Source organism: Symphalangus syndactylus, chromosome 5 (assembly GCF_028878055.3).
Source record: "Symphalangus syndactylus isolate Jambi chromosome 5, NHGRI_mSymSyn1-v2.1_pri, whole genome shotgun sequence".
Taxonomy (NCBI): domain Eukaryota; kingdom Metazoa; phylum Chordata; class Mammalia; order Primates; family Hylobatidae; genus Symphalangus; species Symphalangus syndactylus.
The window spans coordinates 103,620,454-103,764,632 of NC_072427.2; the positions used below are offsets into that span (position 1 = coordinate 103,620,454).

Consider the following 144,179-nt stretch of genomic DNA (forward strand, 5'->3'; position numbering starts at 1 on the left):
AAACATGCATATATTTCCTAGCTCTTATACTGAAAGAGACAAGATACAAAGGCACTCCAGCAGTAATACGCACTTTGATTTCTTTCTTTTCCCCATTTTTTTATTATTATTATACTTTAAGTTCTAGGGTACTTTGATTTCTAAGACCATTATCCACTAAAAGGAGCCAGAACTCCTCAGAGAAATGACTGATTTCAGGGCTGGAGCAGAGAAGATTCAAAATGAACCTGGGATATCTTTTATGTCAAAAAGTTAAGAAATTACCAAAACACTTGTGGGGTTGTGTCACAAGGACACAATAGCTAGCTTGAAGATGCTCCACTGGCCCAAAATGGGACATTTTAAGATTAATGAATTATAAACTCTTGAAAAAGTAGGAATTCTTAAGTCCATACTCATAATCAATTAATCAGTGAGGGAGAGGCATTCTTATTTTGAATGACGAGCAACAATTGGTGAATACAGAGAGGGAAAGCTGGAGTTCAAAACATGATAATTTGCATCCATAACAGTAAAGACGGCTTCAAGCAAAAATTACTAATGTGTGTTAAACCTAAAGGAGGAAAATTTGCTGAAGAGCAGGATATTTGCATGGCTTAATGTCTCCCTGTAGATTGCATATTGGTAGGAAAGGAAAAATTAGCAAATATAAGTTGGAAGTTTCCAACAGATTAACACACACACTGAAATATTTAGGGGGAAAGAGCTACAATGTGTGCAACTTACTCCTGAATGATTCAGAAAAGCAGTAATATGTGCACAGATAGAGAAAAAGAACAAATGGCAAAAGAGACAAAACGCTAATAGGTGAAACGGAGTAAAAAATATGTGAGTGCTTTATACCGCTCTTTCAAATTTTGTATTTGAGATTTCCAAACAAAAAGTAATAAACAAAATAAAAAAACAGGCTTATACAAATGCCATTGTTTCATTGCCCTCGGAATGAATGCAAATGTCACAACTAATAGGATACATAGAAAAACATTCTAACAGTGAAGCTTCCATCTTGTCCTTTTTCTTTGAATTAGGGACAGATTTTGGAGTGTTTTCCCAGAAGCAAACAAACAAAAAATGATGAAGCAGCTGATTAAAATAATTAAATAAAATAGGACACATCACATACTTAGTAGTAATTGTAGTATATTTCCTGAAAAAATATGAAGTTCTTAAGCTAAAATCTTTAAGAGCATTTATCCCACCAAGATTGATAATGAAAACAAAATTATTTCCCTATAGATAGACTTTTTCAACAAAATTAATATATCAAAGCACATGGTTTGAATATGAACTGTCTCCCAAATTTCCTTTGAAAAGCTAATACGGCCATATTTAAAAGAAAAAATAGCCATAAACTCAAAGCCAACTTTTATTTTAAGATCATCATCATAAATCCTTGTTAGGCTGAGGACACTGAGAGGATAATTTTAAGAACAATTTTGAGGCCTTAAGAGCAAAACCTTGGTGAAAAGGCAAAGGTGAGAAACAGGGGTATACTAAAGTGGACATGAGATCTAAATAAATAAATAAGTAAAACCTGGATTGAAAAGTTGCTTTTTCCTCTTAGCAGTAGCTAGAGACAAGGGATAATATTCCAAAAGCCAGAATTTTCTAAATCAGTGGTTCTCATTATAGTACTTGGCCAGCAGCATCTGCATCAACTGATAACTTATTAGAAATGCAAATATTTGGTGCCAGCTGAATCAGGGACAGGGTCTGGTCATCTCTATTTTAACACACCCTGCAGGTGATTCTGATGCACACTAAACTTTCAGAATGATACTTCTGACCATAGTGTAACAACAATGGTAATATAGCACATTTAAGGATTGTTAGAATGATTAAGTATATTAACATGTGAAGATGATTTTTCTAAACTGTATTTAAAAAATCATTGTTAATGGTAGATGATTGTTGTGTGACATAGAGTTGTGGGAGAACAAATGCTAAATCAATAGTTACTTTGTGATTTTATCAAAACCATCTTCAAAGAAACTTTAAAGAAGGTTATTTCAAACGAAAAAAGAGACACTACATACCAAAATCTCCTGGAAGTAGCAAAAGCAGCGTTGAGGAACATTTATAGCACTAAATACCTACCTCAAAAAGTTAGAGCGATCTCAAATTAACAATCTAACATCACACCTAGAGGAACTAGAAAAGCAAGAACGAACCAACCCAAAGCTAGCAGAAGAAAAAGAAATAACTAAAATCAGATCAGGACTAAATGAAATTGAGACCCAAAAATCCATACAAAGAATCAATGAAACCAAAAGTTGATTTTTTGAAAGGATAAATAAGATCGATAGACCACTAGCTAAGTTAAAGAAAAGGAGAAGATCCAAATAAGCACAATCAGAAATGACAAAGGTAACATTCCAACTGATCTCACAGAAATACAAAAGATTCTCGGAGACTATTATGAACAAAAATGGATAAACTTCTGGAAACACACAACCACCCAAGATTGAATTAGGAAGAAATCGAAACCCTGAACAGATCTATATCAAGTTCTGAAATTGAATCAGTAATAAAAAATTTGCCAAACAAACAAACAAAAACCCCTGGTGTATTAGTCTGTTCTCACACTGCTAATAAAGACATACCCAAGACTGGGTAACTTATAAAAGAAAGAGGTTTAATGGACTCACCCTTCCACCTGGCTGGTGGGGGCGGGAGGGGGGGTGGTCTCACAATCATGGTGGAAGGCAAAGGAGAAGCGAAAGCATGTCTTATGTGGTGGCTGGCAAGAGAGCTTGTGCAGGGGAATCTCCCATTTCTAAAACCATCAGATCTCATGAGACTTACTCACTACCACGAGAATGGTATGAAGAAAACTGCCCCCATGATTCAATTATCTCCACTAGGCCCCACCCACCCTTGACACGTGGGGATTATTACAATTCAAAGTGAGATTTGAGTGGGGAAACAGCCAAACCATATCACCTGGACCAGACGAATTCACAGCCAAATTCTACCAGATGTGCGAAGAAGAGCTGGTACCAACTGTACTGAAACAATTCCAAAAAATCCAGGAGGAGGGACTGCTCCCTAATACATTCTATGAAGCCAACATCACCCTGATACTAAAACCAGGCAAAGACACAATGAAAAAAGAAAACTATAGATCACACTATCTCTGATGAACATAGACACAAGAATCCACAACAAAATTCTAGCAAACCACATGGAGCAGCATATCAAAAAGTTAATTCACCACAATCAAGTAGGCTTCATTCCTGGGAAGCAAGGATGGGTCTATGTATGCAAATCAATAAATATGATTCACTGCATAAACAAAATTAAAAACAAAAACCATATGATCAGCTCAACAGGGGTGAAAAAAGCCTTCAATGAAATCCAACATCCCTTTGTGATAAAAACCCTCAACAAACTAGGGATCAAGGGAATATATCTCAAAATAAGAGCCATCTATAACAAACCCATGGCCAATATCACTGAATTGGCAAAAGTTGGAAGCATACCCCTTGAGAACTGGAACAAGGCAAGGATGCCCATTCTCACCATTCTTATCCAACACAGTACTGGAAGTCCTTGCCAGAGCGATCAAGCAAGAGAAAGAAATAAAAGGCATCCAAAGAGAAAAAGAAGTCAAATTATCTCTCTTCACTGATGATATGATTCTATACTTTAAAAAGCCTAAAGACTCCACCAAAATGTTCCTAGAACTAACTGATAAATGACTTCAATAAAGTTTCAAGATACAAAATCAATGTACAAAAATCAGTAGCATTTCTGTACACCAATTAAGTTCAAACTGAGAGCCAAATCAAGAACATAATCCAAATTACCACAGTGACAAAAGGAATAAAATGCCTAGGAATACATCTAACCAAGAAGGTGAAGAATCTCTACAAGGAGAACTGCAAAACATTGCTGAAAGAAATCATAGATGACACGAGCAAATGGGAACACATTCTCTGTTCATGGATTGGAAGACTCAATACCGTTAAAATGACCATTCTGCCCAAAACGGTCTGCAGATTCAATCCTATTTCTATCAAACTACCAATGTCATTTTTCACAGAATTAGAAAGAAACTATTGTCAAATTCATATGGAACCAAAAAAGAACCCAAACAGCCAAAATAATTCTAAGCAAAAAGAACAAAGCCAGAGGCCTCACATTACCAAACTTCAAACTATACTATAAGGCTACCAGTAGCCAAAACAGCATGGTACTGGTACAAAGACAGACACATAGACCAATGAAACAGAATACAGAACTCAGAAATAAAGCCGGATAGCTACAACCATCTGATCATTGACAAAGTCAACACAAATAGGCAACGGGGAAATGACTCCCTATTCAATACATAGGGCTGGGATAACTGGCTAGCCATATGCAGAAGACATGAACAGACACTTCTCAAAAGATGACATACAAGCAGCAAACAAGCATATAAAAAATGCTCAACGTCACTAACCATCACAGGAACGCAAGTCAACACCATAATGAGATATCATCTTACACGAGTCAGAAGGGCTATTACTGAAAAATCGAAAAACGACAGATGCTGATGAGACTGCAGAGAAAAAGGAACACTTATACACTGTCGATGGGAATGAAATTAGTTCAGTCCCTGTGGAAAGCAATTTAGAGATTTCTCAAAGGACTTAAAAAATAAGCCAGGTGCGGTGGCTTACGCCTGTAATCCCAGCACTTTGGGAGGCCGAGGTGGGCAGGTCAACTGAGGTCGGCCTGGCCAAAATGGTGAAACCTCATCTCTACTAAAAATACAAAAATTAGCCAGGTGTGGTGATGGGCATCTGTAGTTCCAGCTACTCTGGAGGCTGAGGCAGGAGAATCGCATGAACCTGGGAGGCAGCGGTTGCAGTGAGCCGAGATTGTGCCACCGCACTCCAGCCTGGGCGACAAGAGCAAGACTCCATCTCAAAAGAAAAAAAAAAAAAAGACTTAAAACATAACTACCATTGACCCAGCAGTCCCATTACTGGGAATATATCCAAGCCAAAAGAAAATAAATCATTTTACCAAAAGACATATGCATTCATATGTTCATTGCAGCATTATTCACCATAGCAAAGACATGAAACAAACGTAGGATGTAGGTGCCCTTCGGTGGAGGAGTGGGAAAAGAAAATGTGGAACTTATACACCACGGAATACTACACAGCCATAAAAAATTAAAAAACCACAAAATCACGTCCTTTGCAGCAACATGGATGTCTCTGGAGGCCACAACTAAAAGTGAATTAATGCAGGAATAGAAAACCAAACAGCACAGTCTCACTTATAAGTGGAAGCTAAATACTGGGTACTCATGAACATAACGATGGCAACAATGGACTCTGGGGACTTCTAGAAGTGGAGGCAAGGGATGAAAAATATGGGTACTATGTTCACTACTACCTGGGTGATGGGATCACTCATATCCCAAACCTCAGCACCATACAATATACCCATTTAACAAACCTGCAGATGTACCCACTGAATCTAAAATAAAAGTTGAGATCATTTTTTAAAAAGAAAGTTATTTCCTCAAACCATCCCACACTTGATGCTAGGTCTTGCACAGAGGAGGTGCCTCCGTAAAGCATTATTGATGCTAATAAAAACATTGCTGGTGAGAAAGGTCATAGGGACGTATTATCTTCTGTTTTTTACATAGTCAAAACCAAGCAAAGCTATTTTGAAAGACAGTTTACATTTGATGGGTACGGGTAGAAGCTCTGCTCTGGAAACACATTCTCGTGGCACTTAGATGTGTGACCTTGGGCAGAGTTACTTAATCACTCTCAGTCTCAATACCTTTATTCATTCAGATAGAGGTGATAATAATAGTATATACCTCACTGAGATTTTGAGAGTGTTCATGAATACACTTAAAGAACTTAGAAACGGACTTGGTACATAATAAGCAGTTGATATTCCTTCCACACCTTAAATGCGACACTTAAATCATTTCCCCTTTTCTTCATGGTTTTTCTTCTTGTTTTCTTCTGGGGTTTTTGCATGTTTCTGTATAAGTACTTTTTTTCCTTGGAATTCACACGTCATCAAATGAAGATGAAGAACAGACACAAGTAGAGCCCTTGCGTGTACATAAAATGTTTTTGTTGTATTTATTAAAAGGTAATTAATTGTAAGACATTATACTAATCTGTTTGATTCTACGGTGAAATATATTATTGGAAGAGAGAAATGTGGGTCAGGGAACTCAAAAGGGGATTATCATCAAACTTGAACACACTCTGTCACATCATGGCGAAATCTGATATGTGGCCTCTTGCCATGGGATCTAGCCTGCCTCTAACTGACTTGGTAATTTGGCCTTAGTCTTCTTATGTAAGAAATTGGGAAACTGACCTAGACAATCTGTGCAGTCCTGTCCTATTCTAACTTTTTGGTCCTAAATAAAACTATAAGTTAAAACTACTTACTTGTCGTATTTCACCTATAGCTTTTTAATCATCTTCAAGCATTTAAAATTTCAGCATATACATCATTCAGAGGTACTTTTTTTTTTAAAAAGAGATACCCAGAAAGAAAGTAGGGAAAAAGAAAGTTCAATAGAAGATGGAAACATTATCTGCATTTTTCCGCTGTTGAGATCATTTTGTATTCCATTTCTTATTTAACTATACATCTTAAAGATCTTTTCAATAATTTTAAACATTAGATATGAGTTCATAATGTGCATACACCCTAATTTACTTAACTGTTTTACCTCTGTAGTACATGTAAACTATTTTTTAAAATTGTAATAAACATTGTTCTAGATGTCATAGTGGACAGAAATATTAATAAAATCTGATTTAGAAGAGGAACCTTGGATTGCATTCTTTATCTTTCAGTGGGTTAAAAATAGTTTCACTCTCTTCAATTCCAGGGTTGCAAATGAGAAGTCTGATGCCTGTCAGATTCTCTTTTTCAAGCAAACATAAAAATTATATATGAAAATGTATATGATTTTAAATTTATACTTGTTGAAATTGGTCTCTAAAATATGTACATATTTGTGCTTCTTTTCAAAAAAAATTTCTTGGAAGTAACTCACCATTTTAAATCTGAAAATTCAAATTTTATTACAGCTCAGAATTTTAAAACATTATTTCTTTGATGTTTGCTTTTTCACTTTTTGTTTCTCTGGAAAATATTAGCCTGCACATTATTCCCATTCTTTAGGTTTTTATATTTTTATTCATGGTTTCTATTTCTTTGTGTTTTTTTTTCTCTGTTATATGAAAAATACTCCTTATTTGATCCAGCAATTTTTTTTTCTTTTTTTGAGACAGAGTCTCACTCTGGAGTGCAGTGGCGTGATCTCAGCTCACTGTAACCTCTGCCTCCTGATTCTCCTGCCTCAGCTTCCCGAATAGCTGAGAGGTGAGATTACTGGTGCACACCACCACGCCCAGTTAATTTTTTGTATTTTTAGTACAGACGAAGTTTCACCATGTTGGCTAGGCTGCTCTTGAACTCTTAGCCTCAAGTGATACCCACCTCGGCCTCCCAAAGTGCTGGGATTACAGGTGTAATCCACCGCTCCTGGCGTGATCTAACAATCTAAGTTGATTTTTTTTTATGTGACTATTTTATAATTTTTTTCTGTAAATTTTAAAACCTCAAATCACATTTATTTTAATTTCCAGAAACTCTTTTAATTCCTCTGATGTTGTATTCTTAAGGTTTCACATTCCATACGTATTTGTATATACATCTTTTTTTCCTTCAAATCCTTTCTTTTAACTACCACAATTTCTTAAATGGCTTGCCATCTTTCTTTGCCTTTCCATGTCAATTGAGTTTGGTTTCCTGAGCATCAGCATACTTCAAGGTAGCAGCTCTGGAAGGTACACTTGCAGGCAAGCTTGCTCGACCAATCTGTTGAACTGTATGAGAAGTCTTTCTGTTCTCAAAAGTAAGCTGAAAGAGACTACTCTGACCAACACTGCAACTTCCTATGGGCCTCAATGGCAACAGCCAGCCTCTTCCGGATCTGTGTCAACAAGTGGGCGGGAGAAGCCCCTTCTTCTATCACAGCTACCAGCCTCCCATCAAGGATCTGTATTCAGTCTCATCTGCAAAGACAATCATTTTTCTATTCCAAGCAGGCTGGATACCATTCTTCAGCTCTGCAAACACTGACTTCCATCTGTATCTTCTTCCTTCAAGACTCAAAGGGCTTGTATGCCTGGGATTTTCTCTAGGTTCCGACCATTGTCCCAGTTATTTAGAAATTGTGCTTCCCAGTGGAATGTTTTGATCAGGCTACAAGAATGACAAGACCTAGTGAACAAGTTCTTGAACACCCTGGGTTAAATGTTTGAATTTTAACCTAAGGGCAACAGCATGCTACTGAGTGAGTGAACATGATTAAATCTGTAGTTTAAGAAGAAATATTCCAGCTTCAGTCTGGCAAACATCTCTGAAGGCAGGGAGGCTGAATATAATCAAGACTATAAAAGTCTAGATTAGGACAGAAATAGAGGATAATTTAAAATGCATTTGAGTGGTGTTTAGGTGGACAGATTAGGTGAACTTGGTGATAGATTGGCCAGCGAGGATGAGAAAAAAGGCGGAACTGATCAGGATTCTTTAGAACGTGGTGGACGGTTGGGCCTTCACCAACGTGTAAAACACAGTAAAGAGCTTAGCTTATGTTTATTTTGGGGGTGATGTTTCCTCCCACTCTCTTATGCCCTTGCAGCACTGCATTTATAGGAAAAATTCCTGGAAGATAACTGACTAAATTAAGTACATGTGTATTTGAATTTTCGTACATATAACCACATTGTTTCCCTTAAGAGTTCATTTGGTTTTGTGTTTGGTTAGTTTGATACATGAAAAGTGATGTCTCACTGTCAATTTGATTTCTATATTTATATTTATATTTATTTGTTTTGTATGAAGTGTCTATTAATATTCTTAGTTATCTCTTGGTTGTTTTTCCTATTGATTTTTTTAAGCTCAGTATAATAATGAGATTAGGACTTTGCATTGCAAATATTTTTGCCAGTTAAATGTTTGCCAACTGGAAGTATTAATTCTTATTTAGTCAAGTTGGTCCATATTTTCTTTTACGGTTTCTGAGTTTTTTATAATGCTTAGAAAAGGCTTCCCTATTCCACAATTATTTGAATGTTATCCTCTTATTCTTTAATCTAATATTTTCATAGTTGTATCTTAAATATGTAATTCATATAGGACTGATTTTGATGTAAAAAGATAAGGCTCCACAGATGTCTATTCATGGCCTCAACACTTCACTGAGTAACTCATCATTTTCCTCTACTACTTTACATTGATACTTTTTTAAACCATAAATTAAACTGCTGTACATACTCATGTCTACTTTTGGGTTACCTTTTCTCTTTCATTGAGCCTATCTATTCCAATGTTAATCTAAACTGTTTTAATTATTGTGATATTATATGTAATATCCCATTCATTATTCCCATTCATTACTCTTGTTTTAAATAGATATTCTTACATATTTATTTTCCACATAAACTTTAGAATCAGATTGGTTTGAAAAAAATCATGTTATTTTTAAAATTGAGATCAATTTTATTTCCAAATGCATATAATAATTTGGGGAATCTTGTTGTCTTTATCCTACTAAATTTTCTTAGTGAAAAAAGGTATCTCTTTACTTATTCGCATCTTTTTTTTTCCTTCATGCATAACATTGAGAACTTTCTGATTTTTGTTTGCAGGAAAGAAAACTATTGGTTTTCTAAACAAGAGCTTTATAGTTGATTAACTTTGATTTTCCACGTATACATGTATTTCATTTGCTAATGACAATTTAGTTTTCATTTTTTATAAATCTTTTTCTTTCTCTTGTTTAATTACATAGGCCAGTAACTCCAAAACATTGTCAAAATCATAACGACAGTGTGCACTGTTGTGTGTTTTTTTTTTCTGAATTTACAGGAAAAAATAATAAACATTTTATCAGCTTTCAGCAGAGATGCCATATACTTTCTGTACTTCCCAATCCTGAGTTTTCTTCACTGTCACTCTTTGTCCAATACCTTCAACCCTGAACATTCCTTCCCTTTGTTTAAAGATAAAAAGCAAAGTTGTTCATCCATTGCTTAGAAAGGAAAAATTGTAGTGGAGGGCAAGGCTATAAAGGAGCAGGCTGAACTCCATAGCAATCGCCAAAGCAAGGGGTTAGGAAAAGTTTCTTGGTCCCCTAGTCACTCTTTAGAAGGAAGAACCCGGGCTTGGGGAGGAGTCGGGGCCACCCCCCGCCCCCTGCCCGCAGTCGTTGCCACCCGCGGAGATGAAATGTGAGCCTGGGTGGCCAAGGACGCCGGAGTGGCCACCTTCCCCGCGCCTGAGCGCAGTGGGGCGAGACAAAGAGACGTGGGCCCCCAGCGCAGCCCGTCTCGGGCCACGGGCGCCCCAGCTCCGCTGAGTCCCGCACTCGCTGGCCAGGGACGCGCCCGGCCCGGGCTCCCTTGGAAGGCTCCCTAGGCAATGGCCGGGTCTCTGCTCCACTCCGCTCTCAGGAGCGCTGCTCTGTCCATCTGACCGCCCTCCATCCTCCCCATTCCCTCCGGTTCCGGGCTCTCCCTTCGCTCCAAGCCTCTCCCTGGCGCGCAACCTCAGGCCACCGGCTTGGATGGACGCTCCGAGGCTGCCCGTGCGTCCAGGGGTCTTGCTTCCGAAGTTGGTCCTGCTCTTTGTCTACGCAGGTCAGTGACAGAGGGCGGCGGAGAGGGTCAGAGGCTCGGGGCTGCTCTTGGGTCACGGTCCGGGCTAACGTGGGTTGAGCTGGACGGACCGGGACCTTTGCAGACGCTTCTGCCTTTTCCGCGAGGCGACGGCAGAAACCCGCGCGCACTTCCACCCGCACGCGGTTTTGTTTTGTTCCTTTTCCTTTAACTTTTACTTTTTGCATTTCTTTTCTTTCCCTTTCCACCTTGGAAATAGCAGTCTCGTGTTTAGGGGATTTGACTCTCTGGATACAGTAAACTATATCCAAATAAACTTATCTGGATAGGCTAGGCAGTGGCCTCTCCATCTTCTGCTTTCTAAATAGTCCTGGTTTTCCCTCTTACGAATAAAAAAACTTAGAGCTTTGTTTTTGTTCTTCGGGAGATTCACAAGTGTGGTAGACTGAGCTATTGGACTGAAGTCAAACACAAGGTTTTTGAGAAGCATGAATTCACCCAGGGTCTAATCTGTGTTCGTTGATTTAGAGAGACACTTGTTTATAAGAGAAGGGCATCTCACTTCCCTTCTAATTATTCGTAGTAAGAACTGCTAATAATTAATGAAGCAAAGTGGGTTTTCTTGTTCTGTGATTAACATGGAGCCCCAAATGGCCTTTCATTGGTTATTCAGGTATAAAGTGTCTTACACATGTGGTCTTTGCATCAGTTCATATTCATAAAACAATGCAAGCTAAAAGCAAAGTTCTTTGTAAAATGTTTTTGTGTCTCTAACGTCCTCTGACAAAAATCGCAGGCTCACCCACGAGCCTCCAATACTAAATGTATATATAGCACTGAAATTTACCTTTGATTCTCAAAAAGGTGTTGCAACTGAAATGCTGTTCTTCAGTGTTGCACCTGAGTATTAAAAGAATTGATTTTCTCATTCAACCTTGCTAGAAAAGAGTCACCATAACTTCTGTAGACATTTTTAGTCTGCTTATTGAAATGCAAATTAGTGGCTGTCTAGGAGTTACCATTTTAAAAATGTTTTATGGCAGGAAAAATGCTGACTTTCTAATATGAAAATTCATAAAAGTAGGATAAGTTCTTCCTATTTAATGAAGAGCATTTTCATTTAATCTGTTTACATTTATTTCTTTTATTAAATTTATGTAAGGTTTTCAGAATTTGAGGGATTAACAGAGTCAATTGCATTAATATTCGTTTTCTGTTGAAAAAATCTCTTTATTAGTTCTTTCAAAGTAATTATGCTTTTCACTTCCTCTGCTCGACAATGTTTAATACTTTCACTCACACTCAACCACTCCATTGAACCACAATTTTGTTTGTTTGTTTGTTTATTATATTCCCTGTGGTAAACTGAAAGCTTCTGCTTTACACATCTGCCCCCTCCTCCTGCTTCCCCAGTGCTAGGTGCCCAGCTCCTCAGGGCTCAGGAAATCAGCGAAGCTGGCCAGCAGCAAGGGTAGTTAGTTTAGAAAGTTTTCAGTCCATTCATTTCTCTTCTTTGGAATCCCTCTCTCATAAGCTACAAAGTAGTTGTAAGCCAGTGCTAAGTTGACTTATTATCTTTGCTAAGAAGTGTTTAGCTAATAAGCTCTTTGGTGTCAATTCCTGGACTTCTTATTCAGAGGCCTTTTTATGCTTTTCATATTCATTCAACTATTACTTACTGAGTGAGATATGTTGAACCATAAGAGGTCCATGTTCTTATCAGTCTTCTCTGGGATCTACGGTATGATCATAAATTACTTTAAGGTATAAAAGGTTGTGTCATAGGAGAGGTAAAATCATGTGCTATAGATGTTCAAAGAAGAAAATCTTATTGCTGGCTTAAAAGAGTAAGCTTCATGAGGACAATGTCTATTTTGTTCAGCAAAAAGATCAATCAATATTTGCTCAGGAAAACTGAATTAAAGAAGACCTGAAGGAACTAGACCTTTGAAAAATAGAGACGCCCTGAACCCAATGAGACGGAGTGGGATATAGTAGGATATCGTGTGATCAAAGACAAAAATCAAGATCTGTACATGCAACAAAGGATATTTCAGTTTGGTTGGAACTAAGAGGTATGGCTGGAAGTAAGGGTTGAGGTTAGATGCTGGAACACCACAGAAGTCAAAATAGTTCACACTATTAAATGAGTTGCCAGCTTTATGGGACAAAAATCTAAGTAGATGCACTGCTCATAATCTAAATTATTTTCCCCAAAGCAAATGCATTAGATTCACATTTCATTTGGCTAAACAAATAAGAACAAGGTTTCTATACCTGAAGCATCATGTTGTACTATAGAGTTACTTTTGGGAGGAGACCCAGTGAAGTGTTGATGTTATTGTCTGACTCCCACTGCAGGCTACAAAGACAGGATTCGGTCAAGGTTTTACCTTCCGGGCCTCAGCCAGTAACTTCTGTCCCCTCCCTTTCCTTCCTCTCTTATCTTAGCTATAGCTTGCAAGGGCCATTTCTAAGCAAGTGCTTCAAGCCAGATACTGCTTTTCCTGTTCTGCACATTCCTTAAGGTGGGAGGCAGGGTGAGTTGGGAGGCAGGAGTGAATTGGGGAACCTTCTTCCAGACTACACCTTTCAGCAAAAAGTCATTGAAGAAAGTTTAAGTTGGCTGATTTTCAGGGATACTAACTTGGACATTAGAAGTAATATTATTTATCTTCTGAAGACAAATTGGAATGATCTGTTCTTTCTCCAGTGAGAAAAATCTCCTGTATGGCACAAACACTGATCTTTGTCAAATTATTCTCAAATATCCCAGAGAAAGCAACCAACATAAAAAGGGCTTTGAAGTGTGGTTGAAATTTCATTTTGGAGAGGCTGTGATTGTAAATGTATTTGCCATTCTGTTAAATCTCCCCTTTTGGGTAGTTTAATTCTGGGAAATAGACAAGAGCACTGGAAAATGCCATAAAAACAATGACCAATGTGTAACATGATCCAGATGTTTGCTGCAGGTATAAACCAGCTTCTTGGCTACAAGATTTTGGGCTTGGATTCCTGTAATGTTGGCTCAAAATATTTTGATAACACCATGTCTTTATAAGAGTAGTCACCGGAATGCAATGGTAGCAATTGAGTCTTTGATATTGATGGAGAGTTTCATAAGATGTCACTGTCCTGGACATGGTTCAAAAGGCACCCATGAAGTTATTTACACATTGGTTGTCCTACTCTGGCAGAATACTGGGGACATTAGCTCTCTCACAATCAGAATGGTTTTTATTTATTTTTTAAATAATTTCAACTTCTTTAATTTTAGACTCAGGGAGTACATGTGCAGATTTGTTTGTGTTTTTGTTTTTTTTTTTTTTTGAGATGGAGTCTCGCTGTGTCGCCCAGGCTGGAGTGCAGTGGCGCGATCTCGGCTCACTGCAAGCTCTGCCTCCCAGGTTCACGCCATTCTCCTGCCTCAGCCTCTCCAAGTAGCTGGGACTACAGGCGCCCGCCACCACGCCCGGCTAATTTTTTTTTGTATTTTTAGTAGAGGCGGGGTTTCACCGTGGTCTCGAACTCCTGACCTCGTGATCCGCCCACCTCGGCCTCCCAAAGTGCTGGGATTACAAGCGTGAGCCATCGCACCCGGCCTACATGTGCAGATTTGTTACCTGGGTATATTTTGTGATGCTGAGGTTTGAGGTACAATTGATCCTGTCACCCAGGTATTGAATATAGTACCCAATAGTTGCTTTTTCAACCCCTCCCCACTCCCTTTCCTCCCTGCTCTGGAAGTCCCCAGTGTCTATTGTCGCCATCTTTATGTCTGTGAGTATCCAGTGTTTAGCTCCCACTTGTAAGTGAGAATATGCAGTATTTGGTTTTCTGTTCCTGAATTAATTTGCATAGGACGATGGCCTCCAGCTTCATCCATGTTGCTGCAAAAGGCATGATTTTATTCTTTTTTTTCTGGCTGCATAGTATTCCATGGTGTATATGTACCACATTTTCTTTACTGAGTCCACTATTAATGAACACTTAGGATGAATCAGTGTCTTTACTATTTTGAATAGTGCTGTGATGAATGTACAAATGCATCTGTCTTTTTGATAGAATGATTTATTTCCCTTTGGATATATACCCCAGCAATGGGATCACTGAGTCAAATGGTAGTTTTGATTTAAGTTCTTTGAGAAATCTCCAAACTGCTTTCTCCAGTGGTTGAACTAATTTACATTTACATTTCTGATAATAGTGTATAAGTATTCCCTTTTCTCCACAGGCTCACCAGCATCTGTTGTTTTTTTGGCTTTTCAATAATAGCCCTCTATTTTGATTTGCGTTTCTCTGATGATTGGTGACTTGTTGAACATTTTTTTGTTGTGTTTGTTGGCTGCTTGTATGTCTTCTTTTGAGAAGTGTCTGGTTCATGTCCTTTGCCCATTTTTTAATGAGATTATTTGGTTTTTGCTTGTTCAATTATTTAAGTTCCTTATAGATTCTGGATATTAGTCTTTTGTCAGATGCATAGCTTACACATATTTTCTCCCATTCTGTAGATTGTTTACTCTGTTGATAGTTTATTTTGCTGTGCAGAAGCTCTTTAGTTTAATTAAATCCCGCTTGTCAATTGCTTTTGTTGCAATTGCTATTCAGGACTTAGTTATAAATTCCTTCCCAAGGCTAATGTCAGGAATGGTGTTTCCTAGCTTTTCTTCTAGGAGTCTTATAGTTTGAGGTCTTTCATTTAAATCTTTAATCCATTTTCAGTTAATTTTTGTATGTGGTAAAAGATAGGAGTCCAGTTTCATTCTTCTGTGTATGGCTAACTGGTTATCCAGCACCATTTATTGAATAGGGAGTCCTTTCCCCATTGCTTATTTTTGCTGACTTTGTCAAAGATCAGATGGCTGTAGGTGTACATTGAATGGCTTTTAAGAACATGAAGCAAAACATCCACTAAGCCATTCGGATAACTGACCAGTCTAAATATTTGAATAAATTAAACAGCACTAAAAATTAGAGCTATGGAAATTCACCAAGAAAACTGTAAAATAAATAGCCTTTAAAAGTCTGCTATACTCTGCACAAAGCATTTATTGTCAATATATTAGCTTCTCCCACGTATCTAAATCATTAGATTTTGTTTCTGTTTTCAAATTTTAAAAGTGGACTTAAGTACTTACTGAATCTCACAAAGGTAATTATTTTTCGCTTTCATTCCTTCATACCACCATCCAGAGGTAAGCCTCAAGGGTCATGTTTGACAATCTATAATGTAAAAATAAAATTGAGGAGAAGAAAATATGAACTTTTCCATTTGTTCCACAAAAGCCATGCATAATTGTTAATGTTGACTGAACTTTGCTACCTTTTAATCACATCTCTTTGTAAAGTATCATCTTAGCAGGGAAGTGATTTAAAAGCAATGTAAAATTTCCTTTCTGGATAAATCAATTACATGGACATGCAGACATAAATATAATATTTTGTAGTTTTAATGTTACAGCTTTGGTAGGGAAATAAAAGTTTTATATAATTTATATAATAATTAATATTACCTTCAGGAATTGAGCTGGATATGGATTATTTTGTGACTCTTAAATGTACAACCTAAATTATCAGACTGTACTTAATGTTTTCCTAATCATGTATCTGAAACTTATATATCCATCATAACTTATACGACTAACTCAGTGACAACCTTTGCTTGTTAAACATAAATCATTTAGGTGGAATAAAGAATACTTAAAAGCTAGAGTAATTTTTATCCAACATTTTTAGTATAATTTTTCTTGCTGCAAAATACATGGAAAAAATAGTAATTTCTGATCCTTTATTCAGAAAATAACTCTTCCCCCTTCACATAGTACTGTTTTATATCTTACCGATTCTCAATCTGACATTAACTAAACTCTTTAATTATTTACAAAATAATTGCCTATGGAGATTTCTTCCTATAACCAATAATCCTTTAATCCAGATGAATTTACAGGATGCAGACTCATTGTGTTACCACATGTATGCAAACAGGTAAAAAAAGTCACAAAAGGAAAAGCATACAATGCACTATCATGGAAAATATACATCATTTTGGAATTATTCCTTTTTGGTATTATCCATGCCACTAAACCTTCTATTGATTGAGCTCAGTTGAGAATACAAGACTGTAAAGTAAGAAGACTCTTTTTTTTTTTTTTTTTTTGAGACAGAGCCTCACTGTGTCGCCCAGGCTGGAGTGCAGTGGCATGATCTCGGCTCATTGCAGCCTCTATCTCCTGGGTTCAAGCAATTCTCCTGCCTCAGCCTCCTGAGTAGCTGAGATTACAGGTGTGCACCACCACATCCAGCTACTTTTTGTATTTTTAGTAGACACGGGATTTTATCATGTTGGCCAGGCTGGTCTCGGACTCCTGACCTCAAGTGATCCACCCGCCTCAGCCTCCCAAAGTGCTGGGATTACATGCATGAGCCATTTTGCCTGGCCAAGAAGACTTTATCATTTAAAAATTATTATAAAAACTCTATGGACAAATCCAATGACTGAGTAGTTTAATTGCTCTTTCATTCCTTCCTTCATTATCTCATTCAACTAACCCTGACTAGCAATTACGGTGCTTGGTGTAGAAGATTCAAGAATTGTCTTTGTCTTTACAGCTTAGAATCTAATGGGGAAGAGAAGCTAATTTAGATCCTTACAAATGTTTTTGAATTCTGAGGGTGAAAATAAAGATTTAAAACCACTAAAGTGTGGTCATTGGCTGATTAAGATGTGAAATAGAATAATTTTTCCTGAAACTTTGATTCTGCAACTATAACTGCTCACAAGTGGTTTTTGTTTTGTAGATGATTGCCTTGCTCAGTGTGGCAAAGATTGCAAATCTTACTGCTGTGATGGAACCACGCCCTACTGTTGCTCCTACTACGCTTATATTGGGAATATTCTCTCGTGAGTATTAGTCAAATTTTGCAATATTGACACTCTTCCTCTTGTCCAGTTGTCCAGTTATGTCTTTTAAAAGTACTAAGTGATAGTTGTGGGCAAGAGATTTCAAGATTGGTTATTGACATGAAATCTTTACTGGAGATATTAACACATCACTATCTAATGGACTATGTTGTTTGACAAAATATGCAAAATAATATACAAAATAAATTGCCTTCATTATAAAGGAACTAAAAAGAGTTATTCTTTTATTGTTTTACTTTGTGTACTATAATAATGTTTTAAGTAGACATTTTATTGATAATTTTATAACATCATCAGTGATACGGTTTCATCTGTTTTGTGCAAGTTAAGATTTGTTATTTAATTATAGCCAGTTTATTTTGTCACCATGTATTAATTTAATACATCCAGTAGATGTCAGGAAAAAGAGAGGTTATGAATAAAAAACAGTTGAGACATGAAATGTCAGTTCTCACATAATACACATACAGCAACTTCAGGAAACAAGTTTAGAGCCTAAGACAAGCTAGGTATGAGTAATGCAAAGTGATAAACAACAAGGCACAAAAACACAAATGAAATATATAGATGTAGACTCTGTGAAGCATTTCCTTGTAACAAATTAGAAATTTATTTTAGAGCCGATTCTGGACAAAGGGAAATATAGAAGCTGGACCTGCCTCCAGGGCTGTATGGCTGGAAAAGTGTGCCCTTGTCAGTTCCTCAAGAGAGGAACCCACAACTGAGAAATAAGGGTTGAGAATTGGGAACACAAGAATTTCTTGAGTCAAAATCCCCATGGCTTTCAGAGAGCAGCAACGGTTGTGCCTCTGTCTTCTGTTCTTGTTTTTCAAGTCGGTATCATGATGATTTGGGAAATGTTCTGTTTAACTCATGCCCTACAAAGGCTCAAGTGGAAACGGGAAACGTTAGGTGCTAGGTCATACGTGCCCGGCTGTTTTAGGGACGTGTCCATTGAGACGGCTTGTTACACATCCTCCATTTCCTGAGAATAGAAAACCTGGCACCACATAAACATTCTAGAATCAGTATTGAGGCTATTAGAGATCATGACTCTGAGAATACAAAATAAAAAATCATACTTTGGGATACTCTTGAACACTATAATAGCTGTGAAAGAAATGTCAAGCTATAATAAAAAGCCATGTATGGAATTTAAGCCTTCTTTAAAATGCAAATAAGCTCCAGTAAAATGTTTGAATTTTTCTTCATGGATGGTTTGGTTGAAAAGAGATTAAGCCCACTTTTTACGTTAGAAAACTGTCAGGATGATTTTTTACAGTAACTTATCAGCTCAAATATAAATATATAATGATGTTTACAGTGGCATATTACTTCGCAGTATTTAAAGTAACAAACTATATTATTAATAAATTTAAATTTTTTTTTTCTCAAACGGTCTCCACATGCAAGATGCTGCTGTCCCAGGTAGAGGTGTGAGTGTAGATTTGGAGAATGTGAAGTCAAACTGATTCTGTGATCCTTTGGTCATGTGTCTCCTAGCTTATTTCTTGATTCACTAACTGTATCATGGAGTGTGCTGTGCCCTCTTTCTCACTCCATAGCTACCTCCACCCTGGTAAATACGTATAACTCATAACTACTTATTAATCAGAATATTTTTAAATATTTGAATTTATAGATGTACTTGGTATGATTTACATTTGCAATGAAGTTCACATTTTTATGGTACATGTTCTATATCTTTAATTTCACCGCTGGTTAAGTGAAGAATTGGTTGAGTTGATACATGTATCTAGGTTATTAGGACCAGGTACTTGTTATGTTTGGGGGAAAAAATCGTGTTTCAGAAGGGAAAATAAACACAGATGGCATTATATTTCAGGCAGTTATAACTGAACTTTCTGTTCAAAATAGAAACCACTGAGTAAATATCATGCTAAACAATTCTTAGCAAAAGAAAGGTGGCAGTGGTGGGGGGAGACTTTAAAGCGTTTTCCCACTTGATAAAAGAGAATACATTTTCAGGATTTCCAGTTATTGTTTAACATTTGAAAAGAGTTCTTAACTCCACCCAAAGTGGTTTTTTTTTTTTTTTTTTTTTTTTTAATTGGTGGTCGGGGATGCAGGAGGTAGGAAAAAAATTAATTCCAGAATGCTTACAAGGGTTCCTTCATATACAGGTTGTCACATAATTTCTGTTTTGAAATTCATAAATGATGTTTCCTCTTTTTCAAGCATCCAGGCACATTCTTAGTGAAATCATTTTAATTGTTGTAACAGAAAGTTAAACCCTTGTAGTTATTAGAAAAGTAATAAGGAACAAAGCAGTAACACAATGAAATATTAGGTAACTTAAATGAACTTTTTATAATTTGGTTTCTATTTTTGTTTTTAAAATAAAAATGTTTGCTCAATTTAAAATGAGCTAAAAAGAGAGCAAAATATAATTTGGGCATTTTAGAGTGTTTGTAAATTGGTTGGGTTAGGGCCACTTGACTGTCCTTGCTGGGGTCTTCCCCTAGTAACCCACAGAAATAATCAGTTGCTGTTTAGCCCTTAATTATGCTAACTTCAATTGCCCTTGCTGTTTTGCAAACTAACCATTAAGATTTGTTTATAAAGCAGTCACAGGAGCTAATTTAGTTGAAAAGTCTTATTTTATTCGGTTTGCGCTCCTTTTTTATTTATTTTATTTATTTATTTATTTATTTTTGAGACAGAGTCTCATTCTGTCACCCAGGCTGGAGTGCTGTGGCACAATCTCAGCTCACTGCAGCCTCCGCCTCCTGAGTTTAAGCGATTCTCATGCCTCAACCTCCCAAGTAGCTGAGATTACAGGCAGGCACCACCATGCTTGGCTAATTTTTGTATTTTTAGTAGAGAGTGGTTTTCACCATGTTGTCCAGGCTGGGTTGGACTCCTGGCCTCAAGTGATCTGCCCACCTTGGCTTCCCAAAGTGCTGACAGGCAAGAGCCACTGTGCCCTGCCCTCTCATTTTCTTTTTTTTAGATTCTTTCTATTCTAAATATGAGTGAATTTTGGCAAATAAATTCAGGTGCCCTGTTTCTTTCTTGCTTCTGTTAGGAATTTTAAGATTTACTTCTGTCTTATGAAAAACTTTAAAATTGAACTTAAAAGATAGCCTGTCTACTTCTGGTCATTATAGTCACAGATACTGGCTTCAGTATAGGAGAATCAGTATTATCCAGAATTTAATAATAATTTTTACAGTATTCAGCAAGTTTAACTCAATCGATTATTTATAAATGCACATTGAGTGCCTGCTACCATGGCAGTGGTGGCCTAGGTCCTAGGATCCAAAGATGAAAAAATGATGCACTCTGACTTCCAAGACCTCAAAATCTGATAAGAAAAGAGAGCATAGACAAATAATTCTAATTCAAAGAGCTAATCTATGAAGTATTATTGGAGGACTGGAAAGCTAAGTCTGTCCGTGTGTGTGTGTGTGTGTGTGTGTGTCTGTGTGTGTGTGTCTGTGTGTGTGTCTGTGTGTGTCTGTGTGTGTCTGTGTGTCTGTGTGTCTGTGTGTGTCTGTGTGTCTGTGTGTGTGTCTGTGTGTGTCTGTGTGTGTGTCTGTGTGTGTGTGTGTGTGTCTGTGTGTCCGTGTGTGTGTGTGTGTGTGTGTGTCTAGGAGGAGATGTTTAGGGAACACATCATCAACATGGAATCTGATCAGAGTTTTGAAGGAAAAGTAGATATTTACATAAATAGTGAAGAAAGGGACATGCTTTTTAGACAGACTCTTGCATACAAAGTCAAAGATAGAAGAAAGGAAATGATCCAGTTGAGAAAGTCCTTACTGTTCAGTGTGGCTAGGGGGAGACGGGTAACCTTTGAATATAATGTAGGAATAAGTAGGTCAGACAAAAGATAGATGCTTTAATGATGTGCTTGTGTTGGTCATGCCTAGCAAAACTGAAACAAAATAATTCAGTACTTTTCTGGAAATCAGATATCTGATTTTATATAGAACAGACACATTCTTAAGCATCATTGAGACAATAGACAAAGATAAGAAGCCTCCAAATGAAGTTTCTTTTTATTTCTTCCATAAATGAAATATTTGGAATGCAAACTTTGAGATGTTACACTGTTTGAAACCATTTATGACAAACTATGTGACCTTATAATTATTTCTCCATTTAAGAGATTTTTGACCATGAGGGTGACTACCCGAAGACAGAAGCCTCAGAATATTTAAAAATGAGAATTGGGCCAATTCGAGAAATAAACAATTTCCCACCAGATTGATTCTCAAACATTTGATTCAGCAACTCTGCTTCATGGAAGATAGATCTGTGATGAATATGGAAAGGGATGTTTAACTTTTTGCTGCTAATGAAATTTAATTGGCATTCCCCAGAAAGTAGATCCAGTGTAAAAATGTGGTTTATAGAGTCCTCTTTGGAGTTGGTAGAATTTAAGGGAATAGAGGGTGCAATTGAGTGGCTAATTACTGTTATCCAGCAGAACAAGCTAAACACAGAACTGAAGTAAAGTTGAGGAAAATGAAGGTATTCTCTTCTGTAAGAGAATAATTGTACAATACTGAATATGAACAAAATATTGACTAGTTTGGACACAGTGAGCTAGATGACAATATATCGCATTTAATTTCCTAACTCAAAACTAGATTTTGCTTTTCCACTTTGCCATTGTAAAGCACTCATCGGTCTGTGGATTCTTCAGAGCCCCATCTGGCCAACATAAAATCCCCACAGGAAAAAAAACCAAGAGGGGGAACTGATAATGGAGATCCTGGTGAGATTAAATTTCTTTTCTTCTCAATGAAATGTGAAAGATGTATTAACCGCAGTTTGGCAAAGACAGCTAATAAATATCACAACTGTGATTTGAGAGCCATGCTATGCATGAAAGCAAAACTGAGTTAAAAGATAAAGGTTTCATATTTTCAAATGGCATTTGAGGTCCTATGATCATTAAGTATCTTAGTGTTCTGGATTAATCAAGTAAGGCTATTCAAACACTGACAAAGGTAATGTATTTAAAAAGGCCTTTGGCATTAGTAAAAAAAGCCATTTAAATTAATTAAGTTAAAATAATCTTAGTAATTAGATATGAAAAGACCTCTAGACAGTACAAACTGAACAAATCAAAGTTTGTGGGAGTCTTGTTTTTGTTTTAATAATGACACAGATAAGTAACTAATATGATGTTAAAATAAATATGAACTTGATTTAGAATGTAGCGACAACTTATGTTTGTTACAAGAAGGAAGTCAGTGATTTTCAAATGTATATTTGCATTCTATGAGTTATTGTATTAAAAGAAAATATAAATGTGTGGATAACTAAAACTTTTCTCAGTCCAATTTCTATGCTGTTATAATTGTCTTTGTAAATTAAGCCTAATTGTCAGAAACAGAATTAGTTTTGAGGAAGGAAAAATAAAGTTTCTAGAACATGTTTTCCACAATTTATCTTACAGCTATGTACAGTTTTTAGTGATCTACATCAGGTGCCGGAGGATATAGCCATGAATCAAACATCAGGTTCCTGCCCTTGAGTTGCCTAGAAGCTACTGAGGAGCATAGACACATCAGCAGATGAACTTGCCACTGGAAGCACAAAATGCAGTGGGATCAGAGACGAGGAGCTTTTATTCCAACTTTAGATTGCTGGAAAGGCCTCTTAAAGCAGGGTAATTCTAAGATCAGTTTTAAAAGGAAAAGCAGTTAAAGTCATCACTCAGAGTTAAAACGCTTAGCAAACTAGGGATATAGAAGAAAAATGTTTAACCTAATAAATATGTATTTTAAAAACCACCACCCTATCTCAGGCACCATAATCAATGGTACGTTGTTTTAACCCTTGCCTTTAAAGGCAAAAATATGACAAACTAGTGCCTTCTACCACTTCTAGTCAGCATTGTACTGGAAGTCCTGGCCAGTGCAATCAGCAAGACATGTTTTTAGAAAGGTAATAAAAATTGGAAAGGAAGAAAGTAAATTGCTCTCATTTACAAATGAGATGATTGTCAGTATTTCTCAGACTATAAAAAATAATGAAATTGACCAAAATTGCAGGATATAAGATCAGTGTCCAAAGTGGTTTATTCCTACATACCATCAACAATCAATAAGAAAATGTAATAGATATGTGCATAAATAAATCTAAAATACAATATTTAAAACTATAATGTATCCAGTAAGAAATCCAGTAATAATATATGCATTTAGTGAGTATTATAACCATGTAAAAATTACAAGGGATAAAGAGAGACCTAATGAAATTAAGAGACATATCAAATTGTGGATGCAAGTATTGTAAAGATGTCAATATTTGAATATGGCAGTTCTTCCTGAACTATCTGTAAATTCAGTGCAATTCCAATCAAAATCCACAAGAACATTTTATGTTGAATTTGAAAGAATGGGCCTAAAATTTATGTGGGACAGTAAAGATCGTGGGAAGAGAGCTATGAAAAAGAATAAGGTCAGAAGATATGCGTTACAGACGTCAAGATTTATTATAAAGTTATAAAAAAATAAATTGTGTGATATTGGTTCATGGATAAACCAAAAGAATACGGAGCTTAGAAACTGACTGATGTATATATGGAAACTTGATGGATAACAGAAATGGCATTACAAACTAGTGGAGGTGGATAGATTATGTAACAAATGTTGCTAAAATAACTAGCTATCCACATGCATCAACATTAAATGAGATCAATTCATCACTCCACAATAAAAAATCCACTCTTATCAGACTAAATACATAAAAAACAAAAATCGAACAATTACATTTTTTTAATGGGAGGAGAATAGCATTTATGGTATCAGGATAGAAAAAAATGTCTAAAATAAAAGATTAAAAAACACAAAAGAAAAGATTACTAAAAAACACTGAACTGTACACTTTAAAATGGTGTTTTATGGGATGTGAACTATATCTTGATTTTTAAAATTTTTAATATAGAGAGCAACAGAATTCCTAGATAAAAATGTAAGGCAAACCCTCACTTGGAGAAGATATTTGCAATTCATATGATTCACAGAAGATTAGTATCCACAATGCCTGAATAGGATAATGGGCAATGTGTGTGCACAAAAAAAGGCATAGAGCAGAAAACTGGATGGTCCATAAACAAGTGAAAGATGATCCACCTGGCTAACTAAAGCAGGACAAACCAACTTAAAACATTGAAATACCGTCTCATACCCATTGGGCTCGAATACTCCGTAAGTCTGATAGTGCCAAGCAATGTGGGCAAACATAAAAGGGCTCTCACATTGTTGATGGGAGAACAAGAACTGTTCACATAGAGAGCAATCAGACCCCATGTAGTAAAGCTGAAGATAGACATACTTTAGGATTTAGCAGTAACACCTCTTCAAGATACATTCCCTAGGAAATTTCCAAATGTGCCCAAGGAGACATTTATACTGTTGGTTGACGTATCATTTAAAAAATGACAAATCATTGGAAGCAACCCACACCTCCATCAGAAGACCAAGTGGATAGAGTATATTCGTGCAAAGGATACAGCAATTAAAATAACTCAATTCATGTTAACATAACATTAGAGTAAATCTCAAAACGAATAATGCTGTGTGAAGAGCTAACTGAAGAGCAATGTGTGCTACATGATGCTATTTGCATAAACACATAAAATAATTCTGTGTATTATTTATGAAAACAAACACATGTCGTGAATGTGTAAATATCTGAGGGAGAGAAGAGTACCAGTGAATTTCAGGATTGCCCGGGACTGAGAAGTTTCCAGGGATTCAAGACTTTCAGTGCAGCAATCTGGATGGTCCCTGGCAAACTGAGACACATTGGTCACCCTAGGGAGGAGTGTTGGGAAGTGGCCTTCAGCTCTGACATTTCATTGCTTAATCATGGTGGAGTGCATCTGCAATCGCAGCTACACGGGAGGCTGAGGTGGGAGGATTGCCTGAGCCAAGGAATTTGAGACCAGCCTGGACAACATAGCAAGACCCTGTCTCAAAAAATTGTTTTAAATTAAATATCTCAAGAAAGTATAATTATTAACATGTAATAAATCCAGGTAGTGGCATATGGGTATTTTATATTATCTATGATTCTTATGTGTTTGAAAATTCTTGTAATTAAAAAAAGGCAATGGAAAAGTTTGATCATAGTTGTAATGGAGTCACTCAGACACCTTTTTAACATGCCGATTTGGATTCAGTAGGTCTGGATGGGGCCTGAAATTCTGCACTTGTAACCAACTCCCAGGCATTACTGCCACTATCTATCTTCCCAGTACACCTGGAAAGTGAAGATTGGTGCTATTTGACAGTGTCTTGTGCTACAGGATGAGGACTGATGGGATATGGATCTAAGGATTGGGGTTAAATGAGAGGAACATGTCTGAATTCATTCTGAAGTTTCTGCTTTGGATAAGAGGCTGGATGGTGTGCTGGGAACTAATGGGGAATATTCAGGAAGGTTCAGAAACGGGAATGAATTCTACTTTTAGTACATTAAACAAGGAAAAGCCTATAGGGTATGAACCAAACTCAGTGAGCTTCAGATGGTGGAATGTTCCATTCTGAAGCCCAGTGGAGAGCATGAAGCATCACATATAGGTCTGGGAGTAAAAAGCCTGGAGATGCTGGAGTTGAAAGGTGTGTGGGAATGAATGAGCTATCGTGAAGAGAGGTATAAGAAATAGAACAGCAAGCCAACAACGGAGCCTTAGGGAAATTCAGGAATACACTGAGATTTCTCTCCTCTTTACATTCGGATGCTATTTTGGCCCTCGACCTCTATCAAAACTGATCTGTCCTTCACTAATCAACCTGAATACACTCCTTGTGGTGGTGGGGACAATGAATGCCTTTATTTTCTTCTATTTGCTTGTTGCATTTTATGTTATATAAAATGTAGGATTTGTGATTTTTCAGTTCATTCTGAATTGAATATGTTACCATAACAAAACACTCTATGTGAGTGTCCATTTTTATTGACTTGGATTGTGCCCAAATCAGATTACCTCATATCTGTTCATATAATCTAGGTTTAGGAGCTGCCTTAATTAGACAGACATCACAGTTGGATATTATAAAAGAAAGCGTGTTTGGTGGCAGCAGGAATTGTTGGAAGAAAGAGAACTACCATTTATTTAATGCGTTCTCTGTCACCAATGTTTAAAACATATAAGTTAATTAACCTTCAGAATAGTCCTTGTGACCTATGTATTATTCCTGTCTGTTCAGATGAGGAGGATGAGGCTCAGAATAAGTCATTTTATATAGCTGCTATATAAAGGGCTGGCATTTAAAATGAGACATACTTGGCCTGTTTCTGATACTCCTCACTGGCTCTTGAAGATCTGAAGAAGGTTTCAAGATGCCATGAGTGAAAATGATTCATTACTATCCTTATGAAGACCTAAACGCTATATTTTGGAGGGAACCTCTTCTTACCCACTATACCTGGATTTGATTCCCCCCTGTATGCTGCTGTAGCATTATCCCTTCTCTATTTGATAGGTTTGGATTTGTGTCTCTACCCAAATTTCATGTCGAATTATAATCCTCAGTGTTGTAGGAGGGGTCTGGTGGAAGGTGAATGGATCATGGGCGTGGATTTCTCCCTTGCTGTTCTTGTGATAGTGAGTGAGCCCTCACGAGATCTGGTTGTTTAAAAGTGTGTAGCCCTTCCCCCTTCACTCTCTTTCCTGCTCCGGCCATGTGAGGATGTGCCTAATTCCCCTTCACCATCTGCTATGATTGAAAGTTTTCTGAGGTCTCCCCAGTCATGCTACCTGTACAGCCTATGGAACCACGAGTCAATTAAGCCTCTTTTCTTTAGAAATTACCCAGTCTCAGGTATTTCCTCCTAGCAGTGTGAAGACAGACTAATACACTATCCAGTTACTATTTATCAGTTTATTTATGTTCCTTGATTATCCGTCTGCCCTTCCACATTCCAGATCTAAGAGGACGAGAAGCGAGTCTGCCAACTCACTATCAAAGCCACAGGGCCTAATAGATTGAAGGATCCAGAATAGATTATTTAAACACAGATCAATTCTTCATTTAAACATGAAAAATCTGACATTTTGTGGGTTCTAAACTAATATGCATCATCTGGAAAAATATTTGCTTAGCAAAATCAAACCATCATTTGAATGTGTTATTGGTTTCAAATAATATCTTTTCATGGAATACAGATTAGGTGTCGTTACAGAGTAAAAGGAATGATAGAATCAATTGTCACTTTCTAATCACACTGTTTATGATAAATTATAATCAGATGATAGAGACTAGAATTGAAAAGCCGATTTGATTATAATAATTTAACCTCCTGTCATGTTTCTGGGTTGAATGTGCTCTGTCAATGAGGCAATATGATCTGCCAGCCCATGACTGTTAAGACAACAGGCTCCTGTGCAACTCACCTTCATAATTTTTGGAGATAAAATGTTTTGTTGATAAAATTGAGGAGGGAAGAATTACACACACCCAGTGATTTTTATTCCATTATATTGGAAGAATTCTGATGGGCAGCTGCAACCCAGAACACAGTGTCTCCCAGCTGTCTGCCAACTGCAAAATGTTAGGATGTACACACCCATAACTAATGAAAATTCAGAGGGTGATGATAACCTTATAAGGTGTAATAGGATTCCATCTGAAAGTGTCATGGGTGAAAGCCTCAGCTATTTAGCCGATAGTAACTCTGTGACTCAGAAACAAAGAGAATTTTTCATTTCAATATTCATGGTTACAGAAAGAAGAGGAAGAAAAAGACCCTATAGTAATAAAAAAAATTTATGCCTTTGCACAAATCTGGCAAAAATAGAGAAAAACATGACAAATTACTTTAAACATATTTCCGTATAAATTCACACTGTCAAAAACATAAACAAAACTATATCTATGCTGCATTTTGCAAAAAATAAGAGTTACCTGTGTGGATACATTTTTTTTTAAACAAACATCAGGCATAATGTAGGATCAGCCTCTGAAGTATTACACATAGAAATATATTAGAATTTAAGTTTATCAAATAAATGCTGAAAACTCTACTTTGAGGTTGCAGTCTCAAGTAATATTCATCCTTATATTAAGTAAATAAACCCTCTTGGCCTTTGCCAAGTAGAATTAAACAGGAAACAATGCTTTGTAATTCTATTCTTGATTAACAGTAGTTTTCGTGATAGGAAGTTGTAGGAGAAAGACCACAAATGTTTGGATTCAGAAAAATCAGGCTTGGGTTCCTGATGCTGTGTGAACTTAGATCTCCTAATATCACCGAGCCTCAGTTTGTTCATGTGTAAACAGGGAATAGTAACTCGCCCCCCTGACATATATATTTATACAAAGAAGCACTTAGAAGGGCTTTACAAATTTTTCCTGTCATTAATGAAAACATTGGGCTTTGAAAAGATCTAGGTTTTAAGCTGGGCACGGAAATGCATGCCTGTCATCTCAGCTACTTGGAAGGTTGAGGTGGGAAGATTGCTTGAGTCCAGAAGTTCGAGTCCAGCCTGAGCAACAGAGTGATCAAAAAGAATCATAATAATAGTTTTAAAAATAAAATAAATAAAACATGATGGGGAGAAAAATGACTTCTGCAAGGTCATTTGGAAAGTCTGTGACTGAGCTGCAGAGTGTCACTTCTGGTGACAGGCTCTCTCTCTGGCTCTCTGGACTTCATCAACAGGAGAATACCACCTGCCTCTCCCCAGGAGAGCACTCTCGGCCTTGATTGAAATAAATGGTGCCCTTAATCAAATGTGATTGCAGTCTGATAACTGCAAAAGCAGCTAATTAAGTATGGTGTCCTGCTGCCCAGTGGTTGCTGAAGGCATAATACTGCCTGAAAAGTCATGTACATTAGGTACACAAGTCTGCCATGTTACCCTAGGCTGGCTTGTGAATTAGAGGGAGAAACCCACTCAGAAACTAGGAAATCAAATCTCAATAAAAATATATAAACCTGATTTATAGAAAAAAATTACATATATAATATGAAAAATCAGTGGGTAATGATTTGCTTTAAAAATGATTCATTAAAGAATTCCAATGGCTCATCTCCACTGATAATATGCCAATAATTAGTGCACACAATGGTGTTCTAACTGCCGGCTCTTTTGGCAGAGTGATCCCAGTGCTGTATAGATTGAGTGTTCCTTTGTATGTAACAGTTGAGAATTTTCCTGATTAAGCTCTTTAAAAAATTGTGTTAATCAGCAGTTCTCTCCATTTAAGTCAAGACTTGTAAGACTTCAAAGAACAAAAAGCGCAACAACTTGCCTCTGATGATATTGTGCATAACCTACATTTGGAACAATCTCCAGATAGAATGTATTTTCAGTGGAAGCAAATAAATGCCAGATGGCATGCCAAATAAAAAGTCATTGGTCATAGTGAGGATCAGCTGAGGTCTATCAATTCTAAAATGAGTTTCTTTGTATTCAGCCTGTTGGCTTTACACCACCAGCTTAATATACATGTTATATATTTTGTTTAGTGTTTGTGGTAAAATAGCTTTTGTCTCATTATATTTAGTTGAGAGGATTGGTTCCAGTTCTGAGTAAGATGAAGAAAACAAGCTCCACGCTCTGCCTCCCACTGAGCATAACTATGGAGTGTGGACAGAATGCATGAAGCAGCTACTTCAGGACTGTGGAAAGTAAATACTAGCAGGTGGATTGGGGAACCAGACAAAATTTGAAATACTGCCCAACTAGCCATAAATTTACCAGTTGTTGCCCTCTGTTACTCGACTCTGGACTAAACACGGCCCAAAACATAGAAATAGGCTTCAGGACATGGACAGAGAGCTGCAGGAGAAGCCCTCTTGTTCTGTCTAAGTAAGCAAGCATAATGTGGACAGGGTTTAGCATCTGTGCCATCAGAATCCCAGAAGAAAGGAGAAAGAGTATGGGGCTAAAAAATCCCAAGTTTGGTGAAATAAATAAATTACAGATCTAAGAAGCTGAGGAAATTCCAAACTGGATAAACCCAATTAAATTCACACCCAGATACATCATAATCAAATTGGTTAAAAGCTAAAGAAAAAAAATTTGGAAGCAGCCAGAGAAAAATAAAACATTACCTATAGGGGAGCTATGATTTGAATGACTTCATTTTCTCATCAGAAACCTTAGAGGCCAGGGAAGTGGCATATTTTTTAAGTGCCAAAAGAATAGAATTGTCAACCTCTATATCAAGTAAAAAATATTCTCCAAGAATAGAGATAAAATGAAGACATTCTTTTTTTTTTTTTTTTTTTTTTTTTTTTGAGACGGAGTCTCGCTCTGTCGCCCAGGCTGGAGTGCAGTGGCGCAATCTCGGCTCACTGCAAGCTCCACCTCCCGGGTTCACGCCATTCTCCTGCCTCAGCCTCTCCGAGTAGCTGGGACTACAGGCGCCCGCCACCACGCCCGGCTAATTTTTTGTATTTTTAGTAGAGACGGGGTTTAACCGTGGTCTCGATCTCCTGACCTCGTGATCCACCCGCCTCGGCCTCCCAGAGTGCTGGGATTACAAGCGTGAGCCACCGCGCCCGGCCGACATTCTTAAATTAAGAAAAATTGAGAAAATATTAATCCAGCAGACCTGATGTAAAAGTTCTTCAGAAAGAAGAAAGCAAATGATACCAGAGAAAACTTGGAATATCATAAAGGAAAAAGAAGAGTAAAAAATCAAAGTCCTGCCCAACTAGCAGTACTAGTTGGTAAATATGGTAGGCTGTTTTTCTCCTCTTGAGTTTGTTAAAATGCAATCGACTATTTAATGCGAAAACATATGATATGTATGATAGCACATTCAATGGTTTAAATGTAATATTTAACATGACTAGCATAGGAGGGGAAATGTTAATGGATCAATAAGATGATAAGGTTTCTATATTCCAACTAAAATGATACAAAATTGATTCTAGGTGATGATGAAGAGTTAAGTATATATCCTGTAATCTCTAGAGCACCCACTAAAAAGAACAATAAAAAACTACAGAGTAATATAGTCAAAATCATAGTAGATAAATTAAAATGGATACTAATAAATGTTCTTATAACTGAAAAGAAGGCAGAAAAGGGGAGTCAAAGGAATGAAAAACAGGGAACACACAGAAAGCAAATCATAAAATGATATACCTAAATTCAAACATATCAATAATTACATTAATGATCTAAACATACCAGTGAAAACAGCAAATGGATTTTGTTTTGAACTTACTCAAATATATATTATTCATTTCAACTCTACTGAAATAGGTAACTTAAGTAAAAGGATGGAAAAAGATATGCCATGCAAATATTAACCAAAAGAAAGGTGGAGTGGCTGACAAAGTACAGTTATACCTTGCAGACATTGTAGGTCCCATTCTGGACTACCAAAATAAGGCACATATGGCAACAAAGTGAGTTACATGAATTATTTGGTTTCTTGGTACATATACAAGTTGTTTATACTGTAGTCTATTAAGGGTGCGGTAGTGTTACACCCCAAAAACAATGTACATACCTTAATTTTAAAATAGCTTGTTGCTAAAAATCATCCGAGCCTTCAGCAAGTTGTTGTAATTTTTTGCTGGAAGAGGGTCTTGCTTTGATGCTAATGGCTGCTGACTGATCAAGGTGGTGGTTGCTGAAAATTGGGGTGGCTGTGGAAATTTTTAAAAATAAGACAACAGTGAAGTCTGCTACATCAGTTGACTCCTCCTTTCATGAAAGATTTCTCTATAGCATGCAATGCTCTTTGGTAGCATTTGACCCACTGTAGAACTTCTTTCAAAATTGGAGTCAATCCTTCTAAACCCAACTGCTGCTTTATCAACTAAGTTTATGTAATATTCTAAATCCTTCCTTTGTTGTCATTTCCACGGTGTTCACAGCATTTTCACCAGGAATAGATTCCATCTCACAAAACCACTTTTTTGCAAATCCATAAGAATTAACTCCTGATCTGTTCAAGTTTTATCATGAGACTGAAGCAATTCTGTCACATCTTCAGGCTCCACTTTTAGTTCTAGTTCCCTTGATATTATCACTATACCTGCAGTTACTTCCACTACCAAAGTCTTGAACCCATCGAAGTCATCCATGAGGGCTGGAATAAATTTCTTTCAAACTTCTATTAATGTTGATAGTTTAACCTCCTCCCATGATTCACAAATGTTCTTAGTGACATCTAGAATGGTGAATCTTTTCTAGGTTTTCAATTTACTTTGCCCGGCTCCATCACAGGAATAACTATGTGTGGCAGCTATAGCTTTACAAAATTTATTTCTCAAATAATAAGACTTGAAAGTCAAAATTATTCTGTGATCCATGGAGTACAGAACGGATGTTGTGTTAGCAGACATGAACACAGCATTAATCTCCTTGCACACCTCCATCAGAGCTCTTGGGTGACCAGGTCCATTGTCAAAGAGCAGTAATATTTTGAAAAGTATCTTTTTTCCTGAGCAGTAGTTCTCAATAGTAGGCTTCAAATATTCAGTAAATAATATTGTAAACAGACATGCTGCCATAAGGGCTTTGTTGCACATAGGCAGAGTAGATTTAGCACAGTTCTTAAGGATCCTTAAGTTTTCAGAATGTGCAGTGAGCACTGGCTTCAAGTCAGCAGCTGTATTAGTGTCTGACAAGAGAGTCACCCTGTTCTTTGAAGCTTTGAAGCCAGACATTGACTTTTCCCTGTAGCTTTGAAAGTCCTAGATGGTGTCTTCTTCCAATAGAACTCTGTTTCATCCACACTGAAAATATGTTGTTTAATGTAGCCACGTTTATCAATGATCTGAGCTAGCTCTTCTGGAAAACTTGCCACAGCTTCTACATCAGCATTTGCTGCTTCGCGTTGTATGTTTATTTGTGGAGATGGCTTTTTCCTTAAACCTCATGAACCGACTCTTCTGGCATTTAACTTTCCTTCTGCACTTTCCTTACCTCTCTCAGCCTTCACAAACTTGAAGAGAGTTGAAGCCTTGCTCTGGGTTAAGCTTTGGCTTAAGGGCATGTTGTGGCTGGTTTGATCTGCTATCCAGATCACTTTTGCTTTCTTATCATTCGTGTGTTCACTGGAGCAGCACTTTCAATTTCCTTCAACAACTTTTCCTTTGCTTGCACAACTTGGCTCCCTGGTGCAGGAGTCGGCTTTTGGCTGTCTCAGCTTTCAACTTGCCATCCTCATGAAGCTTAATCATTTCTAGCTTTCGATTTCAAGTGAGAAACATTTTACACTTCCTTTCATTTTAACTCTTAGAGGCCATTGTAGAGTTATTAATTGGCCTAATTTCAATATTTTTGTGTTTCAGGGAAGAGGGAGGCCTGAGGGGGAGAGAGAAGGATTGGGAACAGCTGGTCAGTGGAGCAGTGAGAACACACACAACATTTATCAATTAAGTTCACCATCTTATACAGGTGCAGTTTGTGGTGGCCGAAAATAGTTAAAATAGTAACATCATCAAAGATCACTGATCACAATTCCCATAACAGATATAATGAAAAAGATATAGTGAAAAACAGATATAATGAAAAAGTTTGAAATATTGTGAAAATTACCAAAATGTGACACAGAAACACAAAGTGAGCATATGCTGTTGGAAAAATTATGCCAATAGACTTGCTTAATGAAGGGTTGCCACAGATCTTCAATTTATAAATAACATAATATCTGTGAGACTCAAGAAAGAAAATACAATAAAATGAGGTACGCCTGTAGTTTCTTGAAACTCACCTGACAAGGGAAAATGAACAATCTGTTTATATACTTACATAGAGGGTAAAATGAAGTTATTTGCATTTTTTCTTATTCTTTTTAAATTTTATTTATGAGGCGTGTCAGTGGATTACAGATAATACCGTGGAAGCTTAGATTTACTTTACTATAATTCTAAATCATTTAAAAGCTTGACAATCCCTGGCATTTCGTACATGTATAAACACCTCAATTCGGATTTGGGATCTTTGAGGATCTGGCCCACACTCTACACTTTTCTGTAGCACATCAAATACCCATTGCAGCCTTGGTAGAAATATTAATTTAACATACAGCATACAGAATGTGCCCTGTAGGTGACATGACATGAAAGCAAAGACACAGAAATAGAAAATTAAGAAGGTTGATCATTAAATTTTGTGGTGAAAATGACTAAAATAATTCATTTTAAATTAGGTTTATTAAGAGAAATGTACAGTCCGATGAGGTGTGGGAAAGAATCTGGGAAGGAAAAAGAGTGTAATATTAAAATGAACACTCTTTAATCACTGGCAGGCTTCCCAACCATGTTCATACATTTTTAAAAATTCATCAAACTTTTTAAAAGAATGACCCTGTCTCTTTTCTTCTAGTCTAAATATTTATGAGACGGGAGTGCTCACATAGAACTGCAGAACCCCAAAACTTATTGTATTCTGGGTACACGAAAAAAGTAGCACATAAGAGAAAAGAGCTTATCCTGGAACGATTTATCCTAAGCCAGTAAAACCTGCTCTATTTTTCAGATTATCCCTCTAGGAAGACTAACCCCTATGTGTTTCAATTAGTCAACGGTCTCATTTAAAGATCTGTAAAACTTGTAGTTTTTTTTTTCTTTTACTGCATCATTTGTTTCAAACAACACTTTTAAGCCTATATTTGCACACAAAGAACAAAAACATATTTATCATGTATTCCTGTCTTAAATCACATTCAAGCTTTTAAATGTCTTGCAGTTGTAAACACTAGACCTTAATTATGTCTATTCAGTGAAAAGTAGAGATTTCACAGAATTTAAATTTGTTTAAATTAGAGATTCTCAAACTTTATTATGCACTAAAATCACCTAGGGGTATTTTCTAAAAATAACACTTTCCCAGAATCTAATCTAGGAATTCAGATACAGTGGGTAGAAAATTAGGGTAGAAAATCTATATTATTATTAATTATCCCTCACTAGGAGATTCTGTAACAAATGGCCCTTAGACCGCACTGGTCTAAATAACCCATACTGGCTGGGCTCGGTGGCTTATGCCTGTAATCCCAGCACTTTGGGATGCTGAGGTGGGAGGATAGTTTGAGGCTAGAAGTTTTTAAGACCAACCTGGACAACATAGCAAGACTTCATCTCTATTAAAAATGAGAAAATTAGCCAGATGTGATGACATACGCCTGTAATCTCAACTACTCAGGAGGCTGAGACAGAATTGCTTGAGCCCAGGAGTTCGAGGCTGTAATGAGCCATGCTCATGCCACTGCACTGCATCCTGGGCACAGAGCAAAACCCTGTCTCTTAAAAATAATAATCATTAGACAAATAAATAAACCTTACCAAAAACCATTTCATTGTCTACTCCTATTATCCTATGTAATTATCAATTAAGGGATATAATCAAACCATCATTTCATAAACTGTAACTTCTTCACACTTATATAGACCTACATAAAGGGTTACTTTAAATTACCATGGTAAATATATTCAGAAGTATTGAAAATAAAATGTTATAAAATTCATTTTTGTTTGATCAAAGTGATTGAATAGCTAACAGAGACCCATGGGTTTTCAGTAAGACCCCAAACAAATTTACAAAGCTTTGCCTCTGCCAAAAATAAGTGATAAAATAGTGTAATGTAATAGATGTAAAATAGTGATAACAGTAGAATCTGCCCCATAGGTTGCTACAAGGTTTAAATGAATTAATATTTACGAACCACTTAGAACATCAGCTGGTACTCAGTAATGCTTAGCTATCTTCTATTCTCTAATGTAAGCTTCCATTATTCATACATGATAGGTAAACCAGGGAATGGTATTAGTATAACAGGGAAGTTGTATCGGTTGAAATCGAGTTTTCCTTGGCAATGGGAGCCAAAAAAAGAAAAAAAAAAAAGTAGAAATAGAATTACAACTTTCAGCAGGAAGGAACAAAACCCATAACCTGAATGCTGCTCTAGGTGCCAAGGAAAAGCTTTTCCTTTGCCCTCTGAAGGTTCGTTGAAAATCATCCGACAAAAGTCACATTAATAGGTGGCATATAAAATTATTAATGCGAATGGAAGAGAATCATAGGGTGGTTGCCCCACCACACGTTGGGGTACAGATGGTTATATACCCTTATTTTCAGGGGAAAGGGAGATGGGGAAGTGTGGATGATCTTAGGGGGATAGCAAATTGTTTTTAGGCAAATTAAATGGGCTTGAAGAACAACAATGGCCTGGGACAAAGTCTCTTGGGCCCACAGAACAGACAATGGTTTGTGACAAGTCTGTCCAGGTGTGTTGACAGACTTCAGTCTTTGTTCCTCCCATATGACTTCAGTTAGTGAAAAATCAGGGAGGGGATCATAGGTAATTGTTTTTTTCTTTGGCGAGTCTGGACTTCAGCCAGATGAGGGAACTTCAGGGAACAACTTCATCCTGTGCTTAAAGAGAGACAGGGAATTGAGAGACAGGAGTGGGGAGGTCAGAGTGACCTTGAAGATCCTTCAGTTGAGTATGTCAAAACACCATATTTCAGGCGATCAGTTTCTGAGCCTGAACATTGCACAACCTGGACCCCTCTGTGCTTGATTTTAAGAAAAATAAAAATGAGTCCTTGCACCCTGGCTCCCTAACCAGAAAAATGCACCTTCAACCTTGCTCAGCTCTTGACTCCTGGCAAGTTGCACTTCCTCCTGTGCTCAGGGGCCACTTCTGCCTTCATTGTCTAGATGCTGGGAAGCTGGCATTTCCACTGGGTTGTTTTTGTGCCTTTTAAATGTCCTCTGAAGCAGCGTTGAGCCACAATGAACTTCCTCCCTGAGCTGGGCAAGTTATTTCCTGACGTATCCACTATTGTTGCTGTAGGGCTGTGAGCAGAGTGGAATCTATCCCGACATTAATAAAGCCTTCTCTCTCGGGTTGCTGTATTGCATGGGCTTGTTCCTTACACCTAAGACGGTGCATTCCCATGGTCGTGCATTTTGCAGCAGTTGCAAAAATAAGATATTTAAATTATCTCTTTCAAGACTATGATCTCTTTCTACTTCAATTTCCTCTCCCTAGAGGCTTTAAAATGACTTCACCATTTGGGGGTTCCAGTTGGGGGAAGTGGAATTGTGAGTAAATTTAGTCTGCATTTAGTGCATAGGTCATAATCACTTCCATGTATACTGAAATTATTGCTAGCCATTCCAATATACGAATAGCTCCCAAGCATGATCCACAGCCCACCACACCAACTCATTCAGTATTCTGATGCCTAGGGGCAAAGCAAGGTCAGATGCCAACATGAATGTGTGATCAAAGTGACTCCTACAACTAAGCAAAATGGAAGTGATTAGGTGGTGATGAAGAAACAAAGTTTCAAAATAGGAGTCAGAAGAGAATCTGTGGCACAACTCTTCCAAATACAATATTACAACTCGTATTTGAAAGAAATCTAACAGAAGTTTTCTCAAATTTGCTCACAATTCTAAATATTTACACATTACCACTAACATGCTGTGAGACTAAAATAATTTTTTAAACCAAGAATAGCCAAAAGCCAATTACACTACATCATGTTAGAGGAAATACTATGTTATCTTTCTCTTCTCTCTTTGGAAAAAGATACCACAAAGTTGTAGTCACATGAAAAGGAGCTCAAAAAATAAAGTTATTTTATTCTTCATTTATTTTGCTTCAGAAATCTCTGATATTCAACCTGGACAGCCAGGTCCATGTCTCACCTAAAAAAACACCATATTTACGTGCTTAATTATCTGTTTAATCTCTCAATTATTGACAAGTGGGTAATGTAAACTATCTTATTTAATTAAGAATAAGCTGTATTCTCAGCACTTTGGGAGGCCGAGGCAGGCAGATCACGAGGTCAGGAGATTGAGACCATCCTGGCTAACACGGTGAAACCCCGTCTCTACTAAAAAAATTAGCCAGGTGTAGTGGCGGACGCCTGTAGTCCCAGCTACTGGGGTGGCTGAGGTGGGCCTTCTTACAGGAGAATGGCGTGAATCCGGGAGGCAGAGCTTGCAGTGAGCCGAGATCGCGCAACTGCACTCCAGCCTGGGTGACAGAGCGAGACTCTGTCTCAAAAAAAAAAAAAAAAGAATAAGCATCTTATTAACCGGAAGGTAGAAACCATTACACAGTGCAACTGTAAGCCTGTACTATCACTCATTAACCTTGCCACCTTGGAATTAAACTTTCAGGTTGCTTATTATTATCTTTCTATGAGAAAAGAAGACGAAGAAGCCTGAAGGATAGGGTGATGTGGATGCTGCTTCCCACTGGATGGTAAGGGATGAACACAGAAGAGGCCCTGAGGAGGTGACATCTGAGTAGAGAACAGAACAAAATGACTAAGTCAGCCACGTGAATATTTAGAACAATTCCATTCTACCAAGTGGGAGGCAAACCCAGAGACTCTAAACAGGCCATGATACGTGAGAAAATTGAACCTTAAAAATAAAATAGTTCAAATTAACACAAATATTTTGCATTTGTAATAAAATACATTATATAATTTTAATAAAAAGTTAGTATGTTTGTCAAATTAGGAATTAAAAAGGGACTGGTATATCTAGTAGAGAAATTTTGTCATTTAATGTGTTCTGAAACATTTAACCTACTCTGAAATGATTTGGGTGTTTAGGTAAATTATCCTTCACATGTCATTTTATACTCAAATAATAATTTATCTTTTTCTTTTTTGTTTTTGTTTTTGTTGAGATAGGGTCTCACTCTGTTGCCCAGGCTGGAGGGCAGTGGGGTAATCACGGTTTCTTTGCCCAGGCTGGTCTGGAACTCCTAGGATCCACCTCAACCTCCCCAAGTGCTGGGATTACAGGCATGAGCCACCGCTCTCGGCCTTTCTCATTATTTAAATATTTAAACCCATATATTCACAATTCACAATTCAAAAATATAGAGATAGATGTTGTTTTTACTTACAAGATCATCCTTTAGAATTTATTTAAATAATGTTTAATAATTTTAATACAATTATCTCTCCCCTGACATTATCATTGATCCATGTCTCTTCAGGGTCACCAGGATGCATCAGTGTATACCCTTCAAAAGTATCATTAGAGATGGGCCCTGACTGTAGAGTTTATGAAATTTAGTTCTGTAAGTCAAAAGAGATTTATAAACATGGCATTCTTATGGTAGACATTTAGCTAATAAATCCTAAATAAGTTTTGATTTATAAATCCTTTTATTGCCCTTGGGATTCAGGTGACTGATTTATGAGTCAGTATGCTAAAATCTATAATTTGACCAGGCATAAATCTTATTCCACAATTTCTGTTTTAACATATGATTCATAAATCCTGGTCAGGTTCTGTTTGGTTTTCTAAGTGCTCTGCATTTAACGGGAAGTCTCGTAAGTTCATATTTTAGGATTTTGACGACTAAAAGTGATTATTCGTACAGAATTCAGGTAAATAAAAACAGCAGCTGAACAGTTTTCCTGTATTCTGGTGGGTGGATTAGTAGAAGTGACCTTTAAGTTCATTAATGATCTCAAAATGTTTTAGCCTTAAGAACGGTGAAATATCGCAATTAAAATTCTTCTTCACTGTATCTGTCAGACAGTTAGAAATGGTATGTTAGTGACAACAAGTTGTCTTCTAATGTCCAATCTCCCTTACCTAATATTGATATAAATTTAATAAAGCACAATAGCTTTCCAGGGTAAGCACTACAATCCCAGCCCTCCTTGCAGCTATGTGTGACCATTTATTTTATTTTATTTATTTATTATTATTATTATTATTTTTTGAGATGGAGTCTCACTCTGTAGCCCAGGCTGGAGTGCAGTGCCATGATTTCGGTTCACTGCAAACTCCGCCTCCCGGGTTCAAGCGGTTCTCCTGCCTCAGCCTCTTGAGTAGCTGGGATTACAGACGTCCACAACCACGCCCCCCAATTTTTTTATTTTTTAGTAGAGACGGGGTTTTACCTTGTTGGTCAGGCTGGTCTCGAACTCCAGACCTCAAGTGATCCACCCGCCTTGGCCTCCCAAAGTGCTGGGATTACAGGCGTGAGCCACCACACCCAGCTATATGTGACCATTTAACTAACTTCAGCCAATGGTGGGTGAGCAGAGATGATTGTGTGCAACTTCAGTACATGCTTTGGCTGGGGTGCCAAAGTAGCACAGGTCCCAATGCGGAAGGAAAGGAGCACAGGCCCCTGACATGTGGGTGCCATTCTTTGAGCTGCACTTAAACCTGGACAGAGAGATGAAGGAAAAAACAACCTATAATTTTTTTAAAAAAAAAGATTATTTTACTGTCTCTTTCTACATTGAATTGAATATCATAACTTTTTTAAATTTTATTTTTAAGTCCTGGGGTACATGTGCAGGTTTGTTACATAGGTAAACATGTGCCATGGTGGTTTGCTGCACCTGTCAACCCATCACTTATATATTAAGCCCAGCATGCATTAGCTATTTTTCCTCCTGCTCTTTCTCGCCGCATCCACCCCACAGCAGACTCCAGTGTATGCTGTTCCCCTCCCTGTGTCCCAGTGTTCTCGTTGTTCAGCTCCTACTTATAAGTGAGAACATGCAGTGTTTGGTTTTCTGTTCCTGTGTTAGTTAGCTAAGGAATTTTTAAAGACTTTAACTTGAATCTTTTTACAGCAGACAAATATTCTTTAGCTTTTCAAAAAATTGTGTTGAATATATCATTTAGGCATTGTGCTATAAACATTGTGAAAATGAAGGTAAATATGAGTCAGTCCTTGCCTTTGTTAAATTTCCTAAATAGTAATTTGCTTCTTAACACCCTAATACATGGAATTGTTATTAATTTTGTTTTCTAGTTGTTTGTTGCTGCAGAGTATGAAAATACAATTGGTGTTAGTGTATTGATCGTATATATAACAACATTGATAATTCACTTTGTACTTCTAGTAATTACTGCATACATTGATTAGGATTTTCTATGTAAAAAAAGTCTTATCTGCAAATAGAGTTTTACTTCTTTCTGTTCTGTATGCCTTTTAATTCTTTTTGGTTTTTACTTTATGTCCCTGGAAATATTGAATGGAAGTTGTTGGAGTAGATATCTTTGCCTTGTTCTGGAACATAGGAAAAAAACAATTAAGCATGACGCTAATTGTAATGTTTTCCATTGATTCTTTTTATCAGATTGAGGAAATTTATTTCTGTTCCTAATTCGCTGAGAGTTCTGTAATGAATGGAGGTTGAATTTCATCAAACACTTTTTGCATCTGTTGAAATGATCGCATGTTTAGCTCTCTTGTAAGGTGAAATATATTGATAAATTTTCAAAATTTAAACCATGTTTGCATTCCTGGAAAAATATGTCTCTGTCTCACACACACACACAAGCAATCTTTCTCCCTCTCTCTTTCTCTCTCTCTCCCTCCCCACCCCTGCCCCCACCTTCTTATGCTGTTTATGTTGCATGGTATACTAGTATATCTTCCCAGCCCTTAAGGGAGTTTCTGTATTCAGAGGCATCTACTTGAATTTTTGTATTCAAAGTACCTTTCCTGTAGACAACAAATAGTTCATGCTTTTTAAGTAATTCTGACAATCTCTGCCTTTTAAAATACTTCATTTCCTATTGATGTGGTGGGATTTAGTCTTTCGGTTTACTGTTATCTTTTCCGTTTGTCCCACTTGCTTTGTGCTTCCTTCATGCTCCTCTCCTGCTACTTTTGAGTTAATTGAAATTGCTTTTAGAATTCCATTTTAATTTCTCCTGGCTTTTTAGCTTACCTCTTTATTTTATTATTTCAGTGGTGCTCTAAAGATTGCAATATGTACCCTTAATTTTTCTATTGAAAGTTAAGCACCCCTTCTCATAAAATGTAATAACTTTGCAGTCCTATAGGTCTTTTACCTCCTATAATTTTTTCTGTATTTTCATGTTTATTACATAAGATGCTATGCAAACTATTATTTTTATTTTAAACAATCATAAGTACTTTAAGGAAAACAAAATCTGAATTTTTATCTGATCTCATTTCCCTTTTGATTGAAGAACTTCTGTTAGCTTTTCTTGTAGGGCAAGTCTACTTGAGAAGAGTTACCACTGTTTCTGTTCATCTGAAATGCCTTTATGTCATCTTTATTTCTGAAAGCTATTTTTGTTTCACATAGAATTTTAGGTTTTCAGTGTGTTGCTTTCATTTGGCACTTTAAAAGATGTCATTACACCGTATTCCGGCCTCATTGTTTCTGCTGTCAGTGGTGATTTGTATTTTTGTTCTTATATATGTAATCTGTCTTTTTTCTCTGGATGCTTTCAAGATTCTCTTTATCTTTTGTTTTTATCTATCAAATTGTGATATTTTCAAGGTGTCTTTTCTCTATTTATACTACATAAGATACGTGAGGTTTTTGAGTCTGTAAAATGGGGGAAATTTTTAAACATTCTTTCTTCAGATGTTGGGTTTTACCTGTTCCTGCCTCTTATCTCCTTCTAAAACTCCACATGTATTAGATTTTGATATAGTCCCACAATCACTGAGATTCTAATTTTTTAAATATTTTTTCTCTCTGCTCTCTAGATTGTATGGTTTTGATTGAGATACCTTCACGTCACTGATTCTTCTTTCATCCTTTACATCTTGTTAAGCCCATACAATTAATTTTCTTTTGTTTCCGATATTTTATTCCTCATTTCTAGAATTTCCATTTGGTTCTGTTTTAAAGTTGCAATCTCTCTGCTGAGATTTTCTGTATATCCATTCATCACAAACATATTTTACCTTATACCCTTGAGCATAGTTATAGTATCTATGTTAAAATCCTTGCTAGCCTGTCCTAACATCTGGTTCATTTCAGGATCAGTTTATTTAATTGCCTTTCCTCTTGACTATGTATGGAATAACTTGGAATTATACCCTGGACACCTGTTTTAAAAAAATACATTGTAGATACTGGATTCTGTTATTTCTCTGAATGTTGATTTTTATTTGTCTGTTTTATTTGTAGTTAATTTAGAAGAACTCAAATCCATTTTTTGTCACTCTTGCAGTGGGTAACTTCTAAAATCTTTGTTTGGTTCTTTTTAGCCTTAGATGGGCTGCTGGGAGTATGCCCCATGCGTGCATAGTGTAGAGGTCATCCTAAGATTTTCCGCAGAGTTTATATGCAAAATGTGATGCTCCACCCTGTATAGTTTCTCCTTTGCATGATTTCCCCTCTCAGTTTTCATCTGATTTCGTAGTTCTAAACGCTGTCCTCTGGTTTTTAAAAGCAGTACACTGCAAGGGTTTCTGTTCAGGATTTAGCTAAGTAGCTTATTCTGATTGGGGCATGCCGTTAGCCAAAAAGCCTTATCAATGGAACACTTACTCAGTTCCATTTCCTTCTTCCCAGTTTTGATTCACTTCCAGTTTATGGTGGCTTTGGGTTTCTCTCCAGGGATTTCAGGGAGTTTTTAAACTTTCTTAAGAGCTTGCAGTTGTGATCTGTGGTAGGGTTATACCAATAAGAGCTATTCCACTTCTACCACTCTACCAAAAAAGAAACTACATACATCCTTTTGAAGAACTCATAGTCTAATGTCTTAAACAAAAATGCTAAAAGCATCTAGAGAGAGTCTGAGGAAAGTTCTTTTAAGAAATGGTTTCCTTAAAACACAAAAAAGAGGCCTTCCTTAAAGTGACATTGCACATCAACCTTGTTTCTCCTCTTACTTTTATATTAAATCAGAGAAAAGGTGATATGCTATTATGAGAGGGAAAAAGATGTGAACCCCAACATATTAAAATGCTTCTTATGAATGCATCAAAGCTTCTGGTTAAATAACATAGGTTGAATGCAAATGTCTCTCTGTAGTTCCTCCTGAGTCTTCACAAAGCAATGACAGTAAAGGAACTTAGGGGGAAAAAAAAAAAAACCTCAAAAAGAAGATACCAGACAAAAGAAGCAATATTTTTAAATCTGGGAAATAGTTTAACCACTGGGAACTGTTTTAGACTAGAGAACATAGAGATCTAAGTATGTTGAGGCAGAATATCAAAAAGCTAATCATTTCAACACAAAGCTACAGAAATCCTCAGGGATTGGAGACAACTGCTGCTTTAAAGGCAGGTGTGCAAAAATGGGAATGAAAACTGGAGTATGGATTAAATATCTTTAAAATAGGAGTTAGACTTCTCATATTCTCTCTCCAACCCTGATGCATCAAGAGAAAACCTAGGGTCTATTTTTGGAGAGGTTTTATCAGACAGTATTTGAATTTGGAAGACAGCAAATAAATATATTTGAAGTTGGAGTGTGAGTTACTGTGTTGAAATCAGAGGGATTATGGGAAAAGTCTTCCCACTGAAGAGAGATTTGTCCCCTGCTTGGCTCGTGAAAGGCTCACAGCCACACTTACGTACTTAAGGTTGGAGGTGGGTGAACTGAGTTCTAGAAAAATCCATTCACCCAGAAGTAAAGATCTACAGCAGGAATTTTTAACCAGCGGGTCTGTGAACTTGAATGAGAACAATAATTCATTTTTATTTTAAACTAACTTCTGAAAGTTAGCATTTCTGGCATCTTTGAATATAGGCAACAAACCATCGTAGTATAATTGGTACCTGTGACTTTGTGACCAATAAAAATCACAGTTGTTTTCGTATCACATTATTCGTTGCCTATATCTCCAAATCGCATTTTCACTCATCATTATTTCAAAATTATAGTAGTTATTAGATACAACTCTAAAGTTTATTAGATGGTGCATTAATTAAAAGCACATACGACTATATCACAAATTTAATGGTTTAATAGTTTGATAACCAGATTGTGATATAATTGGTTTCATGCATAGGACATAATTCTAAAACAGGATCCTAGACTTTACCAGGCTGCCATGACACCAAAAAGTTTAAGAACTTCTGAACTAGACACAGGTATTTGGATATTTCCCCAATTAAAAATATGATACCACAGTAGCAAACCTACAGTGAGATTCACAAATGAATAAGCCACACTCCGATGCCTCAGGGATCTAGAACTAGAAATACCATTTGACCCAGCCATCCCATTACTGGGTATATACCCAAAGGTCTATAAATCATGCTGCTATAAAGACACATGCACACGTATATTTGTTGCGGCACTATTCACAATAGCAAAGAGTTGGAACCAACCCAAATGTCCAACAACGATAGACTGGATTAAGAAAATGTAGCACATGTACACCATGGAATACTATGCAGCCATAAAAAATGATGAGTTCATGTCCTTTGTAGGGACATGGATGAAGCTGGAAACCAACATTCTGAGTAAACTATCACAAGGACAAAAAACCGAACACCGCATGTTCTCACTCATAGGTGGGAATTGAACAATGAGAACTCATGGATACAGGAAGGGGAACATCACACTCCGGGGACTGTTGTGAGGTGGGGTGGGGGGGAGGGACAGCATTAGGAGATATACCTAATGCTAAATGACGAGTTAATGGGTGCAGCAAAACAACATGGCACATGGATACATATGTAACAAACCTGCACATTGTGCACATGTACCCTAAAACCTAAAGTATAATAATAAAAAAAAAAAATAAGCCACACTCATGCTTCCAAATGGGGTTTTTCTGAGTCTCACTTTTAAATATATATGACAGCTAAAGACCTGATATTTGATGAAAGCCTCTATTGTGGAAGATAGAGACAGAGCAAAACAAAATAGAATCAAATAAAGAAAAAAGAGTGGTAAAAAAGTGGTGGGAAAATAAGCACATGAAAGAAACACCATAATTAACATATTGAGAGAAATAAAAGACTATATTGCATTCATAAAACAAAACCAGTACACTACGTACAGAAGAACAAAGAATAAGGAGCTCCTGGAAATTAAATTAAGATAGATTCAATTAAAAAATCAACAGATAATTGGAAAATATTATTAAGGGCCCATTACCCTTTTCCTTCTTCCAGAAAGTAGATGAAAAACTCAAAGATTGGAAGTGGAATTTTATCCACTATACCACCTCTTAGTAAATACTTTCCAACTTCCACTTCTGCACACTATGACTTCACTACAATGTCATCACCCACACACATTTACCTGTGTAGTGACAAATTGTTGGAATTAAGAGAAGGTTAGTAACAAGTTAGTTGCAGTCAGAGCACCAGTAATGTGCTCTTGCCATAGACTGCAATACCTGATGAAGGTTCATCTCTGTGGTGATCACTGCTCTTGCTTACTGTCTTAGTCCATTCAGGCTGCTATAATAAAACGACATAGACTGATTGCTTATAAATAATAGAAATTTTCTTCTTGCAGTTCCCTAAGCTGAGAAGTCCAAGCTCAAGGCATGGGCAGATTTGCTATCTGGGGAGTTTCCTTTTTCCTATTTATGGTGTCTTCTCCTCACATGGTAGAAGAGGGATAAGGCAGTTTTTTTGAGGCCTATTTTATAAGGGTGCTAATCCCATTCTAATCATCTCCCAACAGACCCCACCTCCTGATACCATCAAATGGGTGATTAGGGGTCAACATATGAATTTTAGGGGGACCCAGATATTCGGACTATAGCACTCACCAAATATTTCTAGCTTTCTACTTTCCAGCCTGAAACATCAGGCTGGCTCCACCCTGCTGTAGTTGGAGGTTAAGCATTGCCCTTGATTTGCTTTGGCCAGTGAAAGGTGCAACACTTCTAGAGAGAAGTTCTCAGAGCTGGTTAATTATTTGGCATGTGCTCTTCTCTGTAACGGTAAAGCCTCTGCCAGCCAGAATCACTGAGTACCAATAAAGAATGAAAGCTCCCTTTCTGCCTAGCCTAGGTGGACATAAAACTTGAGGAATAGATAAACCTTGATTGGCTCAAGTACTGAGAGCTTGTTAGTATTGCAGTAAAAGCCAGAATCTCTACCATCTACCTCCCTCCATCATCCCTGTATGTGTTCTGAGTTGTGAAGCAAAAAAAGGATTGTTACACAAAAGAACAGGATAGGTAAAGCAGACTTGGATCCCTTAAGGTCTGAGCTTGACCTTATGCATGAGTTCACTGGAGTACAGTGGTTTAAGTCAAATCCATACCTGATTTCAGCACCACATAGTCTCTGAGTCCCTGCATATGCCATGCTTTCTATCTAACCCCTTTCCTATACCTACTCCTATGCTCCTCAGTTAATTAACCTAAGCTCATCAATCACAACTCTCCTCCAACATCATAACCTAGGAAAACTCTGAACTCACACACCAGATAAGATTCCTTACCTTATGCCCCTGCACTTAATGTTTTTCCATCACAGAACATACCAGTATTTACAATTACACATTCTTGGCCCTTTTGTTTGACTAGAATTTCCATGAGTGCAGGATCTCTATCTGGGCCTGGCACACAGTAGGTGCTCAGTAAGTGTTTATTGAATCAGTGAACAGGCAAATTTAGCATCCAGAAAGCTGAGAATAAGTCTAAAGAGTATAGAAATGATGTCGCTTGGTGAGGGAGAATGCAGAAGATCAAGGAACAGATGAAAACAGACCTGGTTAAAGGACTGTGATGCAGTGGTGCCCAGGTAACATCAAGAGGCATAGATATTTCCAATCCGGTGTCTCAGGGCTGCTAGTGTTATAAAAATAGTGAATAAAAATCAAAGAGAAAAAGTTATCATTTTCTTTCTACCTAAGTATTGAATTTTAAAAGCAAAGCTTCAGGCCCTTTATAATCACATTAGAATGACTCTTGTTATGCTTTCCTGAAATGAAAACCTCTGAAGAATGGAGGAAATGGTGTTTAAAATGTACTCAGGTAACTTTCTTAGACCTTCCAGAAAAAGCCTGAAGTTCCTGCCTTACCTGATTTTGAAATGTTATAATTGGGCATCACCTCCCTTTGATATACCATTTCTTAAATCACACAGACTATAAACATACCCATTTATTCAAAGCATAATAAAACATCTCGTGGAAAAGCAGGGCTTAATGCCTGTGTAGCTTTCAACAGTGAGTTATGTCTACCCTCTTGATATGGTTTTGCTCTGTGTCTCCACCAAATATCATGTCAAATTGTAATCCCCATGTGTCAGGGAAGGGGCCTATTGGGAGATGACTGAATCATGGGGGTGGACTTTGCCCTTCCTTTTCTCATGATAGAGTTCTCATGAGATCTGGTTGTTTGCAAGTGCGTAGCAACTCCCCCATCACTCTCTCTCTCCTGCCACCATGTGAAGACATGCTTGCTTCCCCATCACCTTCCACCATGGTTGTAAGCATCTCGAAGCCTCCCAGCCATGCTTCTTGTACAGCCTGCTGAACTGTGAGTCAGTGAAACTTCTTCTCTTTATAAACTACCCAGTCTTAGGTTGTTCTGTATATCAGTGTGAAAACAGACTAATACACCTCTTTCTCATGCTTCTTTGGCAACTTAGAGCATAAGTGGCAAAGGAAACATACAAACCCACTGAGTTTCACAGCATAAGTAAGTTACAAACATCTTCCCATGGAGGTGGCTCAGAATTCACTCCACTTTTGAGCCTGATAGAAAAACTGGAGTAGATCTTAGAGGATGGAGATCTGAGAGTGGCCACCGACTCACTGTGGCAGCACAGGTATGGAAAAGAGCTCTCAGAATGCAGAGATTGCATACAAAACAAGTAAAATTGGAGAGAGCCCCTAGTTTTTAGAGGGTGCTGTAATATCTGGTTTAGACTTCATTGACTTAACCCCATAGCTATTAGGGTAGGTATTAATAAAAATATCACAAGCCTTCCTTGCTCCATTCAAATGAATAGAAGGAGAAAAACTTTATTAGTAGTGTTGTTTATAATAGCAAAATTATTCTGAGCTGAGCCTCTTCCATTCATTCCTTCTTTTATAACTTTCCCTCTCCCCCTTTTTGCCCAGATTCATCAATGAGCCCTCTTAAAGCAGCCTACTCTTTTATCCAGTGGAGACACTTCCTTTGTGCCAGGTTGTCTCTGTACCACCCTGCTCTAGCAGTTGTATCAAGAGATAAATTTCCTCCTACTTAATTTTTTTAAATAATTTCAACTTTCATTTTAGATTCAGGGGTACATATGCAGGTTTGTTACATGGGTATATTGTATCATGCTGATGTTTGGGATACAATGGATCCTACCACCTGGGTGGTGAGCATAGTACCTAATAGTTTTTCAACATTTGCTCCCTTCCCCCAAACACCCCCACAGTAGTCCCCAGCGTATATTCTTGCCAAGAGATGAATTTCCAGTGACCTGAGGGAAATAAAAATGAATGAATAAGTTAAGTAAATAAATAAATAATAAAATAAGAATTCCAGGTAGAACACATTTGTATCATAGGTATTCGGTAAAATGGGAATAGTTATATTTACTTTGCAAATTCAAAGAGTAAAATTAATTACATAAGATCGTACATGCAACTATTACAGTACCTGTCTATATCTGTCAATCCCAGCAGGAAACAAATAGCATACTCAGACAGGAAATTGAAGAGAGTTTAACAAATGCATCTTTTATAACAGTGCAGGTGGGATTAAGGAAATCAAGAAAATATGGTGCAATATTCTGGGTTATTAACAACAGAGATCCTTTGCCATTTCTAATCCTGAAAGGGAGGGAACAGTTACCAAAATGCAGAGACAGTAGGTATATGAAAAGGATGTCCATGAGAGTCATGGCCGTCTAAAGTGCAAGGTGGTTAAGTGGCAACAATACTGAGAAGGAGCCAAAGGATCAAAGGTTTTATTCTCCCTTTCCTCTCAATCTCCAGTCTCCTGCGCCAGGCTTTCATTGGGCAAATTCAAACAGAAGACAAAGGAGAAGTTGGTCTCTTGATATAGTCACCATGCATCAGCCTCACTGATGACTGAGCAAGATGGAGCAAGGTAGAGAGTGGATCAGGAGGGGCAAGAAAAGATTCAGCACATTAACACATAATAGAGATGCAATAGAGAGGCCACTGCCTCTGAAGCTGAGTCTGCAGAAGTTGAGAAAGCAGTAATTCATTAATTACCTCACTCATTTAACAGTAATCCTTGATTAAGCCCTTATTACGCAAATCAAATGCTAGTTTCTGAAGATATAACAAAATAAGACATCATTTCTGTCCTCAAAGTGTTGTAATTGAGAAACTGGACAGGTAAACAAACAAATGCAACTATATCATAGCAGTATTAGTGAAATAGTGACAAATACTTTTGTGAGGCCATTATTAGATTCTAGTTGACAAACGGCTTAAACTGATTTGAATTAACTGCTAACATGGTACCAGAAATAATGGTGAGTGGGCCGGGCGCGGTGGCTCACGCTTGTAATCCCAGCACTTTGGGAGGCCGAGGCGGGCGGATCACGAGGTCAGGAGATCGAGACCACGGTGAAACCCCATCTCTACTAAAAATACAAAAAATTAGCCGGGCGTGGTGGCGGGCGTCTGTAGTCCCAGCTACTCGGAGAGGCTGAGGCAGGAGAATGGCGTGAACCCGGGAGGCGGAGCTTGCAGTGAGCCGAGATCGTGCCACTGCACTCCAGCCTGGGCGACACAGCGAGACTCCTCAAAAAAAAAAAAAAAAAAAAAAAAAAAAAAAAAAAAAAAATGGTGAGTGACATACTATGTGTGCTTGGTGCTCTGTTTCTGTGGTGCAGTTAAACTCGAATGCTGAATTTTGTGTCATTTGAATTAATCTTAGGTACACCTGTGTCCTCAATTCCTAACAAAAGCTTCTAGGTCTTCTGCCATGAAAGAATAAATGGCTTTGGTGGGTTTTTATGTAAATTTGTGTTTGCTAACATTCACTTTTACAATCTTTTCACTCTCAGACAAACATCAAGCATTGCACATAAAATACATACACATGCACACCAACAACAGCAGCAATAACAACAGCAATAGCAACAACCTAATTGTGATGGTTAATTTTATGTGTCAACTTGACTGGGCTAAGGGATACTCACATTGCTGGTAAACATTATTTCTGGGTGTGACTGTGAGGGTGTTTCTGAAAGAGATTAGTATTTGAATTCGTAGACTGGGGAAAGATCACCCTCACCAATGTGAGTGGGCATCATCCAATCAATTGATAGCGCAGCTAGAACAAAAAGACAGAGGAGGGGTGAATTTGCTTTATCTGAGCTGGGACATTCATCTTCTCCTGCCTTTGGACTTCAGTGTTCTTTGTTCTCAGATCTTTGAGCTCCAGAACTTATACCAGCAGACCCCTGGTTCTCAGGCCTTCAGACTCAGACTGTATTAAGTCACCAGCTTTCTTGGTCCTGCAGCTTGCAAATGACATATCGTGACTCCTCATAATTATCAGTCCTCATAATTCCATAGGCCAATTCCTATAATAGTAAATATATATAAATATTTATAAGTATTTATAAATATACTATGAATATAATATACATGTATAAATTAGTAAACAGTAAAAATATGTATTTACTACAGTAAATATTTCTTATAATAAATAAATACATTTACCATTATGGGAATTGGCTCATGAGATTCTGGGTTGAGTATCCCTTATCCAAAATGCTTGGGACCAGAAGTATTTCAGACTTAAGAATTTTTTGGATTTTGGAATATTTGCATATACATAATAAGATACCTTGGGTATAGAACCCAAGTCTAAACACAAAATTTGTTTATGTTTTATACATACCTTATAAACATAACATAAAGATAATTTTATATGATATTTTTAAATAATTTTGTGCATGAAACAAAGTTTGTGTACATTGAACCGTCAAAAAGCAAAGGTGTCACTATCTTAGCCACCCATATGGAAAATCTGTGGTTGTTTGGCATCACTATCATTTCTGACTCTGAATTTATGTGCCACCAATAAACAAGCATTTTCTTATATTTATTCGTACATAAGTACTTAGTTGAAAATATGGAAAACAATTAATATAGTGAAAAATTAACATGTTCAGAGTAGCTAAGCAGCACAGTAACAGAATACCTGTATCAGCTGTTAAACAACAGCAGGAACAGACAACGGCAGGCTTTCCATTTCCACCTACTATGCTGTGTTTTAATTAAAAGGTTTCTATACACTGTATTTTATTTTTTTAGATGAGAAGAAATGTCAGAAGCAGTTGAGGGACCAGGAAATGGGTCCTCTAGGGATAAGAGCATTCTGCTGGATGGCTTTTTAAAATGTTTCCTCCAGAGTCATCTGCCTCCTTAACAATAGCTTTTGTCTTAGAAGCCTCTCACTGATTTTGTAAACTGACATGACTTCCTGTCCTGTTACAAATGCGTGCTGCTTTAATCCTTCAATAAGCCCATCACACATTTTCATCATGTTGTCTATAGGCACTTTTTCTGCAGTGTTGACATAATCTTCATTGTTACTATTTTCATGATCACCTTGATTCAGAACCATTTCAGCCATCATCAGTGAGTGAACTAGAGCCTCATTACTGATATTAAAAATGTCTTCGATATTCACCTCTTCCAGCTTACTAACGAACTCTGAAGATATATTTTTTGTGTATGTAAGGAAATCAGACATTCTTTTTTTTCTCACTTTACATAATCCTTCAAATTACAGAATCCTTCAAAGTCACCACCTTGTTCATCGTCATCACTGAACTTAGTTGCAGGCCAGAGGTTGTGTCAGACATGCACAACTGTGTCTTTAATCACTATGTTTCAAGCATTGGCAACAGTATGTACGGCATTCTTCATGCTAAACTTTTTTCAAACCTTAAAGGTTTGAAAACTTTCCACATTCACACCTCTGTTCACTGCTGGCTAGCAAGCTGTTCAAGAAAATGTTTTTATATTTACTCTTCATCGATCTAAGGATACCCTGGTCACATGACTGAGTTAATAAAGTCATTGTCATAGCCTGTTCTCACACTGCTATAAAGAACTACCTGAGACTGGGTAATTTATGAAGAAAAGAGGTTTCATTGACTCAAGAATTCCACAGGCTGTAGAGGAAGAGTTCCACAGCTGGGGAGGCCTCAGGAAACTTCCAGTCATAGTGGAAAGTGAAGGAGAAGCAAGCATGACTTCCCATGTTGGAGCAGGAGAGATAAAGTGAAGGGAAAAATGCTGTACACTTTTAAACAACCAGATCTCGTGAGAACTCTATCATGATAACAGCAAGGAGGAAGTCCAGTGTTTCAATCCTCTCCCACCAGGATTCTCCTTCAACACGTGGGGATTATAGTTTGACATGAGATACGGGTGGGGACACAGAGCCAAACCATATCAGTCATATTTAGGGGAAAGTACATGACATAGACATTATTTTTATGGGAATTTCAGCTGCAGGATGAGAAGAATGGTTGTCAAGGAATAACACAATCTTGCAATAGTCATCCAATCCAGCTTCCCTGTGGTGAGCACAAGCCACTGATGCAAAATGTTTGTGAAACCAATCAGACAAGATGTCCCTGGTGATCCATATCTTTTTATTAATGTAATAATGGACTGGTTAAAAAAATTACTCCTTGAAAACAAGGAGGATGCAAGCTTTTGACTATTACAGCAAGTTTACACTTATGCATGCCTGCTGCATTAGCACATTCTCTCTTTGGCATTCTAAATTCCTGTAGGAGCTGTCTGATTGGCTGTAGTCAGTGTCTTTCTGGGCCACTAACACTAAAACAGTCACGTTGCATCATCATTATAGACTTGTCCTAGTGTCACATTTTTATCAGTGATGACCTTGGCAAACTTGTCAATGAATTTCTCTGATAGACTGGATAAAGAAAATTGGCACATATACACCATGGAATACTATGTGGCCATAAAAAAGGATGAGTTCATGTCCTTTGCAGGCACATGGATGAAGCTGGAAACCATCATTCTCAGCAAAATAACACAAGAACAGAAAACCAAACACCGCATGTTCTCACTCCTAAGTGGGAGTTGAACAATGAGAACACATGGGCACAGGGAGGGGAACATCACACACCAGGGCCTGTCGACGGGTTGGAGCATAGGGGAGGGATAGCACTAAGAGAAATACCTAATTTAGATGACAGGTTGATGGGCGCAGCAAACCACCATGGCACGTGTATACATATGTAACAAACCTGCACGTTCTGCACATGTATCCCAGAACTTAAAGTACAATAAAAAAATTAGAATTAATATTTTAAAATGCCCAATAAACTCACATTTTAAGGCTAAATTTAAAATAAAATCCTAACAATTAAAAGAAAAACTATAACTGGATGCAACATTTGCAGAAAATGCTACAGACAAAAATGATTTTTATAGTTATTTATATTATACTGACAACTTTCTCTTTAAGTTTAGGATTACTTCAAAATTAAAAAGTATATATTTATGAATAAAAAATAATTTTATTATGGGCAAAACAATCATTCAGGCTGCTGGAGCAGATTGAATTCTGTAAGTAGTTTCTCAACTCAGCTGGCTTTCAGAACATACAAATACAAGCAAAATTGGCTGGCAAAACTAAGCTTCACAGTAATATCCAAAGTCATATAGCTTAGGTTTGCCCTGGTCTCTGATAGAAGAATGGTTTATTTATTTACTATAGTTGTAGAGTTGTTTACCAACACTTATGTATGTCAACATATGTCAGTATTTCTGTTAATATATATTAATGTTTCAACACATTTCATCATTGTCACTAGAAAAGATGGATGGGTAGCCATAACATAAGGTTTTCAAGAAAGGAGCTTTTGAGGATAAACTATTCAATGTTACCAAAGGTCTAAGGGCTAACTCTGTAACCTCTCTGAATACACAGCTCTGCCCCTCAATCATTCCAGCAAACAGCTAAGTGCTTAATAAGATAAAATCCAATAGCATTGAACCACAGTGACCTGTGTCAAAAATAGCACTATGTACAGCTGATAATTTTTAATTAAATGAAATAGAGACTGATGATATCGTTCTTGGCTGTTGCAAACCACGCTCCCCTATGTTTTCAGGATCTGCATTTATATGCACTATGTTACTGGTTCAGCTAGCCTTCAAGTCTGCAAGAGGGCCGCTATTCCCAAACCATGCTAATGAGTGCTGCTGGATCCAGCAAAAGCACACTCTGTACAGATTTAATCCATTTTAGGCAAAGCTAAGAGTTATCATTTGTAGTTGAAATTTGTATAAAATTGTGGTTACCTGTTTCCTTCATGAATTACTTTATAAATGCATTGCATGGCATTTGTTGAATGAGTGAGTGCTTCCAATATATATTAACATGTGACTCTGTTTATAAAAGGTAATTTATAGCCAGTTTATCAGAAATGCAATTATTTCATAAAACTCTGTATATAATTCTAAAAAAGATGCAAAAGAAACATATGTAAGATTATCTAATGTGATAAACATAGAATGGACTTTGAGCTAGACATGCTTCCATTCAAATTGCCACCTCTAAATGCCACTTACTGAGTGACCTTAGGCAAGTTACTAACCTCCTCTGACCCTCACTTTCATTATATGTTAGGAAACAGTGGTAATACACATCTACTGGTTGGTTGTGACTAATAAGTACTATATATAAAGTATCAGTGTAAGAGCCATCACAAGGAAGAACTGAGTAATTATTTTAATCTCACCTGTGGCCCTTTGTTTGCTTCTAATAATGGACTGTGTTTGCATGAAACATACTAAACCAACAAAATTTTGTAGTGTTAGCCCACCTGTTCCAGAGAAATCTTTGTTGAAAAGGCTTATAAGAGATCGTTTTGAATGTCCCCCCATCTCTTACATGTTTTCTTCTCTGATGGCCACATATAATCAGTAATCAAGCCCCCGTAACCTTAGGTCAAATTGATTTCTGATCAAGAAGTTGCTCCTCTTTAAATATATAAATAATCGTACCATCCAATAGATTGAACTGAGTCTTAGGCTTTCCTTTTTCCCTCATTTTAAGTGCTTTACAAAGTTGCTGTGTTAGTTCATTCTTTCATTTCTGTAAAGACTTGAGGCAGGGTAATTTATGAAGGAAAGAAATTTATTTTGGCTCATAGTTCTACAGGCTGTACAGGAAGCATAGCACTGGCACCTGGTTCTGACAAGGGCCTCAGGAAGCTTCCACTCATGGAAAAAGGCAAATGAGGAGCAGGCACATCACATGGTGAGAGAAGGGGCAAAGGAGAGAGAGCAGGAAGGAACCAGTCTCCCTTAAACAACCAGCTCTTGCTTGAACTACCAAAGCAAGAACCCCCTCCTTACCATGAGAATGGCACCGAGCCATTCCTGAGGGACCTGCTCCATGACCCAACACCTCTCGCTAGCCCCACCTCCAACACTAAGGATCACATTTCAACACGAAATTTTGAAGGGGACACATACCCAAATCATATCAGTTACATTAACGAATTTCTAGAAAATAGTATTTAATAGGAATTTCTAAAAGAAACCAAAGCTTTAAAAGGTAAACCTTTTGAACTAAAAGAAGATATTTAGCTATTAACAAAAATGATGTTATTTTTGGAATACAATGAATATTTTTATCTCTATTCTGTCAAAATCATTTTTCTGTAGTGATATTAGCTTCTTTTTGATTGTGGACCAAGATTTCTACCAGGATGTCTCTGGATTTTTACTCGTTTTAAGTGTTGCTGAATTTTTTTCCTTTACCCTTTATTTATAGAATTTCTATAGTTTATTTTTGAAATTTCTATATGACACTTTTATGAAACAGTTCATTCCTTTGTCTTTTTTAAAAAGGTAATGATGCCTTAGCCTTCATTATCTCTGACTTTGCAGAATATTATATTTCTAGAAAATCAACAGGTGCACACACCCTCAAATCACTGGACTATTATTTGAACAAAATATTCTCGCGGGACCTATGAAAGATTCTGATACCTCAAACCTGAATTTAGCTTTGAATTTGGCAGCAGTACTCTTTATACAATAGCAGTGTTCTGGAGGAGCTGAGCTTTCTTTATATATGATTCATCTGGCCATATTCAGGCGAAATAAAAGAAACGTACAAAAGTAGCAATGAAATGGAGTATACTCATGCCAACATAAGACATTTTTACTGGATGATAAAAACACGTCTTTTCAATAATAATTGTCCATATAATGAAAGATTTCTAAATTCAGGAAAAATATAAAAAGCTGCCTATTCTGCATTTGTTTTTTGGTTGGCTTTCTAACCTTTGAGGTTTGTACAGCATTCAATAAGTAAAATTAAAAGTGTTTTGACTTTATTTGGTTATGTCAGTTGGGTTATACTTTACATAATTAAAAGGTATCAATTTTACACAACTTCATGCCTTTAAAAAAGAGGCCATAATACTTGAGAAATTATACCTGGTTAATTCCAAATTCCAAACCCTAGTTTAGTGATGAGACTACTTATTTTGGTAATATTTTGGCCTGGGGAGAAAGCAAGAGGGAAACTGGCAGTGTTTCTGGCCTTTGCTGTAGCTCTAATTTGTTCCAAATGTCCAAATGCCTTTATATGTGTTTCTCGTGCAGAATAGAGTTACGTGGGATAGCCCAGCATCCCCTGACTTCTGATCACTCATGTTGTGAACACACTTGCATATTGGGAAGAAAAAAAGGTCCAGATCCTTTTCACCTTTGGGGTCAACTTTATTTTCTAATTCATTATAAGTGCTTAACATAGCTTGTGCCTGCTCTGAGTCAGGTGTTGAGAATTAACAAGACCATAGTGTTTGGAGGACACATCATGTGCTCCCAAGTGGGGTTCTTGAATGTTTAAATGCTTTCCCCTTCCTTATTTCCTTTGACACCTAAAACCCTGGAGTCACAGCAGAAATTATTATACAACTTAAAAAAGCTTTTACCCAAAAGTTAAAGAGGTAAAGAGGCTTACACAGTGTTCACAAAGTCACTTAGCTAATACCTGGTTGACCTGAGATTGGAACTTGGATTTTCTGAATATTATAGCAGGATACCAAGGTGGAAGAAAGATGTGTTCCCGGAATCCTTGTTCAGCATTAGAATTCATTCATTATTTCTTTTGAAACAGTTATTTTAAATACTTTTGAAATTATCATATTTATGAAATAATTCAAATGGTTGTCATAATCTTAACATGGAATAGCTTCTATTTTACAAGTAAGAGGTTTAAAATGGAACTTTTGAAAATGGTTAACTTTTTTCAACTTTTTTGTTGTTGTTGTTGTTGGGGGGCCAGAATTTTGCTCTGTCACCCAGGCTGGAGTGCAGTGGCACAATCTCAGCTCACTGCAAACTCCACCTCCCAGTTTCAAGCAAATCTCCTGCCTCAGCCTCCCGAGTAGCTGGGATTATAGGCCCCCATCACCACGCCCAGCTGTTTTTTTGTATTTTTAGTAGAGACGGAATTTCACCATGTTGGCCAGGCTGGTTTCGAACTCCTGACCTCAAGTGGTCCACCGACCTTTGCCTCCCAAAGTGCTGGGATTACAGGCATGAGCCACCACGCCCGGCCTTTTTTAACTTTTAAGTTCAGGGGTACATGTTTAGGTTTGTTACATAAGTCAACTTGCATCATGGGGGTTTGTTGTACAGATTATTTCCTCATCCATGTATTAAGCTTAGTACCCATTAGTTATTTTTTCTGACCTCTCCCACACCCTCCACCCTCCAAAAGGCCCCAGTGTCCATTGTTCCTGTCTTTGTGTCCATGTGTTCTCATCATTTAGCTTCCATTTATAACTGAGAACATGCGGTATTTGGTTTATTGTTCCTTGCTAGTTTGCTAACGATAATGGCTTCTGGCTCAATCCATGTCAGTAAATTAGGAACTGCCTGTAACTAACTTTCAGCAAGCTAAAAAATAACAATAATAAATAGCAAAAATTCTTCATTCAATGGGAACCATCCACAAAGTTAGCACAGTAAAATGATTCACATGTAGGCAATGACTATAGGGATTTGAGGGGTCAGATAGCCTAGCATAGCTTTAATAAGTGGATCCTTTCAGAAAACAGATAAACTTCCATTTAACATAGTGCTATAAATTTACTTATTAAATATCCTGAACACACATAAGAATAACATCTTTTTAGTTATAAAGTTACAGGGATCAAAAATAAGATAAATATCTCCATGGGCCAAAAATAGGAATAGAAATCTAAAGGTGTCAGTGCTGAAGCCTCTGGGGAAGGAAGGCGGCAGGGGCAGCAGGAACTAAATTCCAAAGTCCTCAGCTCAAGGCGGGAGGCCCTCGTGGTTGGGGGCTGGAACCACGCTCACTGCTTGGACCTTCGAGCTATTATGGGGCTGAGGTCAGCTCACCCATGTATGCAAGAGGATGAAATGACTGCAATAAAATAATACGATAGAGCCATTGAAAATTAGTTCAAAATAATATTTTTTAATATTCTTAAAGACATAAAGGAAGAAACTCATTGAAAAAAATTTGAAAGAGCAATGAAGAAAAATAGGCAGAAATGAAAAAAGTGTAGGATAAAAAGGAAGAGAAGAAAGAGGAGGAGGAAAAGGAATTAGAAAGACTAAAAGTAAAAAAAAATGTGGCACTGAAATCTTTTTAATTGCCTAGAATTAGATCTGTATAGAGATTTAATGAACTGGAAGATGGTACTGAGGATTTCATTAGGGCATCAGAAAGGGGATGACAGAGGGAATGTTCTACAACTCCCATTCCAGTAATCAGTTTATCGCCTCTTAGCTCCAAATTCACCCTTCAATACATGCTCTGTGAGAACAGATGGATTCCTTTCAGCATTTCTCTTATAAAGTGAGCATGACGTTGACATTTCTCAGTCAAGGGCACTGGAAATAAGGCTGTAGAGGGGAATATTACAAACATCATCTTAACCTGTAGTCATTTATTTTCTTAAAAAAACAAAATATGTGGAGCAAAGTGACAAAATGCTCATGGCAGTTTATTCTTGATAATGGGTACATGGTTATTGGCTAAGTGATCTTTTACATGTGTACACAAAAATGTTAAATTAACAAAATTTTTTAAAAAGTCAATTACAGAGAGAGAGAAAGGCAGGACATTACTAAGTGGTTGGCTTGCAGGTTGATGACCAAGCATGTTCAGCTTCCAGGCATCTGAATCCAACAAAACTGCCCAAAGCAAGGCTAAGCCTTTATTTCTCTACCACAAGGTAATTTGTTTTTAAATGTCTTGTACAGTTTGTTGCCGAGGAAAGAGAATTAGGATTTCAGATGTACAGGCCAAATATATTTTCCTGCTTTCCACAACATCAACTTTGATTGGAGTGGCCAAAACATTCAATGTAAGCAATTTAATCCAACGATGTTTGAAATTGTTGGATTAAATTCAAGAGTAGCAAATTTGGATAGCCTAGTTGATTTAAGATGAGAGTAAGCACTTTTTAATGATATGGAATTGTATTTAATGTCAGAGCAAACATATATTTTAAGAAATAAAATAGTTAAGGAATAAGAAATACAAATATCTAAATACACATACCTACATGGTTCGAGCTCTAATACCAACATGCAAAACAACCCCCAGCATATGAAATGTTTAAATGTAGCAAGTATAGGCCACCCTTAACCTACAAATGAAATACATACACATATGAATATATTTGTCTTAATGGTAAACCTGGACCTTAGAATGTATTTTTCTGATGGAAATTATGTAATCTCTGGTGGCCAGGATGCTAACTGTCTCACAAAAGCTCATTCATTGAGCCACAAATTTATCAAAACTCTGAATTTTTACTTTGTTCTTATGGGGAAATAGTCCCAGTTCCAGTTGGTGGAATTGGGCCATATGCCCTTCTACTCTAATCTTCCCTACTTTTGATCATTACTCCAGAGGGGAGTAATGCCTATTGTTTGTGGCTCAGAAAATGTATTGAAGGCAAGATGGTGTGATGAGTTTGGGCAGCCTATCTTAGGTTGAGTGGTCACAAAGGCTTCTCTGAGAAGGTGACATTTGATCTAGAGCCTGAAAAGGTCCCAGAAATGAAGGAGAAGAGTATTTCAGGCCAAAGATTTAGGACAGGAAAGAATTTGAGGTGGTCCAGTAACAGGAAGAACACTGGAGTGGCTGGAGCATCATAACTGAGTGAAGAGTGGTAGAAAATGAGATAGTAGGCAGAAAGAAGTTGACATAGGTCAGATGACACAGAGGCCGGCAGACCGCAACGCAGAGGTTGGATGTGACTCCTAAGCATAGCAGAAAGCCATGGGAGTTTTAAATAAGGGAATGGAATGATCTGATTTGTATTTTATTTTAAAAGGTCACTTGCTGCCATGTGGTGAACAGATTGTGAGGGGTAAGAAAAGAAGCAGAGACACAACTTTGGAATTATCTCAGGGGAGCAAGAGAGAGAGAAAGGGGGCATTTCCTCAGATAATAGCACAGGCATAAAGACAAATGAGTAGATTCAGAATATGTTTTGGAGGTAGCATCAATAGTAATTGCTGACAGATTAGAAGGACAAAGCTAGACAAAGAAAAGTAGGATAACTTCTAGAAAAGAGGCCAAAACTATATTATGTTATTAATTCAAAAAATTGCCCTTTTTTGGCAGCTTCCTATTATACTTTCAATCTGTCCTCATCTCGTTCGCCACAGTTAAACTTCGAAAATAATTCAGATTATATCTTTCCTCTATCTTACCATTTTCAATATTTCCTTATCACCTAACATGCACAAGATCCTTTGCCTCCTGACGAAGTCCAGACTTCCCTTCAGCCAAGCCTTCCTCAAAGCCTGGGCTCCCACCAAGCTGAACACTCACACTTTCATGCCTATTGTTGGTTGTGCTGAGAACACTCTTGATTTCTTCCTGTGTCTGGAAAAACGTATTCACCTTTCCAGTCTTAATAACCTCTGGCAGAATTCAATTATCCTGAGAACAAAACTGCCCTTGAATTCATTTCCTTCGTTGGGTTTTTTCACTGTATATGATCATTAGCTGTGACTCCAACTCTCCTGATAGACTGTAGATTTTCAAGGGCAGGAACTTGGTGTTTTATCTTTGTGGCATCATCATATCCTCCAGTGTAGAGTGAGTGCTCATAAATGTGGTTGAAATAAATTAAGGTTTATCCTACTATGGAACATTATAATTGGTCAAATAAAGTATTTTCTCTGGAAATTTAAGATGTGAAAGCAAAAAGTCCATTTTGATCAAAACAGAACTAAATTTTGCAAGCAAACTGTCCATACTTTGGGAGAGCATTCTCCCTAAATATAAATAACCCTTAAAAATACCATCTTTGCATATTTCTATGTCAGTGTTTTTTTAAAGTTTTTTAAAAAAATTTTTGAGGGGAAGTGCCATTACAGATGCCTTTGAAGTTCTGATAAAAGCTACTGGATCATTTAACAGATTCACAACTTTGCAAATAATTTTAGGGACTTTCGAGTCCACTTAAACCCATTTATGGAGTAGATCAAGACTAGGTCAAGGTACCTTCTGTAAGCTTCTAAAAAATATATGGTAAATCTTCTCTACCGTGGGAATATTGTCCATATTGCCAATTTTCATTAACCTCCTAGTGGAAGTGTCTGATACTGTGGTTGGTTGAAATGTGCTTAAAAATAAAGGTGAAATCTTTGTTCAAGAAGGCACATAGTTTTGACAGAATACCACATGTAACAACGCAACATCAATGTAAAACTGTTGGTGACTTTTCACTTCAGATAGAATTCATTTGTAAGGTGATGACAGAGTCAACTTTTCAATCCATACCACCACAGGTCCTTTCTTGAAGGACAGAAAAGCTACAAAGGAGACAGTACGGCTCCAAAACAAAGAGAAAAACATTGAAAATACTACCTTTGACTGATAAAGAAGTGCACTGAATTTTCTTTATAAAACATCAGCAAATATTTTATCTGTCTTTTCATATTTTCTTCTTTGATATATAATTGTCCTGCCTCTATCTAGAAGCCCTGTCATGAGTAACCTATGGGTGGGTGGACTGGAATGTACAGCATGTATCCATGACCCAAATGAAACAATGTTTTGCTGGCCATTCTCTTTGGAATGAGATATACTCAAGAGTTCAATAGAGGTAGCAGTGCATCATGAATTCTTTAAAGAAAGAAATGGAAATATCATTCCTTAGTCAAGATCAGTACAAGATAAAGTAGGTCATTATTTGCTATTACTGACTGATGTTAATTTGAATGTTCCTTTTGGATAAATTAGTCCTGATGTTTCTTACGGGAATTTGTTAATTGAATTTGATGTCCATTCAGTGTACCACCTATTTACAAAATGTAAGAACTAAGAAAATACCTGAGCATATATCTAGGTGAAAACTGATTGGCAGTGCTATTTAATTTAACCAGATGTCTTTCGTATACATATAAAGCAATATCAGTCTGGGCTGGTTAGCATGATGGGTTAATTGATGGGGAAACCAAGGATGCCGATTTAATCTCTTAAAACTGTTTCACCTGGATTACTGCAATTGCCTCTTAATTCATCTCCCTACTTTAAAATTTAAAAATTCTCTTTTAAAACTTTTAAATTTTATTTTATTTTAAGTTCCAAGATATATGTGCAGGATGTGCAGGTTTGTTTCATAGGTAAACAGGTAAACATGTGCCATGGTGGTTTGCTGAACCTATCAACCCATCACCTAGGTAGTAAGCCCCGCATGCATTAGCTATTTATCCTGATGCTCTCCCTCCCTCCACACCCCCTGACGGGCCCCATTGTGTGTTGTTCCCCTCCTTGTGTTCACGTGTTCTCATTGTTCAGTTCCCACTTACAAGTGAGAACACGCAGTGTTTGGTTTTCTGTTTCTGCATCAGTTTGCTGAGGATAATGGCTTCCAGCTCTATCCATGTCCCTGCAAAAGACATGATCTCATATTTTTGTTGGCTGCATAAAGCTCAACATCACTGATCATCAGAGAAATACAAATCAACCACAAGGAGATACCATCTCATGCCAGTCAGAATGGCAATTATTAAAAAATCAGGAAACAATAGATGCTGGCGAGGCTGTGGAGAAACAGGAAAGTTTTTACACTGTTGGTGGGAATGTAAATTAGTTCAACCATTGTGGAAGATAGTATGGTGATTCCTCAAGGATCTAGAACCAGAAATACCATCTCACCCAGCAATCCCATTACTGGGTATATACCCAAAGGAATATAAATCATTCTACTATAAAGACATATGCACACATATGTTTATTGCAGCACTATTTACAATAGCAAAGACACGGAACCAAACCAAATGCCCATCAGTGATAGGCTGGATAAAGAAAATGTGGTACATATACACCGTGGAATACTATGCAGCCGTAAATAGGAATGAGATCATGTTCTTTGCAGGGACACAGATGAAGCTGGAAGCCATCATCATCAAGAAACTAACACAAGAACAGAAAACCAAACAATACATGTTCTCATTTATAAGTAGGAGTTGAACATTGAAAACTCATGGACACAGAGAGGGGAACAACACATACCAGGGCCTGTTGTGGGGTGAGGTCTTGGGAGAACTAACAGAGTACAAACTCATTACTGCAAGTACCAAGGCATTCATGAACCATCTTCCCCCACAACCAAAACACCTCCCATTAGGCTCCACCTCCAACACTGGGGATCAAATTTCAACATGAGATTTGGAGGGGGGTCAAACCAAATTAGAGCAATAATTTTCTCTCTTCTGCAGACCCTAGGATTACATCTAAACATAAGCAAGAGTAATTTCTGGAGCCCCCACCCAACGTCTGGGACTCAGCTCAGGTCATCCTCTCTATAGTAGTTTCTTTCTTACCTTGGGCATGGTTCCTTTTTTATTATTTTTCTTTTCTTTTTTTTTTTTTTTTTTTGAGACGGAGTCTCGCTCTGTCGCCCAGGCTGGAGTGCAGTGGCGCAATCTCGGCCTCCCGGGTTCACGCCATTCTCCTGCCTCAGCCTCTCCGAGTAGCTGGGACTACAGGCGCCCGCCACCACGCCCGGCTAATTTTTTGTATTTTTAGTAGAGACGGGGTTTCACCGTGGTCTCGATCTCCTGACCTGGTGATCCGCCCGCCTCGGCCTCCCAAAGTGCTGGGATTACAAGCGTGAGCCACCGCGCCCGGCCCCTTTTTTATTATTATACTTTAAGTTCTAGGGTACATGTGCACAACGTGCAGGTTTGTTACATATGTATACATGTGCCATGTTGGTGTGCTGCACCCATTAACTCGTCATTTACATTAGGTATATCTCCTAATGGTATCCCTCCCCCCTCCCCCCACCCCACAACAGTCCCCGGTATGTGATGTTCCCCTTCCTGTGTCCAGGTGTTCTCACTGTTCAATTCCCACCTATGAGTGAGAACATGCGGTGTTTGGTTTTTTTGTCCTTGCGATAGTTTGCTGAGCATGCATGGTTTTTTCCTCTTTGGACTTTTGCCCCAGTCGCCCTTTTAGAGCCCTGATCTTTCTAAGACCAAGCCTCTGTCCTCTCCTTGCTAAACTGTACAGCTCCCACTTTATCTAAAGCCTTTTCTTACTGGCTGTGCTGCCCTGGAACTTGGTCTGGTCAATAGGTTTTTGCTACTAAGGAACCTCACTGATAGTTAGGGTTTGACCCGTCTCACAGTATTGCCTACTTCTGGATTGGGTCCTGGGCTTGTGTCTTTCAAAACCCTTGCTTTTTATGGAACTAAGCCACCTCTCCCCACGGCAGCTTTATGGGAGCACTAACTTGGATCTTTTGCCACACCACTGGAATTTTCCCCTGGACCCTGCAACTAAGGAAGTGACTGTGTGTGTATTGAGGGTTGGCATGGCTCCTAGTCCTAGTCTCAGCCTCCAGGGATCTGTGCCAGGCATGCCCATGTCTGCAGCATTCTTAGAGGTACAAAGATGACCAAGCCCAGTTCTTAGACTTAAGGATCATATAATATAGTAGGCAATATGAAATGAGTGCAAGACTAAGGATCGTGCAAGGCAGAATATGGTAAGTGTGTTAGAGACGTACAAAGCACCCTGTGAATTCACAGAAGCAAGATTTCAATCACATTGTTGAACTGCCATAGTGAAAGCAACATTTGAGCTAGGCTTTCAATGATAGATACCAACGGACAGATAAATGAAAAGACACGGCTAGGACAGGGAAGCAACATGAACAAAGACACAGAGGTAGTTAAATGATACAAAGGGAAGAATAAGTAGTGGGTGGGGGAGCTGGAGAGAATCTGGTCTGCATCCAGATTGTGAAAAAGGTTAAACGCCTGGCTAGGAGAAAAGCACTTACTTTGATGACTATTTGAGACCAGGGCTATAGTATACAGCCACACAGGTTATGCACGGCCAACTCCAGGGGTCCCATTCATATGCATTAGGGGTTGGTCAACCTTTTCTGTTTTATCTAGCCTGGTAGTAAATATTTTAGGCTTTGCAGGCCACGTGGTCTATGTTGCAACTACTCAACTCTGCCTTTGGAGCTCAGAAAAAGTTATAGACAATACATAAACACATGAATTTGGATGTGTCCCAATAAAATTTTATTTATAGACACTGAAATTTGAATTTCACAAAATGTTACTCTTTTCACTTTTTAAGCCACTTAAGAATGTAAAAACAGAATGTTCTTAGCTAACAGGTTATACAGAAACAGGCAGCAGACCAGATCTGGCCCCCAGGATATAGTGTGCTGACACCTGGTAAAGACTCAGTGTGGGCTGGGCGCAGTGGCTCACGCCTGTAATCCCAGCATTTTGGGAAGCCAAGGCAGGTGGATCACTTGAGATCAGGAGTTCAAGATCAGCCAGGCCAACATAGTGGAATCCCATTTCTACTAAAAGTACAAAAAAAATTAGCCAGGCACAGTGGCATGCGCCTGTAAGCCCAGCTACTTGGGAGGCTGAGGCAGGAGAATCGCTTGGACCCTGGAGATGGAGGTTGCAGTGAGCCAAGATCGCACCATTGCACTCCATCCAGCCTGAGTGACACAGCGAGACTCTGTCTCAAAAAATGAATAAATAAATAATAAATAAATAAATAAAGAGGGACTGAATGTGAATGATACTCCTAAGTTGTAAGACACATGGACCATGGTGGAAATCCATTGATGGTGTTTATTAAAGACCAGCATGATGCAGTTTTGTCTGTGTAAGAAATAGACGAGAGGGAAAAGAGATGTGAAAAGGGAATCCCATTCTGATGGTACTGCCGTAGTTCAAGCAGAGTGTGTGTGTGTGTGTGTGTGTATGTGTGATATTGTTGACGTATTTCTGAACTGCCACATAGAAAGTGACATTTGAGCTAGGCTTTCTATTTGAATACAGCTATTTTTCTATACTTTTTCTTCCAAATTGTCTACACAATGTACCATCACCTTGGCACCGTGACCAGCTCTCTGCATGTCTTTTATAAAAGTGAATGGCAGAAGTGTCTTAAAAGAATAAAAGGAGAAAAGCAATCATTCTCAAAGTTATAATCTTTGGGGGTAAAGGGGAAGAAACTCAAACCCTCGAGTGGAGGCAGTAGTATAAATTTTCAGCAAAATAAAGCAAAGAAGCCTTCACTTTGCAATAACTTGCTCCTCTTTTATCACAACATCATATAAAAATCTTATAAAATTCATTGTGCTTTCTGTTACCCTCCATTTTAAAAGCCAGCACTTGGGAATGTTTCAGAAAATCGATTCAGTGAACTTCTGTTGTACAAAGCTTTATCTCATTGTTGATATGCTGTCTGCATTCCAGCATGTGACTATGGGTATCTATTTGTGTCTGGCCTTATTGGATCCATCTTCTTTTGTTCATCACAGTAGAACTACGTGAGCCAATGACCAGGCAGGAAAATTCCATGACAAGATTCAATTAGAAAATTAACATCTGGATTTTTATGTGTTTGTTACCCAAGTACTAACCGGTTTATCATCTTTAATACTTTAGTCTCTGAGTCTACTATTTTTAAATGAACTGTAAAGATGTTACTAATATTTAGTATGTGTGTATAATACAGATACCAGCGGCAAGAAACATCTTCCAATCTAAAATAATGGGTGAAGTGTCTACTGAGGCAAATATCTGCTTACTATATGAAATACTTATCTGTCACATATGGATACACACAAAGGGTAAGCTTTCTCACCGATAATAAATGGCATGCTACAATAACGTCAGTTAGCACAAAATTCCCCACAGGGATAATGTGTTCATTTGGCAGGGAATTGAAACGGATAATTTGGATTCCTTCTACCCTGATGTTGTAAAGGTCTGCTGAGGAATTCTAGAAGACCCAAATCACTAGTAAAATAATAGAGAAATCCATAGAAATCCACATATTTGAGTATTTTGTATTAAATATATTTAAAAGATTAGTTATTTATAATACTTCTTTGAATAGATAACACTGACAAATAGGATATCATTATTAATGTTAATATTTTACCATCCTCAACAAACTTGGAGTGACTAACAAAAATAATTATATATAAACTCAATATCTTTTTGAAGTCTGACAACAAATGTATTCAGTACTCAAATCTATAAAATCTAATATTATCATCAAAAGATTTTAATATATCCTTAAATACATTCTAATGAGACTTTTCAAATAGCTGATATTTTGTCAGTATCATACCTTGTGCTAAATACACATGAATCCTTGGAACAATAGACTACGTTGCACAATAGCCAATGTCCTCCAGCAACAGAACAGAAGATACCACACAAGCTGCCAGTATTGGATTCATTCACTGTTGAATGAATTTTGCTTTCAGTAATCTTAAGTGTTTGTTATATATCTGAATTTCCTTGGCATTTTCTTCATGCTCCATACATAGAAAATAAGCCAGTGCTGATACGTAAACAGCTCCCTCCTTCACTGGCCAGGTATCACAGCTGTTAAGCCAGCAGGTCTGGAAATGATACCATTCTCTGTGGCTCTAACAATGAGATAACTTTATAAATATTGATGTAAAATAGGAATGTAATTCATTTTATCTTATCCGGGCAGGTTTTCTATGCACCATACTGCATTATTCATGTACTGGCATTTGAACGGTTGCCTACATTTGGAAATTCTGTTTATAAACTTTTATATTTGGGACTTACAAACCCTTCTGATATAAGCAGGATAAGTATTTTCCCCAATTTCATGAGTTTTAAAATAGAGTTCCAGAGTGGATACCTAAATTGAAGCCATGTGAATAGTGATTGGTTCAATGAGATCTTACATCCGGCCCTGCTGAATCCTGTTCTGGGCTCCCTACATTGCGTCACACTGCATCTTAAGAAGATTATTCCAGAGTTGGTTGCTGTGTAAACCTGAGGAGTGCTCACCAACAGCCAGGTCTCCTCTCCTTCCAGAGCACTTAGAAGATCATACTTCCCAGTCAGCCCTAACCCCCAGTTGGGAGGGATCATGGTACTAGCTCTGACCAATAGGCTATGAGCAGGAATGAGGTGTGTCACTTCTGGAAGGAGTTGGATAAAAACCTTCGTGAGATCCTCAGTAGCAAACATGGAAGCCATAGATTGAGATGGTGGAGCTATAGGATGCAAAATCCTGGATCACTGAGTCACTGCATAGAGGAGAGCTACCCTGGAGAGTCATCTGACTTAAGCAGGCTTTGATTGAGGAAGAAATAAACTTTTTCAGTAAAGCCACTGAGATCTGAGGGTCAGTTCTCACTGCAGCATAAGCTCAGCTTATTCTAATAAAACTCATCCACATCCTTTCTACAGCTGCTATCAGCATTATACCATTATTATCTCCTAATATATCATCTCCAGTTAAGATGTTAAAGGAAGTGTTAGGCCGGGCGCGGTGGCTCACGCTTGTAATCCCAGCACTTTGGGAGGCCGAGGCGGGCGGATCACGAGGTCAGGAGATCGAGACCACGGTGAAACCCCGTCTCTACTAAAAATACAAAAAATTAGCCGGGAGTGGTGGCGGGCGCCTGTAGTCCCAGCTACTCGGAGAGGCTGAGGCAGGAGAATGGCGTGAACCCGGGAGGCGGAGCTTACAGTGAGCCGAGATTGCGCCGCTGCACTCCAGCCTGGGGAACAGAGCGAGACTCCGTCTCAAAAAAAAAAAAAAAAAAAAAAAAGATGTTAAAGGAAGTGCAAAAACTGATCTTTGGTGCTGTGGAGAAAATAAAATAGTAAAAAGGGATAGGAAGTTATTAAGGTTTAGGTGCCACAATTTTAAATCAGTGATCAAGAAAGAACTCACATAAAATGTAACATTTGACCAATGACTCAACACCATACAGATATCTGCAAGAAATACCTTCTAGGAAAAAGGGAATGGTTGAGCATTTGATGTTCTAGCAGCAGCAAAGAGGTCAGTATAGCTGAATACAGTGACTGAGAGGAAGGAGTGTAAAGAGCAATGAGGTTAGAGAGACAAGGAGAACAAGGCATATCATGGAGGGGTTTGTAGGCTATTGTAAGGACTTTGCCTTTTACTCTGAGTGAAATCAGAAGCCTTTGAGTGTGATGCAGTGTAGCAATATGGTTTGATGTCTATTTTTAGAGGACTGTTTTCTAAAAGCAGATTTATGGCATTGAACAGTTATTTACAATGGAGAGTGTTGCAATATAATGTGGATGCGATCATGTGTTATTTTGATGCATGGGCTAATCCTCACTAAACCAATGCTGGTGGTCTTAGTTCACAATGCACATTATATTGATGATAATCAGGCTTCTATCTAAGTTTCTTAGTACCTTAAGCTGCAATCCTCTGATTTGAAACACTTGCCATAAAGTTTCAAATAGATCCTTGCAAGGATCTCTATTCTCCAGAATCTCCATAGTAAATAATCAAAAATAGTTGGATATAATTTCATAGCATATGAAACCATCACTTGGAGTGTCCTAAGTGATGATAGAATGAATGCATTGATCTTACAAACTATTTACTTCGCCATTTCCACCTCAGTACCCAAAAGACATTATCTCCAAAAAGTAAAATCATTCTTCATTCCTAACTACCTATTCCAGAACTTGTGCCCATCGTATTCCTTTACTTCATTCAGAAAGCCCCCATTACCACAACAGCTTAAGTCAGAAACCCCAAAGATTGGTAACCATTTCTACAAGTTTTTTTCTTTTACCTACCCCCTCAAATTCAGCTTTCCCACAATCCAACCCAACCTCAAATCTAGTCTTTATTCCGTTTCATGTGAATTGCTAGAACAAACCCCACAGGTCTCTCTGGCCTTCTGGTTGTGTCACTCCTCTTTCCACAAGAATGTGCTAAACTCTTTGGGCTTAAAGACTCCTCATGATCCAGTTCCTGCCTGCATTTTTAGCAACAACTTTTGCCACTTATGGAATTGTAATATTTGCTGCAGACACACAAAGCTACTTGTTGTTTTCCAAGCATCCTAAGCTATTTCACACATCTGTGACTTTGCAAATGCCATGCCTTCTCATGGGATATTTTCTTGCCTTCTCTAACTGGCAACTTTCTCCTGCTTTCAGCCTCTGTTTATATGTTGTGGCATTTATAGTCTTCCTTGACCTCACCTTCAGGATCCCTCATAGGTGACTTTATTTCAAAGGTGACTATGAGCTTACATTTGTCATCTCCACAAGACAACTCTCTGTATGTCACATCCCCAAAACAAAGGCACATACATAATAGTTGTTCATATGTGTTGAATGAGTTAATAACTCTAAATACCATTCTGGCTCCAATGCCCGGTATTACCATAACTGGGAGGATGTCACATCTGTATCTCAACACCCATCCTGTGATGCCCAATGGGTAGAAAATGGCATTTATTGTCATTTCCTTCATGAGGGAAAATGTAATTTCTTTCAGCAGTTTGTTGGGTAACTTGAAAATCAAACAGTATTTTAATATCGAACTTGTTCTTACTTGAGGGGGCTGTCTGTTTTTTGGCATTTTATCACCCCAGATTGATTTATGTTTGTAATTCTTCTTTGGCTCACAGCCATTGCTATTAAATAATTGCCTTGCTTCTTAATGCTGACCTCATCAGATGCTATGACTATAAAGGAGAAACCCATTGAGAAAAATCAGCCCTTGGTTTGTTGGTTCTTCTGGAAATCTGAATGTTTAAATTTGTGTAAAGATAGATTGCATTAAAGAGAGCATATTCTAAAATTAATAATAGAATAATGAGAAATGTAAAGACGTCTAATGTTTTAAAGGGATTACATTTCAGCAATGCAACATTGTTTAGTGTTTATATTTGGCTCTTTTTTCCTTACTACAGTATAGCATATGTTCTGAGATGGGACATTGCTGTTTTTGCCTCATCAACTTGAAACCTCTCTCTAGTCAGCATAAGGCATGTTTTGTTGAATACTGCAATAATATGCTGTTGTAACTGGTGGCTGAGTCATCTGTTTTTACAGGATTGGTACCGTAAGGAGCTGAGACATATGTCTCATGTGTCAAAATTGAGTGTGAATTTCAAAGTCGAAAATAAAATGAACCCTTGAGCATACTCAAGTGCAAATCACAGCAACCTGTGGGCTGAGGGCTTTCATAGCTACTATTTGATTTTTTCGAAGCTGCATTATTACACTGTTGGTATTTTCATGCAGTGAGTGGCAAAATACAAGCTCAAAGCTTATAAGTACTGCTGTGAAAAGGATGATATTATGGATTTTTCTACTTTCTCTGTGATCAGCTTTTAAAACCCAGGATCCTGTGTTTCTGGTCACTAAGGGCTTCTTTACTTGTAGAGTTACCAGTGGTCAAGTGGCCAAATGAGGGGTCAGGGTCATTTTAGCAAGTGGGCACCCACCTAGATTGGCTAGGGACCTTAGCCATGAGAGGTCCATGCATCTTTTCTACCTGTTTCTCTTTCCTACAATGAAAGAATTCACAGCATGGGCACCTGGGTCAGGTATCCAGGGTAAGATTAAGAGCACAGGAGATGCTGATGATGGAAACACATGGAGATCTTCTTCATACCAAAAACACTGAGTTCACTCTGCTGTTGCATCATGATTTGACACTGAAACTAGAACCAGAAAACCATCTTCAGGAAAGTTGAGTTTGAGAGTGTAGCTGCCCCTAGAGTTCACCTCCATGTCTACTTAAAGCTCCTCTGTCTCCTTACTTAGCCTTGGCCCAGGATGCCTTGTAAAACACAATACAACGACAGTCAAAAATAATAGTATTTATGGAGTTCATGAATCTGAAAGTGCAGTGAAACCTTATTAACATAATAGTTAAGAAAAAGCCCCCTAAATGTCGGAAGAATGTCACAATGCAGATAAATTAAGCAGGGGCATTTCAATGAGAGCATGACTGTAGGCTAAAGGCATGATGACCTAGAATTAAAGTAAAATTAATGGGTGAGAATTAAAGTCTAGCTAGGGAAGAGAAAGAGGACTTCAAATTTCTCACGGGCCCCTTTTCTAGATTAAGAGGGAAATCAGAACCTTCCTATCATCAACAGAAGAGTGATTACCTTTGGGAAACGGGTGGTTGATTGACTGTAATGGGCACAAGGGGCCTATTGAGATGATGGATGCATGCTATATGTTGGTGTGGTCATGGTTCCATGGGCATATACATAAAATCATAAAATTCATCATGCAGCATATTTAATATGTATATATTGTACTGGTGTGAATTATATCTCAATAAAGGATTAACAAAGCAGAGAAAGGGTAAAAGTGGGGCAGTACCTTGATTTTATTTATCTCCCAAGACTAAATAGTTCCTTAACGCATCGTTATCTCAATTTCTTCTCTCGCGCTTACAAAAAGCATTAAAAACCTTTTTTTATATATATATTAACCTAGTTTCTCCAAAATGTCCTCTTTCTATGGTGTTATGTAAACAATAACTTCCTTTCATTTTGTTAAACAGCAGCTCATAATTAGCTAGGTGGCTTTGCCACTGCCCTCATAAACTCAGCTTCCAACTTTATGATTATATTGGCTTAATTTAACTTGATAATAATGATAAGGGTAACAGCTAATGTGCACTAAGCATTTAATGTTCCAGGCACACTGGTTATATACACACACTCATTTAATTCTCTTAATAACCTTTAGATACAATAAATACATATATTTTTCTTACACAAAAATATTGAAGCTTAGCAAGGTTGAGCAGCCAATGCACAGTCACATTGTGAAATGTGGCAGAAATTTGGGTCTGTCTGTTATCAAAGCTCAATCTTAAGCTCTCTGGAATGCACCACCTTCCAGCAGCCTCCAAATGCTCTTGTAGAAGCACATCTTTCTTTGCAACTTGGGCTTTTATTGCTTTTTACTTTTTACATGCTTGGGGATAACAATTTTTGGAGGGAATATCAAAATAATTTACCTTACTTTGGTCACCATGAGGCATCATATGAAGAACAAAGTGTACTTAATAGCATCAAAACTATGAAGTTTAGCAAAGAGGGGCCATGTTTTCCTTCAGATTTCATCTCTGAGCTATGTTTTAATTCATATAAATTTTCTCGTTCACAGAACTTTTTCCTTTCAGCATAAACATTTTAAAAATATTTTAACCATCTTTCAAAAATGCAAAATATAGCCTGAATATGTTCCTAACTTCTTAAACAGAGCACAGCTTCTACCATGTATTAATTTGTGCTCGGAGACATGGATGGAACTGGAGATCATTATGTTCAGTGAAATAAGCCAGGCACAGAAAGACAAACATTGCATGTTCTCACTTTTTGTGGGATCTAAAAATCAAACAACTGAACTCATGGACATAGAGAGTAGAAGGGTGGTTACCAGAGGCTGGGAAGGGTAGTCAGGGAATCGGATGCAGGTGAGGATGGTTAAAGGGTACAAAACAATAGAAAGAATGAATAAGACCCACTATTTGATAGCACAATATGGTGAGTATAGTCGATAATAACTTAATTGTACATTTTAAAACAACTTAAAGAATGTAATTGGATTATTTGTAACTGAAAGGATAAATGCTTGAGGGGATGGATACTTTATTCTTAATGATGTACTTATTTCACACTGCATGCCTGTATCAAAACACCTCATGTACTCCATAAATATATACACCTACGATGTACTCACAAAAAATTTTTAAATAATTTTTTAAAATAATAATAATTTCAGCCTGGCCAATATGGTTAAACCCCATCTCTACTAAAGATACAAAAAATTAGCCAGGTGTGGTGGCACGCACCTGTAATCCCAGCTACTCAGGAGGCTGAGGCAGGAGAATCGCTTGAACCCGGGAGGCAGAGGTTGCAGTGAGCCAAGATGGCACCATTGCACTCCAGCCTGGGTGACAGGACGAGACTCTGTCTCAAAAATAAATAAATAAATAAATCACAAAGAGTAAAGTAAAATAATAATTTGTACTTGGTGTCTGTTACTGGTGACAAATTCTACCATCATATTGTGAGATACTTGGACATTGTTAAGATATGCTGCATTCTTAAACCCTCTCTGGAATGCCTCAAGTTGATATGGAATTCTTTTGGCTGCATCATGTCTCCTTTCATCCACTTTTCCAGTATCCTTATGCCATTTATTGAATTTCTGCTTCAAAATTCCTTTGGGCTACAGAGAACGATAATACATAATAGAGTTCAAAATATAAGTAAAGCCTTTTTGAATAGTTTTTAAAATCTGAATAAATAATTAATAGGAGGACCTGACAGCATCTTCCATGAAGAAAATGCAGATTTTATTTTTTGTCCCATCTCTCTTTTGTATGGATTTGTACAATTCAAATTTCTCAAAGGTATTTTTCCTCTTTGCATCCTATACTTGAGCTGTTATGATTATCTGAATAAATAATATCCAGGTAAGTGTTTTATTGTGACTTAAAAATGTTACTTACTGAGGAGCAAATTGATGATTTCTGTCAGCTCTTCATTAGATGTCTTAAATCTTTAAGAGGCCACAGCAGTGGATGTTCTTCAAGAGTGGTCTCCAGGCAACAGAGTTTCCAGGCAGATACTCTGTGGACACAAAAGTGAACAGAAATGAGATGATAAATTTGGAATAGGGAAGAATTTCACATACATACGAATATTATAGTGTGTTGAAGAGAGGATTTCAAAGGAACATTTTCATTCTATAATTAATTTATTAAATATGGGATTTTTATTTATTCAAGATTTGTTTCATAATACTTTAATTTTTTACCAAGAAAATATAATACTCAGTAATATACTCTTTAAATAGAGTTTTTATTTAATTTTGATCATATACCTCAAATTACTATTTTCTTTTTTTAAAGAATGAAACAAGTGACTAAAGAAGGCAAGATTTAAACATTTGCAAGTATGTCCCCCACTCAGGAACAGGTTCCAAATTATCTCACTAATGTCCTACATAAATGAAGTCTCTCCAAGTACTTTTAGTGGTGTTAACATTATTCTACCAAAATTAGAATTATTGTCATAGAGACTGATTGTTTTGTGGACTACAGCACAGCTCTAAAATTGAGCCTTGTTTAAAAAAGAAATGATAACATTAAGGCCACCATGAGTTCCATCTACTTGCATTTTCCTTGTCCCACCTAGCTCCAAGATCAAGTATAAAACAGAGACTTTTGACTACAGCAAATACACTCAGACCACATATATAGGGCAGAATGTAAACACTTTGGCAAAAATAAATTAGCTCATGTGAATAATAAATGAAAAGAAAAATTTCATCACATAACTATTCATCTATGAGAGCAGACTACCACCAGTTTCACATATGGTATGAAAGATAAGAGATCTTTAAAAAAGTCTCTTCTCCAACATTAGCTATAGCTCACTGGCATATTACAACATATAGACAAACAATAGAAAACAGAAAATATTTGTGGAGCTAAACATATTATATAGTGAGACTTATGGACACTTGCTTATATATACAACAAATCAGAGTCCTCCAGAAGAAATAGACACTGTCATATCTTGCCCTTGTGTGTGTCAAGACCAAGATAAATTGTAAAAGCCAAACTAATTTATTATTTACTTGCTGGAGAGTTGATAGCCTGAAATAACTTGTGTACAGGAAGGAAACAACTACCTTAATTTTCTTTAAATTTATTTCACTTCATAAGTGACTTATTGTTCACTTACTGCTTTGTAAATGTAACTAAACAAAGTAATTATTAGTTACTCTTCCTGTCAAATTTGCTATGCATTTTTGCCCGTCCCAGACTGTCCTCCTAAGCAAGCAACATTCACATATCCATTTCATCTCCTTTGCAAGATCAAAAAAAAAAAAAAAAAAAGCAGTTCTCAATTCTACGCATAGCAAATAAATTCTGCCCATGCTGCCTTTTGCATTGGGGAGCAGAGTATCTTTGATCTGTTTGGCTTGACTGAACTTCTGAACATCTTTGTCTTTAGTACTTTGCCTTCCTACATAGACTGTTCTAAATTTCCAAGACATACTGCTTGATTTCATTAGATTTGGGGTGCATAAATCAGTGCTTTATTTTTAAAATTTAGAATGAAATATTTTAGGATGTAAAAATGATTTCGCTACTAATGTCCTGGATGGACAGATTTTTTTTTTTACTGCTTTTATTTTTCTACTCAGATATTATACATATTTCTTTTTACCCTAAGGCATCGAGGCACTAGGGCAAGCAAGCCAAGATCCTTTGGTGTATGTGTTTATCCACATTCATTAAGATATCCTTATCCTTTGACACTTTTAATAATACTCATCACCTCTCTTTCTCTCATGGTGTGTTCTTCATCGTCAGTACACTTTGCAGGCTGTCATTAATTCTTACAGCACTTCAGAGAGGTAGATAAGTGGGTATGACTGGTCAGGTTTTCATTCAGTCTAACTGTGGGAATCCTTCCATCGAGATAACATAAAATGAAATTGGGACCCATTATCTCCACTGTACAGATGACGAAAATGAGACCAAAAGATTAAGTGGTGAACCAAGGGGGAAAAGAAGGTCCTTGTGAACAGAGTAGAAAAGTCTTTTCAATTCCAGTTTTCAATTCTGAGTCTTTTTTGTTTACCATGTTACAGACCTCTCTTGGCTAGGGAAAACAAATGGAATGTGAATGTGATGCTTTAGAAATTTCTGTATAAAACCTGTAAGAATTAGAAGTGGTAACATTAACCAAATACATTGCACAACATGATTTGTCTACCTTAAGTTTAGCACTAGAGAACTAGGGAAGCATCTATTCAGAACAGGCCTTTGCCATCTTACTGATTATATTTTATTTATTTATTTAGAGGAAGTCTCGCTCTGTCACCAGGCTGGAGTGCAGTGGCGCCATCTCGGCTCACGGCAACCTCCAACTCCCTGGTTCAAGCAATTCTCCTGCTTCAGCCTCCCGAGTAGCTAGGATTACAGGCATGTGCCACCACGCCCAGCTAATTTTTGTATTTTTAGTAGAGATGGGGTTTCACCATGTTGGCCAGGATGGTCTGGATCTCCTGACTTCATGATCTGCCCGCCTTGGCCTCCCAAAGTGCTGGGATTACAAGCGTAAGCCGCTGCGCCCGGCCTTACTGATTTTATTCTAAGGAAACAAGTCACTCACTAGAATTTCCTGGATGAAATGTCCATCCTTTTCTTTGAAAATCTAAATGGTACATGGTACAAGTATGATGCTTAATAGATAAGCAAAACACAACTCTGTCCCACTACTGTTTTACAGGAAACTTTCTACTCTGATGGCTGAAAGTTTGGCACATTTATGACTTTCCTGCTTACTCTTAGTCCTCAAGTCTTCTATGTCTCAAAAACTCTAATTCATAAATTTTAAATGTCTAATCTAAGATGTCAGTAAACATCTTAGACTTCATGCAAGGCTTATCCCCATCTTCCAGCTGAGGCCAGCAGTCAGTGGGTCACCTGCCTTTGGGGAGAGGGGTGTGGCCAATTGCTCTCTCTTCCCACTCATTTCCCACCCAGAAGTCCTCCCCACCCCCAGTGCAGGCCCACCAGTGTGAGAGCTGTGGTTGGGGAGAGAGAAAAAGAGGAAAGTTCTTGTTCAGCTCCTGATAAGTACTGTCCTAAGCCACTGGGCCTCTCTAATAGCAGCCTCCAGTACTTAGACACAGCCTCTCCCCTGCTGGCCTGGAAGCCTTGCTGGTATCTGCTACAAGTGTCTGCTTTCCCTTCCTCCTTGCACCACATCCTGGCCTTCCATCATCCGCTCCACAAAGACTCAGACTCTCCTATTGTAGCCCATTGCCCTTCCAGGTGGTACTCTCAGGACCTAGAAGAGCTCCAGGCTGACCCTCTTTCCTATGTGGCCCACATCTGATGCATGGATAGTTTAATTTCTTGCCTGTTATGGACTGAATGTTTGTGCCACCGTAAAATTCATATATTGCAGCCCTAATCCCCAACATGATGGCATTAGGATGGTGGGGCCTTTAACAGAGAATTAGGTTTGGATGAGGTTAGGAGGGTGGATCCCCCACCATGATGGGATTAGGATCCTTATGAAAGAGGAAGAACCACCAAAGCTGCTTCTCTCTGCCATGTGAAGACACGGCAAGATGGTGGCCAGAAAGTAGGTCCTCACTGAGAATCGAATTCGCCAGCACCTTGATCTTGGACTTCCCAGCCTCCAGAACTATGAGAAATAAATTTCTATTGTTTGAATAAATTTCTATTGTTTGAATAAATTTCTATTGTTTGAATAAATAAATAAAATGAGAAATAAATTTCTATTGTTTCTATTGTTTGAATCACCTAGCTTGTGGTATTTGTCATAGCAGCCCAAGGTAACTAAGACATTGCCCTATTTTGGGTGGGGTATAAATTTCCCCAATCAAGCCCTTTCCAGTTCTCTCCCTGCACTACCATAGACCCCTTCTCTGAAAAAAAAAAGTGTTCTGTTCATTGCTCCTCGCTTTCCCTTTCCAGTTTTCCTTTCCACTGCTCAAAAATGTAATCCTCCTCCAGCCAGTCTGATCCACTCACTGATCTGGCATTTCATGTGCAATCAGACCCAGCAGCCTTTCACAAACATAACCTCCTGCTTATCTGTCCAACCTCATTTCCAGCTTCTCACTCACAGATATTGTTAGGTCCTGCACTACTGGACTTGTACAGTGACCCAAATGCACCAGGTTTTCTCCTTTTCTTCTGTCTGTTTTGCTTTTGCCTTGCTGTATGAGTTACCTGTGGCTGCCATAACAAATTACCAAAAAATTTTAACTTAAAACAACAGAAATTTGTTCTCTTGACATTCTGGGGACCAGAAGTCTGAAAACAGTGTGTCAGCAGAGCCATAGTCCCTCTGGAATCCCTAGAGGAAAAACCTTCCTTACCTCTCCCAGTTTCTGGTGCTGTCAACATTCCTCAGCTCATGCTGAAATCTCTGCCTCTACAGTCACATGGCCTTCTATTTTTCTGTCTGTCACATCTCCCCCGTGTGTCTCTTATAAAAATACTCATCATTGTATTTAGGGCTGACCCAGGTAATCCAGTATGAACCCTACACCTCAAGATCCTCAATGTAATTAAACCTGCAAAGACCCTTTCTAAATACTGTTCTGGGAATTAGAACACGGACATATCTTTTTGGGGACCATTCCTTTCCTCACATCAGTTACCATAGCAGCCTCCCAATTAGTGTCCCTGTCTCCATTCTTGACTTTTATTACCTACTTTTCATTCTACGAATATCATTTTGAAACACAGCTGATATGGTTTGGCTGTGTCCCCAACCAAATCTCATCTTGAATTGTAGTTCCTATAATCCCCATGTGTTGTGGGAGGGACCCAGTGGGAGGTAATTAAATTTTGGGGGCAGTTACTCCCATGCTGTTCTCGTGGTCATGAGTGAATTCTCATGAGACCTGAGGGTTTTATAAGGGGCTTTTCCCCCTTTGCTCAACACTTCTCTCTCCTGCCGCCATGTGAAGAAGAATGTGTTTGCTTCCCCTTCCCCATGATTGTAAGTTTCCTGAGGCCTCCCCAGTCATGCAGAAGTGTGAGTCAATTAAACCCCTTTGCTTTATAAATTACCCCGTCTTGGGTATGTCCGTATAGCAACATGAGAATAGACTAATACAACAGCTCTACTCTTGCCACTGTTATTCTTATGTTCCAGTTTTCATGTTAGCATGGCTCATAAGGCCCTTCACAAGCTAGACTTAATTGTCCAAGCACATTCACAACCATTAGTCAAACACCCTCCTACCATCAAAACTGAATGCAGACTTGCTGTATTGAACTTTTCTCTCTTAAAACAGGCCTGTGCTCTTTTGCCTTCCTACTGGTTGTTTCCTCTCCTTGAATACTCTTTCTCTTCTTCCTTGACTAACTGATCTTTCAAATCTCATTTTAATTACTTCTTCCTTAACATCTTTACAACTTGGACGTGATTCTATACGAAAGACAAGGTCATTTTTAAAAAGCAAATCAGCTAGCAAGAATGCTATGAGAAGCATGCCAACAAAGAAAAATGGCTATAGGGCCTTCAAATAAGTTGTTATTTTTGTTGTCTGTCTTTCTCCCTGAGACAGGCCAAATATGATACCTTCTAGATCACTGTTGTATCCACAGCTCCTAGAAAAACACTGACTAGGTACTTCATCTGTAGTAAGTGAATATATGAAGAGATGTGTTCCTTACTCTTTTTCAAGAACTTAGCAAATGTAAAAGGTAGACATATTGGAAAGCTGACATCAAATTTAGCTTCTTGAAATTTCAAACCAAATAAAAACACATGACACAAATGAAATATGTCACCCGAATAAGACACACAGTTCAAACTTTAATTCAATAGAGGGCATAAGATCAATATTTACACATACTGATCTTACAATAGGAGTCTGCTGAAGGGAAATGGTCACTTGTCTCTCAATGTAGAAAAGAATGTGCATTCTGTAGGCATTTTGCTACATAACAGAGGGGCTTTGATTCTAAATTGATTGGTTCCCCAAAAATTAATTATTAGTTTTACATTATTAGGATATCATTGTACGAGGCAGTGTGTATCACTCCTTCTAAGGTGGGTCATATGGATATAAGTCATACTTCACTGAGTCCATGGTACTTTAATAACTGGAATTTCAAATAGTAAAAGAGCAAATTATATTTCTTAGCCCCATGTAGTACTGGAACTTCCCTTAGGGAACCATATAAGAAGCAAACTATCTCCTAGAAGCAGAAGGGAAAAATATAAGTCAAGATTTATGGAATAGGGCTGAAGGCTGTATAACCATTTTTCTTTGTAGGCATTCTTCTCATAGCACTCTTGCTAGCTGATTTGCTTTTTAAAAATGACCTTGTCTTTCTTATAGAATGAAATCCAAATTCTTGTTAAAGGGCTTATTTTATGTTCTATGACATGAATGATACAAGATTGATGAAACAATCTTTGAAATCATGGACTGGTGAATTGATTGGCATAATCTAAAACTGTTTCTATAAAATAAGTTATTGATGTTGTTCCCTGGAATTTTTATGATCTGGATTTCCTGCTAAGGGTACATTAGTAGGAAAGGGCCCCTTATCGAGTTAAATCTGACCAAATATGAAGATGTTTTAAGGACGAAAGTTACTAAGAAAGTTGACTCTGATTCCAAGTAAAGAAAATTTTAAAACTTTGGCACAAGTGCAATTTAGTGTAGCAAAGTTGTGTGTTGTTTGGTAACCTTTTTAAATTGTTAAAACTAAATAATAAGTTACTGTTCAATAAATATCTTTCATTACCAGCAGATATTTTCAAGTTTGTCATCCTACTAGATGTTAATGGTCCAAAAACAAAGAAAATTTTTGAGTAAAAGTTATAAATGACTAAATGAAATTAATGTATACCTTTCCATTAAGATTCACTCACATCTGGTGGGAAACTGATCTTCCTTGCTGAACGTGGGTTAGATCAGCAATAAGATATTGCATATTCTATAAATATTGGATAAATATCAATAAATATTCCATTTATCTGGGTCTATACAAATTTGGAAATTTCTAGCTTGCTAGAGTATTCTCCCCATTTGGGATGCACTGACCTGTCTATTTTCATATAATCAAACATATCTTTCAATGGCTATATATGAGCAGAAAAGATTGCTAGCAATTGTTCAGTGTCTCTATTTCTGTAACATCTTATTAATGTTTACTAGTTTTGTATATTTACCAGAAAAAAATGATTCTATGTTATTCATTTTGTACATCCATGATTTCTTCCCATATTTTAAATGCATTTAGCAGACTGAGAAGAAAATAATAGTAATATTCATTAACAGTATTTATTTCATATAATCTCTGTTGATGGAAGTACTTTGACTTAAAGTCACTACCCCTTTTTTCTTGAGAGAGTGATGCTAAAATATTCTTCCTTTCCAGTTCCATATATCTGAATCTAGCTGATATTTCTTTCCTTTGGGCTCTGTCCTAGGCTTCCTAAACCAATTTCTATTGAGACAAAGCTCTTAAGCAGCTTCAGACCCCTCTGTGAAAATATTTGCCTCTACTAATCAACTCAGGGATTCCCAATCTAGCTACGTATTAGCACTACTAGGGTAACTTTAAAAATATAACAATATCTTGACCTCATCTCCAGAGATTCTGATTTAATTGATTTGACTGAAGGCCCAAACATCAGCATTTTTGTGATTTAATTGAAACCTAACTTGAAGCCAGAGTTGAGGATCACAGCCTTCATTCCAAGACACAATGGGTTTGGCCCTCAAATTCTTTACCAAATCTGGTGCCCTGTTCTGCCCATTCAGCTAAATAACTGGGGAAGCCTAACAGCCACACCCAAGTCCTTGGAAGTTTCATCTGCCTTCTAATGTGGTTATTTCCAGGGATTCACCACAGTAGTGCTTCCATTTTGTTTCCTGAGTTTAAACCCCTTTGATATCCCATTTTGATAAGATTCTGGAATCCATATCCTCTTCTTTTAATCGTGAAGTTGATTATGCTGCTGAAACAAATGAACCCTGAAATCTCTGTGGCTTAGCCCAATACACTTTCATTTCTTGATCACGTCAACAGTTCACCCGTGTGGCTCTCCCTCAATTAATGGCTGTGTGACTCCGCCTCCTTCCATATTGTGGGCTGGCTCTCCCAGGATCCTTTGCTCCCAGTCACGCAGACCTGCTCCGAGAGCACAAGGGTGAAGTGGAAGCAGGTCTTTGTGCAGTTGGAGTCTAATTAGATCACACAATGCCCAATTAGACAACGCTCCAATGCAGTTGGAGGTGACGGGAAGTAAACGTGACTTTACTGAAGTGACAGGAAGTAAACATCACTTCCTTTAAGTCTGTTGGGAAAAGTTAGTTACATGGCCCTTCGGAGATTTGGGAGAAGCTGGGAAGCGTAGAGCCTCGCACAGATATTTGGCAAGCCCTAAGTGTTGTAAGCTTGCTGCTAGCATTCGCTTGATTTAGATGGATCTGTAGACCCAAAGATTATTACCCCTTTAATTGCTGTCACTGTTAGATCTACCTATCTCTGCCCAATCTGCATTAATGTGATCAGAAGAATCTCTATCTGAAGTGATAACCCAGACTGTAATCCTGTTTATTCCGCCTGTCCACATAGGCAATATACGTTATGTGAATAACTGCAGGTTGCCTAATTCTCCCAGTCTACACAGCTTATACTGACTAACTTTCTGCTCGTCTGGTAGAAAAACAGTCATTTCTCAGGCTGTTCCTCTTTCCTTTTGCCTCTCCTGGTACATGAAACAGAATTCAGTTTCTCTGACTTCTGGGACACAGAAAAGAAACAAAATTGTGGTGTAAGAACCATCACTCCGATGGCTCAACCCTGGTGTAAATCTTCTCTCTGGTAAGTTCCCTGTAACACGTTACTCTTACAGGAGTAAGTAGCACCCTAGCCTATGGGAATTTCAAAGAATACAGTTAAACATTCAAACACATTATAGTAACTGCTTCTAAAAATACTTCTGATTTTTTAATCTTTTTTTCTCCTTTTAAAATTGACAAATAGTAATTACATATATTTATGGGGCACAATGTGATGTCCCAGTTCGTGTATACATGCATAAAATATTCTGAAACTGTTACTTTTTTAAGGGGAAAAAAAATCACAGAAGACATCTTTCACACCAACTAGTACGTCTTGGTGTAGCCATCTTTTGCCAAGGTTTTTGAGACAAAAGTATATCTTTCCAAATTAGAAATAAGTAATTAAAATTTAGCTAGATAATATGAATGAGTACATGCAGTTATAATTACTTATATATTTAATATTACCTTGATAATTATTACATCTCCACAGACTTGAGATTGTTGTTTATCTTGACAATACGTAAGAATTCTTGAAAGAAGATATTCTCTTTCTCCCCCCTCAGAAGTGGAGGTGATGTTGGGGGAGATAATTGTGTGAATAAATGTAGGTTAATTACAGCTAGTCAATATTCATAGAATTTTGTTCTGGTTGGACTGTAATTAATTATCACACCGAAATTTAACTCACTTCTAATCTTTTTTCAATGTTCATTAAGCTGAGATTTCCATTTCTGCTTTGCTTTTCTTTCTTGACCTGCAGCAACTGTATTATTAAAGTAGAATTTCTGCTAATTAGTTGTGGTACTAGGGAGCTAGAGGGAACCTCGGGCATTGTCTGATCCAATTAGATTCCAACTGCACAAAGACCTGTATGGAAAGATCAGACTGCGGAAGCAATCTAAGAATAACTTGAAGATTATTATTTGAATTTATGTTTAACAGAAGTTTAAGAACATTAGTTTCAGAGAAGGACAGTTAAGAGTCCATTGATAATACAAGTAAAGCAAACTTCCTATCTGTGCATGCTCATTGTGCTGAAAGTTTAATGCAGTATTAAAGAGTAGATAGGCATTTTACAATCATGATCATCTTTGGAAAACAAAGGTGGTTAAAGTCAGACCAGTAAGCAACAACAGTAAGCAAAGGATCTCCTGCACTCTTTGTGATAACCTTTCCGGGCCTGATCCATCCCTTCTTTCCTACAAGGTGTCAGAAACTTCCCTTTCCAGAGGTCACTCCTTTGGGAGCAGTAAGAGATCTAGTAGACCAAATTTACCTTAAAATTTCACACACATTCAGGGTATTATTCCACAATGGAATAAACTTCCTCCAGACTTAAGTTACTTTTAAATATTAGGAGTGTCTAATAGCTTTGGGTGACTTGGAATAGGATAGAGTTATAATAGTCCTTTAGGAGTTTGAACTTGGTAACTTTAAGACACAACTAATTTTACCTTCAGTGTTTTTCCTGAATTCTTTTCTCCCCACCTTCTTTCCTGTCCTACTGCCATTGCCAGGTTAAGTCTTTTACCATCTTTTGTACAGATATTTACAACAGTCCTTTAATTAGAATGCCTGGATACAGTCTGGTACCCACCAAATCCACTCTCCATGTTACCCTTAAACTTATCCATGTTTAGACCATTTCACTTGTTTCCCATGAACTCCAACAGAAAGTTCAAGTTCTTTACAGCATTATTAAAGACGTTCCTTATCTAGAAGACCCCACCCAAACCTCTGCTTATTCTACAGCCTTACCTCTCTGTTTTTTATTCCAGCAACTGTCGACTTTTCATGGTCCCTTAAGCACATCATGATATATTACATTCCTATGGCACTTCTGTGTTCTTTTGATCTGAAATGTGCTTCTGCTCTAATCCCGTCAACCCTTTAGGATTCAGAAAGGGTTAACTCCCTCAGTTACCCTTTCACACACATATACACACAACCTCTCTCTCACACAACCAATCTCTACTCACACACACTCTCACACATGCTAACATATTTGATAGATGCCGTCCTCTCTGCTTTCATAGAACCTAGTTTGCACTTCCCCATTTGCATTTAATCCTATGCGTTGTAATTACATGCATATGCATGTGTCTTTCCCAGTCTTAGTCTTCCTTAAATTTCCAACATCATATATAGGCTAGAGATATTAAAAATTGTTTCATGCTTCATATTATTATTATTCTCTTCGACCTTGAGATATTTTTTGAAATATGATCTGCCAGAACAGATGGCCACTAGAACTCTTCATAGCCTCACTCCTGCAAACTTGCCCAAAGTTACATTTCTGACTTTGTGGTACCACTTATATGTTTAGAAGAAAGATAAATGGAACTGAGATTTGGGGGCATCTGTCTCTGTCATTCATTCTTTATAATTCTAGCTCACATCTGTAGGTTCAAACTTGAACCTAGAATTCGAATAATGCCAACCATACAAAGTTGCAGTGTGTGTGAATGTCTGTGTCATTGTTTGCCAATTCCCCTGCCTCTGCTACTAAACTGAGCACCTCTATTTCCCTCATGTCTTTCTCAGTGGTTACAAATGGCAGGTCTAGGGACAGTTATCTAATTAAAGCTAGGCCAATTACAGTATCTCTGGCCTTGGCCATGTAAATTGATACAAAGGTAGGTCCCCAACTCTAGCTAGGCCAATCACGTTCCTTCTCTGGGATTGTATATACTGGAATAAGATGAGATTGAGATCTAATGGATAGACATAAAACTCAGAAACTATTTGGAGCTGTGTATTAGCAGCATCTACAGTGAGAGAGAATGATATTGATGCTATGATGAAAATAGGTTGCTTGTGAATTTTAATGAGCATGAAGCTAGACCCTAAGAGGAAGCCAAAGTATGACAGTTCCAATCAATCACATCAGGCTGACACAGGTAAGGTTGTGAGCAAGACATTTGAGGAGGTGTAACTGGGCAGGAGCTGTTGAGTCTGGGCAGCCTCAGGCTTGTGAGAGTTGTGTGCAGATAATAAATGTCAGAACCAGGCAAATCACTGACAGCCCTAGAACAGGAATCTCCCCAGCAGACAGCGACCAGTCACAGGCTTGTCTCAGCAGAGAATGGGAACTTGCGAGGGCCCAGGCAAAGGATCACAGTGGCCTGGGTGGGCAGGCCAGCTTGTAATGCGTAGACAAAAGCAATCAGTAGAGCCACAGGAGAAGACACTGGGTTAGGCACGTGGACTCATTGCCCGGGGTCTACTTGCCATCAAAGTTTATTACCTCCTTCAGCAGTTACTTTGGAAAGGTTTACAATCTCCAATATCAACATGAGTTTTATTAGAATCTTTAAATATTTAATCCTTATTAAATCTTTAAATATCCAGCTGCCCCCAAAAAGCAGATGCTGTTCTGCCAGGTCGTTGACTGTGTGAGCCTCCATATTTATTTGAAACTCTCCATCTTCGAGTCAACGGAAAGGAAAGAGTATTAGCTCTGAATTTTCGTATCTCATTCAATCTTTTAAGTCTTATGTGCTCTCAGGACTTAAATCTCAACAAATGGACTTTCAATAGAAATCCTTGTAGTCACTATTAAAAAACTAGTTTGTGACTTTTTATTTCCACTCAAAGCATGGCAAAAAGGTACAGAAAGAAAAAGAAGAAAGTCCTGTCTAAAGTAATCACCATAAGCAAGTTAAGATAATTAGCTCAGTGGGAAGTTTCAGCAAAGGTTACTTCAAAATGGTGAACCATGCCAATGCATTATAAATGAGAGTATTGTATCTGGAAGTAATTGAAGATTTTTTAGGTTTGGAATGAGAAAAGCAGGAAAGCCTGTGTGCAGTGGCTGTATCTATTTAACTCTAGTTTATAATTCCATGTTTCATATTTTTCTTTTCAACACATTTTGATAGACTGTATTGTGTGGCAGAATGCAATCACCCATAGTGAAAGCGTTCTACACTCTTGCCTTTCACTCACTCCCCCGTTGGATCAGTCATCAGGTCTTAGAGCTTAAATTTCGCAGACATTCCAGGAATTCTTTTCTCCTCTCTTTCTCTACTTCCCAAGTAGAATTTTTTCATCTTGACATGCCTAGTGCTTAGTAGAGTGTCTGGCACGAAGAAGACACTCCATAGCATTTGTTGAGTGGATGAGAAAATGAGAGCAAGGCAGTCCATTGCAATCTACTCAGCTCTGTGGTGGAAATTAGGACTGCCAAGCTCCAGTTTGAACTCTACCACAAAACCAGCTGGAAGAACTTTAGCAACTATTTTATTTTAGGTACTCACATATTTGGTTTTCTTACCTTCGAAACATGTGAGTTGTGGTCAATGCCCCAAAAGTACTCTCTGGTTCAAAAGTTACATGTAACCAAGAAATAGCATTAAGAAATTATTACTACTCTCTTTAGTGTATTATATTTATACTTTTAAAAGAAAAACAATTCTCTTTTGCTGAGTATGATCAAATTATTTCATTGTTGTCTTGTCATAGTCGTCTATGCCTGGAGATAGTCGACCTTCAAAATCTCTTTGTTTACTATCTAGTACATGGCTCTAAAATCTTTAAAGTCAAGTATTATGTATCATTCAACTTTGTATCATAGTACCCAGAATAGTGCTAGCACGTAGTGATGCTCAATATATATTTCTTTTTTTTTTCTTGTTATTTTTTGAGACAGAGTCTCACTCTGTCACCCGGGTTGGAGTGCAGTGAGGCTATCTTGACTCTCTGCAACCTCTGCCTCCCAGGTTTAAGCGATTCTCGTGCCTCATCCTACCAAGTAGATGAGACTACAGGTGTGTGCCACACACTGGCTAATTTTTGAATTTTTTGTAGAGGCAGGGTTTCACCATGTGGCCTGGCTTGTGTTGAACTCCTGGCTCCAAGGAGCAGCCCTCCTCAGCCTCCCAAAGTGCCGGGGTTACAGGTGTGAGCCACTGCCCCCAGCCGCTCAATATATATTTAATGAGTGAAGTCGTGAATGTTGCTATCTAGTGGTAGTCATTTAGAATTGTAGGCAAAATGACTGAGGGATAAATCAAACATCTAAGGTGTTTTGTTTTTCAAAAACGAGTTTGTTTCTCCCTCATGTAAAGGGAACAGGAGTTGATATAGCCTCTCCATGTTGTTATTAGTGATACAATTGTACCTGTTTCAGTACTACTGAGTCAATACTGCTTTTCCAAATATTGGTGTTAAATAAACAGTTAAATGAATCACTTTCATGTACATAGCATTAAAATGTTCTAGAAACTTCTTTAACTATGATTTACTGCATTTAGATTTTGACATATAGTATGCTGTGTTGTGCAATCTCAAAGCTGTACTGACAACTAACCAAATAATGACATTTGGTATCCACACAGTTAAATATATATCTTATATTATATATGTTATATATACATAAAACAATATGTATGTGCATGTGTATAAACCTTATAGAAAACTGAAAAATCGTGTTTATTTTTTTAATATGACCATTTTTGAATCATATGTATTTGACTCATTAAATCTATATTGGCACAAAATCAGGTAGGAATTTGGCACTTGTTCAGATAATTCAGTCAGTGCAAATAAGTGCTAACCACGCAGTTCTTAAAGGGCACTTTTTGTTCATCAAAGCATTTACCATTGAACTCTAGTGATAAAGTGTTATTCTGTAGATCACCCTACAATCTACAACATATTCAAGAGCACTTTTTGTTCTCATTTTGTATACTACTTTGACTTCGAAGTAATGTATAGATTTCTTGAAGATCTCTCACTGAGCCGTAAAATTTAATTCTACATAAGATATGAGGAACAATCCCAATTAATGAAATTGGACGCAGTCACTTGCTTTCCTGGTTCTGATATGCTTTTTTAGAACTTTTCTACAGGATCCCAGAGTACCTATATGTTCCTTAAAACTGCCATTTCCACATGAAATATTTGTTTTTGTTTAAACTGTATAACAATTTTGGCAAAGGAATTGTATTAGGTAAGATTAGGTTGGGTAGCATATCACATACACATACATTCACACTCAAACTAGAATAACAGAGACTTTAATAATTTTTTTTAAACTAGTTTGTTTCTGGTGCAAAGGAAATGGGAGTTGATACAGCATCTCCATGTTGTTATTAAGGATACAAACTCCATCAAACTCATACCTCTTCCATCCCTAGGATATGGCTCTTGTTTTCATGGTCCACCTTGGAGACTAGAGCTCAGCCATTACATTCCTATTTCAGAAAGCTGAAAGGAAGGTAAGACAGAAAATGGGAGAAAAATCCCATTCCAGCCGTCTTTTAAGGAGAGAATTGACACAAAATATTTTATTACAACTTATTTTCCAAAACTCAACATGTAAAAAAAAAAAAAAAAAAAACCACTAGCTTTAAGGCTACCTGGAAGATGTAGTATTGGCCAGGCATGGTGGCTCATGCCTATAATCCCAGCACTTTGGGAAGCTGAGGCAGGCAGATTGCTTTACCTCAGGAGTTGGAGACCAGCCTGGCAACATAGCGAAATCTTGTCTCTACAAAAATTACAAAATTAGCTGGTAATGGTGACGTGTGCCCATAGTGCCAGCTACTAGGGAGGCTGAGGTGGGAGAATCACTTGAGCCCAGAGGTTGAGACTTCAGTGAGCCACTGCACTCCAGCCTGGGTGACGCAGTTAGACCTTGTCTGGAAGGAAGGAAGGAAGGAAGGAAGGAAGGAAGGAAGGAAGGAAGGAAGGAAGGAAGGAAGGACGGAAGGAAGGAAGGAAGGAGAAGATGTAGTCTTTATTTTAGTCAACCCTCAGACTTCTTTTATTGAGGAAAATGTAGAAAATGAATATTTGGTTACACGATTGTCTCTGTCATGGGGCTTGAGTCAATAAATCACGTAAATTTATTCATTTAAAGAGATATTTGTTTCTAGTTTTATTATCATGAGGCTAACAGAAAAAAGTTATCTATAAAGCCCCAAGAAAGAGGATATGTTGAGTGAAGTTATTAAGGGGAGTCACCAGAACGAAAGAAAAAAGCAAAATAAACATTTTTGGCATACTTGGATTTTACAGATTTTTTTTTTTTGCAAGTAATGTAGACTTACTGGAAAAATTACATGGATTGGTCTTCCTACACTCCTAAGCATTTTACACTTGAAGTAGTTACAATATTTAATAACAATTTAACTATTTGATATTATAGTCTTCTTATCTGATACACGTATACATAGATGTACATGTAACCAGACTCATAGAGATAAAAATAGAAATGGAAATAGTTCTGAGATTCTACGATTAATATAAGTACTGTTAATATTGAAAATGATACTCCATTGAGTTTGTTTTTCTAGTATTTTCTGTAATTATTTATTTAAGCAACAGAGAAGAAAATGCATTATTTTTAAGTTAAGCAAGTCAAAATGTTACTAAAATTGCCAATGATTTATAATAAAATATTGTATTCAAGGGTATTACAATATTTTAATGAATTGGCCGAAAGAATGAATTATTGAGGAAGTAGGATGATCTGATATAGAATTTTGCCAAGATTTATTCTCCTGTATGTAGTCGACTTTCAGCCCTGTAGTCGGAATAGGATTTTTATCATTGCTTAATTCATCTCATGTGTATCATCATAAATAAATAAGTCTACTAAATATTACCTTCTTTAACAAAAGACAAAAATGCTTTAGCTTCACTTATAATTTTTTTTATTTTAATAAGAAATAAACCTATTTTAAGTTTATTCTTTTGAAGCTATGGTTACTTTTTCCAGAAAACTCTCTCTTCTGATACTTTTACCTTTGACTTATTTCAAAGGTAAAGGTATTTTATTTCAAACTCTTATTTCCATATGGAAGTTTAGCCTAACAAAAATATTCTAGAATTTTCCCCACTTTTTATATAGGTATAAAATATCTGTGTGGTATCAAATATAGATATCAAATATCTGCATGGCCTTTTTAATTTTTCTACTTTATTGGGACTACTGTTACTAAATTATTACATAGAATATTCATAAGCCCTTTGATTTACAGTTTTATAAAATGCATTTGTAAATTGGGTCGTATCCAAGAAGAAGATAAATATTACCCTGGTGTACTTTTCATGTTTGCTATTTTCCTTAAATATTATTTAATATTAATAGTAAAACCACATCAAGATAACTAGTAAGCTGCTGTATAGCAGAGCTAAGCCTAAAAGTGTTACTGTGACATGGCAACATTATCAGAATCTTTTTTTACTCATGAAAAGTGATTTATGGAATAAAATATATTATCTCTAAGCTTTGTTATAAAAGACAGTTTCATATTATTATTTCAGCCACCATAGACACATTTAATATCTTGATTATAAAATCTCATTTTGCAAAAAAAAGAAAAAAAATTAGCTAAATTAGAACCTAGAAACAGTCCTGCACAGGCCAACTGATTTCTGACAAAGGTGCAAAAGCAATGCGATGGGGGAATGAGGACTGCTTTTAATAAATGGTACTGAAGTAGTTGGCTATCCACAGGCAAAATAATCTATTAATAATGAACCTCAACCTAAATCTAATACCTCGTACAGAAATTAAACAAAAATAGATCGTAGGTTTAAATATCAAATGTAAAACAATCAGTCTTTTAGAAAGAAACATAGGAGAAAGTCTTCAGGACCTAAGGCTTAGTGAAAAGTTCCTACATATGACCCCAAAGCACAATCCATAAAAGAAAAAAAATGATAGATTGGACTTCATTTAAAAACTTTTGTTCTGTGAACGACCCTGTTGAGAGGATGAAAAGATGTGCTACCGACCAGTAAAAATATTCGCAAACTACGTATTTTTTAAAGGACTCAAATAATTCTCAAAAACTCAACAGTAAAATAACCAAGCAATCCAATTAGAATATGGGCAAAAGACTTGGGTAGACATTTCATTGAAGAAGATGAATGGCAAATAAGCTTTCAAAAAGATGTTCAACCTTGCTAGCCATTACGGGAATGCAAATTAAGACCATGACGAAATACCACTACACTTAATGCTTTATCTGTTAAAACAGCTAAAAGATAAATTATAAAACTAGATACTGGCAAGGATGCAGAGAGGATCTCTCATACTTTGCTGGTAGGAATGTAAATAACTTGGAAGTTTCTTTAAAACTCAAACATACATTTATCGTACGTCCCAGTAATTGCACTTCTGGGCATTTATTGCAGAGAAATGAATACTTATGTCCACACAAAAATCTGTACATGATTGTTTATAGCAACTTTATTTGTCAAACCAAAATGCCCTACAATAAATAATGGTTAAACAAACTGTTATAGCCACATCATGGACTACTACTCATCTAGGAATGAACTACTGATACATGCAGAAACTGGAATGGATTCCAAAGGCATTACGCTGAGGGAAAAAAGACTATCTCCAAAATTCACATGCTTGTATGATTCCATTTGTATAATCTTCTTGAAATGACTAAATTACGGAAATGGAGAACAGATTGCTGATGCCCCGGGTTATTGATGGCAGAGAGAAGGCATGTTGGATATGACCATAAAGCAAAGTAATAGCAAAAGGGAAATATTTTGTGATGATGGAATAGTTTTGTACCTTGCTTGCTGTAGTGGTTATATGACTCTGTGTATGTGTTAAAATGACATAGAACTATACATACACCTTATAGTAATGTCAATTTCCTGCTTTTCATGTTGTGCCATTGTTACTTAAGATGTAACCATTTGGGGAAACTGGGTGAAGGGTACATGAGCGCTCTGTGTACTCTTTTTACACTTCCTGTGAATTTATAATTATTTTAAAATAAAAGTTTAAAAGGAGAGAGGAAAATGTGCAAACCTTGCAAAGCGTTGTTTAAAAAAATATACATTCCCTGAAATTTTTTCAAGGTTTTAATGATGCCAGATTTTTCAAATTAATAGCTTCTCACTTTCCAACAGTTGACTGAGCCAATTATTTATATGCAGGGAAGTTCCTATTTGTTTATTGTTTCTTTTTATTAATTACAAAGTAAATAATGCTGTAAATTTTATACTTGCCATGTCTTAAATAACTAATTTACGATTGCTAATGGATATCAAAGGATCAAGGGCACTAACTTCATGATTTAATCAAAAAAACTAATTTAATACATTAGTTGCAACCTCATTATTGACCTCAAGAGCAGGCACTTTTGCTGGAGCTGCCAACAAGGAAACAAAATGTGACTAATTTTCTACTTTCCTCTATTTAAGAAAAGAATTAATGAATATAAATATGTCCCAATTTGATATCTTAACAGCTTCCATAACACATAGTTGGGAAACTCTATGCCTGACTAACTGGGCCATTGATTATTTCTGGAACATAAATTAAGTCCTCCAGTTTAATCTTATTTGGACCTGAAACTTACAATAAAGGAAGTTTCCAGATTACTTTTAATTTTCTTACTTCAAATTATCTCCTTTCATAGATCTTTTTTTCTTGAAAAGATTTATTTATTAAACTACTGGACTCTGCTATTATTTAATTACTAATAGCAACACATCCAAATATGTCTCACATTCTGCCATTTTAATAACAAAGTTAAAATGCCTATAGAAGTATTTTAAAGGAGTTTATTGATATTCTTAATAGCATTCTATTTTCGTATGTGAGTGGGGGAAAAGTGTTAGAGAGAAAATTTCCTCTGGAAAGTATAAACACAGCTTCACAATCCCTCATGTGCACTTTCACTTTTCAGAGTTTTCTGAGGATTTGAGAATTGCAGACAAAGGTCAGTTGGTGGCCAGACTTGACCTGAACAAACCTCGGGCTTTTATCTAGTCCCCATGTAATCTAACAGCGTTAATATTCCCAGCTTCACTGTAGGAATATAAATGTTCTCAACATGCTGCCCTAGCTGCCCCTGGGAATATTTCACAATGCGTAGTGTATGTATTTTCTTTACAAAATCTGAAAATTTCTGACTATGAGACAGATCTGGCCCCAGTGGTTTGGGGTAAGAAATTATGGCCAGTCCCAGAAAAGTACAGGATAGATGTTCACGTACCACTGAGAATAAGGACCTGTTTACCCAACAGATAAGTCCAGGAGCACAAGACTCATGACAAGAAATTTGGGAGGAGAGTCAAATGAGCACCAAACTGACCTTCACTTTATAAACGAGGAAACTGCGGCACAGAGAGGTTGAGCAACATGCCCAAGGTTCCCCAGCTATAGTTGGTACCTAGGTGATCTGCCTTCAGAGATCATGCTTTTACACCACAAAGAATGGTTTGTGAAGACTTAAACCCGTAAGCCTCCAGAGTGAAACCCAAAAGACAGCAGGCAAAGCGGAGCCAGAGACTGGGTCTCTGAGATGAAAGCGTAAGGATTTCATGAAAGTTCATATCCTTATGAGTACAGCTCCAAGCTCCGGGATATTGGCAGTGAGGCTGATGCTCCCCAGGTATGAAATTGGAGAATCCTTTCATGGAGAAAAATGAACAGCCCCAAGGAAAAGATCTATGGGGACTGATCTCAGTTTGTCCTGTTCTTTGGAGTTCACCTGTCAAATTCTGGCTTGCAAACTAAACTTCCAAGTAGCTACTTCAAGCTTTTTTTTTTTTTTTAATAGGAGAGAATTCAAGGATCACCAGACATTTGAAGAAAACATCAAACATGAATGAGATCAAAATGAACAATCAATAAAAAAGAACCTAGACAGGACGAGGAAATACAAACAGTAGAGAAAGTATCAAAGAATATATCATTGGTGCTTTCAAAGATTAAGAGACTGCATCAATGGAAGAAACAGACACTGAAAACAGGGAGGGGAGTGCAATAGAGGATGAGATAAAGCACCAGAAAATTAAAAATAAGATAACTGTAAATTAAAGTTTAGTACAACTTTGGAAGATAAAGTCAATGAAATTCTCTAGACAGTAGTTTTTTAAAAAGGATTTTAAAAAAGAATTAGAGAATCGATCCAGAAAGTTCAAAAGCTTATTTCAGAATGGGTTTCCAGAAAGAAGAACACAGAAAATAGTGAAGAAAAAATTAACACTGTATGGAAAACTTTCAACAACTGCAGGACGTGAGCCTCCGGACATAAAGAATCAAAAGGACCTGGCAAAATATATATATTTTAAACCCAGGCACATTACGAAATTTTAGAATACCAAGAGTAAAAAGAAAATGCTAAGAACTTCCAGAAAGAAAGAAAAGGAAAAAACGGTATCACACAAAGAAAAGTAATTGTAATGCCATGGGAATTCTTTACAGCAGCTCCAAATTCTAGAAGACAATGAGCAATGCCCTCGTATTTCCAAGAAATAATGTCTTTCAGTTTAGAATTTCACAGATAGAGGAATTATCAACCACGTGAGAGTGAAGGATTAAGTCATTTTCAGGCATTCAAAGACTTGAAAAATCTACTTTCCTTTGAATGCATTTTTAAGAAGCCATTCAGCAACATGCTTCAACAAACAATGCAGTTCACCAAGAATTAGCAAGAATTGGGTCCAGAAACTAAATGTGAGGATCACCAAACAGGGCTCAAGAGGAACAGTTCCAGGTTCGGAACAACCAGTAGTCTTAGTTGCTGTAAGAAGGAAATCATCAGGGGAGCAGAACAGAACTGATAAGCTATTTTACTATGTTTGAGTATGAAAAAGCTACTGATAATGTGGGAAAGATTTCTAGGAATTTTTGCGAGGAGCAGATATCAATATGTGTATGGAAAAATAAAAATTTGTGGAAATTGTTTAAAAATAATAAGTTGTAAAATAAATGCGATAATAATTTGTAAAAGGTAACTACGGTACATTGCTTGGCTCAGCAGATAGCAAAGTTATGGCAATGTAAATACTGAAGACTGATTTAACCAAGGATAAAGCTTGTCTGAAAGATCTACATTCCCAAATACTATAAGAGGAGCCAATAAATAATGTGTAAAAACAAAAAATATAAAATAATGTAATAATAATATTGAGAAATAAGAGAAAGGGCATTAGAAAAAATAACTGAAAGGGTTGAAGTGGTTGCTTTTGGTGAATATGAAAATGAGAAAGTGAATATTTTTATTCTTCACATTTACAAGATCATCACTATAGATAATAAAAAATTTGATACATAGAAATACAGTTTTACCTCATGGCAATTATTCTGTTATTACTGGTAGTATCCTGTTAATACTTGCTTTTCCATTCAATACTAATTACTATCAATACTAATTACTAGTATTCAATACTAGTAAGTATTGAAAATACTAATTAATTGAATTAGTATTCAATTAATACTAATTAATTGAATTAGTATTTAATTAATTGAATTAGTATTCGATTAATACTAATTAATTGAATTAGTATTCGATTAATACTAATTAATTGAATTAGTATTCGATTAATACTAATTAATTGAATTAGTGTTCGATTAATACTAATTAATTGAATTAGTATTCGATTAATACTAATTCATTCCCAGAGGAAAATAAAGCATTCTACCCTAAAGACACATGCATGCAAATGTTCATTGCAGCACTGTTCACAATAGAAAAGACATGGAATCAACCTAAATGCCCATCAGTGGCAGACTGGATGAAGCAAATGTAGTACATATACAATGGAATATTATGCAGCCATAAAAAAGAACAAGATCATGTCTTTTGCAGGCACATGGATGGCGCTGGAAGCTAACACTAATTAACTGAATGAACACAAATTACTATCAATAGTAATAGTATTACTATTAAGTTAACCATGTATCATAAACATTTCACTTCAATCCATGTGGATCTCTTGACCCTTTTTAATCAATGTGTAAGATTCATTTTCTGATGAATTTTTTTCTGTCAGTCCTCTTTTTACGGACATTAGGATGTTTCTCCTGTTTTGCTATTAGCCACAACACTGTGATGAACATCCTTGTTATAGTATTTATGCTCATGTGCTACATTTCCTTAGGGAGTATTGCTAAAAATGATGCTTCTTGGTCAAAATTTATATTTTGTTAAAGATTTCCCCATTGCTTTTCAAAATACGGAAAAATGTAGTTACCTACAAATTATATTCCACACAAACAATCATAATGTTGACTCTTTTATGCTATTTGGCTTTTTTTCTATTTATGGTTTTGTTGCATGAGCTAAAACTTTCTGGGGGAAAGAAACCATTAACATTAGTAGAAATCGAAGTTTTATTTACGTTCTTCCTGAATTTAATGGAATACTTGTTTGTCATAACTGTTCTCTGGGCAGTTTAAAAATCTGAAGTTTGGTTTGGTTTTCTTTTATTCAGAAACAAATATTCTTGTTCTATGAAGAGTGTTAATCAGGAATGAGTGTTAAATTTCACTTAATATTCTGACATCTACTAAGTTGTTTTCATTAAAGACATACATGCTATGCCCAATAGATAAATTCTTTGCTGTTTAGATACACAGAAGAATGGTTTTTTAAATTATTACTTTGGAGAGCATATCTAGATAATTGTGCTTTGTATCAAAACATGAATTTTAAGAACCAGAATCTGAATGATGAATTGGTCAACGGTGCTAGAAGAGGATTTTTATAACTTTTTCATATCTATTGAAATACAGACTATTTGCTTTATCAATTCAGGGAACTTAAGGTTTTTTTTTAAAAAAAAGAAAAGAAAAACACACACACATTATCCTTAAGAACATTTGTAAGAAAACACTTGTCCTATAATCATGGAGCTCTCCTAGAAAGACTAAAGAATGCTTACAAGTCTTTTGAGTAAACTTACTTGTTTTTCCTTTTAGGGGCACTGCAATTGCGGGCATTGTTTTTGGAATAGTATTTATCATGGGGGTCATTGCTGGGATTGCCATATGCATCTGCATGTGCATGAAGAACCACAGGGCAACCCGCGTGGGCATCCTCAGGACGACTCACATCAACACCGTCTCCTCCTATCCTGGTGAGCAAAACTGTTGACTCTCAAAGGCTCAGATTTGTTAGTTATCCTCTGCTCCTCACAGAGAGAAGGAAACATTCTAGATGGTCACTGAAACCACCTCCAATTTCATAGAGTATTTCTAGGTACATGTAGATTGAAGTTCTAGCTGAATCAAGATTACTTAAATCCAAGTAATACAATCCCTTTCTTTTTGTGAAGGTATTCATATTTTTAAGGTCTGTTTCATTGACTACAATTGCCAGTCAGGCAGAATTAAGATAAATAAGCAATTAACACCCACTGTGTCTACCTGCCAGTGAGTACTGACAAGTAATTACAAAGTATAATGTATGTCTCAATAAACTGGCATCTGATCCAATAGATATATATGTCTTGAGAAAAAGCATTCAAGAAAATTTTCATATATCTTCATTAGGTCGAGAGAACAACTTTAAACACAATATTAAAATTCTCAACAGGCCAGGCACAGCAGCTCACGCCTGTAATCCCGGCACTTTTGTAGGCCAAGGTGGGTGGATAACTTGAGGACAAGGGTTCATAACTAGCCTGGCCAACTTGGAGAAACTCAGTCTCTACTAAAAATACAAAAGGAAAAACAAAATTTTCAACAAAGAGCAAGGGTAATATATTAATAATTTAACAAATATTTATTGATAATATGCTAGAAGTTCCACATATAAAAATATATTGAGTACATGTGGCTTCATAAACAAAATACTGCATTTTGCATTAGAGGATTTCAAGAATGCTTTCTAAGTCAATCTGTGCATGTACAATTTGACATATAAAAGGCAGGCAAGTTCTAAATTTAACACACCCTTAGGAAGTTAATTTGCCATCTACACTCATGTCTTTTCTTTCTCTGTGTCTACAGGAAAAGAACAGGGTACTTTCTACATGCAACTGTGCTTTGTATTTGTATTAATTCCCTGTTCTGTCCTTTCTCTGTCAACCTTTTTTTTTTTCCTCTATCATCTTCAACTTGACGGAGCAAATTTCAGATCAATATGGGTATGATAATTCCTCTTGTTCCTCTTTGGTCAGTTCTTCTATAATATTTTCATACTGGAGTACCTGAAGGCTCAGTCTTGTCTTTTCTTCCATATTGTATCTACACTTACTTCTTTGCTTGTATTAAGAGTATTACAACCTCAGAGTAGTAAGTGCCATTTATATGCTAATGCCTCCCATGTATCTCCAGTCCAAACCAATTCATTTTATCCCAGTGCCTGTTGAACATCTCCACTTGAGTGTCTCATAAATATCCCAAATTTGACATGTCTAAACTTGGATTTCTGATCCAAGTTTTGGATTTCTCCCAAAACCCCTCTCCACTCACAGCCTTTACCATTTCTCTTGATGGCATCTCTATCCTAGTTGCTCAGGCCAGAAACCATGCACTCTACCAGGAAAACTTCTTGGCTCTACCTTCAAAATATATACAGTATTTTGACTACTTCTCACAGTGAGAAGTAGATATTGTTACTCCCCCAGTGGGAGAACTTCATCAGCTCTCACTTCCTTTACTCTAATAACATCCTGGCTGGTCTCCCAGCATCCACCCTTTGCCCCTGGGGTCTATTCTCAACCCAGTAGCCAGAGTGAACCTTTTAAAGTAGATGTCAGATCGTATTACTCCTGTGCTCAAAATCTTCCAGTGGTTCCCCATTTCCCGCAGAGAAGGCACTAAAGCATGTAGTTCTTCATTTTATCCAAAGTAAAAGGCAGATTCTTCACTGAGGCCTTCAAGGTACTGCATAAATTGGCTGCTCTTTTTATTTCCCAGGGCTCCTTTTTTTCTACTCTCTCCCTGGCCACTCTGCCTCCAGTCACATTTTTTCCCTTGCTGTTCCATGAACTCACAAGGCCACACTTCCACCATAGGGCTTTGCCTAGAATACTGACTCCCTCACTTCATTTAAGTCTTTAATCAAAGGTCACCTCCTGAATGAAGCTGCCCTGATCACCCTATTTAAGAGTGTAGTGTGTCCCTTCTGACAGCATCCCAATTCTCTTTGTGCTGCTCTGCTTTTTATCCAGAGTGCTTTTAATCTTCTAAGGTATCGTATAGTTTAGCTAATCATTATGTTGATTGTTTATTGTTCATCTCCTCTTCCTAGAATATGAACTCCATGAGGCAGAGATCTTGGTCTATTTTGTTCAACACTCTATTCCAAGCATGTAAGACCAGAACTGGTATATAATGGGCACTCAGCTGAATGAATGATGAACACAACTCATGAAAAGACCTGAATTAATCATATATCAATACCCTAGGGAATTGACTTTAAGTTTCACCCTGGAATGTACTCGCTACAAAAGTAACATGCAATTTCAAATATTCCCAACTTGCAAGAATATTGGTCTGTAAAGATGTTGGAATATAAGGGAAAACATAGATGGAATTATTTTTATTATTATTTATACCTCTCAATTTTTTCCCTTGGTCAAACCATAACCCAAGAGAAAAACAGAAGAAAGTCAAGCAAAGACATTAATTGTAGAGAAGGTATGAAGAATTGCTTTGCAGATAACGTTCTAGATACTCATTAGCTTGATCAAAAAAGTTTAATTGAAAGTAATGTTTAAATATTTTTATAAAATGTTCAATATTTTATTTTACCCTTCTGTAAATTCGAACTTTGAATAAAGTGAGAAGATACTAAATGTCACGATAGTAATGTAAGGTCACATGTCTTCTTGGGTTTGAAATTTCAGTTAGCAGATGGAAACATGTTTTTAAAACTTGATAGTAGCATCATTTATACTTTCAGGTCACAGGAATGTGTTGCATTTTTATTAAATGCATTGTTCTCAGAACTGAATAATGGAAGAAACATAATGCACCTCATGCTGAAAACATTTTTACTGCAAAAAAGACTAAGTCTTTGAAAACATAATGTGCATGATTACTTCTCATTTCCTTCTCAAAGTTGCTAATTAAGATTTTACTTAAAGGTTCAGGAAGCAACACATAATGGTATTGAATACTTTCCAAAATCTTTCATCTAGGGAAACACAAAATGCTTTTACCCACACTAATTAATTAACCCTATGATAATTGAGATAACAACCCAGCTTATTGTATAGTCCTACAGCCCACAGATCAGATAAATGCAGAGAGCATAATTTAGCAAAGGTGAAAGTGTACAGTGGGGAGCCCTAGAGTGAACATTATTCCTCTACACGAGGTGAAAACAGTGTCATTCAGCTGTCATACCTGACCCTATGTTGGACAGTGACCTTCCAAAAGTTTTTCATTTTTGCCATATTGGGTAGAATGAACAGACGTCCTCTTTGAATCAGAGGATTCAAACATGAACTGAGAAAACCTTCTCTGATGTCATGTTAACTGTGGTTAGAGAATTAATGCTATGGACAAAATTTATGGGTATGATGAAGTAGAGCCAGCAAATACAAAATTTTGCTATAAAATGGGTAGAGAAAACTGAGATGGACATGAAGTCAAGAGGCGTTGTTGTTGTTGTTGTTGTTGTTGGTAGTGCCTTGTATTTTGCTAGTACACTGATGGTAAACATAAAGGGGGAAACTGATGAATACGGAAGATAGAAGGGATTGTTGGAAATCAGTGTCCTTAAGTCTGAGGAAGAAAGAAGTTCGGTACACAATTGGAGAGGGGAATGGGGCTCTTCCTAACAGAAGAATGTCAAAGAATAAATGTAGAAGGGAGTTATAGAATTGAAAAGAATTATTTTAAGACCATCATAAAGAAAGAGCCAAAAATCATCAACAGATGCTAAATCTAGAGGGGAATGTGCTGAGAAGGTTATTTGCAGGTCTTGAAGTGTCCACCAGATTTCTTGTCAGTTATCAGGTGAAAAATAGTAACTTTACAGTTACTAAGGGACAGATAAAGATCATGGACCTTTGAATGTGTTACTCTGAGGACAACACAATTTCATGTATGTAGGTCCCACCTGGAAGATCACAGCCTAAATCTTAGCATGAGAAAATACCTGACAAACCCAAGTTGAGAAACATTCAATAAAACAACTGGCCTGTAGTCTTTCAAGTCTCTTGGAAATACTTCATTAAGAAATAAATACCCCATTTGCATCACTGCATTCACACATGACAGAAACCTTATTAGTATGTGCACTGACATGAGAAGACTTTTGAGTACTTGTCAAACCTTTTTAGAGATCACAAGCTCATGTTCATACTAAAGAAAACTTCTGTGTTTGTACTGAATATTAAAAACAATCTTCATCAGATGTGTAACTTCTTTACACATCAAAAATTCACACTGGAAAGATTCTCTATAATAATATTGTGACTATGAAAATGCCTTCACCTTGAAGACACTGGAAGGAAACAAAATGGATACATTAATGTCGTCAAGTCTTCGCCCAGGCAAACATTTTTAGTACAAATCAGAGAATTCAAACATGAACTGAGAAAACCTTCTTTGATGTCATATTAACTGTGGTTACAGAATTAATGCTACGGACAAAATTTATGGGTATGATGAAGTAGAGCTAGCAAGTACAAAATTTTGCTATAAAATGGGTAGAGAAAACTGAGATGGACATGAAGTCAAGAGGTGTTGTTTTTGTTGTTGTTGTTGTTTTTCTTATTGAGAAATCCAGATGGTAGTGCCTTGTATTTTGCTAGTACACTGATGGTAAACATAAAGGGGGAAACTGATGAATACAGAAGATAGAAGGGATTGTTGGAAATCAGTGTCCTTAAGTCTGAGGAAGAAAGAAATTCGGTACACAAGTATAGGGGCTAGCCTTTGATGGGATCAGAGACAATTCATTATGTACAGCACAATCAGAGACAATTTATGTACAGCACATGTAAGGCAATAAGTACATAAACACAGTTTCAGTGAGTTGTAGACTTGGTGGTCAAAGGATGTTCTCTTTTGCTTGTGCCAATTTTCTCAGTGAAATAAGAAGCAAGTCTTCTGCTGAGAGTGAAGAAAACTGAGGAGGTATTTGAGGTTAAGAAAAAAAAGCATGAAACGGGAATCTCAGAAAATGAAGAGTGTGAAATGTCTAAAGAAATGTATAGCTTCTGAGCAAGGCCAAAGGCCACAACACTTATGAAAATGGTCATTTACTCAAAGTGAAATCATTCAGCATGATTGTGCATTTTTCTCTAGTCACATTAAGCTCCTAGATATTGATCTAGGATAACCAAAGTGTTGGGTTTAATAAGGGTTGGGGTTCTGCCAGGCAATGGAGAAAGAGATAAGAACATTGACAATAGGTGCAAAAGAGTAATTTTAGTGATGGCCCATAAATCAATGCTGAATAACAAAGGACACCGTGACAGGAAAGAGGTGACATCAGTTTGAATTCCTTTAAAACTGCCATTAGTAAATTGGAAATCCAGGTGAGGTCCAAGATGCAGTGGAATGAGTATTCTAGAAAGATACTAAAGGGTGGTGGTCAAATTTATAATTAAGATTTACAAAATAGCACTATTATTGCCAACAACAAGGGTGAAGAGACTTTTGAAGGAAAAATAGTCAAGGGACTTGAGAGGCAGGGTTAGGTGGATGTTGAAATCACAAGAATGATAAGAGAAGTTGTGGAGACGGGCCAGATGTTAAGTCTTCAGTGAATGAAAGTTTTGGGTAGGGCAGACCACAGATATTGATAACAAGAAGGAGTAGAAAGTAGTATAAGATCACCCCAGCTACTACTGAGGCTAAGGCAAGAAGATCTCAAGTTTGATCCTCGCTTGGGCAAAATAGCAAGGCACCTACTCCATAAAAAAAATAAAAATAAAAAAAAAGGCATGGGATATGCTTCTTTTTTCATGGCATATGTGCTAGAAAAGAACACATGGTAGGCTGGGCATGGTGGCTCACGCCTGTAATCCCAGCACTTTGGAAGGCCAAGGTGGGAGGATCATGAGGTCAGAAGTTCGAGACCAGCCTGACCAACATGTTGAAACCCCATCTCTACTAAAAATACAAAAATTAGCCAGGCATGGTGGCGGGTGCCTGTAGGCCTGTAGTCCCAGCTACTCGGGAGGCTGAGGCAGGAGAATCACTTGCACCAGGGAGGTGGAGGTTGCAGTGAGCCAAGATCGCACCATTGCACTCCAGCCTGCGCAACAGAGCAAGACTCCATCTCAAAAAAAAAAAAAAACAAAAAAAAAAACAAACAAACAAAACCAACATGGCATAAAAGGTTTTAAAGGGTAAGAATAGATAATAGCTTGAAAAGTGGCTATGAAGATTATGAACAGTCTGAGCACCTCCTGGCCCTATAGGTGGTAGGATGTGGAAGAAAAAGAATAGCTGTGCTTTGGTAGTGCTGCTGAGGAAGCCATCCTCTCCTGGAAAATCAGATTTTAATTAGAGTAAAAAGGTGATGTGAATGTTCCTTTCCACTTCCTGAGTTAACCGTCTCATGCATTCTTCTTTCATCTCAAAACTCAAAAATCCCCTCAGCCTTCTCACTGTCAGCAGGTGATTTCTCAACAGATCTCATTTCTCGAGAAAACAGACAGGGTCAGAAGAAAACTTTCATTCTGAAAGCAGGAGTTGCATGGTGGAGGCAGGGAAAGAGGGTGAGGTGACAGACTGTGTTCCACTGAGCACAGTGAAGGGGGTGGGGAACTTTGGGAAAATTAATAAATGGATGTGCAACTCTTCCAGAATTAAAGGTCTATAATAACGAAACCTGTCTTTCTCATGGTGACAGAGGGATGTGAGGCTTGATGGAATTTGTCTTGATGCTATGTGAGTGGAAGGGGAACGATAGGTTATACTGTATCTTTGCCTGTTAGGCCATTGTAGAGGATAAATGGGCAGTATTGAGTTTATGTGGCTGGGGATGGGGATAATGGAGGTCTTGCCAGGAGCTTTGTGGGCCTTTATTTAAACCCTCTGTTCTGGGTGGGGTTAACGAAACTTGTGAGTAGTGGGGCTTGGGGGAGAGTAGATGAGAAGGTTTGCAATAAGAAATTGTCTTTAAATATAAGGCATGAGATTCGTCAGTTCTACCAGCTATCAAAACTATTTAAAATCAGTAATAATTAAATTGAGCTGTGTCTGCTACAAAAAGATATACCTTGGTCATTGGAATAGAACAGGTATATTAGAATTTTATATACTGTAAAGGAGACATAGCAAAAGGATATAAAAATTGAGGATTATTTAATAAGCCACACTTAGATAATTTGGCCTAACCAAAATTTAAAACTTAGAAAAACTAAACTTTGATGCAAAAATATATCAAATAAAATAACAGATGTAGAGAAGCATTAAATATATATATTTACATGGGTAAACTCAGAAATAGGATACTTATGTATCAACTATCTGAAAAAGAAGACTAATTTTTAAACTTGGAAATAGCACAGAAGAGATTTTTCCAATGAATAACTATATATTTTGTTATGCAGAGGTTTTAAACTTCAGAATGTCAGTAAGGTAAAAATTATATAATAAACCACTTTGACAAAGAGTTTTTATTAAAAGATATATAATATATAATTTTGCGTACTTTTTAATATCTTACTTATATCTTCACTGAAATTAAGATCCTCATTTAGAAACTATCACCAGTCCAGAACAACAACAAAAAATTCACTCAATATGAATAACAAACAGTGGACAAGATGTAAAGCAGGGTCAAACCTAGCTATTGTCAAAGAAATGATCAAGTAAAATAAAGACCTAAATTTTTCACTTAATTTACTAAAATATTAAATGATAATGTACTTGTATACCCTTAGAAGATGAAATAATTCTTTTTGAAAGTAGTTTTGTAATGTGTTCTAAGCAATAAAAGGTTGTGTTATTTAAGCCAGCTAATTAATTCCTGGAATTTTATTCTAAAAAAAACAAAATAATTAAAAAGTCTATGTGTAAGAAGATATTCATCACTACATTAATTATAATAAAAAATTAACCTCAAAATAGTGAATGGTGGATGGAATAACCACTAAGGCAGCCATTAATAAAGCTTATGAAGAATATGCAGCAGAAAGAAAAGACTTGCATTGTAATACAAAATGAAAAAGTATAGGCCATCCTCTGTGACTGCAAGGATGCAACTACACACGAATGACTAAGAGACAGTATATAAACATATTATTTGTTAAATTGGGGTGACAAAATTATGGATGATTTTCTTCTGTTTCCAAATTTTCTGAAATAATTGTGAAGAGTTTGGGTAACACCACGCATCTTCCCATCACATTAGCTTTAGAAATATTGGCCTGAGTGGGTAGAAAACATTACATTTCTTCTCCGAATTTCATGGCATTGCTAAATGTTTTAATATTGTAGACAGCTATATCAGACATTGAGGATAAATGGCCTATTTACCCTACTTAAATAGGAGATTAGAATATTGGTTATGAAAGGATTTCAAAGGCATATATCTCCAGCTGCATACATACAACTTTTAAGTATGATTTGACCTGTAAAAAAAGAACAAAACCGCTTAGGATTAATCAGGAATTCTAAAATGGACACTTTGAAAAGTTTACTTCCAGTGAAACTTTATTATGTGCAAGAAAGAAAGATAATACAGCCCAGAATTATACAAATATTATTTCAAATGTCTTCCAGTGGCTGATATTATAAAAGATGTGCCATGTTTATATCTTGATGGGTAGTCCTCAAAATACCACTCTTTAACATTGCATCAGAACTTTGCCAAAATTCAAAGGTTATATGAATGAAAGACCGCTGTCATATCTTAGATTTTCATGTTCAACATGCAGCTGCGTAAGCCATAGGGATTCTTGCTGAAATGTCCTTCAGCAGTTTTTATGCAGATGGCAGAATATAAACGCTTTGTTACAGACGCATAAACACATGCCGTGGCTTCATGACAGAGAATGATGTAGAGTTAATCTGCAGAATCAGCTGGTGTATTCTCCTCAAGTGGGAGGCAGGGAAAAGCTTTGGCAGAAAAACAACATAGAACCACATGCTTGTAAGAAACAGTTCAATGGTTTTCCTGCTGCAACTTCCTATTTTCCATGGAGTCTGCAGTCTTTCATTCTTGGCTTGGATGAAGTTTATTATAAATCTCTTTGTCTCAGTGTTCCTAGATATAATGAAGTCAAGGAGTGGGTATAATGCAGAGGGAATGTGTATTTAGACTCCACAGGACTTACTCCATTTTGTTGCAGGAAACAGAGCTTGGAGTAGCGCAGCCTCCAAGGGTCTGAGGGAGCACTGGGGAAACTGTATGTATGCATCCTCACTGATTTATTTACAGAGCTGTGTTCTCGGCTGAACGCCCTCAGCCTGCCCAGCCCACTAGAGACTTGCAAGACTTTTGCTCCGCAAAGGACTGCTCAGGGGACATCCCACTCACTTCTGTGGCTCTGTCTTCCTCTTCTCTTCAGTGGCTCAATTCTGCTTCCTCACATCCTCCAAGTACAGGGCAATCAGTGAGTGGTTCAAATCATCAAGCTCTTGGTAAAGATAGGCAAACTAAAAAGATCCAGAAGAAAATTGTATTAGTCCATTCTCACACGGCTATAAAGACATACCTGAGTCTGGGTAATTTATGGAGAAAAGAGGTTTAACTGACTCACAGTACCACTGGCTGTACAGGAAGCATGGCTGGCGAGTCCTCAGGAAATTTACAATCATGGCGGAAGGTGAAGGGGAAGCAACCACATCTTCACGTGGCCAGCAGAAGAGAGAAAGAAGGGGGAAGTGCTACACACTTTGAAACAACCAGATCTTATAAAAACTATCATGAGAACAGCAATGGGGAAATCCACCCCCATGATCCAATCACCCCCCACCAACGTCTTCCCCCAACATTGGGAATTACAATTTGACATTACATTTGGGTGGGGACACAGAGCCAAACCATATCAAAAACAGTTTTTGTCTGCATATCGGTGGAAGCCCTATGTATGTCTATGTCTGTTTATCAGAACACTGTCAAATTCTTATTGGAAAGAGTACAAATTAAGGTTTGTTTGCAAAAGCAATTTCAGTTTTTGCAATTACTTTAATGGCAAAAACTGCAATTACTTTTGCATCAACCTAATAGAAGACATTTAGAAAAGTTTGTTGAAATGTTGTCTGTTCCTTTCTGCCATTCTAGTATTAAAAGCATGCCCACTTATTTGCATTGTGATGACACTGGTCTTGTGATTTGAGTTACATTCACAGTAGGCAATTAAGGCATGTCAGTTTCCAAGCAGAATCAGGATCCTGATGATGATTCAGCTACTGGCAATTCATCAGATTTGTTGCTGAGGGAGTTGCTCAGATGTTGCAAAATGATTCGGTTCTTGGAAACATGGATAAATTTCAGCTCAAGGAGTACTTCACTTTCAACACTAGAGAAAGGAACTGAGACCACTACAAAATAGACGGTTATGTATAGTCATCATAAAGTGTATTAAAAGGTAGAACAGAGGATACTAGAGGCTGGGAAGGGTAGGAAAAAGGGATGGATAGGGAGAAATTTATTAAAGGATATAAAATTACAGCTAGATAGGAGGAATAAGTTCCAGTGTTCTATATCACTGGATGACTATAGTCAACAATAATACATAGTTTCAAATGGGTAGAAGGAGGATACTAAATGTTCCCAGCATAAAGAAATGATAAATGTTTGAGATGATGGGTATGCCAGTTACCCTGATCTGATTATTATACATTATGCATATCGAAACATCACTATGTACCCCATGAATATGTACAATTATTATTTGTCAATTCAAAAAAATAAAATAATTTAAAATTTAAAAACTTTTTTAAAACACTGACATATGGTACAGTAACAAAATGAAGAAAATTTTTCAAATAAGATTCAGAAAATTAAATTTTTCATCTTCATTTCCTAACCTATTTGTCCTCCTTTTTTGTCTTCTCCTTCATATTTCTGTAATGGTTCTACCCCCCTCCAATTATAAGAGTCCTGTACTGGGTACCCAATACCTCAACCCCTTCTTTCACTTTCTCCTCTTTCTCCACACACCCAGTCATCACCTAAAGACTTGGCTGCTCAAGGACTGTTAGGATGTTTTTCCCTCACTGTCATGAGTCCCTTATCATCCCTGACATATGCCATTACATTGTTGCAGCTTTTCTTTTATCTACCTCTGCCTCTGTTGACTGCTGAGAGTGATCTTCTCAAAGCATATTCACTGCCATGTTCAAAGAATCCCTGATAGCTACATGTTATACATTCTACATTGCATTCAGAGCCCACCATGGTGATACAACCAGACTCATTGTCTTTTCCCATCCTCCCTTTCATGTACTTTTTGCTTGAGCTGAAGGGCACTCCCGCTTCAGTGCTTTTGATCAGCCTGAATTGTCCCTCAGCTTCTCTTTCTGCCCCTTCAGCATCATATTTTCAAGAAACTTTCTCTAAACAACCAATTCTTAACACTTTTACCCATGATAACCACATTTTAGAGCACTTACCCTTTCATACATATGTGGTCTTGACCTAATACAACTAAGACTTTTGCAGCCACAATTTATGTCCCCTCCCAAAGTATCTAGCCCAGTGGCTTCAACACAGTAGAAATGCAAATATTTGCTAACTCCTTGATGTTCTCTTCCCCTTCTTTTTCAGCAGGACCACCACCCTACGGTTACGACCACGAGATGGAATACTGTGCAGACTTGCCTCCTCCATACTCCCCCACCCCACAGGGTTCAGCACAGCGTTCTCCACCCCCTCCTTATCCTGGAAACCCAAGGAAATAATCTATCTCGTAGAATAGAACATGTGCCAATGGGTGATCTTGCCTGGAATAAAGTGCCTCTACTCAGAAACAGGCAGGAAAGAATTGCTCCAAGGAATACTTTTTGGGGTCAGATAATGTGGCAGGTGGAATATCCCTGCTAGGAGATACAGGCTTTCTACCGTGCTCAAAGCTGACCCCATCTGGAGTATTAATGTTTGGTTCTATGGAACCACATTTTAAGAGATCTGCTGATCCACCTAAGCACATTCAGAGAAGAGTAATGTAATTGACAAAATATCTGATAATCATGTTGTTTAAGGGCTAGGTGAAGAAAGTTTCAGTATTGATCCTGGAAAAAGAGAAGATCTAAGTAGGATGGAAGAATGATTTGGCCCACACAAGGAAGCAACTTTATTCTATATAGCTTTAAAAGTCAGAACTAGGATTGTTCATTCTTTCATTCATCAATAAATGTATTCTGAGTGCCTAAGAGTTTACTATGTGCCTAGCACTGTTTGAGGTCCTGATGGAAGTTACAGGATGGGTACTCTGGTTTTAGTACAAGAAAGAGCAATGACTAGATGGCTTTGTGAAGCTCTTGCTAGAGACATACTCCAGAAGGGATGTTTTGTATAACAAAATCAAATAGTAGATGGGTCCATTGGGCCTCAGAAGTTCTGCTCGTGTTTTAGGTGGGTGTGAAGTGAATTTCTATGTGTCCAGGAGTGAATACAACAGAAAGAGTTGGATCTTATTTATTTAATTAGGGAGTTAAAACAAGACCAAAAAGACTCAACAGCCGCTTGAAGCCAAGAACTCGTCAATGCCAGCTACTGCCACCTAAAAATCATCTGGCTTTATAGTGGATCAGAATAAAGGTTATTCCAACTGTGGGGAGAAAAAAAATTGTATCAAGTTCCACAGGTAGCAGACACTTCACTTCCGAGTAAAAGATGAGAAATAAAATATTCCCACAGGATTTTAGGTCAGGGAGCAAAAATCTCAGAACTTGACCATGAAGATACACAACAGGCTTGCAAAAATACAGTGGGAAATGAAGTTCAGATTCCCTTCTGTGGAATTCCTTAAAACTATTATTTTTTCTCCTTTGTAAAATTTTGATAATCTATTCTCTTAAAAAAGTTAATGACACAATTAAGATACTGACATCAAATTGTTGCCTTTTACCAAAATGCAAATTTTATGAAGTGCCTACCTTTATATGTATAAGCATTTAATAAATAATTCTAATGTGCCATATTTTGCTGTGAGTGACCTTAACATTTATATTTTTATATGAATTGTTTCATGTATTTATAAAAATTGTATATTGAACATTGGAAATAGATGATTAGATTTTTGTGTCATTTTACAATTAAATCTAAAATGTTTAATCCAATATCATCATCAAAACTCAGTGAAATCCCAAAACAGTGCCAAGAATTTTGCTGAACGAAACAATCAAATGAAGCATTTTAAGGTTTAAGTTATAGTACCTGTACTTGCAGATAAGAAGCTTACTATATCATTATTATAAGTAGCATATATTACTTTCAAATACCTATATTAGAAAGATATTCATCTGACTGAAATATAACCTACCTGCCAGTAAGGTCCAAAGGCTGAATCTGTTTTGAATGACTTCCTTGATTTTTAAGCACTGATGATTTTCTTATATATGAGGATGCAAAGCATTCAAGAGTTTCAGCCTATTCTGGTGAGGGGCTCCCTGACTTACATAAAGTTTTCAGCACAATTTTAATAGTACATATGCTTTAATTTATTTTTCTTCTGCATGTGGTCAGACCCAATTACACTGCCGCTATGACTCTCAAAGTGCCGGGGTTTCTGTGATGATTCTGAGAATGCTGAATACAAATATACCTTATATTCTTTAAGGAAAATAGAAAGGAAAGATCAGCAGAAATAGGGTTTTATCATCTTTACCATCAATAAACATTTATTGCATACCTCCTATGTTCTGCAAATTTTCCCCAAATAGAAGCCAGTTCAATCCACAACATCTCTTCTTTGAGTTGTTTATGGCCTCCCTTAAGGCATTTTACAAACCCATAAGCCTACAATAGATGAGTATTTTTACTATTTGTATTAAGTGTCATAATAGCATACATGTGCACATTACCAGTATAGACTGCTGGAGTTCACTGATTGTTTTCATAGATGATGCTTCTTGGGGAAAAATAGTATAGGATGTGAAAGCTTTGAATTATGGTTATTTAAAAACTAACATTTGCTGTGGCCAGAGTGTTTGCAATAAGCAATAAAATGAAAGAACCTATTATAACACAGATTATATTTTCATTGTCTGTGTCCATTTTTTTTCACCCTCTATTTCTGCTGACTTTGCCTCATTCTTCTGTACAGGAAACACAGGGCTGGAGCCAGACAGACTTTACTTTGAATCCTGTCTCCTGCCTGTGTGATTTGAAGCAGGCTACTTCATCTCTGAGATTCAACTTTCTGCTCTGGAAAATGTAAATAATATTATCAGTGTCATCGCGTTCTGCAAAAACTGGATGAATATATACAAAATTCTAAGTATAGTGCCTGGCACATAGAAAATGTCCGATAAATATTAGCCCAAAATAAATGAACAGAACAACAATATAATGAGAACAACCTCTAGAACTGTATTATCCAACACAGCAATCATCAGCTACATATGGTCATTTAAGTTTAAATTAATTGAAATGAAATTAAATGAAAAATTTACCCCATCTGTCTCACTAACACCATTGCAAATGCTGCATAGCCTCATGTGGCTAGGGGCTACCTACGTTATTGGGTAGTGCTGCTCTAGAGAAATCTATGCAAAAACGCAGTGAGATAGCAGGAAGTCATTGAAAAAGAGACCACTCCAATCACCTCCTCCAGGAGAAACTATGGACTTTGTCAGCTAATTGTGATGTCTTTCACTTATGTGTGTGGAGAGTCCATTCCCGCGGAAGCAAGGCAATAACTTGCATGAGAACCATGAGCAGCAAGAGGCTTATCTGGCCCTCTCCAGAGCCATGGGCAGAAAAGCTGTTGCAAGAGCTGAAGGGCTGATGATAGGAGAGAGACCTTAGACCTGATGTTAGAGCTGGTGAAACAGAGCCACAGCCTGTTCTCAGAGTCTAATCAATTCTGCAGCTGCCTACCCAGCTTCAGAAGCCACTACAGGAGCATGCGGGGCTACCTACATCTTCCTAAGGTGCGGGGCTGTAGGCTACCCTTCTGTTTTTTCATGATCTTGTTCCCACCACCAAATGAAGGCAGCACTCATCATACATCCACTCTACTTCCAACTTGTCCTTGTTTAACCAAACTCATTTTGCCAACTTTTGGTTGTAGGTGAGGTAGGGACTGGGACACATAAGACTATATATTAAGCTCATCAAATAGTGGAGCTCTGGGTACTATTGTTTTAATTTTTCACTTAATTAAAACAACCTAACACCAGAATGCCAAAGTCACATGGTCACCTTGTTAATCACCACAGAGGCATCCAAGGACTACCATATTCTCAATCAAAACCTATCTGAAATGCATAGTTTTTATTCTCTGATTTGGGGCCCAAGCTGCATGGGATATGGCTGAACTTGTGCAAGAGCAAAACTGTTCGGTGCAACTGGACTGTGTAGTGTGGTTCAGTTTAAACAGTGTCAGGACGCCCAGAAAAGGAAAGTGACATGATTAATTATAAAACAACCCACCGGTGATTCTGATTTCCAGCCTACTTAACCCCACTCAGGCCTCTAACACCCCTCTAATGCAAGGGACAGAACCAAGGCTTCAGGGTAAGGGAGACTTTGTTTCCCCTCTCACCTCTGTCATCTTCTAACTACATGTACGGAGCCAAATAACAACATTTCCATAACCTCAGCTTCATTCAAAATAGATGAATAACACCATCCTTGCCATGTGGTTGCAATGATTATAAACAGTATATGTAGAACATCTGTTACAAAGATCCTACCTGGGTTGGTGACTCTCATAGATGCAACTGAATATACATATTCTCTTTCCTTTCTGCTCCACACCCAAGCCTTACCACTTCTATAAACAGGTGCATTCATTATCCATTGCTGTGTAACAAATCAACTCAAAATTTAGTGGCTTGAAACATGTATTATCTCAGTTTCTATGGATCAGGCATCTGAGGGTGGCTTAGCTGGGTCTTCTGGCTCAGGGACTGTCACAGGCTGCTGTCATCTCAATGTACAACTAAGAAAGTATCTGATTCCAAGCTCACTCCCATGCATGGTCATTGATGAGATTCAGTCCCTCCAAGGCTTTTGTGCCAGAGACTTCATTTTCTCACTAGCTATTGGCCAGAAACCATCCTCAATTCCTTGGCATATGGGCCTCTCCATAGGACAACTTTAAATGTGTCAGCTTGCTCCCCCAGAGCAAGCAAGAAGAGCCATGGAGTAGAAGAGAGTGCTAGGAAGACAGAAGTCACAGACTTATGAAATCTAATACTGGAAGTGATATCCCATCACATTTGCCACAATCTCTTCTTTAGAATCAGGACACCAAGTTCATCTCACATAAAAGAGGAGGGAATTACACAAGGACACGGAAACCAAGAGGCAGAGAGCTTTGAGGGCCATCTTAGTAGTCGGTGTACCATAGCAAAGATATTTTATCTTATTCTCCTTACGTTGATTATTTAGTGTTTAGGCAATGTAGAAAATAATACCTTCCCTCTAACAAGAAAGTACCAACTCAACAGCTGAAAGAATCCCAAGCCATGCTTGGCTGTGATCAAATTGCTTTTATTGAACCAATAGGAGCAGAATGGAACTGGCAACATTCAAGGACCACATTAACTAGATAAGTGCTACATTCCTGAGAAATATTGAAAAGATACACACAAGGCTTGTGTTTCTCATGAACTTCATTTATGAGCTGCACTAAAGCCCATCGTATTAGGCAGGGAATGAAGTACAGCACATACCACATACCTTTATGGATGAGTCTTAAAATAGTCCCAGTTATAACCTTTGTTTCAACTCTGTTCCAAGATATTTAATCTTCATCAAGAAAATAATTCCAAGACAAGTTCCCAGATGAGTATTCAGCAGATCAAGTTGTTACCTAAGCTAATCCTGAATGCCTTCCCTAAAAATAAATATCCAATCCAAGGAAATGTTTGGAACTGTGGAAACATGTGTTAGGAATATTTGCCTTCTCTGGAAGCATGAAGGAGAAATTGTTTTTTAAAAAATTTAGACTTTGATTTCTGTTTCTTCTCTGCTCCCCTTTTTCTTTTTTCTTTTCTTTTCTTTTCTTTTTTTTTTTTTTCTTCACAGAGTTTTGCTCTTGTTGGCCAGGCTGGAGTGCAATGCCACGATCTCAGCTCACTGCAACCTCCTCCTCCCAGGTTCAAGCAATTCTCCTGCCCCGGGCTCCCGAGTAGCTGAGATTACAGGTACGAGCCACCACACCCAGCTAATTTTTGTATTTTTAGTAGAGACGGGGTTTCACCATCTTGGCCAGACTGGTCTCAAACTCCTGACCCTCAGGTGATCCAACTGCTTCGGCCTCCCAGAGTGCTGGGATTACAGATATGGGTCACCCTGCCCAGCCTCTGTTCTCCTTTTTCTAACCCAGTCATGAATAGCTTTTGAGTGTGTATCACCTGTCATTTCTTTTTTAGTTGTTGTTTGTTTTTTCTTTAGAGACAGGGTCAGGCTAGAGTGCAGGGAAATGTCATGGCTCACTGCAGCCTCAACTCCTGGGCTCAAATGATCCTCCCACCTCAGTCTCCCCAGTAGCTGGGAATACAGGTGCGTGCCATGAAACCTGGCTAATTTTTTTTTGTAAAGACAGGGTCTTGCTATGTTGCTCAGACTGATCGCGAACTCCTGGCCTCAAGCAATCCTCCTGCCTTGGCTTCCCAAAGTGCTGAAATTACAGGTGTAAGCCACCATGCCTGAACCATACCTGCCATTTCTAATCGTGAGGAAGAAGCAAGGGAATCAGTTTCTGAATCTCGTTTGGTCATGGCTCATAAATGAATAAGATATCTTGCATTGTTTCCATGGCCTGCAAGATGAATAATTTTCTCTAGCTAAAATCCAAAGAGATCCGAGCGATCTGATTCCCCATTTTTGTACCTTATCAGTTAATGTCTTGATTACCACACATTTTGCATATGATTTTCCCTATTGACTAGAAAGGAACTTGAAAGCCATCCAAAGGGATAAAGCATTCACAGTTCAACTCCTGCCTTACCTGTGAAAATGCATTTGGAGACCACCCTGCGCATCCCTTGCCACCACCTGAACACACAGTGCTAATTCCCTTACCTCCTTGCCTGAGGATAGATAAACACTCGCTTATGCTGCAGAAACCCTCCTCATCTTTCCAGATCTAGGTAAAGAGCTCATACCCAGAGAAGAAGACCCTGGCAAATTTTCCAATCAGAATTAATCATTTCCCACCTCCAGCCATTTTGGTACCTAATCTAATACCCCCTTGTAGCCTTGTAATAGATTTGTGTAAATGTCTGTCTCCTCCATTAGATTCTAAGCTCTTTGAGAGCCAAGACTGTCTCTTGGATATTTGTAGTCCTCAGGGAGCACCTACCTGATATTTGGGACATGGTAAAAATGATTGAATACATTAAGTAAGCAACTAATATTTGACATGATGGAATATTAAAAGAACTTCAAGAATTAGAGTGAGTTTATAGTGAGTAACATATTCTAAGTGTAGTCCACAATCTAAAGTATGAGTCAGACAACTGAACAAAGGCTGTAGCTTCATAGTTTTTAATTGGCGTACATGTCAATCCAGATAGAGTTAAATCGTGCCTTTAAGTGCAGTATTAACACGTGCCCCTTCGTGAGAGGAATGTGCTCATCTTGAATGACTCACTTAGTGGGAACAAGACAACGTGCCAGTTTGGGAGAGGCACTTTTATAATTCTTAAAATTAAGCTGCTCGTTTCTCACATAAAAAGAATACCAGCTAAATATCAGAAAATAATTGCTTCATGAATTGTATTTCCATAGAATAGATTCTAATGTAATTTAGACTTCAGAAGCAATGTCCAAAGGATACACTAAAGGTATTTTACTAAAATAAGATGCCATAGTTTTCACATTACCATTTCTCCAGGGTATGTTGAAAAACTACTGAATATTCTGAAAAGAAACAAAAACACTAAAATTGGCTGAAAATGGGTTATAAAACTGCAACCAGCTTTTGTGCTATTGTTATTTAGTATGTATGGAGAGACATAGTGCATTTATCCACGTTCTTAGAAGCAGTAATACCACTGTAAAAACATTGATTCTCAATGGAATCATCCCCAGAAATGTGTTACCTTAAATAATAATAACAGTAAGTGTGTGTGTGTGTGTGTGTGCGCACCAAGCACTGTTCTAAGCAATTTACATTTAATTTACAATTAATCTTCTCAAACCCATGGCATACGTATTATTATTATCCCCGTTTTACAGTTCTGGATACTGTAAATGTCTCAATTCATAATTTTTAGGCAAATTCTAGTGATAGGTATTGTGCTTTTATTATATTAAAACAATTATGTTCCCCTCTGAAAACTGGGACATTTTTATGGGAACATAATCCTAACTCTTTCTTCCCCTAGGATAAACCTTGCCTATGAGACTTCTTAGTCTCTCGTGCAAAGAAACTCTTGGTAGAGCCACTCCCTGAGCTCAGTCCTTTAAATGCCGAGAGTGAGCAGTTAAGCTCAACCTGGGCTCCTGCCTTCTGTATTACATGCAGAATACAATGATTTCAATGACTAACCCTTTTCTCCTAGTACAGCATAAGTAGCCTTAAAGTAGTACTTACATGAAACTATTGTTTTGCCAAACTCAAATGAATTAATAGAATAATTATATTGAACAATTTAGATGAACTTATTTAATTTTTATGTGAATTGACCATCATATTGGTACAAGTTCTTTACAATATGTCAGCAGAAATAAAAATGAGGACCACATGTCACTTCATTATATAATGATTTTTTGAGCAAATATCTGGCATGACATAAGACATCTAAAAGTGTTGGATGAACAAAATGTCGAATAGAAATAAAAGGTAAGATGACCATTGACATTAAACCTTTTTTGTACTGTGTACACATCCCCCTTCCCTTTGCAAAACCACTCTCCACACCCTCCCCTCTATTTCTGCCCAGGAGTCTACACTGCTTGGACTGCATCAAGGACTTCCCTTGACAGTTGTGCTTCTAGTTGAATTTGGCCAATGGGGAGGCCATTCAGGAGAGCAGAAAGAAAAAGGAGAGTGAGGATGGAATACTTTCTTGAAGTATTTATCTGGATGGTGCCTCTCAAACAAAAGTCCAATTCCCATGGGATGCCTTTTCCAAACAGCTATATTTCTTAGCTTCTGTCCTTCCCCTTTTAGACCTAGGACTGTCAAACCTTCCCTACTGCTGCTAGTCATGGAGTACTGCACTACCGCCTGTAGTTTCCCTTCACTCTATCCACACATTTCATGAACTCTCTTCAAATTACTCAATATGGGTGGCCATCTACTTCTTACCAAGGCCCTGGTTGAGACACTTTCATTCTTTTAAAAATATCGGAGTCAACTAATATATAAAATAGACCAGCATCTCTTCTCAACTGTTCTGTGTTTGCATTATGTATTTATTTGAGAAAGCAAGCAGGAGACCTGGGTTCTATTCTCAACTCTACCACTAACCAGCTTTCAGATGATGAAGACTTCTGCAAGTCCACTGCCTTCTTAAGAACAAAATGGCTAGGTGCAGTAGCTCACACCTGTAATCCCAACACTTTGGGAAGCTGAGGCAAGAGGGTTGCTTGAGGCCATGAGTTCAAGACTAGTCCGGGCAACATAGTGGAATGCCACCTCCACACACACACAAAGTTTTTAATTAGTCAGGCATGGTGGTGTGAACCTGTAGCCCTAGCTACTCTGGAGACTGAGGCAGGAGGATTATTTAAGCTCAGGAGTTGGAGGCTGCAGTGAGTTATGATTGTACCCAGCCTGGGTGACAGAGAAAGACTGTCTTTTATAAAAAAATAAAAAAAGAAGACATTTATGCGGCCAATAAACATATGAAAAAAAGCTCATCATCACTGGTCATTGAAGAAATGCAAATCAAAACCACAATGAGATACCATCTCATGCCAGTTAGAATGGCCATCATTAAAAAATCGGGAAACAACAGATGCTCCTACTGTTGATGGGAGTATAAATTAGTTCAACCATTGTGGAAGACAGTGTGGTGATTCCTCAAGGATCTACAACCAGAAATACCATTTGACCCAGCAAGCCCATTACTGGGTATAAACCCAAAGGATTATAAATCATTCTACTCTAAAGACACATGCACACATATGTTTATTGCAGCACTATTCACAATAGCAAAGACTCGGAACCAACCCAAATGCCCATCAATGATAGACTGGATAGAGAAAATGTGGTACACCATGGAATACTATGCAGCCATAAAAAAGGATGAGTTCATGTCCTTTGCAGGGATATGGATGAAGCTGGAAACCGTCATTCTCAGCAAACTAACACAGGAACAGAAAACCAAACACCACATATTCTCACTCATAAGTGGGGGTTGCACAATGAGAATGAGAACACATGGACACGGGGAGGGGAACATCACACACTGGGGCCTATCGGGGGTGGGGGGTTAGGGGAGGGCTAGCATTAGGAGAAACACCTAATGTAGATGATGGGTTGATGGGTGCAGCAAACCACCATGGCACATATATACCTATGTAATAAACCTGCACGTTCTGCACATGTATCCCAGAACTTAAAGTATAATAAAAAATTAAAATTAAAAAAAGAATAAAATGCGCATAGCAGCAGTCAAGAATGAACAAACCAATAAAAAAAGAATCACATAGACTCTTAGAGACAGCATAGGAATATTTTTGTGTAACACTTAAAAGTGAGAAAACAGACACAGAAGAGATGAGAGATTTGTTCAAAATTACTGCTGATGGGACAGCTTTTTGGTTAGCAATCCTTGCATACATACTCCAGTTGCTTGACACTTCTTTCCACTCTCCTACTTATTATTTTTTAATTTAACAAACACATAGCACTTAATATGTATCAAGCACTATTTTAAGCTCTTCACAAATGTTACCTCATACAATTATAATGTTATCTGCATTTAACAGGTGAAAAAACTGATTTTTAGAGAGGTTAAGTACCTTCTCCAAGGTCACACATCTAACCATGGCACGTGAAATTGGGCAGGGAGACCACAGCATACTTGCTGTTATCCACAGCACTGTGCCAGTTCTCTACACAATTGTTGGTTCAGGTTATTGTTGACATACTCTTTCCAAACTCAGGGACTTTGCACATTATGATTCCTATCTGGAACATAGCTGACTTTTTCTCATTCCACAGGTCTTACTTTTTTTTTTATTTTTCTTTTTAGAGACACGGTCTCACTCTGTTGCCTAAGCTGGAGTGCAGTGGTGCAATAATGACTTACTGCAGCTTCCAACTCTTTGGCTCAAGCAATGCTTTTGCCTCAGCCTCTGGAGTAGCTAGGACAATAGGTGCTCACCACCACGGCTGGCTAATTTTTTATTTATTTTTTGTAGAGATGGGAGCTCACAGTGTTTCCCAGGCTGGTCTCCAACTCCAGGCCCCAAGCGATACTCCTGCCCAGGCCTTCCGAAGTGCTAGGATTACAGACAAGAGCCACTACGTAGGCCAGGTCACATGTTAAATACCAAACCATAAAATAAGCCTTCTCCGACAACCTGATCTGAGCAGGTCTCCAACAATACCTTATTCATTTTTCTGCATCAACACTCCCTATATGCTGCCTTCATAGCACTTATCCCAAGATGTAGTTAAATAAATGTGTGTTTACTTCTTTCTGCTCTGTGCCCTTCCTCCACTAGACTGTAAACTCCCGAGAACAGGGGTAAGTCTGCTCAATGCACGACCCTATACCTAGCACCCAGAGTAGGCACTGAATAAGAAGTATATGTTGAATCAATTATCAAATGTGTTTTATAGAGCTATAATCTACAGTGTAGAATGTAGTTGCACAAATACTCTAATAACGGCAAAGTTGGATATAAGTCCAAAGTTCTTAAATTCAAAGTGATTATAAGAGGCAGCTCTCCTCCTCCCCTTCTATCCCTTTTCTATGCTGGCTTTTTAAACGGGTATGATTCACAATGAGTAATGATACCATCGCTGTCACCCCAGGCCAAAGGGTTTTTGAAACAGTGTAGAAGGACCCCAGGTGATGCAATGTCTAGGGAGATGCTACTGGTATTTAGTGCACCACAATAGACAATTGCATTAAAAAAGAATTGTCCTGCCCTAAATTTTTCTCAAGATTTCACTTCCTCAGTTACTTCACTCTCAACCCCAAAGAAAAAAATAACCTATAATTACAGAGGTACCATTACTTCTAAGATATTTTGAATATTTAATGACGCTAACATGCCATTAGCAATGAATCGCTTAGTTGACTGTGCTGATCTGAAGAGCAGCTGGGTTTAAGAAATGTTCTACTTCCATTCTCTTCTTCAAACTTTAGAGACTGGTGTTTCAATAGCAAGAATATCTCAAGTTGTACTTTGGCTTCTCTTGCCGCGGTTCTGTTTTGACAGTTCTGTTTCACCCAAGTAATGGCCTTGTGTCCGTGGCTCCCAGGGATGGATGCAAATATCCATTGTTCAAGTCAAGATATATTTTTACCTGACAGCAACCTGCATTCTGTTCAGAGAAAAGATGCACTTTATTGTTGGTAAAGAGGTTGAGCTATAACTTGTGGATGCACAAGTTGTTGGAGTATGAATAATTGATACTAGACATAAGTCCTTTTTATGGTCTCCATTCATTAGGGGGAAAATCCAATCAGGCAGCACTGTGTTCATGTCACTGGGTTTGAAGTATGTCTTTGGAAATTAAGACATTGGCTTTTTATTTGTGCTAAGCATGGATTTAAATGAGTTAGGCCCCTGTACCTGTAAGATAGCATTAACATTAAAATATTAAAGGCAAGATTTCTACTTAAGAATGAAACAGAAAATTACTAAAATGAGTCAGTTGGTATCATGACATCTCAAAGCCCAAATTTAAAAATAAAATAAGATTGGTAGATTTCATAGGAAGATGATAACTTCTTCCCGCAAGTTATCAAAAAGTAAGCTTGATATATTTGTGAACACCCTTTCTAGAATCACTTTCATTCATTTCATTCATTAATGCAGGCATTTATTCAATCAACACATCTTTACTGGGAACTTATTGTATCAGACACTAAATGCTGGGGGTATAGTAATGAAGAAAATTGGCATGATCCTTTAACTCGTAGAGAATACAGTAATCTCCACATACTGTACATGAAAAAGTCACTACGAAATTAATTCATCAAATTCGATTGTAGGAAGTGCTGTGAAGACACATTAATACAAGATGCAACCTTAGAGGTCATTAAGTGTGACCCTGTGATCTCAAAGGTGAGAATACTGAAATTGTGGGAAGTGAAAAGTCTTAGCTGAATGTACACAGAGAATACAGCAGGCCCATGGGTCACACTAGTCAACATAGATGAAGTAGATGGGATCTTCTATAGATATCAAGCTGACGAAACCATTAAAAGGCAAAATTCATTTGCACATTTGCTTTGGCTAAAGTCAGGCTCATAGATAATGTCATCTAAAGATTTTTCCTTAAGAATATGTATCTTCAAAGTCTGAGAATCTGAGAGGCTTTCATTTCCTGTTTTAATGTGACCAATAATGATTGTTTTCATTTCATTTTGTTTATTAAAACTATTAGTTATACATCTATCCTTTACTCACTTGTCTATTGGTTAGTTGGTTGGAGGTAGCAAGGCTCAACAATTTCACAGTCGTAAAAGCCCTGTATAAAGACATAGATCATCAATTCAGTAAACAAGGAGATGAGTTGTGCTATCTAGGCCTAACTTTGTTAATATTTCTTCGTTCATTCAACAAATACTGACTGAGCACGTTACTATGTGTCAGCCGTGGTCCTAGAAGCTGGAGATTTTTCAGGGAACAAAAAAACTCCCTACAGTTTCATTCTAATGGAGAAGAAGAAAACATAAACAAATAAATAGTGCATCAATTGTGAAAAAGCTCTGAGAGAAAAAAGCAAGCTCAAAAGAAAGAGAATAACAGGATTGGGAAACAAAAAGCCTGGGTTTTTGATAGGATGATCAAGGAACTCTTGATACAGTGCCATTTAAGCAGAGAACTTAAAGAAGTAAGGAAATGAGACTTGCCAGTATCTAGGGCAAAGGTATACCAGGAAGAGGAAACAGCAAAAGCTAATCCTCTGAGGCAGGGGAATACCAGCCTATTTGAGGAAAAGCAATGAGGCCATTGTGGCTGAAGCATCATGAGTGAAACGGAGAGATGAAGATAAGGTCACGTAAGTATCAGAACACAGGTCATGTAAAGCCTTGTAAGCCATGGTAAGGATTTTGGATTTTATTCTGAATGAATCGGGAAGTCAGTGGAAGATACTGAGGCAAAGAGTGATATATACATATAGATATATAGTACATACTTATAGATGCTCCTCAACTTATGATACTATCTACATCCAGATAAACCCACTGTAAGTGGAAAATATTGTTAAGTTGAAATGCAGGGCTTATAACCTAGATGACGGGTTGATGGGTGCAGCAGACCACCATGGCACATGTATACCTGTGTAACAAACTCGCACGTGCATCCCAGAACTTAAAATAAAAATTAAAAACAAGAAAATGCATTTAATACACCTAACCTTCCAAATCTCATAGCTTAGCCTAGCCTACCTTAAACATATTATATTACATTTTATTATATTATATTATATATGTGTGTATACATATATATATGCAGAGTTACTATAATGTGTGTTTGTTTCAAATGACAAAATTGTGTAAGATAAATTCCTTTGCTGCAGTGTATAATACTTGTATTAATATATTGCTCTTAAGATTCCAAAATGCTCTGATTTCTATAACTGCATTTTTATCCTCCTGTTACGGATGCTTGATGGTGGCACATGAGAGAGAGAGGTGTGAAACAAAGATACAGGATTAAGGCAAATTTGCAAATACACAGCCTGATACCATTTCAAATTAGGTCATGGTTATCCGTCCCACCACAGCATACATTAACATCCTAGCAGAGTGCTTTCTCTAGCACATCTCTAATAGATATGTGTAGATGATAAACACAAAAGAAAATCTTGGAAATCGGGTCACTGCCATGGATCTTGAAGGAGTTGGAGGTGTAGCTGGGTTGTTGAGTAGCAGCTGGGGATGGCTGCTAGAGAGGTGGTACTGGAATAAAATTGAGAGTAATTCAAAATAGGGTGTTATGGTACCCTGGAGATATTTTTTTTTTTTTTTTTTTTTTTTTTTTTTTTGAGACGGAGTCTCGCTCTGTCGCCCAGGCTGGAGTGCAGTGGCGCAATCTCGGCTCCCTGCAAGCTCTGCCTCCCAGGTTCATGCCATTCTCCTGCCTCAGCCTCTCCGAGTAGCTGGGACTACAGGCGCCCGCCACCACGCCCGGCTAATTTTTTGTATTTTTAATAGAGATAGGGTTTCACCATGGTCCCGATCTCCTGACCTCGTGATCCACCCGCCTCGGCCTCCCAAAGTGCTGGGATTACAAGCGTGAGCCACCGCGCCCGGCCTTGGAGATATTTTTTTACCTCAAAATGTCTCCTTGTGCCTGGAGAATGCTGGCAAAACTCTAACCAGCCCTTCTTAGCCTATCCACCAGAATTACACCCAGAAATAAAACTTCCCAGCACAAGATTAGGTCTCAAAAATTTATTTTCATTTTAAAAAGTCCTTGGGTCTTCCCTTTGGAATTTTCTACTAGCCATTTGCTGGACTGGAGAATTGGGTTATTTGTATGATTCTGTCTACACTTCTGGATGCTTATGACCCATATGATACTACACAAGGATTCACTGCTATTTTCATTCATTTTATAGAGAGTGGATAGGGACAAGAAGCGTTGTGTCAGATAACATAAAAGTGAGGGCTGAGAAGGCCGTGGTTTTTACGACTGTTCTTATGGAATATTTTATTAGTTTTCTTCCAGAACTGAGATGTCCCATACCACATGAGGCCTTCCACCTCCTAACGGTATTGCAATTTGTGGGATATTTAATCTCTTTTGGAAGTAACTTTGAGCAAAGCTAAAGGAAAAATGGTAAATATTATTTTTCTTTGTGAAGCACCCTCACTGTACACAGCTTACCATTTTCTCTGAGTCCAGTGAGACAAAACACATTCATACAGAACAAGTCACATGAAGCAGCAAAGGAGAGCAAAAGCCTAGGATTCATTATAAGCCAGTTCCCCGAGTCTCAGGAAAGCTGCTTGGGACAAACGGAGTCTTGACCATGCCGTGTGACTCTCCACTTGCACGGCAGCTGAGGGACCCTGAACAGCAGGCTGCCCTGAGTTTATACCCCAGGGTCAGGTGAATTACTGGGCTAAAGCTTTGGAAGACATGCTGCTTCTAGTGGGGGACTGGAATAGAACCAAGGCCATTTCGGCCAGTCCCTCCCTATCTCAGGATTTTACAGTCCCAGCACATTTTACAGTAATTATTAAGAACGACTTTAATGCAAGTCTGTTTGAGTGTCAAAAAAAATTTTTAATAGAAAAAAAGGAACTACCAGTGAGAAGGTGGGGAGAACTGGGTCAGTCCAAGGCCACCTGGACAACTGTCCTGCATGTGGTTCTTCCCCTTTAAAATGAATTTAAGGAGTGAGTATGCTTCCAAAGTTGGAAATGTTTAGTCTATCACCATGAATATTCAATTATCTCTACATTTCCCATGACCAGTAATTAGCTGTGTGTCTGATGCTTATTTAAGCATTCATAATAGGAGATGGATGTGGATATGGTATCAAAATATAGAGAATCCATTTTATATTTATGAATGTAAAATCATTGCCTGTTCCCAAATTAGTCAATTACAAAATTAAACTTACAAATCAATCAAATGTCCATGTCAGTTACTAGATTTTAATCTCTTATCCTCATATAACAATCAATGAGAGCCTCAAATCTAAAAATAGCAATATTTTCATTATAAGATTACTGCTTTCCTTGAGTCAATAGTTCATGACATTTTTTAGCTTTCTCTAAAAGCTACTCCTGTAAGATGAGTCAAAGTAAAAGAAGATAAATGTGGAAATTTTTCAGAAAACTGCTATCTTTATAATCAAGCTTCTTTTTCTGAAATAACAATGCTGCTTTCTAACTCTGAGCCAAAATAGAATGAGTTAGGGGTTCAATGATGATATTCTAAGGAAGTAATGCTATTTTGATCCTGCTTAAAATTTCCTATTTTATATTGCAGAGTGGCATAAAAAAATACACAAGGTCTTCAATACATACAGATTGAAAATTAATTGAACCCAATATTGAAATTACTAAATCATCCTCTTTCCTAAGATATAGCCACTGAAAAACAAAACATCCTAATTTCCCTGAAAAAGGAGAAGGGAAGGAAAATGGAGCTTATAAAGCTCCAACATGCTTGAGAAGGATATGGACTACTTGGAGTAGCTAAACAAACTGACATGGTTAATAATTTTTCTTGTAAGCTCTCTGCACGTGATTCAGTCTCAACTACTGATCCCTAAGCAATTTTTATTTGTCTAAAAACAGTGGAATTTTTTTAAAAGATACAGCTCAAACAAAATGTTGAGGTTTTGGTTTGTCTGTGACAGCTGCCTTTTTTCTGACTTAATTTCCCCCAATCCTGTGGTGCATAACCGCTTTCAATACCAGTGATAATGAAAGATGGTCTTGGATATTTTTCCTCTTTTATGACATAAATTTTTCCAGGGATTGGTCTAGAAAGGATATGAGATGTTAGTGTGTGTGTGTGTGTGTGTGTGTGTGTGTGCAGTGGCCACATGTGGACTTTGAAGTTAGTCAGAATTGGATTTGAATCTCAGCTCAACCACTCACAAGACCTTGTTGAAGTTACGTAATTTCTCTGAGCCCTAATTTCCTCACTTGCAAATTGTAAGCCACTTAGTATTATCTAGTGCTTTGATTGTGCTTCCAAGAGCTATGTGTGATGGCTGACTTTAAGTGTCAACTCGGCAAGACTATGGTGCCCAGTTGTTTGGTCAAACACTAGCCTTGATGTTGCTGTGTAGGTACTTGTGGATGTGATTAACATTTACAATCAGTTGACTTTAAATAAAGATTATGCTCCATAGTGTTGGTGGGCCTCATCCAATCAGTTGAAGGCCTCAAGAAGAAAGAATGAGGATTCCTGAGGAAGAAGCAATTCTGCTTCAAGACTCCAACATAGAAACTCTGCCTGAGTTTTCAGACTACTGGCCTGCCTTACAGAATAGAGACTTGCCAGCCCCCAAGTTCACATAAGCTAGTTCTTTAAAAATGATTCTCTCTCTGTATACACACAAACATACACACACATATATACCCTATTGGATATATTTTCTGAAGAACTCTGACTAATACACTCATACTGTTGTTATGATGATGAAACGAAAAGTTCTGTGTAGTGCTAGATAGTAAGTATGCAGTACGTGTTGGCTTTTTACTCCTTTACCACCTCCTCCCAAAATATTACAGGCAGTTCACTCATAAGGCTAGCTCTAAAAGCAAATTGGCCTTATTCTTTGATCTCAAGAGAGTCAGGGAAGGGAGTAGAAGGACACAGAATCACAAGGGGTAGATGCTCTCAAAGGAAATAGTTATAGGTGTTGATATGTCTTTTGCTACAATTTACTCAGAAAAAGCTTCCTTGGACAGAAAAACGTTAAAGTCTAGTGTGTCATTTAGCCTAGGCTGGATCTCACTCCACCAGAGGAGAAGGCCAGATGCCGGCTGGAGTCACTATATTTTAAATGAAAGCTATCAGCCTAGTTTTCGGATGCCATCTCACATCAAACTCAGGACCAAACTGTGCTTCACTTGGGGTCTGGCATCTAAAACGCACATGGAGAAAAAGGATTCAAAAATAACTCCATCAGAAGAAACATGGCAAAGCGAGGCTAAGGTTCTTCTTTGTTGCTGAATGTGATAAAAAATAATGCAATACATTAAACACCATCCCCACTCTTTATTCAAATTTCTAAGGGAGAAACTTACACCAAAGTCAGTTCAGTTAAAGTGCTGATGCTATTCTCATAAGACAAATTGATACCATCTTATTTGTCAATAACTAGACAAATAATTCACTCTCTCATCTTTATCCAGACCCTCTGACAACTTTCTATAATGAGTTAAACCAATTTCTACTGGAAAAACATTTCATTTTATGATCATTGCTTCAGAAAACACAATCACAAACTTCTACAATCCAACTAAATCAATTCAAGACCTCAAAACTTTTGACAGCCTTCTTAATATATTGAAAATCTATTTTAAAATACATGTGTCTAGTGAAGACATGAGGATCAGGTGCACTCAGGCCATAGTAGAATGTAAATTGGGCAGCTCTTCCTGGAGAGCAGCTTGGTAACATACACCAAATTGCAAGATGTGCATAATCTTTTAACTCCATGCTTCCACTTTGAGGAAATTGTCTACAAGAAATAATGGTACAAATATGCAAAGATGTGTGCATGGGAATCATAATGGCTATGTCAAATATGACACAAGACAAAATCAACATAATCATGCATCGATAAGGATCAACTCATAATGATCACACATTCAGTGAAATACGATACGGCTGCCATAAGTGAATCACACAAAACTACTTTATGTCCACGTTATATTAAGTAGAAAAAAAGAGGATTTATAGTGTGCTCCCATTTTGCGTTTAACAGCAATTCTATCTGTATATAAAATCCAGAATACTTTTATCTCTGGGTTGTTGGATAAAAGGGTACTATTATGTCTGTTTTGAAATTTTTACTGCTTTCTGAATAAACAGTCCATTAAATTTTATAATCAGAAATCAATAGTTATTTAAAAGACTTATTAATTTACTCTAGGTAAATTAATATAAAATTTTATTTTCACATATTTTAAGGGGAAATCTTGATTGGGGGAGTTTCAGAAAATTGGTAATTCTTAATGACAGGAGTAAGCAGAGGAGGATTTTTTTTCAGATTGAAACAAAACAGAATTCTGTGAAATCCACAGAACCCACAAGAAAATATTTAAATGCTCATAACCCCACAAATAAGGATTTAGGCTGTGATCTATGGTACTATGCAGTAAATTCCTCAGTATCTCTAAATCTGTGGAGGAGCATGAGCAGCCTGCCAATGAACGACTGAAGTATCAGGAGGACCAGTTCCAAGCACTGTCTGCCTATCATTGACTCTATTATGTGCAATTTGACAAAGCTTTTGTTATCATCTCTGCTGGAGCTATTTTTACATTGTAAGTTTGTGTAGCAATTTCTCTCTGGGTATTTTTCCACTGATTCTCACAACAAGACCTTCTAAAAAGGAAACTCAAGCCAGATATGTTTCAACATGTGTTCAGTGGTAAGGAATGCTCAGTCGTTTTAGAAGAGGGATGATGTGTGGAACAAGGAAACACCTCTCATTTGTCTATTAAGACAACAAACTAAGAGGGAGTGATCTGACTTTCTGCTCAAGGACTCCACTGTGAATAGAGAGGCACAGTAAATACAGCTTCTTCTAGCTTGTCTGAAAAGGTGATAGTAAAATGGAATTAATATAAATAATAAAATTCATAGAGAATAAGATGATAAAATGTAATAGAAAATTTAGCAGACTCTGGAGGCCCCTTGCAGTGTCAGACTTAGTCCTCGAGTTTCTGCACAGTGGGGAGGTGGAAAATGGTCCCTGGGGAGGAGCCAGGGTAGAGTGGAAGAAGAATCTGGAGGACTGAATATAGCACCTAACTGGTAAATAGTACGAAATTATTATCATATTTTAACAGTGATAGAGCCCCTCGCTCCCAGGGTACATCATTGTTTTTTGCACTGATATTGAGACTAGAAAGCATGCCTTAAGTCAATGTTTCTCAGTGTATATTCCTTTAAGCTAGTGATTCTAAAATGTGTGTGTTTTGCTTTCCAAAGGATGTTTGCGATGTCCAGAGGGCATTTTTTGGTTGTCTCAACTTGGGGAGAAAATATCAGCATCTAGCCAGTAGACATGAGAATCCTGCTAAAGATCCTACAGCTCCCACAGTAAAAAATAATCTGACCCAAAATGTCAATAGGGTCAAGTTGAGAAACACTGCCTTAAGCATTATATATAAAAGTTACAATAAATTCTTCTAATTATTTTTCTTGCCTGAATTTATTGATATTTCAATGACCAGAATAAGTATTCTAATCCAAGAGGACACAACACAAAAATAACTTTGACACTGCTAATATCTACGCTTGTCATAATGTGAACTATATATTTTTTGCTCTTGATAAAACACAGGAAACCTCAGGCTGACAACTTCAGATTAGTTCAGACATGCCATTGAAGAATTAGGGTCTATTTGCAAAGTCAAAAATGCCATGCATGGATTCTTTCAGAAAGTCTTCACGTTCACAAAACATAGTAGTAAGTTATTTCCTGCAGAGATCTCAGAAGATTAGACTACTAACACGAAGGTGTGAGACGAGTAAATTTTTTCACTTGCAAAATTCCTGAGACAAGATGCTTAAAATTCCTGAGATAAGATGCTTTAGAAACTTTGACCTAAAGGCCATTGGTTCTTTGAATCCACTTCAGCGATTTGAATGTGTGTGTGTGTGTGTGTGTGTGTGTGTGTGTATACCAACAATCACAGATGTGACATTGCTGAAACATGAGTTTGCAAATATGCAATGTGGCATCATTAGAGAGAAGCTTCCATCTATACTAAAAAGAGGAAGGCTCAAATGCTTCCTAAGAGGAAATGTTTTACGGTCCTAGAATTCAGTATTCTAGTATTTAGTATTCATTAGAAACAGCTATTGGAAACTAGGTATTTTTTCAGGCTGTATTTTAAGGAATAGTGAATTTTAAAAAGAAAAACGGTGTCGGCATGAGCAGACACCTGAGTAAAAGGTCCAAAGATATATTTTTTCCTAAGGATTATGTCAAAAGACCCATCCCATTTTTATTAATTGTCATTAATTTGTCAGTGGTACAATCTGAAGTTGGAGAGTACTTTGTAACGAGCTTATCCAAGGTTAACTCCATTGTGGATCAACCCAACATTCTTCGTGCTTAAGAGAAAGACCTTTGCACAATTTGGTTTCGTCCAAGTTATTCACAATACCAACAATGCATGTCCAGATACTTCAAAAATTGGCACGTCTCAAAATAATGAGTTAAAAAACATGGCCATTTTAGATTATGTTTGCTCCTGGAATTTTTTTAGCCATTTCCACAGGTGTAGAATTCCAGATGTAATAATCATCATTAGTTTTCATGACAAGGCATCAGCAGAAGGCAAATTTACAAAAAGAAATCAGTCATACATTTTTTGATATTCAGGATATAAGTAAAAAAAAAAAGTATAAACCAGCAATTTTCAACATGACCAAAATTTGAAAATTTCTACCACACTTTTCTCCAACCAAAGCCCATTAATTTGCACAACAATGTGAATGGACTTAATGCTACTGAATTCGTACACTTAAAAACGATTAAAATGGTACGTTTTTTGTTACGCATATTTTACCACAGTAAAAGAAAATCCTACTAGCAACTACTAAGAAATGTCAGTCCATGGAGTAAAAATTTTCAAAATGAGTTGCTTTCTAGAATCAGAAATGTATGAAACTTTGAATCTGTGCTAGAATTTCAGCATCAGTAAGAGTCTCCTACCCCCTCTTTAACGCTCATGGTGCTATGCATACTCAGACCAAAATGGTCCATGTGTTGAATGTCTCTTGTGCCTTTTCTCATGTTCTTTTGGCTAAAAGTTTTTTACCGCAACTGTCACTCAACAACGACCTCATTATCACAGTTGTAGCCTCACAGCACGTTTCCTCAGATGCACCACTCAGCTATCAATCCTGCTCTGGGGCTTCCCCGCTGCTACTGCCTGGTGGACCTGTGGAAAATGCCCAGCCATTCTGATACGTGTGCAGCACCGGAGGCATGAGGGAGTTAACACCACATGGCAAAACGGGCAACTCTAAGACACATTCTACAAAGCTTATCAGAGGGGCCCTTTCAGATCACACAAGGTTGAAATCAAGATGTTGACCACGCTTGACTCTTATTCGGAGGCTTTGGTGGAGAATCTATTTGCTCAGTGGTTGAAGGAATCCAGTTCTACGGCGGCCACAGGGTGGAAGTCTCATTTCCTTGTTGGCTGTCAGCCAGTGATCGCTCTCAGCAATTAGGGGTTGCTCTCTGCTCCCTGCACGTGGACCCCTCTGTCTTCAAAGACAGCACATTGAATCCTTCTTACACTTCACATCCCTCTTACATTTCCTTCTGCCATCAGCCAGAGTATATCTATCTATATAGACGTGTAGATTCCTGTCTAAGTAGCATAGGCTAAGGCTGGAAGGACACCCAAGGAATAAGTGGCACTGTGCTTTCCAGAAAATGAGACTCGGCGGCTGGAAGATAAGGTTGAAGAGAGAATTTTCCATGAATACTCTTTTATGACTTTTAAATTTTAAACCATGTTAATATGCTGCCTATTTGAAAATTAAAGTAAAAATTAAAAAGAAATGCAATTATCTTTCATTGATGTTATAACATCTTAATGATAAGAGAAGAGCTAAATATTGAATTTGATTTTTAAAAAACAGATATAGCAGGGTTGTCATTTTGAGAAATTACCTAAAAAATGTAAGCTGGTCATAGATTATCTGCCCATAAAAGATGGCTTTTATAGAGGAAATAGTATTAGTATTTCAGAAAGCAATCATCATGTTATCTGGTTACATTTTAGACAGTATATGTCAAAAATGTTGGAATATAAAACTGTTGGTTAGAAGCTATTTTTGGTGCCCTCAAATTGATTATAGCTCAAAAGTGGTGGAAAAGTGTGTACCATACATCAGACTACAAAACTAACAGACAAAGGCATTTTGCTTTTCTGTGAAATGTTATGCAGAAGACTTGGTCTAGAAGAACATTCCAGGAAGATTTCTGTGGTTACTTCAGAGGAAGAATTCCTTGATTTTGGTAGGCCTCTTTTTAAAATAGCCCCATGTGCTTCTAGTGCCATGTTGAATTTTGGCTACAAAACTCACAATTAGTCAGCTATTGGCAAGATTTGTATTGCCTGGAATTATTTTTTATTTTGAGCTTATCTCTTTTTCCCTTTAGTAGAATTTCAGCAATTTACAGATAGGAAATTTATAAGAGCAGTTGTTACAATCCCCTACAAGCAAAGAGATTGCTGAAGAGCATATGTCAGTCTCTAAAGATGACCGAATAGGAAAATTTGAAGAACTGGGCCACCAAAACTTGCTAGATTTTTCATTCTTCCACGTGTGTATTCCATGAACAGGAATGAAAGTCAGTCCTGCTGAGCTGTTATTGAAGCAATGACACAAAACTTTCAGAAGTCTCCATTCAGTCCAGACTGGAAATTCCAATAATTGATTTTTTTTTCTAGGAGACATAAAGCTGAAATATGATGAGTTTCTAAAATTTTCTTAAAGTTCTAGTTTTCTGTCAAGTCCTTTGTTCAACACAGTATTGCCCATTTAAAGAATTGGATCTTCTCCCATTGTATTAGTTTTTATGCTGTGTAACAAATTATCACAAATTTAACAGCTTAGCACTATAATCCACTTGTTAGCTCACAGAACAATAGATCAGAAGTCCAGGTGGGCTCAGTTAGGTTCTCTGCTTCAGATAGCACAAGGTTGAAATCAAGATGTTGACCATGCTTCACTCTTATTTGGAGGCTCTGAAGGAGTATTCACTTGTTCCGGTGGTTGAAGGAATCCAGTTCTATGGCAGCCACAGGGTGGAGGTCTCATTTCCTTGCTGGCTGTCAGCCAGTGCTCACTCTCAGCTCTTAGAGGTTGCTCTCTGGTCCCTGCACATGGCCCCCTCCATCTTCAAAGACAGTATATTGAATTCTTCTTACACTTCACATCCCTCTTACATTTCCTTTTGCAACTGGCCAGAGAAATCTCTGGTTTTCAAAGACTCATGATTAGATTAGGCCCACCCTGATAATCTGCATTTTTCCACACAAAGTACCACAATCATGGGAGTGATGCCAGCGGCAAAGATCATCAGGACCATTTTAAATTCGGCCCACCACACCTGCTAATGTCCTCTTCTGCATTCACCATAGAGTGAGCATAAAAATTGTGATTTAAGTAAACATAGTCTTTAGGACTTCCCATTTATGTCTAATTACCAAATTCACGACAATAATTCTGCCTATCAACAGGTTTGAATCAAATCAACTCTTTGTAAGTATATGAGATACCAATGCCATATTCTGTTCATTCATAGGAGTTAGCATATAGTTTTAGGTACAATAGTCAATAGTAAACAAGGGTCGATTGCCATTCCCCTCACCCACGTATATATGCCACAGTGGGGATTTTGTTTTGTTTTGTTTTGGGTTAGCATGTTCATTTAATCACAGTCTAAAATTTTTCCTGACAACATGGTGATAAAAGTGTACCAGGATTATGAATACTACAATATTCTAGAATTCTACAGGGCATAACATGATGTATTCTGGTAAGCTCTCTGTGAGTCAGGATAGTTGAGCTATCTGTGGTAACAGACAAAGCACACCTCTGCCAGGACTAGATCACCAATCAGAAAGATTAACTCTGAGTGCAGAGCTTGGACTTGACTAAGAACTGGAAACTTACTAACTTAAGGGGCACGTCTCCTCTCAATCTCCAGCCTCATGTTTAAATGGAAAACTGTGTTCATTCAAGATGCAGAACAACTTGAAGGGAAAAATGTGGAAACTGTCTCCTCACATTAATTCTATTCTAAATACAATGGCTTCCTTTTCTGATGGTCTCTGCTATGTTTTAAGCAAGCAAGAGATATGAAAGTCTTTTTTATAGGAAGATTAATCAATGAAATTTCAAATAATCGGTTCACGTAGTGAATTTAATTTTCTACTCACATAATCTAGACTTACAATGAAAACTTTCAAGAATCTTTTTGTGCATAAAACATGGCTGTAATATTTTATATTACATTACAGAATTTTATTGCTTTGTTTTGCAGCATCCTTCTAAAAGTAGTATTAACTGCATTTTTTCCATTTTACACATGGGAAAACTGAGACTAGAAGGTACATTTGATCTGCCTGACTACAGTACACGAAAATATATAAAGATTTTCAACTTCCATTGTGCCCACAAAAGGAAGGTGGTTTAGTTACACAAGACCAAACTACAGGATATGCTTTTTTTTTTTTTTTTTTTTTTACTTTCTATGTTTTACTGATTAGATAGGAATTTAGTCTTGATAAAATTACAAAATCTAATATGAGTTGGATTAAATTGAAGAAAATGACAAAACTAGGTGTTTTTAAGCCTAACAGAAAAGCAAAGAACCACCATGCAATGCACCTACCCTAAAAATTGCACCGTTGGTTCCTCTCAAAAGTGTTTGCCCACAATATTTCGTAGGATATATTATCACATGCTAGAAGAAAGCATAATTAAGATTGCTTGCTGGCATTACCCTACGTAATATAATCAGTTTATGCAGAAGCCCTACTTTGTCTTCCGAAGGTTGATTCAGGAGCTTCTTAATCTGACAAGATATGTTTTATTATGTTTTCATTCATAATGGAAATTGGAATAGTTAGTGTAGGAGCTGATTCTTTAGTGAAAACAATATATTATAGAGAAAAACTCTTAACTCCATCTGAAAAAGCAATCTCCCAGTACCCAGTAATGGATTTATTAACCATCTCAATTGGAGTTTTTCATGAAGCTAATTTTTAATTGTGTTCAACAAGTATGTGAAAGGTCTTTTATACCAGAAAAAAAAATAGTGACTATTTTAGGCTAAGCAATTATTAAGTAGCAAAAGCAATGAACTTCACTTAGTTTGCATTTAATAAACCTTATATTTATTGAAGCTTGAAACTCTTGGTTATTACCACTTATATAATATTGATTTGGTGCTTATATAAGAGCATGATCTAGGTGACATTATCTAAATTAAAAAAGAGAAAATTCCTCATAGGGATTATCTACTGCTCATAAAGGGACATTTTAGCACTACCTGAAGATCTGCTATACTAAAGTAAGCTTCAGGGGTGGTTGACAAAAATATTCCCTGGAATCCTAGAAATAAACCACTGAATTTTGAAATGTTAATTTACCTTCCTATGACCTGATTCTAGTAGGTGAGAATATACTTTTAGTCTCAGATGTGTAGTTTCCGGCCCCTGGTAACAACTCTCACCCTTCTTCACCATTCCAAAAATCCATAGCTCTCCTGGGAACAATAGGAGTTTTTTCCAAAAAATTATATTTATTCAATTCCAAAATAGTCAAGGCCTTGTGTTGGGCAAAGAAATCAGCCCATTCCCAAAATCACTGCTGACAACATTTAATTATGTAAACTGCCATTTGATAATTGTATAAGTTCAAGAGCCAAAATATGAATTTGTATTTTCAATTTGTAGTCCGGATCAAGATTATTCTCAAACCAATCTTGAAGGGGCCAGATGACATATCAAGGAGCTATTTCAGGGATGGTCTTCTAGCACTAATTTGAAAGAGTGAAGAATCTGGATTTTTTTTTTTTTTTTCTAGTACTCTCCAGAAGCACCTTCAAAGCATGAATACATCTTATTCATGGACTTGTTTGAAACATCCTTCTTCTATTTGTGACTCTCAGCAGCAGACAATCCCCAAGGAGCTACTCTGGGTATGCTAGCCATCATGGACCTGACAATACACAGAATGAGAAATGACAAGCTAGCCCTCCACTTGAAATTGATCTGTTCCTTTAAACTTTGAAGCTTAAAGACTTGTCATTTTTACTCACTCTGTAGATATGGAATTCTCTTGTAACAGTTTTTGGGGTTGAAGTTTGGACACTACGCAGTATTTTACTTCTTTTCCTACTTCAGGGATGCATGGTCTGAGTATGATTTATAGCCCAGCCAGTAACCAAAATGACAACATGTAGGCAAGAGTAAATTCACTGACTCCAGAGCTAAGTATCCATCTCAAAGATTTACAGTAGAAATGACGAAGAGAGATCCAATAGCCAAGTACTGCTAGACTCTTTGAATTCATGGTGCTCTTTATTTCAACCCACCTCAGAAATGGGGTTGAAACAAACATTTTCTGATATTCCCCTCAAACTACAGTAATGGTGGTAATGGCAGTGATGCTGAGAGAGGAGAAAGGAGAAAAACGATCAGGCAGGCAGTTAGGGTGGGTCCTCGGTTGAACTCTTTAAAACAAAATAACAGCCTTCTGGCACAGACAAGGGAATTTGCACAGGCGGCTTTGCCTAAGACATGCCCACAGCTGCACAGATAAGAAAAGCTACCCAGGTGGCTTGACCAGACACGCCCGCAATGGAAAATTCTGTCTCTTAACACATGTGCTGTAAGGGAAACAAAGCAATATGGAGTAACCCAAGCTAAGGACACACACATGCACCAGGAGGATGGCGTGGAGCTACCAGAAATTTGCGCCTTATGCAAATAAGTTGCTCAGCCCTCATTGGTTTCTTATAAAAGCCTTTGTATTCAACTATAAAAATGGCAACCCTCTTCCGGCTCCCCTCTCCATAGCAGAGAGCTTTCTTTTTACAATTATTAAACTTTTGGCTGGGCACAGTGCTCATGCCTGGAATCCCAGCACTTTTGGAGACCGAGGCAGGCAGATCACGAGGTCAGGAGATCAAGACCATCCTGGCTAACATGGTGAAAACCCACCTCTATTAAAAATACTAAAAAAAAAAAAAAAAATTAGGCCAGCATGGTGGCACACGCCTTTAGTCCCAGCTTCTTGGGAGGCTGAGGCAGGAGAATCGCTTGAACCCAGAAGGCAGAGGTTGCAGTGAGCTGAGATCATGCCACTGCACTCCAGCCTGGGTGACAGAGTGAGACTCTGTCTCAAAAAATAAAAATAAAAAACATTCACCTCAGCCTCACCCTTTGTGTCCACGCTCCTTAATTCTCTTGGTTTTGAGACAAAGAACTCCAAGTAATACCTCATAACAAGAGACTACTACATTATGGTACATTGGCAAGATTGTGACAACGTTATTAGTGGTAATAGTAACAGTAATAGTTGTAGAAGCATTACGATTTGCTATCCTTATAGTTCTATACTAGATTTTACTATAATCTTTGAAGAAGGCTGACTCTGAGAAAAGAACTAATAATATATAAATAGGAACACTTTTACACTGTTGGTGGAAGTGTAAACTAGTTCAACCATTGTGGAAGACACTGTGATGATTCCTCAAGGATCTAGAACTAGAAATACTATTTGACCCAGCAATCCCATTACTGGGTATATACCCAAAGGATTATAAATTATGCTACTATAAAGACACATCCACACGCATGTTTACTGAGGCACTATTCACAATAGCAAAGACTTGGAACCAACCCAAATGTCCATCAATGATAGATCAGATTAAGAAAATGTGGCACATATACACCATGGAATACTATGCTGCCATAAAAAAGGATAAGTTAATATCCTTTGTAGGGACATGGATGAAGCTGGAAACCATCATTCTGAGCAAACTATCGCAAGGTCAGAAAACCGAACACCAGATGTTCCCGCTCATAGGTGGTAATTGAACAATGAGAACACTTGGACACAGGGCAGGGAATATCACACCCCAGGGCCTGTCAGGAGGTGGGGGGAGGGATAGCATTAAGAGAAATACCTAATGTAAATGACCAGTTAATTGGTGCAGCACACCAACATGGCACACGTATACATATGTAACAAACCTGCACATTGTGCACATGTACCCTAGAACTTAAAGTATAAAAAAAAAAAGAACTAGCCTATGTGTGGTAAGAGGAACGAGGAAGAAACTTCAGATGATACACAAAAAAATCCATGAGGGCAAGCAAAGAATTTGGAGTCAGAAAATGTATGCGTGTAATTAGCTAATCCAACTTCAGTATTTATTGAATCTCTCTGACTCTCAACCTTATCATTCACACAATGAGAGATTAAATAATATCCAACTTTCTTCTCAATTCAGAAATTTTAAGATTCTATAACTGAATATGCATCTGTACAGTAGGAAGCGAATATTCATTTCCCACTAAGATTACTACCAACTCTACATTTCACATTTTTACCAACATGAAGAGTTTTTGTTTGTTTTTCTTCTTTAACCTTAAGCAACACTTGCCCAGGCATTTGACCAAGACTATCAAATACCTTTCCTCACAGGCTGACCATCATATTATGGTTTGCCCAGGACTGTCCCAGTTTTAAAACGCTAAGTCCTTTGTCCCAGGAACCCCCTCAGTCCACTCAAACCAAGGCAGCTGATCACCCTTCTCACCACAATATTATACCAGTCACTCCATTCATATCTCCTTCACCTGCAGGTATTAGTTCCTTCAATGAAAAAAATTCAGTTCCACCCAGTTACTGATTCAATTTCAACTAAGATAGACTTTCTATAAGGAACTGTAACAGCTGCCTTCTAATGGGCCTGGAGAGCCTTGGCCAGCTGCTCCCTCACTGAGAATCTATTCCTATACTGGGCCTGAAATCCTGCTATAACCCTCTGACCTCTTAACAATGACCTTGACAACTTGACAAACATTTCCCCTATTCTCAGATGGGGTTGTAACCTAAGTTGTATTCCTTGATGAGGGTTAAAATTCCCTTTGAACCAGTTGAGCTTCCCACCTGATGGTGAGTTCGACTACTCTCTCAACTTCTACAAAACATCCCTCAGGCTGGGTTCTCTCTCCCTGTTACAAACCCTCCACCCACTCCTGACGGGAAATCTAGGCCAGCCTAGATCAAGCTGAAATGGCCACAGACCTCTGAGCACCATAATTTGTGCTAACAGCCACCCCTGCCACCATCCCTGGTTCCTCTCAATCTTGGTTTCCCAATTCTCCCACTAGCTTGTTATTGGAGGTTCCAGCATGAGGTAGGAAGTTCCAGCCCAAACTATGGCGATGCTCACTAACATTGGGATATGACCCTATCATCCTAAACGTGGCATTTCTCATCTTCAATTCCCTTAGCTTTGATTGATTACTGAAACCTGTTGTGGAACAAGTGGTGCTAATGCAGTAGCTCGGGTTCTCTCCTCACATTGGTATCAGCTGTGCCACAGTGTGGCTAGAGAAAGGATTAAGTCAAAAAGAGAATGAGATTGCTAACACTTCTGACTCTCTTCAAATACTTAATGACCAAACTAGAATTTCGTGCAATTTTTTTAACATACATGGATTATATAATTTTAACACGAAAAAAGCATTCACAGAATAAACCAGGATCTTCAGCCTCACATGATGTCTTCAGAGGCTATGGGGTAAGAATTGGATCTCCTGACAGCTGTCAGTCAATAGATAAACCAAGAATATTGTTTGAATTGAATTCACACTTTCTACTAGAGCTCTGCAATCCTTAGTGCCAAGCGCCAGGAATAATAAACACAAGCTCTGTGAGGAGCTAAGACCCTCCCTTCCTGGCAGAAGGTTAAAAGTAGCCACGCTGCAGCCTTTAGGAAAGTAAGATCCTCATTCTAAGCCAAGACATGGACCTCACAAAAGGTATAGTCAAATGTGGGGAGGAGAGGAAAAGTCCGATAGCAAGTATTGTCCAGTGGCTGTTGTCCCAAGAGCAGTATCAGAGGATAGGATTCAAGTGTTTCAAGAAATGGGCAACTCTTAAATTAAAAAGAGCGTAAAGACCCGTGCTCACCACATGCTGGATAGGGAACGTCACGCAGATTGGGAAGTTTGGAGTAGAACAGAGGACAGGAAGAGAGGCAAATTAAGTAGCGGCAACAAAGAGGAGAGCAGTCATGGGGCAAAAAGCCAAGAGCTGCTGGAGCTAGAAACTGCTGAAGAGGCAGGATTGGCACCTTCTGTGGAACAGGACAGCAGAGCAGAAGGGAGAGACAAAGGGAACCATCCATGTCAGGGTGGCAGTCTGCTGAGTCAGGGCAAAAATGAGCTCTGTCTGGACAAGACAAGGTCACACTGGAACCTAAAAAGTGTCACGGAGTTGATGCATCAGTGCTGAGGCAGGAAACCATGGAAAGGGGAACTAGTGGGTTTGCTTTTCCACTATGACCTCATTCTTAAAACTTCTGACAAAAGGCACACATTGCTAAGTTCTTGTTCCAGCATTTCACTGCCAAGTGCCAGAAGAATCAGGTATGTGAAATTACCCCAGAGACCAACCAGACATTTAAGTAGTAAACTCATACACGTCCAAGACTTGTCCAATAAGGAACAATGGAGGAACCTACTAAAAATTTCTGCAGGGTCTGAGAGTTATAAAATTTGGCCAAACTCACTTTCAATAATAGTGCTCACCACTGCCATTAAATTCCAGATGTGTAAGATGGAGTACAGGAGAGGCAACTGGCTTAGCAAAGGACAGTCTTTCTATAAATCCTCCAATGATCCCCACCACCTCACCCTCCCTGAAACACACACACACACACACACACACACACACACACACACACACACACAAATAAGATTAAACAAAGAGTTAAGAAACCAAAAGTCAAGATACAGATAAGCCACTCATAAATTATAAAATCTTAGACATTATGTAAATGTTCAGGCTTAATTTTTTTATCTGCAAAAATGAGGGTAATAATGTTGCCTTTCAGTCTTATCACAAATATAAAATAAAAAAGTAAAATCTGAGGAGTATAAAGTGCTAGAAATGTACACTACCATTATGACTACATAAGGATAATAGGAGAAAGCTTTTTTGTTTAATTTCATTTTCTCCTTATTTCTCTACCTAAACCTACAGAAATATGCTACTTCCAGACTGAACATCTTTTTCGATCCTAGTAAAATATGACAAAGTACAGAGAAGCCAAAAAAAAATTTGGAACATCAAGCTCATCAGAAATGCTGCTTATTGGCTGGGTGCGGTGGCTCACGCCTGTAATCCCAGCATTTGGGAGGCCAAGGTGAGTGGATCACTAGGTCAGGAGTTCAAGACCAGCCTGGCCAACATGATGAAACCCCATCTGTACTAAAAATACAAAAATTAGCCAGGTGTGGTTGAGCACACCTGTAATCCCAGCTACTCAGGAGGCTGAGGCAGGAGAATTGTTTGAACCCAGGAGGCAGAGGTTGCAGTGAGCCGAGATCGCTCCATAGCACTCCAGCCTGGGCAGCAGAGCGAAACTCCATCTCACAAAAAAAAAATAAATAAATAATAAAAATTAAAAAAGAAAGAAATGCTGCTTATTAAGAGCAATTGTTAAATATTGTCTGCATACTAATCATTAGCAGAAGATTAGCATAACTGGCTCAATGCACTAAGACATTACAACAGCCTTTTCCCTTTGTTTCTCTTCGTATCCCTCTCACATGATACATTTTACTTTGTCCTTTCTCCAAAATTGTGATATTTACCCGATTTTCCACCAGTAAGTCTACTTGACCTTGTGTATAGAATTAAAACTCACTTTATTCTGGCCAGGTGCGGTGGCTCACGCCTGTAATCCCAGCACTTTGGGAGGCCGAGGCAGGCGGATCACAAGGTCAGGAGATCGAGACCATCCTGGCTAACACGGTGAAACCCCGTCTCTATTAAAAATAC

The 144,179-nt window shown here is 37.6% G+C and overlaps 1 protein-coding gene and 1 long non-coding RNA gene across 2 annotated transcripts; one reads left to right on the forward strand and one right to left on the reverse strand.

The window, feature by feature from the left end:
- The first annotated feature begins 10,205 nt into the window (after window positions 1–10,205).
- CYYR1 (cysteine and tyrosine rich 1) lies at window positions 10,206–113,785 on the forward strand. Its single transcript, XM_055279377.2, is given in 4 exon segments — window positions 10,206–10,691; window positions 17,469–17,571; window positions 99,644–99,801; window positions 111,360–113,785. Coding segments are annotated over 4 exon segments (807 nt in total). The 5' UTR covers window positions 10,206–10,276; the 3' UTR covers window positions 111,491–113,785.
- LOC134736659 (uncharacterized) lies at window positions 15,704–76,199 on the reverse strand. Its single transcript, XR_010120803.1, has 3 exons — window positions 76,082–76,199; window positions 32,055–33,859; window positions 15,704–15,893 (listed from the first exon to the last, which is right to left on the reverse strand). It is a non-coding gene; the product is annotated as an uncharacterized lncRNA (long non-coding RNA).
- Window positions 113,786–144,179: the final 30,394 nt, after the last annotated feature.